This window comes from Talpa occidentalis, unplaced genomic scaffold (assembly GCF_014898055.3).
Source record: "Talpa occidentalis isolate TD23 unplaced genomic scaffold, MPIMG_talOcc4v2.1 talOcc4.6, whole genome shotgun sequence".
In the NCBI taxonomy this organism is placed as follows: Eukaryota; Metazoa; Chordata; class Mammalia; order Eulipotyphla; family Talpidae; genus Talpa; species Talpa occidentalis.
Genome location: NW_023604972.1, coordinates 126756786 through 126900964, shown reverse-complemented (window position 1 = coordinate 126900964; position 144179 = coordinate 126756786). Strand labels below are relative to the sequence as shown.

The window sequence follows — 144179 nt, the reverse complement described above, 5'->3', positions numbered from 1 at the left end:
AACTGGAAATCAGCTTTAAAAACGTGAAAGGATATAAAATTGTCTTTTATCAAAGTGCATCTGTCAATATAAAGTAAGGAATATTTAGATGATCTGTTAACTTTTTTTAATGAAAGAAAATGAAACAGTGAAAAAAGGTAATATCATACTTGAATATCCTGTTTCTAGAAATAGACCCCTTGGAAGTTTTATGGTGATAAAAACAAAATGCTCTTCTTTTTTAACACAAGTTTCAGTTGTCTTGGGTGCATATATAGCTATACATAGAAAGTTTGTTGCTTTAAATATTGGAAACCAATTAAAAGTTTCAAGTGGTTAATTAGCATGAGGCTATTAACCAACAAAATGACTTTTGTGTTAAAGAAAACAATGTAAGCAAATTGTAAAAGCATAAGACAAAAAGGAACACAAAAGGAGTGATAACAAAAGGATGCTGATTTTCTTGCCTGAGATTACAAAAAATGGGTAACATTAAATGGTGGACAGGAATCCTTCTATACTTTACAAATGACAGTGTTATTACCTTTTATTCACATTGAGTAATGACAAATACTTGCAGTTAATTTCCCATACCCCTGAGGACATGATGTATGAATTATATATGATAGGGTCAAATTTCACTTCATAAACCAAGAGAATGTGCCTTTTAATATCACTAATATTTAGAGATTAAGTAAATGCTTTATCTATTAGATTATCAAATCATATCTTACACTTGGAAAAATATCTCTAAATACCTTTGAATTTCCATAATCTAAATATTTTTTTTTTGTTTTTCTTCAAATACCTTGCTTTAGATAGCAGAATATATATATGTGCATACATATATTTGTATGTACATTGATAAATAGAAAGATAGTCCCTTAATAATGAAGATCTCGATTTTTTCCAAAATATTTAATCACTGAAATAGAATTAAAAGCAAAGTATAAAATATTCATTTCCATAAATCCTTTGGGATGTTTCCATTTAGGTTTGTAATTTATTACAAATAATTTCTTACATAACAATCAAAATGTTAAACTTTAAAATGTTTTTAATTTTTTAATGACTCATTTAAGTCACACATTTTCTATAAGAATAGTTGAATTACTTATTTTATATATGTATATCATAAATTGATGTATTTCATATTATAACCTTGGGTAGAGATTATACTTTTAAATCAAGTTTAAGAAGTAATAGCAGTTTCACCAGAAGTACATTAAAACCTTAACAATAATTATAATTCAGGTCAAGGGATGGACTTGGGAGTGGGTGTGTTGGGTGGGATGGAATATTGCTTTCTGGTATCTTCATATCCTTTCCTTTGGAGGAGGAATATTCAATTCCTCTCCTTCCTCACATCAACTAGATAAATTCTGATTCTGAACTTTTAGTTCTTCCCTTCTTCCATACCGTTCTGCATCATATTGATTCATACCATAATTGATGCATACCATTATTTAGTTATGTACATAAACTACTGTTTGTTCTTAGTCTTCTTCCCAGTGTACTACATAATTTGGTCTTTACACTGAACACTGAGACATAGCTTCTTAAATTCATTGAGGGATCTCCCCAGTGGCCTACAGGTTAATTTCAGCACTCCCTACTCTATGGCCTGAGATCATTCCCCAGCCAGGTAGCTACCCACATGGCACAGCAGACCTCTCCTGCCTCGCCTGCCCTTCCCCTCAGCAGTGTATTTCAGTCAGTCTGCCTGTTCTGCACTCCATTCTATCTGTGGTAAATCCTCTCAGCCCCTGCACCTCTGGCCTGTACCCCAGATCTTCTATGAAAAAGTAAATTCATTGATTAAAATAATATCTGAATGACAAAGAGTAAACAGGAATTCCCTGATAATCAAAGTCTTTTGCTAAAAGTAAAAAAATTTCCTGAAAAAACCTTGGCTAGTTTTTTGTTTTGTTTTGTTTTGTTTTAATTTAAGGTAAAGTTAATATTTTATCCTGTGTTATGTTCATGTTGACAACTGAAACAAAATTCTTACTTAATTTCAATTGTGAAGTAGAAACTCTGAAATTGATTTTTTTTTCTGATACAAAAGGCTGACACCTGAGTGATCATGAAGCATGTATAGTCTTAATTTGTCTTATTTTAATACTCATGTTTCACTGTATAAATGTTATATTTGGTTAACAGGAATAATAATCAATACATAGACTATGCAACAAATTAGATTTTTGAAATCTGAAATTTCTTTTTTTTTTTTAATTAATAAATTTTATTTTTATATTCCCCATACAATTTCTTAATATGAAACACATTTGTTCTTATGGGCCTCTATCTGTGTACTGTGAACCAGAACTAGTTAAATTTCTTAATATTCCTTTCTTTTCATTTTGCAAGTATAATTATGACTTTTGAATTTCTCCTGGTTAATTATCTCACATGTGGAGGTCAGGATAAGGGCAAGTTAATAATACACTATTTTGGAAAGAAATGATCTCAAAGTTATAAATGCAGTATTGTTAGAGTGTAATCTCCACAAAAAGGGGAGATTCCTTACCCCACCTAATGAAAGGTGAAGCTGGGCTGTGAAGGGGAGCTAGGAGAATTGGAAGAGGACTCAGATGATGAGAGACATGTGAAGAAGAAGCTGCGCTTGCTTCTTGGCCTTGACTTGCACCAGGGACTTGGGGAACATGGAAAAAGGCACATGTTGCTGACGCATGTGGAAACTCTTGGGGAAAATGTGCATGACAGACCCCTGGGAAGGCTGACAAGGACAGTTTAACTTGATTTGTACTTTGATTTTTTTTCCTTTCGTCCTAGGCTTGTCTGATTCCTTCTGCCCCTTTCTTATGGTCCCTGCTAGAGTCACTTTATGTTTGTGGCAAGCTTTTAGGCTTCAGTGGCCTTACTTTGGGCAAATTGTTTGGCTGAGTGTTTATCCATGAGGGGACAGGTAACTTTGGGTGTTTTATTGGAAAAAATGTCCTTTTCCTTTTCTTTCTCTATCACACTATTCTTTCACTTTAAGTATGTTCTCTGTCTTGACGCTGCAGATGTCAGAAGCCATTTAGAATGCACAAGTTTGGGGGTCCTGGGATACCTTCCATTCTGTACTCTATATGAGTAAAGGTATTAACTCTTCTTTGCAAAAAAAAAAAAAAAAAAGGACACTGAGAATTTTTTATATGTATATATTGTTTAAAGATTTATGTATTTATACAAGAACTGGGGTACAATTCGGAGGCACAGGAGAGTGAGATAATTCACCAGAGAGAGCAGGGTGCAGAACAGGCAGGCAGACCAAAGACACTGCTGAGAGGAGCAGCGGGCGAGGCAGAAGAGGTCTACTGCACCATGTGGATTTCTCCCTGGCCAGATGGGAATTGAACCCGCACTGCAGAGGCTGCAGACAGCTTCACAACGCAGCGCTTAACCCGCTGCGCCACCAGGGAGGTCCATCACTGAGAATTTAAAAGATGAAGCAGGGTCTCCCTGGTGGCACAGGGATTAAGCACCGCACTATGAAGCAGTCCACAGTCTCTGCAGCATGAGTTCGATCCCCGGCCAGCCAGAGAGAAACCACATGGTGAAGCAGACCTCTCCTGTCTTGCCCGCTGCTCCCCTCAGCAGTGTATTTCAGTCCGTCTGCCTGTTCTGTTCCCTACTCTGTCTCTGGTGAATCCTCTCACCCTCCCGAACTGTACCCCAGTTCTTGCATAAATAAATAAAGATGATGCAGCTTGCCTAGTGTCCAATCTCAAGGTCAGTCACCACTGACTCATAACCCAGTATCTATCTTTCCCAGGGATCACATAATTGCTTTCATGTGTGTCATCTCTGTCTCGGTGGCATTCTGTCAGACATAGTATCCTTAATAACAGAAATGAATTCAAGCCCAAGGTGTTAGCAGATAACAATGGTTTTTGGAAATGTCAATAATTTGCCAACAGCTTTCATTTGTCTATAGTACGGCAACAGGGGAAAGGTCAATGAAGAAACATTGTTTTAAATAAATCTGACTTCGCTGCTGGCACTCACAGAAAACCAGGGTGAGTCTCAAATCTAGTCTCAAATCTAGATACAAATCAAATTGTATCTAGTGCAAATCAATGCTACTATTCAGTTCAGTATGGCACATTTTCTATTAAAAAAAATAGTAAATGCTTAATTGACCAATTACTAATGAGTATCCCTGGCTTTATATATTCATGTTAGTTTATTCAACAAGATTTCCATACTGAAGTGTTTCAACAAGTTGAAGGAGTATTAAATGCAATGTCATAACAGCTCAAATATGTTGTAAAGACAATTTATAGGAAAATGATTATAACATTAGTCACATATACTTAAGAATCAAAGTTATTTACAATGGCACTTATGCATTTTCAAGTATATTTAAATTAAAAATATAAATAATATATTTCAGCAGCCTGTCAAATATATTTATAAATGTGTATCCATTCAGTATATATGTTTACTGAAGTCCCATAACCACTTTTTTCACTCCTGTTGTAGGAAATAGAAACTTTCATGATCTTTTAATTCACTATGATTTTATCAACCAAAAAGTGTAGCTAAATTAGAAATAGGCATTTTAAGGCCTCCCCGGTGGCACAGCAGGTTGAGCGCAGCTCTGTGAAGCTGTTCACAGCCTCTGCAGGGCGGGTTCGATTCCCAGTTGGCCAGGGAGATACCCACATGGCATGGCAGACCTTTCCTGTCTCACCCGCTGCTCCTCTCAGCAATGTTTTCTGTCTCTGGTGAATTCTCTCACCCTTCCATGACTCTGGCCTGTGCCCCAGTTCTTGTATAAATCAATATATCTTAAAAAAAAAAAGGTCTCCCCAGTGGCACAGCGTGTTGAGCTCAGTGTGTTGAACCTTTCCACAGCCTCTGCAGCAGTAGTTCAATTCCCAGCTGGCCAGGGAGATACCCTGGTATGGCAGACCTCTCCTGTCTTGCCTGCTGCTCCCTTCAGCAGAATTTTCCATCAGTCTGCCTGTTCTGTTCCCCACTCTGCCTCTGGTGAATCCTCTCACCCTCCCACACCTCTAGCCTGTACCGCAGTTTTTGTATAAAAATAAATAAATCTTTTTTAAAAAATAGAAAACAAATAGACATTTTAAATTTGCACCTGAAGTTGAAAATATTTGCAGTTCTTTCTATTTATGCTTTCAAATTGTGGACAAATACTTAATTGTGAAATTTTAAAAGTAAGAAACTTAAATCAGTGCCTTTTCCCCACAGGCCTATAAAAACTATTCTGCTCTGAAGCGAATAACTATTTGTTAAGGACTAGTATACTTGTACTGCTCTAAAAAAAGAAATGTTTCTCATCACAGGAATTTAAACCTCCTTGTTAAAATTGATATAAGAAAAAATTAATCTACTCCCATTTAATCATAAGGCAAAATTCTTGGATATTTGAATGGATTTATTTATGGAGAAACATTATTGAAAAATTTGCAATCCTACCCTAGTCTCTGGTGGTTGAAAGTACCAGAATGGACTAATTTTAACTTTCTAGAAATACAGTTATGCTAATTGAATTTTGAGTTAAAGCACCACTCATAATGTATTTGAGTCTGAGTTTTTGTACTAAATGCAGAGTTTGATAATGGAGAACAACCAGTTCTTCATTCTTTACAATCAATTGGGTGATTGTATAAACAAGAACCTTGGAAATTTGTCACATGAATTGCCTTCATGTAAAATCTGGCCTTTTGCTACTCAATGAGTGTCTTTCTTATTCTAAAACCTTAACAGCATGATTCCCACCTGTAACTTTAGGAGAATGGAAAAATTAGGGTCAAGTAAAGCTGTGAACACCATGGTAAATCAATGGAAGCTTAATCTAGACCATTTTCAAGAAAAAAAAAATTATTACAAGAGACAAAAGATTGTACAAATATTGAATTGTTGAGATATATAAAAAAAAAGAAAATAGGGGCCTCTCTGAGGGTGCCAGGGATTAAGTCACAGCACTATGAAGCTATCCTCAGCCACCACAGCATGAGTTTGATCCCTGGCCAGGGAGCTACCCACACAGCACAGCAGACCTCTCCTGTCTCACCCGCTGCTCCCCTCAGCAGTGTATGTCAGTAGATTTGCTTGTTTTGTTCCCCGATCTGTCTCTGATGAACCTTCTCACACCCCTACCCCTGCCCCCGCCGTGCCTGCACCCATCATACACCTGTAGATGATATATATATATATATATATATATATATATATTATTGTTTCTGAAATACATAGTAAATTAACTTCTATATAAATCCAATATGTAGAACGATGTAACATGTTCTGCTTTTAAGCATATGAGATGGAGATTTTTTTTTTGGCCTTCCCTGCGGAGCATTTTTTCTAATGGTCTCTAAGGAAAGATAATGATGCAGTATCCCTGAGTATCTCATCTTGAGAGAGTACACAATTATAGTTTTTAAATGATAATGAGTTTGAATTAAATTTTGGCACAGTAATGAATTTACACCATTCCATCCTTTGTCCTTGCTTCAATATCTGTTTTGAAAAGGAAGTATAAGACTGTTAACAGCTGATATTGTCAGAGCAAATAATGGTAATGTAGACATCTTTTCTGAGAGATTTTGACAGAATGTGTACCATGGAAACAATCTCTCAGCAACAAAATCGTCCAAATTGGGAAATAATCCCCAGGACTACTTACGCTTTTTACTTGTACTTTTGTGATTTTCTTTAAGCTATTTTAAATTTCCCATTAAAGAAACTCCAGGGAAAAAAATCTATGACTGCATTAATACTGTATTCTATCTGAATTAGAAAATCAAACCGCAGAATCAGGGCTTTGAATATTCCCTTAGAAATAATCAAGAGTAGCACATTCACTTGAGAGATGATCCAAGAGGCCAATGCACATTGCTCATGGGCAAATAGCAGTGACCTGGAGGACCTCCAGGGAAGCACAGTTCTCCTTCTTCCTTGTCAGGGGCTATTTTATTTGAACTGTAATAAATATATATGTATAAATTAGCAATGAAATAGACTTTTACACAACTTTCATGTTTTTTTTTTCAAAGACTTGATTCTAGGCAATACTTCCTTTATGAATTCTTTCCAGGGTTATTAAAAATTTATGTTTATTAGAAATCTGACAGTTCCTTTAAAAATTCTAGTAACTAAATCTTAATATATTAAAAGGGTGTCATTAATATAACACTATGTATTTTATTCCTTATAAAACAAAGCAGAATAATTACATACAAGGACTCATCTTGTCAATTGTAAGAAGAATTCAGTTTAAATTAGATCAAGGAAATGAAGAATTTGCGTAATGATTTATGAATAATCAAGGAAAGTAAAGATGTTTCTTCTGTAGGCAAATATATCTTCCTAAACATATCTTACTATTTGAGTTCATTTTTTATGTAGTATGAATTTTCTTATATGTGCAATTGCCATAACAAAAACATGTATAACAAACAAAAATATGTATTCAGAATCCTTTTAGTTTGTCTAAACCCAAGAACTTGGTTTCAGAATTGACTCTAGCACTCTGGAAAACAACATACTTTCCTTAGTTTAAAATCAGAGCACTTCTGGGCCTCCCCGGTGGCGCAGCGGTTGAGCACTGGGTTGCGAAGCTGCCTGCAGCCTCTGCAGCACCGGCTTGATCCCCAGCTGCTCCCCGGCCACCAGAGGAGGGTCCCACATGGCGCGCAGACCTCTCCTGCCGCCCGCTGCTCCCCTCAGCAGTGTACTTCGGTCCTTCTGCCTGCTCTGCTCCCCACTCTGGCTCTGGTGAATTCTCTCACCCTCCCGCGCTTCTGACTGTACCCAGTGCATGTATAAACAAAACAAACAAACAAATAAATAAATAAATAAAAACATGCCTCTATTAAAAAAATAAATAAATAAAATAAAATCAGAGCACTTCTGATAAGACTATAATGGCCACATCTTTGGGGAATTAGTATATATTCTACAGAGAGTTATGGAGTATTATTGTTTTACCTTAGTATCACTATGTCATGTGACGTCTGCCTTCTTTTTAATACCAAGGTCCTAAAATGCAGGGTAAATATTTCTGGTCCACTCCATTATTCTTTATAATTTACACCATGTGACCTCTTCATATGTATGTTATTCAATGTATTTCTTTGTTAACCCTTCTGACGCTATTTTGATTACTTATCCAGCCAGCAGAGAACTCAGAGCAATGCAGGATGATTGCTTTTGTGTCACAATATTGTCTTACAGCTGTAGTTATGATGCAGAAAGATGCGTCATATTTTCAAAATACTATTTTCGAAACAGACTACTGACCGACTGAGAAAAATGAATGAATAAATGAAAGGGACAATGTGAATAAACTTCCACTAGTTTTGCAAAACCTGATCTAAATGAATAATTTTGAGTGTCTATTACATTACCTTTATATTGAGTAAATGGCATATAAAAAGAAGACTAGATACCATTGACCAAGGAGAACTACCATCAAAGGGTTTCTGTAAACAAAATCAAGTTCTATGATCATTTTTACTATCTCATAATTTTAAAGTGGACTTGACAGGCATATTCCACATGGTATTTATTATAGGTTTTGCAAATTTAACAATAAAATAAAAACTAATATTTAGTTAAAGCACCAACAAGGCAAGACCATAAGTTAAACAAATTATTAAATTTTTGATGCCTAAAAAGACCTCCAAGAAGTTTTAAACTGCCACTATTGCCCTATTTCTTCAAGTGGCACAGATCGCAAAATACTTTAATCACATTTTTATAAGGACAGACCTACATATTTTATTTTATTACCATGCATTCAGTACAAGAGCCTTTTGTTTAATGTTTATGATCACATTTATCTAAAAACTGGAAGAACACTACTGAATGCTGATGGGTAGAGACATCTGCCAATGCAGATTTAAGATTATTCTGTCCCACTTAAATCTTCACGTAGTGGGCCATAAAAGTGAAAATGCTCTGATTCCATTTCTTACTTTCCTTGACTATAATGGCTTCTTTGATCTTGCTAAGTAAGTATAATTGGGGCACTTTAGAGTGAGATAAGCAGGGACTTCATTGATAGGTAAGTAATATTGTTTCTTAAAGCTATGCTCATCCTTTTGGTATTTTACCAGAATTAATTTTTTAATCCAACTATAACTAGTGGATTGCTAGGAAAAATAGTCCACTTGTATAAAAGGGGCAAAGTATCCTCTAAAAGTAAAGTTTTGAATGGATAACACTACATAACACTACATAATGTGATACCTATTTTGTATTATTATTATTGCAAAAAGTGACATGGGAAAAGATATACAATACAGGAAAGAAGCAGAATATAAAGATTAAAATATTATAGAATGGGTTCCTACCAACTGGGGAGAAGCATCACAGTGCAGCTGCACCAGGAATGGGTGCCATTTTTCCCTGCCCCCACTAGCATGCCCTGGACAACTCCCAGCAAGCCATGATTCAGACTTCCTGAAAAGAGACAACTGGGGCCACCTTCATATGTGTGTGTGTGTGTGTGTGTACAGTGGACAGGAGGAGAAAAGAGACATTGGAGTAGAGAAGCATAGGTAAAAGACATGAGGTGAGGTTGCTCCTGGCCTTTGGTCCTAGCAGCTTTGGCATTTTGGCAGGCACTATGGCAGACATTATCTTGATCTTGTTGTGGCTTGAATAGTACATTTTGAATTTGGTCCTTTCTTCTCTCCCAGCTTTCTGTTCCTTTCTAACTGCTTTCTTGTGGTTCCCTAGAAGTTGCCTTAGACTTGCAGCAAGCTTTTGGCCCTCAGCTGCCCTGCTTTGGGTCAAGCGTGCTTGGCCGATCATTCACCCATGAAGGGATGGAAAATTTTCAATGTTTGGTCATCTTTCAATCAGTGTTTGAAATCTTTTATTCTTTACTCTTGCTATGGCCATTGAACTTTCCCACCAATTCGAGTTATCTTTAAGCTCCCTAAGTGCCTGCTTTCTTTGCCTTTGTGTGCACTGATAGAACATGCAAAATGGGTTTTTCCACTTAACAGTTTGGGTTCCCTAGGTACCCTTGGTTTTGCCCATTTTCAAAAAAAGAAGTGTGAAAAATATAACGAAAATTAAAGAGAGCTTATAACTTTTATCTGTGAGTGCAATGTAGGTTTAATGAAATTAATAATGTTTATAGACTATATCATTTCAGAGAGCTATTAGATACCCTTTCAAAGTATACAGAAAGAGGTAAAAGTCAATAAAGTATCAGAGGACAATTTGAATGAAGATAGGTTAGAATAAAGTAAAATGTTTTTTAATCAAGATTTATTTATTTATCTATCTATCTATCTATCTATCTATCTATCTATCTATCTATCTATTTTTCTATGTATCTATTTATTTATTTATTTATACAAGCACTGGGTACAGTCAGAAGTGCGGGAGGGTGAGAGAATTCACCAGAGCCAGAGCCGGTAGCAGAACAGGCAGACCGACAAAATACACTGCTGAGGGGAGCAGCGAGCAGCAGGAGAGGTCTGCGCCCCATGTGGGACCCTTACCCGGCTGCTGGGGATCGAACCAGCGCTGCAGAGGTTGCGGGCAGCTTCGCAGCACAGCGCTCAACTGCTACGCCACCGGGAAGGCCCCCTAAAGAAAAATATTTCTAAAATCCCATCCCCAGATAGAAATCTTACAAACTACATAGTGACTAGCTTCAAATAAAATTAAATGACTATGCTTTCAGCATGTTGCTATGATAACTGTGTTTAACTTATGCAGAATATATATTAAATACAATAACAGTAAAATTAAAAATAATTTTAACCATAAGTTAAGTTCTGTGTACAACATTATTATATTAGACAAATCATACTACATGTTTTGGTTGACTTTTCAATGAAATTATTGAAAGATGAGCAAATCACCTTGAATATTATCTTTTCCCCTTATATCAGATAGTTGTCATAGGAATAGCAAATGATGAATAGCAAATTAGTTTTGTTTGGAGCATTTTTTAGGCCCTGAAATTGTTGATTAGTTTGATAGGTATTTTTCTTGTTAGTTCCATAAAATACATTGTTTCACAATAATAATTTTATGTGGCGAATGTTCGTACTGGCATTTTGCAAATGTGCATTTTTTTAAAGATCAATCCAGTGTTTGGAACACAATGTGTTGAACAATATTAGTTTCTATGTCACACAGTTAAAAATTCAGTAGAAGAAAATAATAATTTCAGATTATAATATCAAGAGAAATAATATAGATTTCCAAAATTTCTTAGGGGAAAACTGGCATTAATAAAATTATGTAAAATAGTTGCAGGGTTTATGCAAAAAGGCTGAATTTACATGAGATTGGAAATGATATTAACTTGATCTATTCATTAACTTCTGTATCTTTGGAGAAATTTTTTCTTTCAACTAGAGTTGAATTTCTCTGTCTTCTTAAATGATTACATCAGGAACTTTTACTTCAATAGTCACATAATCATGTGAATCTTAAGGGGTTCCACCTTTGGCCCCCATTCTTTCACTCTGAAGTGAGCCAATCTTTTCACCCTAAGTCTCTGATAAACTCACCACATGGGAAAAGAATGAATGTTTTCCTATCAGATCTAGGAAAAATATAGCTACAGCTTTTAGTGTTCAGAAATAAGCATTATATCTCATAGGTGTTGGAAAACAATCTTGTCCTTACTATGACCTTTATGTACATTTTTCTTCTAGCCAGTGAGCACTCACAGCAGAACTGAAAGTGTATGCACAGTCATTCACATATTCGTTCATATGGGATGTTTTGAGGCTTGAGATCATTGTTGTGTTTGATGGTTATATGTCTGGAGAGAGAAAAATTAGATTGACATAATTATTTTGAGACTGTCATAATAATTTCTAGTACTTGAAAGATGTATTAAGGAGATTTCTCATGCAGTGTCTATGAATTGTTAGATTCACTAGTTTCATAGATATATAATGAGATACAATCAAAGAAAGTTAGAGTTTTAAGTTTTGTTTTTTTTTAATGAATCACTGAATTAAACATTGGGTGAGATTTTCATTATCAACAACAAAACTCAGACACTAATAGTCCTAATACACTGAAGTAGTGTGAGAACCTTGTGTGTGTGAATTTTTAATGATTATGCATATAATGCTTTCTATACTTGAACACAGAATATCATTTGTATTATATCATGAAAGATAGATATGCTATAAAATATACTTTGAAAAATTCTAGTTAACTTTAAAAATTCGATTTTTGGCAAGTTTCCCACTTTTAACAGTTCTCATCTAATGTTAGACAACAAAAGTAAGTAAGTAGAAGTTCACTTAAGTTCCTATAGGAAACTCAGTATGATTACTTGAATTTGTATCAATTTGTTTCATTCTTGTCCCATGTAAAGAAACATTCCAATTATGTTCTGAGTTGTATTAATTCTGACCTCTCAGAATTTTCTCCTTTTTCTATTATTTCCTATGTTTTTGATCTCTTCCTTTTTCACTCTTTTCTAAGGATATAATTTACTTCTCTGATATCAAAATTGAAGTTCTACCAGATGTATCATGATACATTATTGATGCTGCAAGTCCCTACTATGCATTGTCAAAATTTTGGCTAGAACTAGTACCATGAATAAAGAATCCCTCAGAGAGAGATACCAAGAAAAACTTCAAGTAATAAAGTAGCAAAAAATGAGACTTATTAGTATGGATTGTTTCTAAGACATATTTAGTATGCTCTATCAAAGACCATTTTTACGGAAGAAAAAGAATAGAAAACATGGTTTCTATATTGCAGTTCTAGAAGAAAGACTCCATTTATCAGACCGGTGGAAGAGTCTGAGAGGACTTTTGAAGTTTCCAGGACATGGTCATCTGGCGTTTGTTCAGAAAACTGCTATTATTCTGGTCACTAAATCACCAACCACCAATCATTACCCGGGACTGTATGTTATAATTTCCAATTTCCTTTACATGTGGTTATGTCATGCTAGCCACTGTAATGTGGAAGGAATTTAGATACAGTTCTTCCAAGTCTTCCCCAGAAGTGACTTATTCTTCTCTTTCTGTCTCTCTTCTGCCTAAAAACAAATGTAAAGGTGTTATTTGGCCATGCACTGTATGTTTTTTGATGACTTAGAATCAGGGTGCATTCTTTTCTATCTCTGCCTCTATTTCTATCTCTGGTGTCAACATTCAAAAACAGAGGCAAACTGATCACAAAATTCTCACTTTTCATATACTGTGTCACATTTTATGTAATGTTGAAACCATACATATAGTTCATGAATTACTTAAGGTTAAAGATACCTCTGGTATTGAAAATATGCATGACCACTATCTGACCGTAGTAAGCATCTGAACAATTCACCTTAGGCTGTTTTCTGGAGTGAATGATTTCAATCTAGATCAAAGTCACAATGGAGTGAATGTCACCATATTTATTACAAGAGAAAAAAAGTATTCTAAAATAAATTCAGTACAGACACTTGTCCCTATTTTGTTATTTAAATATGTAATGCAGGATGAAAATATGAGGATGTGTAGGAAACTAAATACTTGGCTGGATTTCCATATAAATGACATTAGTTTGCTTGTTCCCCTAAAATAAAATTTGGAAAATGTTCACAAATCTAAAGTTGTTCCTATTCTATATTTGGAGGATAGCTAATAATAAGCTAGATTCAATTTCTTCTTCTAAATCCATGATTTCTTTAGTTCTGTTAATTATACCCTTTTATAATAACAAAATGAATTAAATTATTTAATAATCGTCTTTTCTTTTTTGGTCATGGTAACACTTAGGCTGTAAGAGAGTGATTCAGTACCAATTTCGTTATTTAGGAAGGATGGAAATGTCTTTCTCTCTCATGTACTAAATCAAGGTCAGTAGTACAGTCAGCTGAATCTCTGCTCCAATGAGGGATGGCTCTCTTCCCTGTGATCTCCAATTCCATGAATTCTGACTGATATTTGAGACCAGTTAATCTTCTGATTATAAACTAATATATTTAACTTATTCAGAAACACTCTCTATCTTGATACACCATTATTTAATCCATCCATAAAGAAGTAGATTTTTCCATTGGCTAACATAAGCGTTTAGAAGCTATGATTATCTTCTAATGAAAATATTACTGAATTATTATATATTGGATTATCATATGGTTGATATATTATTATTATTATTATTATTATTATTTTATATCTTTAGAATCTAGAGACAGAATGGGAGATAGTTTCCAGTTTTGTTATTCATTAAATGTGAGAATTCAAACAATTTATTTCATTTTTTGTGCTTGTTTATTCATCTTAAAAATGCATGTAATAATAAAACTACTCTAGGATAGATTAAATAAAGTGCTAGATTTAAAGAGCTTTGAAGACCAACAAACATAGTAAATGCTCAGTAAATTTATAAATATTTTCGCTAGAATAATAAATGCCTTGTGGTAAATTACGTTGTTGTTTTCTTGTTTACTGTCTTTCGTTAAAGATTGATTTATTCATTTTTGTTTGGAAGAACTGGTGTGTAGGCCACAGTTCCTCTGGTGAGATGATTCACCAGAGACAGAATGGGGAGCAGAACAGGCAGATCTGCTGAAATACACTGCTAACTGCTAAGGGGAGCAGCAGGGAGACAGGAGAGGTCTGTTGTGAGATATGTGTTAGCTCTCTAGCCAGGGATGGAACTCAGACTGCAGTGGTGATAGCACTGAGACTTAACCCTTAAGCCACCAAGTAGATACCCCTTTTTTTTCTGTCCTATCTATTGTCTAACATTTATGGTGTATAATAGACCCTGAGATGATTACTGGGTTACTACATTTCATGGCATTCTGCAAAGTTCTCTTGTAACATTTAATTAATTAAAAACCCACTATTAAAGTATGGTTTAGGGCCTCCCAGATGGTACAAGGGGTTAAGTCTCAGCACTATGAAGCTATAGGCAGCCACTGCAGCATGAGTTCCATCCCCAGCTAGGGAGCTAACATACATGGCACAGCAGACCTCTCCTGTCTTTCTGGCTGCACCTCTCAGCAGTGTATTTCAGTAGATCCACCTCTTTTGCTCCCCAGCCTGTCTCTGGTGAATTCTCTTAACCCACCCCCATACTTCTGGCCTATACCCTGGTTCTTATACGCTTAAATAAATATTTAAATAAATAAAAATATATAATAGTATGGTTTAATATAATTGATATGCAGTAGGTAAACTAACCTTTTAGGATAAAAATATCTAATTGGAGAGATGGATCTGTCCTCCCTAGGTTTTTTTTTTTTTGGTTTTTTTTTTTAACTTGAGTCTTATTTATCCTACAAAATAAAAGCACATCTGTCAAACATTATTTGTAGAATCATGTCATCTGAGAATGATACACACCTGATATATAATGTTATAATACAATTTTTCTTCAATAACAACAATTAAAATTTTAAAATTAACATTAAGATAAAGCTTCAAAAATGATAGGTATATATTTTGTACTATTAGTGGTAATATAGTTACTTACAATTTGGGTAATTATAAAAGTGCAAAAGTTCTACTTAGGCTGCAATTATATTAACATTTATGAGGCCTACTTTATATCCTTGTTGTTTTGTCTTTCATTAACTTTTAAAATGTTTGTTTCCTCAGTAGACGTGTTTCATACCATTTTATATTCCATCTGCTCTCGCTGGTATATGACTGCAATGAATGCCAATTGGTGATTCATCCTAGTGATTTAGAGATATAGAGTTCTTTAGATGTAAAATCAGCTAAGCCCTTTTCTCTGTGATCAATTACTCATGTCTTTCTTCCAGGAAAAAAAAAAAAAAAGATTACTTAACAGAGCTGTCACTCTGCCTCTTAGAAACTCGGTATTTCTCAAATATCATTTTTATTTGAATGGATTATTTCTGCCATCATGTCCCAGAATAGTAGTATTTCTCTCTGACATCAGGTCACTGATCCTGTAAACAGTTGCTAACAAAGTTCTTTGCAGATTCTTTTTCATTTACTTTCCTTTTGCTAATTCTTTTGCTGACAAAAGACAAGCTAGTGAGGTTTGATTTTATTATTGTGATTCAATAGCTCATTTCAGTGGAAACAATTGGTTTGGAAAGATTGCTGCCTTTCATTTAATTTTCTCTCATTTTCAACTCTTTCTGACTTTTTATGAGGTAAAGTGTTTTTTTGTTTGTTTGTTTTTTGTCCTATGCTTTTAAGAAAATGAATATTCATCCCAATATTTTGGTTCATGTGACCATCAAATATATTGTTAGCTAATTCCTGAGTGTTGGTATGTGTTGTGTGTTAGTGCTTAGTGAATAAGTAGGACTTGATGTCTGTTGGCCTAGAGATACCATACCAGTGAGGGAGGTGACTGAGAATGAATAAAAGCAAGATATGTCATTAGTGCATTTAAAACATGTATTAGGGTGATCTAATTTATTAAATCCTGAAGAATAAAAGAAATTTATACATATAACCCAGGATATTAATGGGATTGTCTTTTTAACTTCATGAATGTGCATTATTTTACTAAAAGTCACTATATTTTAAAAGATAGTTTATTACCACAATACAGGAAACATTTATTTTAGATATATAAGCTTCTTCTCTCTCATATTTTTTACTGAAACAGTAACAAGATGAATAAAGCATAAAACTCCACTCAATCTTCAAAAAGATCATATTTCATTAAAATGTATTAACTCTAGACTTTAAGAATCCAATAATCTTTACATTTCTGTGGGTTTATTATCAGTAAGAAATTATTGCCCTATACATTAAGATCCATCATTACAAAAATGACCTTTTCATTTTAGGCATCGTATAATTTTTTTGCAATATGTGATAATTGCATAATAGTTTGACATTCAGAAGCTTTTTACACTCAGGATTTTTCCTAATAATAGGCTTCTATACATTTAGGCTAACTGTCTTTTTTTTATAATAAATTTTATTTTTATATTCCCCATACAATTTCAACCCCCCCAGTTTTGACTCCAATCCCTCCCCTCCCTCCACCCACCCCCCCAAAAGTGTCTCTGGTTCATAGATTTTTGTTGATTTTGATTTTCACTTTCTTATAGTTATTCATTTTCCTGGTCCCTTATTTAAGTTTTCTAGATTCCTGCTATGAGTGAGACCATCCGGTATTTTTCTTTTTCTTTCTGGCTTATTTCGCTGAGCATGATCCCTTCCAGCGCCAACCATGTTGCTGCAAATTGCATGTGTTTATCTTTTTTGAATGCTGAGTAATATTCCATGGTATATATGTACCATATCTTCTTGATCCAGTCATCTATTTTTGGGCATTTGGGCTGTTTCCAAAGCTTAGCTATTGTAAACAGTGCTGCTACAAACATAGGGGTGCAGGTGTTCTTTGGAATTGATGTTTCTATGTCCTTTGGGTAAATACCTAGGAGTGGAATTGCTGGATCCTATGGAAGCTCTATGTTTAGTAGGTCCAGAAATCTCCACACAGCTCTCCATAGTGGTTGGACCAGTTTGCACTCCCACCAACAGTGCAGGAGAGTTCCTTTTTCTCCACACCCTTGCCAACATTTGTTGTTAGGCTAATTGTCTTTTAAGGTATTTTTTAAAATTTCTTTTCATGAAGGTAACATTAGTTAACAACACACGATAGGCCCTAGGTCTATATTTTCTAACCTCAGCAACTGTGTATGTCACACTTCATCCCCCACCATCTATCCAGTCACCATTATGTTATACATTATATTTTTATGATTAATCAGAATGTTATTAACAATAATATAGAGATTTGTGATTTTATACCAGACATTTATAATTGAGAATGAATTACATCTCCAAATCTCTTATTAAAACTGAAATCACAAACATTGATAGAACTTGATTATTTTGGAAATATCTTCAAAAATAATTGGGCATTATTTGTCTTGAGATTATCTTTTTTTTATAATTTGTATGAAATTGCTTTGAAAGTCTCTGAAGCAAATTACAGTTGTGTAATATTCTGTTTAGGTAGTTCATCTATCTGCCTTGAGTTATGAGGATGCTTGTCAGGGTTGGGGTCTTTGGAAACAGTTAACAAATTCATTTATTCAACTTGTTAGAAACCCCTAAAGATATTCACAGGGGCATTCTTAGACTAGTTGAATGATCTACTCACTGAATTGAACTACTACTAAAAATGCACTAAACATGTTTTAGTACAAAGCGCTATGTCACACTTTGCTTCTCCAGGCATAGGAGCCTCCCTGCCTCTTTCTAATCTGACCCAGCATGTGAGTAAAGGTGACTCTACAATGACTGCTCAATGTTGGAGGTACTGAACATACCTTTTCAGATTCAGGTTCCTTCTGAAAATCCTGTTTAACTTCTATCCATTAATTCATTAGTGCTTTTTAAAACTAAGTTTCCAGACCTATCAACTTATTATTTCACTAGCAATGTTACTGTAGATTTTTTTTTTTAAAGCAATGTGGAGAAATAAATAAAATCATATTTTCTGAAGCCAGGGAGTTATTTCCTTTGAATTGCAAATTTTCTTCACTTTGGTTTTGCAACCTTGGAAAAAATACCTTAACTCTGTTCTTTGATTTTCTTAGCTATGGAATAGGGATAATAATAATAATAATAATAATGATAAAACCACATAGTGTTTTCAAGGGGAACAATGTGAGCATGATTCATAGACATAACATAGTTACCATGATGCCTGGCACATAATTTCACTCAAAAAACACTAGACTTACATGAACAGAATATGGATGATGAGTGGGATTTACACTATGGTCTTGATTCACAGTCCTGCTGAATTTTCTTTTGTTCTTTTCTTTTGTCACCTCCAGATCAATTTTCCCATCTTCTCTCATTGGTTCTGTTCTAAATCTGCTCTGAGCTGCAGGAAGCTAAAATCTAAGGACAATATCATAGACTTACTTGTCTTTTAGCTTTCCATAGGCTTTAGCCAATGGCAAATTCATGAAGTAAATAAGAGGACAAGAAGAGAGAGTATATGACCCTCTGCTTGACGATGGTTTGGTATTAGATAGATGTCGCTGACCACAGAACTTGATTAAGGACCCTGTTCCAAAGTGTTTCTTTCACATTGCTTGTTTGATCATTACTTTTGAACTATAAGTAGAAAGGTTTCTCATTATTTTTTTAAAGATTTATGCATACAATAAATGGGATACAGGCCAGAGGTATGAGGGATGGGGGTGGGGTTCACCAGAGAGAGTGGGGAACAGAACAGGCAGATTGACTGAAATACACTGCTGAGGGGAGCAGCATGTGAGTCAGAAATTTTCTGCACCATGTGGGTAGCTCCCTGGCCTGCCAGGGATGGAACTCGTGCTGCAGTAGCTGCGGACAGATTCATAGGTTACATCTTAACCCCTTGCGCCACCAGGGAGGCCCTAGGTTTTTCATTATAATTGCCATTGGGTTCTTCACTGTCTTTCTAGCTCCTTTAACTCACTTACTCTTGCATATATGATCCCTTTCTTCAGTTAAATACTTTGAAAATGCTGAGTAGGGATATGTTACTTTTTGGTGAGTTAAATATAAGATGAAGTTAAAAAATGAATCATTAAATACTTCTTTGTGGCTTACTTAAAGACTCCTGAAATCTCTCTGCTCTTCAAGGACCTGCTCTTCATATAATTTTATATATTTAAGATTATAAGGAAGCAGAGAGATTGCCGTGAATTGTCAGAAGTCACAGAGTATCTTATTGACAGAAAACAGGCATTTTGACCCCACACCCCTTCTGACTCCACACCCCTTCTTCAACTTGCAGAGGAGGGGATGATTCTTCCTCAGTGCTTCTGTTATATATTGCTATAGAACAAGCTACGCCAAAACTTAGTGGGTTACAGCAAAAATATTTCATTAGTCACCATTGTTTGTGTTGGCAGTTTACCTTAGACCCAACTGAGTGATCCTTCTCACATTGTGAGAATGGGCATCACACTTCTGGGGCATTAGTTGGGATAGCCAGATGTTCTCTTCATGTGAATGCGTCCCTTACTCTCCTGGAAGCTAACTAGTCTTGTATACTTGGGGGAAGAACTGTTTCTTCAGAAAAGGGTAGGCAATAGAACTGCAAAGCCCTTGAGTTATATAGACTTAGAATTTGCACAAATCATTTCTGACATACATCTTTTTTTTTCTTTTTTTAAGATTTGTTTATTTATGTACACAAGAGCTGGGCTACAGGCCAGAGATTGGGGGGTTGGGGAGGGTGAAAGGACTCACCAGAGACAGAGCAAGGAATGGAGCAGGCTGACCGACTGAAACACACTCCTGAGGGGAGCAGCAGGCGAGTCAGGAGAGGTCTGCCTCACCATGTGGGTTTCTCTCTGTCCGGCCGGGGATTGAACTTGTGCTGCAGAGATTGTGGACCGCCTCATAGTGTGGTGCTTAACCCCTTGTGCCACCAGGGAGGCCCGCATTTCTGACATATATTCTTAAAGCAATTTGAAATGACTGTCCAGACTTAAGGCTTGGGAAATAGATTGCAGTTTTTGAAAAGAGGAATTGTAGAGCATCTACATACAATTCTTTTTTGGTCTACCATAGTCCTACTTTCACAGACATAGTACTGCTGCAAGAAGATTAAACATTATTCACAAGAACATATCTCTGATATTTAGAAAAATAGAAGTGCAATATGGCTTTCTTTTTATTTTTTAATTAGTAGCTTATCAATCTACTAGCTAGGTGACTTGCTCAATTGCTGTCATCAAAACAGAATAAACAGAACAGAATGACCTTTCAGGAAAATCTAACATATGTCTCCTAATTCTGAGTGGTGGCAAAGTTCTCAAAACTCTTTCCATCAATGTTTAGAAGCTTAAAACTAAGATACTGAAGCAGCTCATGGAAGTGTGAAAATAACAACATAAGGACTAATAGTGTGTCAGTGGAAAAGTTGGAGGCATTACCAAATCCTCAATCTTGTGCCTTTCCTCACATTCTCTGTGAACCTTAGAGGTCAAAAAAGAATCTCTTGGAACTTCAGAAATTCTATATGAAAGAGCACAGAAAGCACAGAAAGTTTGCCTGGAGTAAAAAGACTAATGATCCCTGAAAAATGAGGAAACGTTGATTTGTGAGTATGAAGACGGTTGATCATATTAGTAAGTGGTTCTACACAAAAAGTGAGTCTGTGCCTAAAGCAAAGAGAATATTTTTGGAGGCACAGTTAGAATTCAACACTATTTTTTTTTTTTTTGCTCTCTTTGTGTTATCTCAAGTCTTTTAATTCTTTGAAGTATGCTAGAAAAAAAAATAATATTTAAAATTGTGTTAAAATGCACAAAATAGTCATCACTGAATTATGAGTGTATACTTTCATGGCAAACTTTGAGCTAGGAAGGAACCTTATTGTCACCTTTGCTCAACTAATTTCCAGCACAGAACCTCGATTATACTAGAATCTGAAATACATATAGAAGATAAAGATATTAAACATTATGTCCATATGAAAGGCTACAGCTTAGTATGGTACAGATACTAATGTAATGACCTTACCAATAATTGTTATAATGGTTGCATATTTAAATACATTTTTTACTATGAAAATACTACTTTGTGTGTGTATCTGTGTATTTGATTCCTTTCCCAATGGAAATTTTATACTTGCTTCAAAGACATTTCACCAGGATTTTGATTCCAGGATTCGTTTTGCTCCCATGCATTTAACAAAGTCACATACTCTGCGTATGTGTGTTCCTATGCATTATAGACAGATCCATGGTTGAAGACTTCTCCTTTAGCTATGTATGTTGCTGCACAAGCTAAGGATGGTTACTCTATAACTACAAAAATAAAAATGCATATATAAAAATGTATGTAAAATATATGTACACATATGATGTATATGTATACTATGTCAGTATAATGCATGTATAATATACATTTATATGATTTATGTATGATTTACATAAGATAGGCACCATAAAAAAAGATGTGATATTTCTTCTTGTTTCTGCCTCCCTGAGCACCTTTTCTCCTATCAATATGCATCTGTGAGGCTTTGTCTTCATAAGCTACTTTTGTCTAGAAAGATGATGAATGCAGCAAAAGCACATGCAAACTTTCATTTGAGCATTTATTCCTTAAATCATTATCATCTTGGTTCTCAGTGGATTCAAACTTAACTCATTTCTGTGGTTGACTTTATACTACTTGGGATTTAATTTTAAATTAAATTTTAATGAGGTAATTTCCTTTTCCTCATACACTGAAGAAAAATAAGGATGAACTTTCTCCTCTTTTCCTCATAAAATAATTCTACTTAAAAAAAAATCTCGAAATATAATTATCCTTTGAGATTTGTAACGTATTTTTTAGCTTGGGGCTTTTCTTTTTGATCACTTACATTTATTGCTTTTCCTCTTGGACCTTCATAGAAATCTGAAAAAAGAGCTTTTCCCTTAAAGATGAGCAGAATTTCCTCTTTATCTTAAGTTCACATCCTTAATCCCAATTCACAAAGGTGTTTTTGCTACATTTTCAGACATGTATCAAAAATAGATGCCTAAAATTGTTAAGTACACATTTGTTTTTCCTCTGAAATATTATTTTATTTATAGGATTCTGTTTCTTGGTGGCATGTATATGTATTCTTAAAAGGAACATAATATTTAGAGATAAATAGAACATATATTTTGTTAAACTATGAAAAATAAAAACAAATCATGGTAATTAGTTTGTCATATATGAACTAACAGCAAGCAGTTTAGCTCTATTAGTTTCAACCAAATTAGAGTGGATTTTTAAATAGAATTTTTAAGGAATTCAGATCACTCTCCCATTTAACATAGATTTGCATTTAAATATCTTTCAACATTGTTTCTAAATTATTTGTTATTCAGTGAGCAAAACTGATGGTTATTGCATTAAAGTTTTAATGAATAAAGGTTGAGAATATTTAATATAATTTCATGATAATAAGCATGAGGACAGATTAATAATGAAAAATGTAGAATATGATCTTTCATTATAGCTGGAAGGTTAAGGAATTAATTTTACAGACCATGAAATGGAAATAACTCCCCCAATATTTTATTAACCAATGCTTAGATCAGTATAATCAACTCTCCTATTCAGAGCATGTCTATTTTCTTATTTAGTAGCACTAGCTCGACATTTCCATCAGTTCATTAGGTTAATATAATTCAATAAATAATACCCAAGTAAGAGCGAGTTGGTATTACATGATTATTTCTTGATAAGATGCCTTATTTCATTAATCAGATATATCAACAGTTCTCAGACCAAAACAAGTGTGAATTTGTTAGCTGCTTTTTTAATGTGAGGCCATTTGTTAGCATTGCCTTCAATACAAGAGGCTACCATTCACCAGGAAAACCCGGGGAATATTTAGAACACTCTATGCTTAACCTATAATTCTTTTCCATTGAGTTGTAATTCAAAGTATGATTTTTTCCTATAAAATTACAATCTGTATAAATACACTCAGATAACATATGACTAATCCTCTATACCTTGAAAATAGATCCTTATCTAGGTGCAAACAATGGTTGGCAATCAATATATGAAGTGCTGTTTATCACAATATTATTCTGGTTTTATCCCTGGCAATCCATGGAGTTTTCCACCACTGGAAAATATTTGCATTTTGACAAATATAATTTCACATTGGGGAGATGAGTGGATATATGTTAGTGCAAAGGCGAGAGGCATCAAAATGCTTGTAATTGAATTACTTAAGGAAATAGAAGAGAATAAGATCAAAAAGATGAGAACCTGATCTAATAAATGCTTAAGAGTCAATTGGGATGACTGACTATCTCTATGAAGAACAATTTATGAGTTTTGAAAAAGCAATAACATGCTAAGGCTTATCTCACTTAAAAATAAACAAAGAAGAAAGAAAAAGAATGACAGCTCCCTCTTTATTCTGTGTTGTCAATAGATGGGACTGAGACTAGTAGGCAGAGAATGTAGATGTCATGCTAATCCAGAATTTTGTAACAAGATGGTGGCAGGACAAATGATGAGCAATCATTGATTATCAGATATATTTTGAATGTAGACTCAGTAGGATTTTCTAAAACATTGGATATGGAAGATATCAGAATAAGTGGAATAAAGGATGACGGTGAGGTTTTTTGGGGATAGAGCTGTCATCACCTGACTTTGGACAAGTTGATGGTAGGACAGATTTAGGTATGAAAATTGGAAGTTAATACTTGAATGCATTCCACTAAGTTGCTAGGCAAGTGGAAATTTAGAAGTTATTTGGGTGTATGTTTGCATTATTGAAAAGAGTTGATCATAAATTTCAATCTATATTTTCATGTATGTCCATATGTTTGTATATAAATAAGCATAATAATGGGTAATATCATCAAGCGCCAACATTTAAAAAGAGAAGAGAAAAAAAATCTAGGACCTGGATCTATTTCTGATGTATTTTTAAAAAACTAAAATTTTGTCAGCTAAACCCTTTTTGTTTTCTGGGCAATTCCAACAATTAGAATAATTTCAAGTCTTGTGGCCAATAATTTTTCATAGCATTAAATTAAATATATATGTAAGCTATTGATGATAAAGTTATTGAAATGGTCTTAGTCTTCCCAAATTTTACAACATAGTAATGTAATGGAACACACAATGCCTGTTGATACTCTGGTTAAGTATTTGGTATTTGAAACTGCTTGATAGCAGACCAGATACTGTTCCTTTTTTCCTATATAAATTTTTCATTGGAAAATCATCCTCAGAGTGACATTTGCTTCTTTAAGAATGAGTAATAAAAGAAAGAGAAAATTATAATTGTTGGCAGAGAAAATGGATAATAGGTAATCTCCCTGTATATTTTCTATTTTTTGACTTAAGTTTTATTCTACAAGCCAAAATCCGAGCAAACATTTTGTCTGCAGTCATCCAAAGATTTGCTGATGACTATTAAGCACGATTCTCATAAATCTCCTTTCCCATCTCTTGGGGGGTCTGTCTCCTGTCTTCTGGACTACCCCAATCCTTAGTATGTCATCATATCCCATCAAATTCAGTTTGTCAATTCACATTGTAAACGTTACTCAGATTTGAGACCCTATTTCATGAATTATCTGATTATGAAGAAAAAAAAAACTGAGATACTTTCACATACATAGTTCTGAAAACTGTACTATTGATGGAGGAAGATTATTTAAATGTGTTCTCTGTACACGATAGCATACACTTCATTTACTCTCAAATAAAATCACTTGTTGACCTCATAGCAAAGATTTCTGCAGAAAATCCTTAAAGTTTATTACACACAAATATAATGTTTTATATTTCAAATGTTTGTCATATCCTACTTAGTAGCATCAGTGGCTTGATAAACACTTGATCATATTTAAGTGGTTGATGTGGTTAATCAAGATTTATATGAAAGCACTTTTGGAGTCCCATTCCATTCTAGTTCAGATCACATATGGTAGATTAACTGCTTCTCCCTGGGTAAATCATGTTTTACTTTTAAATATGTAAAGAAAAATCTGTGTAAATGAAATCAGAACTACCTCTAGGAATTAAATAAAATGAAATTTATTTATAAATGCTAGTTTATTTCATAAAAATACAAAAATATAAATATACATTTATAAAAATATGAGTGAATTAACACAGACATTTTTTCAACTAAATAAATATGGCAGTAATAGTCATTCCTATTTCTTTAGGGATATATTTTTTCCATATTAATTTACAAATTCATTGCACAATGCTTTAATAGTAAAGTTGACTGTCAGTCAGTTAAGAAAACATTTATAAAGTTCTTATAGCTAAGAAAAGGCACAAAAAGCCTTTCAGTTATTTCTTACTGATTATTGATGTGATATAATTTCTTCGGAGATTGTTAGGCAGAGGGTGAACTGGTTATTATTACTTTTTAAATCTATGTCATTCGTATTCATTCACAGAAACTTACTGATTAAGCAAACCCTTACTAAGACAACACCTACGTATTGTTTATAATTTCATTTTTTAAAAAAAATTTCCTTCAAGGAAGAGAATGCAGGCCACTCGATCTAGTAACAAAGAGTAAATCCACTAACATCGATTAGTCATACGATACTCTTACTCTCGGTCACTGTCATCACCCCCATACATATCAGCGAGTTTTTTAAAACGAGGCCCCCAGTCACTGAGGTAATCGTAGTCTTGGTTACAATCTGCTGTGAGTGATTCTAAAGAGCTAAGCGAATCTGCAATAGAATCGTTCCCTTCGTAGGCATATGTCGCCAGGGAATCATAGGGCGGTGCACTGGGATCTGAGTCATTTTCTTTCAATCGTCTATGGATGAAATCTTGTACATCGATGTTTTCCCACAGGGGAACAGTCCTCCTTATCTGAAAAATAGTTTCAGGCATCACATCCCTTCTAAGTTTACTGTCTTCTCGTGCTTCTGGATTCCTTAAAGTGCCAATGTCAAAAGCTTGAGTATCTTCCTCACCACCACCTTCGTCGTTGTAAGTCACGATGTTGTCTCGAACATCATCTTTTGAAATGATCAGAGGTTCCTTTTTTCTTTGTCTCTTCAGTGCAGCAAATAGCACAACTAAAACTATGGGGGGAGGGAGAGAGAGAGAAAAAGGGAGGGGGGCAGAGACAGAGTGCAATGAGTAAATGCAATGTATTAATAAAGAAGCCGATATTGTAGGGTAGTTTATTACTTCCAATCCTCCATCTGATGTTGGGCACATTGAAAAGGCTTTATTCACATATGGCGGTTGCATTTAGTCAACTGCAATTACGTGATACCTCATTCCTCCTCAACAATGCTTCCAAAAACTATAAAATTTCAATCATTGAACACTAAACACACATTTTCTTTTTAAATTATTTTTTTTCTATTGGGATAACATTGTTTTTGAACACTGTGTGGTTCAGAGGTGTAGGCACAGACCTCTTCAGATGCATGTTAACAGACAGCACCCAGAGACTTCTACCAGAGTCTGTGGGGCACCCTTCCTGCTTTGTTTCCATCCTTCCTGCAACCCTCTAGTAGTTTCATATTTTCATATTTTTTTTAAAGATTTTTTTTTAATGGAGATGAAATTCACTTAAGGTCCACCATGTAAAAGTGCACAATTCAACAGCTTTTAGTGAATTCACAGTGTTGTACTATCATCTCTATCCAGTTCAGAAGTATTTTTCTCCCTCCCAAAAGAACTCCTGTAACTATTAAGCAGTTACGCTCTGTGTCCACATTGTCACCCAAACCCCTGGAAACCACTCATAGTTTCATATTTTCTTAATAAATCAAGGGAATAAATGCTAAATATTTTCCTATATATACGTATATATGCATGTACGTATGCCCATCATATATTGCTATGGATGCATGTATATATGCCATGCATTATGTGTACACACATTACATGGTGTGCATATGTATAGAAATGTACATATACACATATATGCTATGCACACACACACATGCACACAGCTATGTATGTGCTATTGATTTCATCCCTTACCATAGCTCATATATTTTTAGTTAGATTTTGTTTCTGATCCAGTTTTGAAAAGTTGTTTAAAATCTGCAGTGTAACTCTCCAAGGTAAAATGCAAACTCCAACTCATCTTTAACATGTGCTCACTCTACCTGACAGCTCAGATATTACCTTGTTACTGACAACTTCCTTGACTTCCAGAGTTGCATTCAAGATTTTAGGCAAAAATGTTTATTTTACTCCCTCTATTTGTTGTAGTGTTTACATTCTTTACACACCTCGGTTATCGGCTTAACTGTGAACTTCCATACATATACTTTCCTATTTCTTGTCTTAATACAGGAGTTTAAATTGTTATGAAAGTACTTGACAGTGAACATTTGCAAGACAAATACACATCACAATTGAAACATACATTTAAAAAAGTAAGAAAGGTCACTTTTTTTTAATACAAGTTTTCACTGAAAACAGACCAATCCGTAATTTTATATATATATAATAATTCCATTGAGAAAAGTTCCCCAAAACACAATTTACACATTGTGGGGGAGAAATAAAAACTAGGTCCCCCTACTTTAGGGCAGTTAAATATTTTGTCAAAAATATGTATATCTCACAGAAAAACAAGAAAATGTAACACAACACAGTACAGTTCTTTTTCTCAATCTGTATCAAGATGCAGGGGAGCTATTCACACTGAAATTGCACTTTGGCATGGCTTGCGGCCCTTTGTCTACACAAAAGTTTCATGTAATGCTACTGTCATATTGACCAACACAATTCCCTCCACATCTTCTAATTGGCAGAAAGAATTTTAAAAATTTGTTAAAGTATCTTTACTTACCTTCCACAGAACCAGTTCTGTCTGCTGAGCTTGGAGACTTTTTTTAAAACTTGGACACTTTTTTTTAAAAAAACTATTCAGTAAGAATGAGGCATATTTGTACTTTCATTTACTCAAGAATGAACTGAAGTTAATTAAGTCCCATATAAATCTGAAATTCACCAAACTAATGAACCATGCAGTAAAAACTATGGTTCTTTGTAAATTTAATGTTTAATGAATAATTTATAATCTCTACTTTTTAGAAATGAAAGAACAACTATGTATTCAAATCATTTTAAGGGTTTCTTAGCAAATAAAATATTTACTAATTCCCACAAATGAACCTTGGGATCTGTTCCTAGTTTTTTTTCTCTTTTGCCAGGTTAAACATATGCAACTTTTCTCCAGACTCTAGGTTCTTAGTTTTGGAATATGTGATAGAATTTAGAGGTGCTAAGGGAAAAAAAAAAAGGAAAACAAATACATCTTTATTTTCACTAATCTGTAACTCAAATTTAGCATTTATACCTACTATGAATATCAGCATAAATTATGGTGGTTGTAATAATATGTGAGACTCATACCAATAGAGGTCATGGATATTGTATATTGCATTATAATTATGACATCTCTCAAAATATCATTAGATTTGCACTAGAAAAGTGCAAATATCAAGCACACTTTGCTTTTCATTATTTAATTCACATTTCCCTTGTTTTACATATGTATTCTTATGCATTGAATTATTATTCTGAATAGGTTCTTCATGTGACAGCCAAAGGTGCCTTGGAAAGAGAAAGGTTTAAAAAAAAACACCCTAAGTTTTATTTTATTTATTTATATTTTTGATTTTTTTTTTGCATATAAGAAAAACACCTCTGGGGTTCAGGCCAGAGGTGCAAGTGGTGAAATGATTGACCAGAGACCGAGTGGGGAGCATCACAGACAGACTGACAGAAGTACACAGCTAAGGGGAGCAGGAGAGGTCTGCAGCACCTTGTGGGTCAGCTCCCTGGATGGGATAAATCAGGCCCTATTGGTGATAGTGCTGAGACTTAACCCCTTGGCCACCAGGGAGGCCCTGTCCTAAGTTTTAACCCCCTAGCTCATGGATATAAACTAAGAAACATATTTCTTCAAACTGTAACAGAGTAGGTCTTAAATATTATTGTCTATCCTATGTCACTATCTTGCAAAGAGAGGACTCCCTTACCTATAGAAATGTAGTAACTGTGTCTAACCATTAGGATAAAGGCTTGAAATAACAGCAAATTTGTTTTAGGAACTTTGATAATAAAAGCCTTCTGAATTAGAGTCAATTTTAACTAAAGTAATAGAAAACCACTATACTTTTAGGCAATTGTGAGAGTGCAAAATGACAAATATGTGCTCAGGATAGAAAGATGACAGACTTCAGAATCAAAAGCTTTCTAGAATTCCTGAAAAATATGGTATGATTTAGCTTGATAGAATTATAATATCTAAACTTATCTGGGGACATTTTGCTTCCTCACATTTGCATGCATGTCTTTATATATGTATGTGTATTTTATTGAAATAAAAATCAAATTTGAATTATACACATTTTCATGCTGTGTGGTAAATTAGAAAAATGAAACTAACTGAGCAAATAAAATATGAAATCAGTCGCACTTAGCTAAAAGGTAAGCCAAAATTTAATCTCCATGGGGATACAAAAATATTTTACAAAGTAGTTGAACTTTGTAGCAGCAGGTGGAGATGCAGACTCGATGGCCATGGTGTGCATGTTCCAAACCACCCTGAGAAAATGTTTTTCTAAAAACTTGGATCATCTTAACTGAGACAAATGCTTTCCCCTCACTTTTGTCAATCTCCCACTGAAGTCCTACAAGGATATCTGGCCAAAGGGATTTCATCCAGATAGCTTGAAAGGATTTGCAGTGAAGGGAGCCAGCACATATGAGTATTGGAACATAAATTTGGCTAACTCTCCTGTCCTAAGCATAAGCATTTTGGATGAATATTTGATGGAAACAATTTGGGGGGGGGGTGTTTTATGGTGAAACAACTGTTTAATTGAATTAAATTGTTGTCCTGTTAGGGCATGCTCAACTAAAACATTTGCTATTGGAAGTGTGACATCATTTTGAAAATATCTCAGGAGTAGGTAAAGCCACAATGCTAAAAAGTGAACTTAATCTTTGAATTTAGAGGCCTGTACCTACATGTAACACTTTTTGTGTAAAAAAGGGTTATATTGTCTCAACTTAAATGCCCTTGCTAGATGGACAGCTGATAAACCTAATTTAGTATTTGCTATTAATTTTAGTTGTAATCTTTAGTTCTGTAATCTTTAGTTCTTTTTTTAAAAAAATATGTCACTATTTATTGCATTAATATTGATTTACAACAATGTGGATGATGTAGGAATGTAGGTTCACATCTCTTCATATTTATGTTCCCACACCCCCCAAGTGTCCATAATTCTTTACCATAGTCCACTGAGCCCCAGATTCTATGCTCCCCAATTTACCTTCCTCTACATGTAAAGACAGTCTAGTTTTGAGACTAATGGTTAAAAAGGAGAATTCCAAAATACAACAATCTGGTTTTGAATGTTAGTTACATGTTGTAAATAAGTGACTTTCTGTAAATTATATAGACTTTCTGTACAACCATAAAAGTATTTACCTTGGAGAGTTGATATAAAAATTAGAACACCTGCTGAATTAAATGTCCATAGATATTTGACCATGGTTAGTTAGCACTGAACACAATACATATAAATATATTTATATTATTTTAAATATATATTTTATAAATTATAATATATAATTGCACATATAAATAAATATTATAATTGGCATATCCCATTAAGTGCATCTTATATATAATATATATGACAATCACTATTAGATTTGTGTTTTGGTTTCTGGAATAAGCTTGGCTTATTCCTTCTGTTAAAAACTCAATTTTATTCCTAGTTGAAATAACAGTTAAAAAAAAATAAAATGTCCGGGCCTCCCTGGTGGCACAATGAGTTAAGCCACACACTATGAAGCTATCCGAAGCCTCTGTAGCACGAGTTTGATCCCCGGCCAGGGAGATACCCACATGGCACAGCAGACCTCTCCTGTCTCGCCGGCTGCTCCCCTCAGCAGTGTATTTCAGTAGATCCACTTGTTCTGCTCCCCGCTGTGTCTCTGGTGACTCCTCTCACCCCCCACACCTCTGGCCTGTACCCCAGTTCTTGTATGCATAAATAAATAAATCTTTAATAAAAAGTTCAACATCAATCTGCAGCTATAAAGGGGGGTGCTTCTTGTGCAAGGTCACTGGGCAATGAGGGAGGGAATCCTGCAAGTTTCCCCAGCCTTGGGGCACCACCTACCAAGTAGTATGAGGACGCACAGGAGGATGGCGACCAGCGCCCCGGTGCTGAGGCCTGCAGACAACACCAGTGCCTCAGCGCTGCACGACTGCATGTTCCCCTGGCTGTCGCAGGCGCACACCCGGATGGTGAGCGTGCCCGTGCTGCTCTGAATCGGGTAGTCGTTGTCAAAGATTAGGATGGGCAAAAAATAGGTGCTCATTTTGTGGCGGCTATACCCATCTTTGCGAGTCATGATTCCCGCTGTATTATCTAGAATTAAAAAGAAAAAAAAAAGTGGTGAGCAAACTAAAAAGCTTCAGGTCAGTGTTTAATTGTACATCTTCAGGTCTCATTCTATGTTGTTAAAAAGAAGTCGTCTCTACCTTTATTATCTACAATGGTGAAGTTGGGATTAAGAGGAAATTCTGGCACTGGTTCGAAGAAGAACTTGTGGCCTCGGGGAGGGTCATCTTTGTCCAGGACACTGACAGTCTGAATCAACTGAAACCAAATAAATGCACTAATTAAATAAATTAACAAAGCAAGTATTGTTATCACAAAATATTTTAAGTCAGGGTTTATTCTGTAAATGTCACTGACATTAAAGAAAAAAAAAATAACTGCTATTATCAGAAATGTATGCCAAAGTTTTTATGGTTTTGTCTAATGTAACTTTTTAAAGGAAGAATTTTAAAAAAGTCCATCAAGTTTTAGTTTATGGGGTATCTCTACGTATCATTATTTGATTCCTGATCATTGCAATATACAATATTAAAGGAAAATTTTGTCACTCTGACATCTATCTTCTCTTCACATTGTTAGAAAGCACTAGCCTATTTTATTATCATGTCGCTACCAATCTGTTGGCCTCCAACAGGTTAACAACTGTCTTCAAAGGCAGAGAACATAACAGATGCATTTAAAAAAAAAAAAAAAGTACTTGGCACAGCCAGTCCTAGAGACTAAGAGCACTTAATATAATTTTAGAAAAATGAGCAATGTGTGATATAAGACCAGAAAGCAAAATATTTTTCAAAATACAGGGCATCATATCTATAGTCATATTGTATATATTATCGAAATTGTTTGCTTTCCCTTTAATAGCATTTGGGGATTTTAGAAAGATATAGAAATTAATGTTTCTAAAGCTTTGTAAAATCAAAGTTGAAGTTGAGAAATTATTCCCTTAGCTGTGCTCACTTTAAGTCAGAGCTGTGCCATGGTGAGAGGATAGGACAGCAAATGACAAGTGGGCAAAAACTTCTTTTGAATGTTTTTTTTTTTTTTTTTTTAGTGCAAGAAGCACTAAGCCACACATCAGGGTGCCTGTTTTTCTAGTAGCGGGTATGCCATCTGTGTGACTTGAAATCACAGTCATTTAATTATTTTTTCCTTCAAATTTCTCTTCTACCAAAACAAACAGTTGCAACACTTCCAGGTATAAAAATTCACCATCCTGTGATGAGCAATTATTGGAATTTTACATTAATTTAATGTACTAATTATTTTGGTTACTAGGTAACTCCTATTGCCATACCAACCTGCTTACTCACTAGTTAGTTCTTCCTCTTTAATATGATATTGACTATAATTCCACTTATTTTGTAGAGTGGCATGTTTACTGAGAGGCTATACAATGCTTCTGAAAGTGCACAGTTATTAATATAAAATTAGTAAATATATGTTTTCCTCCTTGGAACATTAAAGCTTGAAAAAGAAAAAAATATATAGGGCCTCCCCTGGTGGCGCAGGTGGTTGAGCGCTGCACTGTGAAGCTGTCCACAGCCTCTGCAGTGCTGGTTTGATCCCGGCCAGCGAGGGTCCCCAATGGCAGGGCAGACTTCTCCTGTCTCGCCCGCTGCTCCCCTCAGCAGTGTATTCTGTCATTCTGCCTACTCTGTTCCCCACTCTGTCTCTGGTGAGTCCTCTCACCCTCCCACTCATCTCGCCTGTACCCCGGTTCTTGTATAAATAAATAAATAAATCTTTTTTTTAAAAAAGAAAAAAATATATACAAGTTCTAATCTTCTTGCTTAACCTCCTGGTTTACAATGGCAATGACCTAACTTTAAGTCATATCATAAATGATAAATATTTGCCCTTTGATTATATGACTCTGAGTTCTAGAAATGTTTTAATGGGCCATTTTCAGCATATTTTAAGAGAAAAATACTTCTCAACACCTTAAAATATATTTTATTTTTAATTTTGCTAATTTTAATAAGAATATCGTTTTAGAACTAGTATTTGAACATTGACATAAAATATTAATATTAATATATATAAATAATTAGAATTAATTATAATTTATCATTACACATAATTAATTTGTGTTGTAACAATAACATAAATCAATAAAAGAACATCGTACTAATAGGCAAATAATCCTGTGAATGTGAATTTATTGAGAATAGACCTTTGCAGATGTAATTAAATTAAAATGAAATCCTATGGGGCTAGGGTGGATGCTCATCTACAAATGACTGGCGTTCTTATAAGAAAAAAGGAAACTTAGACATAAAGAAAGTTACAAAAGGAATGTCATTCATTCCACAATGGAAACAGAGATTGAAGTTATTTGGCTTCATGGGCTAGGAAAGCCAAGAGATAAGGAATGCAAGGCAGGGTCCTCAGCTAGAGTCGTTAAAGAGAGTGTAGCCCCATTGAGACATAGATTTTAGGCTTCTGGCAATTAGAAGTGTGTTAGAGCAAACTGTTGTTGTTTCTGTTGTTTTAATCTAGGTAGTTAGTTCCAAAAGGAACTAACACGTGAAACTTTAAAAAGCAGATACACATGTATGAAGATATATTCAACTGCCAAGATGTTGTAGGAGTTCACATGAACATTACTTAAAGATCTATGAATATTGGTAGGCATTTAAATTTAATGTTACTAATAAATATCCAATTGCCCACAATTGGTGGTTTTATCACTGGTATATGATGTACTTGGAGAGCTATTTAGTAGTATCTATAAGTATTCATAGATAAAATTTGATTATTCCATTGAGAATTATATCAGAGGAAATAATACCATGTAGGTTATGAATCTAAATGCTCATTATAGTGCTGTCTGCTGAAGTAACATTTTGTTGGCAAGCCAAACCTCCATTAGGAGATAGTTGAAAAAGCTAATTAATGTATGAAAATTAAGAATCATATTCAAAATATTTACAGAACAGAGACTGCTCTCCATACTTGTGACAAAGTAAAAAAAATATATTTTTTAATCTGAAAATTATTTAATGATTCCTTATTGGTAAAAGGAAAATAAAATACTCATATGTATTTTTGTAATGAAAGTGGCATGTGGCACATATCTCTGTCTTAATCTGGTCAGGCTGCCATAACAAGTATCAGAGACCGGTAATTTAAACAACAGAAATTTCTTTTCTCACATTTCTGGCAGTTGGAATGCAAAATCAAGGTGCCAGCATGAGAGGAGCTCTCTTCTTGGCTTTTATATGTTTGTGCTCTGTCCTCATATGACCTTTTCTTGGTGCATTTGCATGAGGAGGGAGAAAACTGAGAGAGCAGAAGCGTGAGAGGTCGCTAAGGAGCGCACTATTCCCATCAAATCAGAGCCTAGCCCTTAGAACTTCAACCTTAATTCTTTCCACGGAGTCCCCTATCTCTTAATACAGGTCCGCTGGAAGTTAGATCTTCATATAAGAATTTGAGAGGACAGAAATTTTCAGTCCATTACAATCCCTACTGGAAAGGAAAAAAGGCTGTATGTCTATTTCCTATATCTAAAAGGACATGATGGAATCTTACATGATTCTTTTCTTCTATTTTTTTCCTTAAGGAAATAGCAAATAACTGGTTTAAATAATATATTCTGTTACTGTCATTGCACAATATTAAATTTTGTCAGAAATCAACATATTCTTCATTAGCTTTAACTAAGAGATGCCTCTAAATATTACTTCATAAGGGGACTTTGTAATTCTGCACAAACAAGATTTTGTCTCAATAATAATAAAGTTGAAAAATCATAAGCAACATATTACATGCCAAAATAACTGTGCTAAGGGATTAAAAGTGGTAAAAGGCACCCACAAAACAATTACTGTAATTATTTTTATATTAACATTGAACAGTTTGATTTTATACTTAATATTTCTTTAATAATAATTTTATGATCTATTCATGAAAATAACTCAATATTAATATCTCAATTATATTGAAAATAATATAATTGTGAATCCAGGAACTCTTATATTTGTTAAACAACTGGTATATCAATTAAAATATGTTTCTTATTAATGGATTTCATAATTTAAAGCTACTTTAAAAATCATCGTAAAAATGGAAAATAGCATATGATCAAATATTGTATAAAATATAAGATATAATATTGCATATATCCTAAGTATAATTATTAGGGCAAGCGCACACCCTCATATTACATTATTGTAATATTGAAATTATGTGATATAGGTACCCAAATGAAAATTGTAACGAGTTTTACTAAATGTAAAGTATTTGTAGTCAGTTATTTCCTTTTCCAAACTTAGATTTTTAACATAACAAACATAAAAAGAGAAGGAAAATATTAAAAATAAAATCATATTAAGATTAATGTGAATTTTTTGGTAAGGGGAGATAAACAGCTGAAAAAGAGGATTAATAGTTTTCATGGGAAAAAAATTGCAAATAAATAAATGCAATGCATCTACCTTTGTGATCAGGAAATATTATTTAAGTTTAGAATAATTTCATTTACCTGCCCAGGTTTTGCATTTTCACAGACAAAAGTTTCATAGTACATGGCAAATTCTGGAGCATGATCATTTATATCTAGAATTCTGATGAAAACAGGGATGTGGCTACTTTGTTTTGAATTATCTGCAATGAGAACATGTGCAAGATTTCAGTCTCACTTATACAGAAGCTGTGATACCGTTCGCCCCTTTTGTAACAACAGATCATTTCTGTGATATTCAATATCTTCTTTGGATTGCTGATGGATATCTCAGCTTGTTTACATGGTCCAGATGGAAAGTACAATAATGAAAGATGACTGAAAATAAATTATTTTCTTAGATTAATTATCTTCTGAGGTAATATTATAATTCTATCTTACAGTAAAATGTAAAACAAAATGAAGGATAAAATGTACATTTGATGATAATAAAAATAATTTAAAAACCCAACACACATCAATATAATTTTCCAGATCTTGCTAGTGATAAAAGCATTCTACTCAAGAGAAAGGGTTGACTTTATGCCCATATTTTCCCACTTTGTTGAAAAATAATGTGTTTGGATGGATATATTGCAAACTTACTTATTTCTGTGGCTGTAATCGTGATATTGTGCCATGGAGATGATTCTCGGTCAAGGGGCTTCAACGTAAAAATAGAGCCATTTTCTGAATAAATACTGAAAATCCGGTCCATATCTGTATGTCTGTCAACAGAGTATCTGCAAGGAAAAAATACTCATAAGTCTAGGCATTGTCTTTAAATTATTATAGTTCATTAATGTTAACAGGCAATTCACAGTGTTCTGATAAAGATGTCACCGGTAAGATGATGCTAACTTTTTAATTTTTATTTCAAATAATTGTCAGTTAGATAATTTAATATTCTTGACTGTTTCCATTATTATTATTCTACACATTTATGTGTACTTTGGAGTTATTTTAAGTCACTGGAACATTGTAATAGCCCCCAATACACTAGATTCTGCTTATGAATAAAAATACACCTAAAATAACACAAAGGAAGCAAGGGAAAAGAACATAACATAACGAGATATAAGGGCTGAATGTAACTCAGTTCACATTATTCAGCCATATACATTTTTCTCCATTGTTGGAAAGGTCAATAGTCAGCCATTATCTGCTATGGCTGAATAAATGTTGGATTTCTTCCTGCTGTTCTCATTCAAGATCAAAGAGGAAAATAAAATCTCTTTGTGTTCTGTGCTGCTTGACCTGGAGATTAGCATGGGAGTTTCTATGATTGAAAAATAGTTAACAATTCTAACATTATACACATCCATCCATGAGTTATTGAAGATTATGTGGATCAAAATAGGTCTGAATTTATGGCTTTCCAACTCTTAGATTCAACCTTGAAAGTCACTTTTTTGTTCTTTTAGATTTAATGTTTTATTTATTTTCTTTCATCTTTATTAATTTTTGGATGGTATTTGATTTCTTCCCTCTTACATGGGACCTATAGTTTTCTCACCACCATAACACCCGTGATCCATCACCACAGTTCCTTTTCTCTTCCCTACCCTATATGACCCCTCTCGCTCCCTCTCCCCTACTAGATGGAGAAGCACTATTTCTCACGTTAAGAATTCATGAAGGAGAATCCCTTTGACAATTTAAATATAGCTCATTTTAACATTAACACAGCAAGCTTCCAGGACCTTATTCAGAATTTTGCTCCAGTGCAAAGGATATCTCACAATTTGCCAAAGCCTAGAGATAATTTTCTTTTATTTAGAAGCCAATATTCTATATTCAACACAGAAATAGAACATTCTGGTTCACCTGTTAATAATAAATACATCAGATTACAATCAATGACCAGAAAGAGCCTGGTAAACAGTTAACAATGGACAAAGCTATCTCAGTGTCCCGGCAGGTGGCCTGTTAAAACAAAAATAATTTATCGATACCCCTACATTGAATTATGACAATAAATTGAAAAAAAAGAAGACCATTGGCAAAAATTTTGAGAGATACCTTCTGAAGAGATAGGATCCGATCATACAGACAGCAAATAACAAGGGAAAAAACACAAGATAACTGGGCCTGCAGGAGCTGAACTCTGGTTTTAGTTTGTTGGCTTTTCGTTTTGATGTTTTATTTTTAACTATTAGACATGTAGCAGATATATTTCCCTCTACTACAGGCAAACCTGCATATTAAATTACAGACATCAGAACATTTTATTAATATGCAGAGATGTGTCAAAAATAGCATCCCTTCCTTTTATGAATTCTAGGTACGTATCCTACTAAATCAGTATAATTTGTGTATGGCTTTGCTTTTTCCTTTCCAACCACTGCTCTTTAAAAATACATTTCTAGCTATGGACCTTCATTACCTTTCAAAAAGCAGTGACTATACAAAGTTTGAATAGTTCAACTTTTTCTTTGTGTATATTAGTCACATAATTTTTACATTGTTATTATTTTACTCTTTGTAATAAAATCATGCAAATATTAAGGAAGCAGTGATATAGATGAATTTTCTCCACTTCTCCCAGTCTATAATTTCCCTGTTCTGGCCTGATGAAATCAGGTATATTTTACTGAGACACAACAAAATTTCTTGCCAGCAAGTTTGTTTTGTACTTACTTCTTGATTTCACTTCAGTAACAAGAATTTCTTCTAAAATTTGTTGAATTTTATGTTAAGCATAAAATAGGTGTGAAATGAGACAACATGTTCTTTCAGAACCTGTAAAGCTATAATCAACCCTATAACTTGGGAAATCCATGATTACTAATGAGGTGAAGCAGAGCTGACAACAGCTGCTAATTGTAATCATAATCTCATGTTGCAAGTAGCAGATGTATTTTAGAAAATATGTTTGATGAACAGATTTACTGGTGGGTGAGAATTAGCTCCCAACCTTTCCCTGGAAAATGTTTTCCATGATATTTATCATAGCCTATTTCTGCTCTCAGGAGCAGTCATTCTTTTAAATTGTATTTGAGCAAGCAAGAGTCACATTTTACAGTGTTGTCTCCTTGTTGAATTCTCCTTGTTGAATGATTGCTGGGTTTTCACAGTATACCTGGGAATCTAAAGATTTTCTTGGAAGACATTTTTTTCTTTTAATGTTAACAAGAATCAACCAATGTTCAATATTTTTGGGCTTTCACAGTATATTGCAGACTTGGCAGTATGATTTTAGGAACATAATTTGAAATTAATTTGTTCTTTTGATATTTTATTTCCCTTGTCATAATTCTTGAGATTTTACAGGTAAAATTTCTGTTTACTGTTTGTTTTGTTTTGTTTTCAAAATTTGAGTACCGTATAAAAAATAAATTCTTCAGGGAGAGCTATAAACTTAAAATATTATCAGCCAATTTTACATATTTGGAAGCAAAGTTGCAACTATTGGTATTAGTCTTTGATCCAGAAATTTTACACCTAATGCTGTGTACTGAAGAAAATTACCACACATAAGGAAGAATATATACAAGTGAATGTATATGCATATAAAAGCAATTACCAATAAATCTAAACTTTCTTAATGGGATGTAGCCTCTGTAAGGTAGTGTTACTTACACAAGAAATGTTTATTATAAAATCAAATGTAATATTAAATATTCACAATTAATAAAAATACATAATCATAAATTCCTGGTATGAGTGAGACCATCTGGTATTTTTCTTTTTCTTTCTGGCTTATTTCGCTGAGCATGATCCCTTCCAGCTTCATCCATGTTGCTGCAAATTGCATAAGTTTAAAGTAAAAATCAAAATCAACAAGCAACTATAAACTAGAGACACACTACAGGGGTGGGTAGTAGGATAAAAACAAGGAGGGTGGGAATTGTACGGGGACTATAACCAATATGAAAATGTATACATTGTGCAAAAATGAAAAATGATGTAAAATATATAAAATAAAAAAATGAAAAAGTACATAACCCTACATTTATAGTATAGTGAATTACAGTTAATAAAAATAGTTATGGATCTATTGAAAGTTCAAATACTGGACAGAAGTAAAATTAAAAATCACTGTAATATCTACTGAGTGGACAGTTAGTTATAGGAGTGTGATTTTCTACAAAATTTCTCAAGCAACCATGTTTTCTAAAATGAATGACTGCAATTATATAAATGAAAGCATTTTGACATATTGCATGTTGACTGTTCTAGCAAATATATATGGTCACTGAAATTACAATTCTGTAAGAAAACTAGACAATGGATAAAATATATGAAATAATTATTTTTGATGCATTTGATACCAAGAAACAAAGACAGTTATCTCTGAGAAAAGCAAAACAATGTGATTCATTAAACTTCCCTAGTTTGCTGTGGAGCCTGCATGGATTGTGTCAAGCCCCTGAATTCAGCTGTTGACAGTTCAAGTAAACAAAGCTGACTAGCATTTATAGACCAGGCGACTTCAGAGGAGACAACTCCAGAATCCTGAGGAGAATCCCACTCAGTTTTTCAGGTGCATGCTGATCAGAACACGCATGAGAGAGGGTGACCAGTCACAGGGATGAAGGGAGCAATGCTCTGGACTGGCATGTGTCTGGCAATGGCTCTTGTTCTCACTAGCCAAAGCAGGAAAAACCTCATAAATCTTGGGGCTTTGTCAGATCACTTGAAGAGATCAGACCTGATGAATAAGGCAAAACTAATCCTAGAAAAAGGACTTCTCAAAAGGAACAAAGGCAAGTTTCAAAAGGGTTAAACAATTCAAGTTACTTAATCATACATTTGACAATGTTAAAAAAATGAGAAATTATTCAGCATTAAACACACTAATACAATATTTGTCATGCAATGAAAAATATAGACATAAAAACAAGAAAGGAAATATCTTAATAACATTTTTAAATAAAATAAACTAATGTATGATATATAAAAATACACTAGATGGCATTAAAGCAGGTTAGGAATTGTATGAAAAAAATCAGTGAACTTGAAGATAAAACAAATGGGCACATAAACATATAAAATGGTCTTCAACATTGTTAGAATGAAGGGAAATTGAGATAGTATTATATGTTCATTAAAATTGACCATCCTTCTAATTGTTGAATAATATTCCACTCTATGAAAATGTTACAGTTAGCCTCTCTGTTCACTATTGGTTGATATTTTGAGTTGTCTTAAAATATTTGGATATTACAATATGCTTATACATATTTGGACATGAGTTTACATACAAACATGTGTTTATCAGTATTTCAATAGCTATATGCTTTAACTTTTCTTGATTAGTACTTAGAAGAGACTAGATCGTTCAGCAGATACAAGTTTAACTTTTAAGAAACTACTTTTACATTTCTATGAGTATGTGTGATGGTCCCAATTTCTCAATATCCTCATCAATCCTTGGTATAGTCAACCATTTTATTTTAGCCATTCTAGTGGATTTATGAGTTTGATGTCACAGATGGAGTAATAGAACATGTGTTTTATTGTTTATTACTTGAATTAATGATAAGACAGAAACATTCACATAGAAAGTAATGTTAAAGAGCAAATAGTTTGAGGAGACATGAAGTTATCTGAATATATAATTACCCTTGGCAACATGGAAAAGAGAGAGCCTTTCGCCAGTCAACCATTATTTTTTTTTCCTAATATGAAGATACTCAGAGTGAATGAAGATTCTTGTGATTTGGCCTCATTAATACCAAAGAATGATCTACTATTGAAAATTAATTGCCCCACACATGAAGAAGTTAATAATATAGTGCCACTTATGTACAGCTTTATAAAAATGGGTGATTTCATTGATGAAAGATATGAATCAATGAATTTTTTAAAATACAGGAACGTGGGTCCTGTATTTTAAAGCATAAGCATTTAGTGCCACCGTTACTAAGGAGAAATGAAGATAAACCAATATTGACTATCTTTTGGAGATATATATATTTATCTATCTATCTATATATATATATATACACACATACATATACAAGATTTATTTATTTATTTATTTATTCATTTATATATTTATTTATTTATTTGTACATACATACATACGAGCACTGGGTACAGTCAGAAGCTCGGGAGGGTGAGAGAATTCACCAGAGCTAGAGCAGGGAACAGAGCAGACAGAGTGACCAAATACACTGCTGAGGGGAGCAGTGGGCGGGGCAGGTGAGGTCTATGCACCATGTGGGACCCTCACGGGCGGCTGGGGATAGAACCGGTGCTGAAGAGGTTGCGGGCAGCTTCGCAGCCCAGCGCTCAGCTGCTGCACCACCGGGGAGGCCCATATATATATTTTTTAATCTGACAAAAACTGTCAAGAACACATACCTATAGAGCCCTTGTAGCTAACAGTTTGAGCATTCCCTTAATCATTTTAATATAAATGATGATCAAGTTCCATTTCAGTATTGCAAGATGAAAATACTTTAAATGTCATTTGTTTACATTGAAAACAAAGTAAATATTAAAAGATGCCAAAACCAATCAATCACATGTGATTTTAATCAAATGCAAATATAGGGCCTTCCCTGGTGGTGCAGCAGTTGAGTGCTGGGCTGCGAAAGTGCCCACAGGTTCTGCAGCACCGGTTCAATCCCTGGTGGCAGGCAAGGGTCCCACATGGTGCGCAGACCTCTCCTGCCGCCCGCTGCTCCCCTCAGCAGTGTATTTCATTAGTCTGCCTGTTCTGTTCCCTGCTCAGGCACTGGTGAATTCTTTCAACCTCCCGCGCTTCTGACTGTACCCAGTGCTTGTATAAATAAATAAACAAATATTAAAAAAATGCAAATATATATTATTTTGTATATAAGCATTCTAGTACACATATATGGACCACTGCAAAACTAGAATACCTATAATTTCATTGAGGGGCTTTGTTTCATACAATATAGGTGTTTTAGATTAATATATTTTATTCCTGTTGATAAAAATTGCTTGAGTTAAAATGATTAGTGTTTTGGCATTTTATGATTCATGTTTTTAAAACAAGAATAATGAAAATATACCAAATGTGTGATGTGTACTCAAACACTTATTTAAAGGAGGAAACTGTTTTATTCTAATTAGCAAAAAATTAACCAAATATTTACAGCAGATATAATTGTGTATTAACTTCAGATTAGAATATTGCAGGCAATTTATTTTAATGATATATTTATCATATGTTAATGATAATTAATAATACATTATTGATTAATACATTATTGATTAATATGTTGTTGATCAGTCATTATCTTAAGTAATACTTAATGGCCATTTAATATTGTACTTATTACTTTACTTTCAGATATGACATGAATTCTAGTAAATTTGAGCACCCTCAATAATAATTCAATCATTTATTTTCTTAAAGGGCAAATTAAATTTTAAACAAAGCTGAATTTTAAGCATTTTAGTAGCCATGCATTAAAGATAATGTATTATCTTTCTTTTTTCATCTTTATCCACATAATATCCATCCTCTATCTTTATCTGCATAACCTCCATCCTCAAGCACACATCCTGTTCATCTATGTGTATCACAAATATATTTACATTCTTGTTAAATACCATGTATAAGAATCATTTAATATTCTGAAATATTTGAAAACTTTAAATTATTAGTATAATAGTCAATGTTGAGACAATACTACACCATATTATACTGCACATTATACTCCTTTTTTATACTTTTACTACCTTCAAATACCATTACTCTCTTCACTTTTTTTTGTTTTTTTATTTGAGTATAATTAGTATATTTTCTCCAAAATTTTGATACACAGCATGCTTAGAGACTATTTTAAAAAGAAGATATTACAATATTTTGAAGTTATCTCTTAATACCATTTTAAGAAGATATATATTTTTAATTTTTTTAAATCACTTATTATTAACTGTGATTTACCCAAGAGGAACAATGAGACAAGTAGCACAATAGTTAAGGGATTATAATCCCAGACTTTGGAGCCAGACAGCCTTATTTTAAAACCCAACTTTGTCACTATTTAGCACATTAATTAAAATCACAGTGCCTTAGTCTTAGTACCTGCAGTAAGGTAAAATAATGGGATTCACTTTGAAAAGGGATGCATCAAATGAAATAATGTATGCAGAACACTTAGAAGACAGTGCTAGCTAAGCTCAGTTAAGAGTGTCATGGAAATCTTTGGTATTTTAATGTGTACCAATTAATTATATATTGTACAATACTGTTTGTCACATAGCTTTAAATAGTGAACTATTATTTTTCTGCAAACAAATTTTGTTAAAATACTTACTTTATTAAATTGTTCATGGCATCCGGGTCATACGCTGTAACCTGTCCAATGATGCTGCCCTCTTTTACATCCTCATCTACTTCTATTAAGTAAGAAATTTTACTGAACACAGGAGGCTCATCAATATCTTCCACAGATATTTTGACCACGGCTGTGTCTTTGAAAGGTCCCAAGTGTAGGAATCGTGTATCAGGGTGAGTGTTACTTGCATCCACTCTTAAAGTGTACAACATTTTGTTTTCAAAATCTAAATTCTGAAATTAAATAAAATAAGAAAAATTAGTATAATATAGCAGACAGTTGGCCTCCCTGGTGGCACAAGGGTTATAGTCTCAGTGCTATCAAGTTATTGGGAGCAGCTGTGGCCCGAGTATGATTCCTGGACAGGGAGCTACCCACAGGCTGCAGCATACCTCTTCTGATTTTCGCCCGCTGCTCCCCTCAGCAGTGCATTTCAGTCAATCCCTACTCTGTCTCTGGTGAATCCTCTCACCCCACCTTATCTCTCGCCTACACCCCAGTTCTTGTATGCATAAAGAAATAAAAATAAATCTTAAAAAATAATATAGCAGGCAAAACAATAGAGGACAATTTCATATTTAATAATCAACTCTAAGTGGTATGAGTAATTCTGTTTAAATAACTTTCCCAATTATTGCCTTATAGTTGCATAAAATCAATCTAGTAAATATTTGTTTTGTCCTACATTTTGGGAGACTAACTGAATATAATTGAATGCACACTAAGCTGGAGTCCCATTTAGTAATATATTTCAGTTTGGTGCTTTCAAGTAAATAAAATATTTCCTGGGGGATCTAGAGATGTTATCATTATTAAGTTTATATGCTGTAAAAATTGGAGGAAACAATAAGATACAGGTATTTCATGCCATTCCTATAAGTTGCTTGCTTCATACATTTCTAACACTTGTATTTTAGAAACAAAATAATTATTTCACTAAATGGATCACTTCTGGAAAGCAAGATGTAAATAAACAGTGAAAGCCAGGACAATATTAAGTAATCTATATTTAGCTGGATTATTCTCTATTAAAGTTTTATGATGTTCTCTCACATTGCATGAAAAATAAAGAAATACAACATAAAAACAGCAACTTCAGGCTTCCTCTATTCGGATAGACTATTACACTTAACAACTTAAATATTTTGAAAAATACATGAAATTAATCATGCCCTCACGCGTACTTTTTCTCCTGTGGAGAAATGTCAGGCAAGTACTTTCAAGGCTCCCTATTCCTAGCTTGGTTCTGTCTCCTTAGAAGCACAAGTAGTTGAGATTTCTGATGACTTTTTTTTTTGGTCATTGAGGAGGATTCTTCACTTTGTATGAAATCACAACTTTTGCAATGTATACAAAAGATAAACAGAATGTACAAGATGGGAAATAATAAATGCTAGAATTTCCATCCCTTAGCTGAAAAGCAAAAGTAAAGCACTCAATGAAAAATGTAGACAGTGAAAAGAAACCTGTTTGACAGTTATAATCCCTTCCTGTGTCTCCTTGTCAGTGATGACATCGAACATGTCTGCCCCTTCTCCTTCTGCAATGCTGTACTCCATCTCAGCATTTTCCCCCACGTCGGGGTCATTGGCTTTTATCCTTCCGAGATGGGTTCCAAGGGGTACGGACTCAGGGGAATTAAATTGATACGTACCTGAAAATTAAATCAGAGTTGTTTTGACATTTCATCTTGAAATAACAAAAAGCTTTCATTTCCTCTGCCTTTTTTCACTTAAATAAATTACCTTTAAATTTGTGTAGTTTTTCATCATATTGAATTATAAGCCATCAAAAATTATAGATTTATTAAGTTGGAAAATCATTTATAAAGACAGAATACCCATTTTGCAAATGAGAAATATAAATTCTAGAAAGATTAAGTGAATGTCTGAAAGTGATAGCCCTGATATTAGAATCCAGAATTTTTTTAATTTAAAGGATAGGAAAACTAAATATTGACTGCTTATTTGGGACTTCAAAATTGCCATTATGTATTTATATATATATATATATATATATATATATTTTCATATCTTCAATTATTTAAAATAACACACACTTATTCTTAAATTCTAAGTCCGGACAGAAAAATATATCTGTACACACCAATATCTTGCTTTGTTAATATATGAATGATTTTGGTAGGGGAAGAATTTCTCTGTTTTCTGCAGTTCCACACAATCATTGTATTGCATAACATAGTCCCTGAAAGCTTTTCATTTGTGACTAAATGTCAATAGAAAAAAATTACAAAAATGCTAAAGAAGGAAATATTTCTAAATATTTGTCATGTCCTAAACTCTATGCAAAGACAGAAGGCATTCTATTTTTTTTTTTTTTTGAGGTGACATTGCTCTACAACCTCTATGTTAATTTAATTAACTCTAACATTAGTCACCAAAGAAATAAGATATATGTATCCTTAGGGATGAAGCTCAAAGAAATTATACTGTAAACTGGGGAAAAGCAGAATGCAAAACTGAGTCAGTTTTCAAAGTCATTCTCTTTCCAGTTTGCTTAATGGTTAAGAAGGGGGTTTTCTAAATAGTAACTACTGGATTTAAAATCACATCATTGAGCAAGTTAGTTAAATTCAAACTTTTGGTTTCCTCATCTGTAAAATAATAATTATGATAGTGATTTACTTACAGGCTTATTGTAAAGATTACATAAAGTTGTCTCTTTAATACACTTATTCCAGAGGCTAGTTTTAATATTTTAATATTATATTTTCAAACATTTTGTTAAGACGAGGTGAGATTCATGGAGTTGCAAATATGAACGTTTATCAATTTATGTTGTTTTGGCTGCATTGTATGAAATTGAATGAAATTCATTCATGATAATGAAATGCATTATTTTCAGCTTATCCTATATATCAGAGGGATTGTAAATTTGCCTTTATGCATAAATTAGAGGTAAAACCACTGTTCTATGTGATTAGCTTCTGCTCACATTGTGTGGGAGAAGCTTTCGGACATTAGATCACTGAAAATTTTCTTACTCTGGGGAAATCGAGGTGGATTGTTGTTGACATCTGTTAGGGTGATGTTCACCATGGTAGTTCCAGAAAGGCCTCCCATTTGGCCTCCCATGTCTTTGGCTTGTATAACCACTTGGTACTGCTCTCTATTTTCTCTACTCATATCTGGCAGTGCAGTTTTTATTATGCCTTTAGATAAAGAAGAAACATATGTTGCAATTTAACCGGTTGAAAATCCATTGAAGTTAATTATACAAACAGATCACATACCTAAAGCAATCTTTCAATCCATAACCTTTTTAATGTAATTTACAGAATAGAAAGAATTCAACCTCAGGGCTATTACTTAGGAATTTTTTTTTTGTTAAATCAACATAATTATCCTTTTGATTAAAAAATTACCTTCAGTCTAAAATCTTTAGACAAAGAAACTTAATTTTGCAGGTTGTCTTATTTTAGGTATTTGGTATTTCCTACTACCTATAATGTGCTGAGTCACTGTAATATTAATATCATCCATTTAAAATCAACAAATTGTAGTTCAAAGAGCTAATCATTCAAGTAAACTACCTAAATAAAGAAAATTTGTTTTGGATCACATGCAATAACTGATGCATAAAGAGAGAAAAGACACTGAATAGCCAGCTTTTGAAAAATAGAAAAAAAAATCTATAAATTAATTGTGCATCTAGATGTGTTATCTAATTTAAAACAGGCCAGAATTTTAATGATGTTACCTGATTCTGGGTCCACTGAAAAATATGGCTGTCCTTGCAGTATGCTGTAGACCACTTTGGCGCTATTTCCATAGTTGGCATCATCTGCATCTGTTGCAGTCACTTGTATAACAGATGTACCTACATGAATAGCCAACCAAACACAGACATATCAGTACTTTTAAATTTGAAACTATGGAAAAAATTATCGCTGACAGTATGGGGTATTCAATCACAGTATGTAGTTTAAGAAACTTGTTTTTACAATGCTGCCTCTTTTCTCATTCATTTTTTTTTAAATCATCATCCCTGGATTTTATAATTTTGAGCTATCTAAAAAATAAAAAACATTTTATCACATAGATGAATATGAGACAAATGTATTCCATTTTAATTGATTGAAACTACTAAGGGACAATTTTTCACTAAATCAATGTACATACAGTTTACAATGAATACATTTATTGCTCCCTGGAAATGTGTGTTCAGATGTAAAACCCTACATCAATAATGCTCCTACTGCTTTTTTCTTTTCACTCAGGTAAATTAATTATGTATTGCAAATAAAATGAAAAGTAGAAAAGTACTATTTTTATGAAGAAACAAACAAAAATGGCATAATGCCCTGCAAAGCTTTTTTGTCTGCAAAATACATGGGATTATTCAGTATCCGTGCTTCCCTTTGAAATGTAGTTAACATAGTCATCTGTGGTTATACCTGTTGCTATGCTACATATTGTTAATTATGTGCTGCATGTGGAAGGAAATTAGTAAATACCCCCTTCAAAGTTTAAGAAAGGTGCAATTTTGTGTCACATACAATTCTGTAATTTTTAACATTAAAATTAATTTTAACTTAAAAAGTTTAAATTGTTTTCTTTTAACTATCACAAATCATTATACTTAAAAGGTAGAAAAGGAGGTAGGTGTTAGAAGTGAAACAGAATGTAATATATCAATGGTCTTTACCTGTATTTTATTTGGTCTCTATAAGGAATCAAAACATGACTTTAAAACTGCTTTTAACTGAAGCCAGCCATGAAGCCAGCGTGACATTGTCCAGTACACAATATATGATTTTTTGAAAAAGGTTGACACTGATTCTTGCATATATTTTAAAATTATATAGGAGAGGTATTTTCCATATTGACCTTGTCACAAACTTATCTGAGTTTTATGATAGTTTCTCAAAATTTGTGTTGTGAGTGTATATATATGTATATATATATGAATTCCAAATATTAAATATTGTACATTTTGATTAAACTAACAATATATTAATATAGCTACATCAATATATTTGTATACTAATACATAATTTTGATAAGTTTTTTTAATATTTTTTTCAAAACTTAGTAATATAACTTGAGAATTTGAACTCTTTCTTGATGCCTGCTTACTCAGCTACATTGGAGTTATGTCCTAACAAGAACACACTACAAGACATTCAGTCTGTCCCGGGTATACTCCTTTATCATTAAAAAGAAATCCACTCTTATTTTAGCCAAATCAAAACAAAAATGCTAAAGTGACTTCCCCATGCAAAATTACGTTCAACTAAAGTGGCGTTTTGTTTTACATTTAATATATTTTAAATAACTCTCTGTGAACATGTATTAGAATAAGAATTGTTTTCATACTTGAGGATTATTGAAATATAAATTATTAAGCAAAACCAATATGCTAAATGCACATAGTTAATTCATCAATTCTATGACATTTCTATTGTAACTAGTTTCATTATTCCTTTACTGTATTATTTCATGATGGGTAGGGGTAAAAAAATCTCTGTATCTTTATTAACACTTTAATAGATTGTTATTTTTTTATTGTTGATTCTTAAGTATTTATTGTTGCACTGAAGAATTGGGGTATAAACCAGAGGTGGGGGGGTTGAGAGGATTCACCAGAGACAGAGTGGGGAGCAGAACACCAGATCTACTGAAACACACTCCTGAGGGGAGCAGCAGGCGCAGAAAGAGAGGGCTGCTGCACCACGTGGGTTAGCTCTCTGGCAGGGAACCCAACTGAGGGAGTAGCAGGATAGTGCTAAGAATCAATTCCTAGGTCCCTAGATTGTTATTGTTGAATTTGGTTTTAGTTATTTATTCTTTATCGTGGCATGTGATCTCAGAATATCTCAGTAGGTTAAACTTGACCTGATGAATTTCCCAGGTATCACCCTTTCATTTTCCTCTGTATTTTGGTTTATTTGTATAGGTAAAAGCAAAGAAATGACATTTGCAAAATTACAATGAATTCACCTTTAAAATTCTTAAAATTGAAGGAGACTTACAACAAAAGAAAGATGTACTTTTACCATATTAATATATATATATGATGTTTATTTAGATATTATGAATTCAATGGATATAAGGTCTTATTATAAAGTGCAATCTCTCCCTCCTACCCAAACTCTTATTCATCAGATTTAATTTTACCAAAAGGGACATTTGAATTAAAAAAATAAAATATTATATTTGAGGAGTTACTAAGTTTACAGTAATGTCAAAAGTGCTTGAAACTAAATGGTGCATAGTGAGTATAACTACCATGTAGTGGAGGAATCAGTAAGACATTAAGTTATCCAGTTATCTTTACATTTATTATTTTTTTAAGAAAACTATTATAGTGATAAACTATCTCTGTGTTTTGGAGGAGCAAGTTAGTTAACCTCTTTGAGCTTATTTTTCTTAGTTATTAAAAGAGTTGATTAAACCTAGTATCTTCTAAATATACATGCTATACATATATAAATGTATTTACATTTAGCATTTAAAATAGACATATAATGACTATGCATAGGTCAAGGAGAAAGCAATTGTTGTACTAATGTCAGTATAAGTAATTAAGAAAAAAAAATTATCCTCTAAAAATAGTATCACAACTCACTTATAGTTTTTAATCACAATCATATATTAATATCTGTCAAGATATTTGACAAAATAGCATACATACAAGAACATTAATAATGTTTTACAAAGGTTAAAAGCTTATCTTAAACTGAAAAACAAACTACTTCAGAATGCTCATCAACAGGAAGTTAAAGAATATTATTTTAGGTGTATCTTTATCTCAAATAAAAGTACATGAACAGATGAAGATTTATACCTACATTAGTTTGCTATTTGATTTACATGAAACTATCCAGTAATTTCCATAGAAGTGGAATTTCCACATGAAATTGGTTAAATGATCAAATGGGACTTTCAAAAGAAATTTGTCAAATTCCAGCATTATTTGTTACTATTCAAAATAATGCAAGCGAAGAAAGTGCTGAAACATTTTGATATTCCTTTCATTTCAGGAAAAAATGTATTCCACTTGACTTCTTTTTGACTTTTGAGTAGAAAAGATACTGGTTGAAATGCAGTAGAATCACTGTTATCAGCAATCATTTTAGAAATGTTACACCAGGGCATGGGACATTAAGATGTATACAATTGAAAATAATTAGAAACGATTTAGCATTAAATAGTAGCTCCCAGTTACACTTTTTTTTTTTAAAGATGTATTTATTTATACAAGCATTGGGTACAGTCAGAAGCACGGGAGGGTGAAAGAATTCACCAGAGCCAGAGCTGGGAGCAGAACAGGCAGACTGACGAAATACACTGCTGAGGGGAGCAGCAGGCACGGCAGGAGAGGTCTGTGCGACATGTGGGACCCTCGCCAGTGGCCGGGGATAGAACCGGCACTGCAGAGGCTGCAGGTAGCTTCGCAGCCCAGCGCTTAATCACTGCGCCACCAGGGGAGGCCCCAGTTACACTTCTTAGCTTGAAGAGGCTATATTTCATAACTGTGCAGAAAAACTACCTTAGAAAACAAAGTACAAAAAAAAAAAAAGTAGATTAGCATGTACCTACCGACTCCAGACATTTCAGGAACACTGGCAGTATATAACTCTTTCGTGAATTTTGGTTCATTGTCATTGATATCATGGATTTTAATGATAAATTCAGATTCTGGCTCCACCTGCCGCCCAGTCTTTCTGTCTATAGCCTTGGCGCGAAGAATGTACAGGGATTTTTCTTCTCTGTCTAGCTTCTTTGCAGCATGGATGTCTCCTGTATTTTCATCTATAACAAACAGACTGCCAGCCCCATCTCCTGTTAAAATGTATTTCAAATTTCCATCGCCTGTATCTTGGTCAGTGTGAAGCTTCAAAGAGGTAGAAAAGAAGAGTTTTATAAATATGTGCATTGTTATCAGACAAATAATTTTGCAACATATCAATATCTCCACATAGCATCACTGCAAAAATGATAACAATGATTATCTTAATTTTCACTGGGGGGGGGGTTGGGGAAACTAAACATTTCAGTTTATATCATTATCCAAAATTTTAAACAATTATATTCATAAATATTGTTGGGCTAGATTTAAAAGAAAATGAAAGTTGATATATGTTTTTCAAAACAAAGTGTTTCAAAGATAGTTTTTAATAGAAAGCAACCTGGATTTAAATTTCTAATATATTAAAAAAGAAAAAATCCACTCACCTACATCTTGATTATGTCTAAAATTACTAACCTAACATTGTGTTGTGAAGAATTTCTGAACTTATTATCATAAGATTAAGATGTATACTTTAATTTTATCATAAGATTAAGATGTATACTTTAATAATTGAACTTGCCCCCTTCAATTATTATTTTTAGAATATATGTTCTGTTATTCAAGATGCTAATAAGATAAAGATTTTTAATCTCAGGTTTTTCTCTGTATGAGTAGCGGAGTTCTCTTTCAACCACAATGTTCTCATTTTGGGGGGGGGGAGTTGACATATTTTACAGACTTATTTGAAATTTCAAGTAATAACACAGCACTTTTCCACTGGCCTTATGAATAATTTCACAAGAAAATTATCTTCTCCTGATATATATCCATCTTAAACATAAACTCCTTAATGGAGACATCTGTTCATTGAGTATTTCAAATAAATAGAACATGTATTCAGAGAAATTAGAACTGGAAAATGTAATTTTTTTGGCAAACATAACATTTTCCTGAAACTTGAATAATAACTAGCCTATTGTTTTTGTTTTCCATCATATACTTTACTATTTTCATCATATCCTGACTTCATCTATGTCTTAGGTGACTCATTCGATCTTTGAATTATTCCACTATTTCAATCTGTTTATTATGGTACCCAAACTACAATCCTGAAATCCATATTTTTACCCCTTTACTTTTGAGACCAATGCCAGAATAACAATGTGCAACTTTTTCTTCTTTAAAATATCTTCTCCACCCATGTATTTGTCTCCATATATATGGTTCTCACTCTGGTTTTGCCATCTATCATATCTTATTCAGACCACTACAACTATCTTCCAATTGTCGTCTGCCCTTCCTCTTGCTTTACTCCAAAAAAGTGTCCATATGGAAGCTGTGATGTAGAAAAAACAATGTTACTACAATGAAAAGTAAATACACATGTAGAAAAACATTTAAACATGGTAATAATGATAATCATTATACTTTTCTCTTAATGGTTTTATATTCAAATAAAAATTTTCAAAGAAAATTCAACCAAAAACACGCTATGTGGATGAAAGGTGATGTCCAAAGAGAAATTAAAATGTTTATAGAAACATAAATAAGTCAGATAGAGAAAGACAAACACTAAATGATTTCAGTCCTATGTGGCATGCAGAGAATCAAACAAATGAAATAATAAAACATAATGATTTTATAAAATATCCAGGTGTAGGGATGTGTGTGTATGTGTGTGAGTGTGTGTCTGTATGCATAGTAATTCACTTCCCTTATGAAAATACTAGAGGGTTATTGCTGTATCATCAAGTTGCCAAGCTGCCCTTCAAAGCAGCTGTACCATTTTTGCACTCCACCAGTAATGAATGAGAATTCTGTTGTTCACACCCTTGCCAAAATTTGGTACTATCAGTGTCAGTGCTTTGGACTTTAGGCATTTTAACAGTGGGTGTGTGGTATCTCCTTGTTGTTTAAAATTGAAATTTCCTGATGAAAATGATGTTGCACATCATTCATATGTGTATTTACCATCTATCTTCTTTGATGAGTCATCTCTTCAAATCTTAAGTCCATTTTTCAATCAGCCTGCCTTTTTATTGAGTTTAAGGGTTTTTTTTTTTTAAGGGTTTTTTAAACATGTTTTGAATGTTAGTCCTTTATCAGATATGACTTTTGTAAATATCTTCTAGCCTTATTTACTATTATTTCACTCACTTAACAGTCTCTTAAACAAAATAGAAATTCTTATTTTAATGATGTCCATCTTATTCATTATTTTTAATGGATTATGCTTTTGGTGTTGTATCCAAATGTTATACAAATCTCAAGATCATTTCAATATTCTTACTATGTTATTTTCTATGGCTTTAACAGTTTGTATTTTATTTTTAGGCCTATGAACATTTTTGAGTTGATAAGCGTGAAAATGTAAGGTCTTTGTCTAGATACATTTTTAAAAATGTGACTGTCCAGTTCCAGCATCATTTATTGAAAAGATTATCTTTTATCCATTGCATTCATTTGCCCCTTTATCAAATATCAGTTTACTATATAGTTTGTTTTTTCTCTATCATTCAATAGAGAAAATAAAATTGAATATGATTTTATAAATGAGAATGTGTAATGGAATTTTGTGACAAATTAATGAGTAAAATAAAAATATGAGTATATATAGACTACATGGCATAGTTCCTAGAACATAAGGTGATTGAATATTTATATTCAAAAATTCAAGAATGGATTTGCAGGTGGTGTTTGTATATGTGTGTGCAGGTATGTGGGTATACTCCACAAATATGTTTCCAACATTACCTGAAATAACATATAGTAACTTAAAATATTACAATTTTTCCTAAAAGGAGAAGAAAGACACTAGCAAGAATTAGATATTTCAGATTCTTTTATCTTGTTTCTTCTTCTACAAAGTGATTCCCAGGAGTTTACCCTAGTGGTTAAAATAGAGTTAACTATTTAAAATGATGGGAAATTAATTAAGAGTTTGGATTATAAAATACTAGACATTTGCAGAAAATGCAGGGCCAGATGTCTAATAGTTATTACAGCTGTCATTAGAATATGCTACCGAAGTGTTATAAAAGTAGTAACATTTTGTACGTTTTACAAAATCTGACCCACCCACAACTATCTTTCATTGAGGAAATATCCTATAGCATCACACTAGATATCCACTAATGATTGTCATTTTTAGTGATGAAAATGTATTTCCTTTTCATACAATGGCATGGAGCAGAGCTATCACCCATGAATTGATTAAATCAAGAGAGAGATGTAATAAGTCAAATAATATCAAGCTGCAGAATTGATTTTGATAAACTAGGCTCAATTATACTTGCAAGAGCAATTAACATGGAAACATTACTGGAGAAAATTAATCTGTATTAAGTAACTGAGAGCACTTGTTCTTTCTAAAGTTGATTCAGGAACAGGAGTGAGAGACGCTATTTCCTACCTCTGACAGCATACAATTTACAATGAACTGAACCTACCCTAGTGGAGACAGATTGAACAGACATAATTTTCACAGAGTCCATCAAATCATGTGTAGCAAAGACTGGATGCTTAATGATTAATTGCTGAATTGAAAGAAAAATGTGTCTCCATTCAATGACCAACACACATATACGTCGTTTCTTAAAGTAGTCACTTTCAGAGACATTTCAAGCAATTTAGGATAACTGAGCTTTAAAATAGGATTAATATGTCATCTTCACATTGTCAAAGGGGATAATCTTGCTAGATATATACACTAATGAATAATCTCCACACTTAATCTGCAAACATGTTGACCTCTATGAGGTGAATGCATATTGGCATTGATCTTTCTATATTGGCATACCTTTCTTGTTTTACCAAGACCCTTTACACAGAGTGTTTCATCTAAAGTAACTATTAGATTCTTTCAAACTCTGAAAATATTTCTGCTGCTTGCCAGTGCGTCTTTGGGACAAATACATCTTGGTAATCTTGTCTCAGTGACCTTGCCATCCCATGCATATTTCTCTATTCAGCTGTTCCTTGTCATTGCAACACAGAGAATATTAACCAGACTGTTGCCTATTGAGTTAAGGATGGAAGACAGCATATTGTCTTCCTCTCCTCTTGCTTCCCTGGTGCCTTCGGATGGTTCATTATCCTGGGTGTCTATCCCAATATCTAAGGTAGTGGACATCCTTTGCAACCGAAACCAATAGTGTATGTCAAACCAGTCGGTTCTTTAAAAGCATAAGAGCACACTGTTTTATGTATTTAGTTAGTGGTCAGTGGATAATGGAGAAATGGAAAATTGTTCAAAATAATTATACATTCTAGGAATGATTTTACTCTTCTACATCTGTGTGTGATCCTGTTACAATAGAGCTGGAGTGCTGACCACTGGGTTGCAACAAAGTCTGGAACTGACCTTTGATCAAGACATTATGCTAAGTGAAATAAGTTAGTCACAGAAAGACAAATACTTCTAATTTCACTTATGTGACTAATCTAAAATAGTCAAACTTAAACAGAGACTACCATAGCAGTTGCCAGGGACTGGGAAATGGGGTAAAGAGGGGATTGCTAATCAATGTACATAAATTTCTATTAAGCAATATGAATAAAGTATAGAGATGTGCTGTATAACAGCATACCTGTAGTCAACAATAATATATTGCACGCTTAAAAATGTGTTAAGAGGGCACATTGCATGTTAAGTGTTGTTACCACAGTAAAATAATGTTTTTAATACATGAAAAATAAGTTCACATATTTTTGGAACTCGACTGAAAGTTGGGAGCAGGGAGTGTGATGATCAGGAAGATGACAGATCACTGTGAAGTGAGCTCTATGTAACATTTGTCTCCAAGAGACAATTAAATCCATTCAAGTGACAATTGGGTTATAAATACCTCACAGTGTTATATAAAGTTTAAAAGATGCAATGTTTAAAAAGTCCTCGCTGAGTTCCTAACACATTAATTGCATTGAATAAACTAGAATGGCATCGAGTGTTCTTTTGATACTTTTGCATTAGAAATCTGATTATTTAGCTATTACAAGTCATTTAATTCTTCTAATTCACTATCCTTTTACTTTATTCCACATGCATGGTATCCACCAAATTTCCTCTTATTTCTGATTTTCTCCTAATTGTTTTAAGTCATATTAGGCTACATTGTGAACACCTTATTCACTATTAATAGGTAGTTATTTTTTACCTATAACTGCTACTCTTTACTTCCTCTGAGTCAATCAGAATTTGAATTTCAGTTAACTGATTTTGCATATCACATCTTTATTTTCATTTTCTATTTCCATTTTGTGACCTTGCATCTTTTATAGAGGCTACTCTTTTTTGAAGATAATCAAATGACTTTTTAAAACTTCTTCAATCTGAATATGATGACTTATGTATCATTCTGCACCTTTGAGAATTGAAATATACTTGCATGTTTGTGTATTCCAGTATTTTTTAATCCTAATTGCTTTATTTTGATTTTTTTATATTTTTCAATTTATATTTCAAGGGATATGCACATCAGCTCCATTCCCAATACTTAGAAGAAACTTATGTCAATCTACTTCTTCCTTTTAATTATAATTCTCAATATTAAAAAAGTGATGCAGTAATAAGCAATAAAATTAATTGCTAAAGCTTTAGATTTATCATTTCTAATTAAATGTTTGCATGCTTATTTTCTTTAAGAAATTGCAATAATTATTGCAAATGGACAGTCCTTATCTCTGATAGGCAATATTGAGGTTCATATCTCTGTGTTACAATAATTATTGCATGTTTAAGACACTTTTATTCCTATTAGAGTTTATACCTGTCCAAAAACAACTTAATAATAATAATTAAATCTAATAATCAGTCTAAATCATCTAATAAATGAGCTTTCAAATTCACCATAGGTAAAAATGGATATAGCCATAATGCATTGCGTAATAACATATTGTTTTTTTTTTTTTTTTAAGAAAACTTGTGTTGGGGAGGAGATTTTAAAAAAAAATCCTAATTGAAAATGGTCAATGTTACCAGTGAAAATTTGACAGGAAAATCAAATCAAAGTGCGAAGTTTTGTGATTTATGATAAGAACAGGTATTGCAGTCTTTCTATCTATTCCTTTCCATTATTGGAATAATTCTCTTGGGAAAGAATGAATATAGATGACTTGTATATAATCTCCTTATAAATGGACTGCTTAATCAACTGAGCATTTGCTGTGAAGAGAATTTTGAACTATGGAATGCTTTTACAAGAGATCTGTGGTTGGGATTCCTATTGTAAAATCTACTAGACACGATGCCTTATGGGACATTGATTTCTGTAAATTGTCAAAGTATATATCTGAATAAAAAAGTAAAATATTTTGATGACTTCAAAACTTTTAGCTATGCAAGAAAAACAGTCACACATCTCAGTTAGAACAAGGATAGAGAGAATATGCAGTCCAGGAAGAAAGATCTGGTACTATGAATTGAGTATCCCAGACATCTCCATTATTTACCTGTGCTTCTTTATTGTGTGTTTGAAATTATTAGTAAAGCTTGATACTGTGTAATCCCTCTAACCAATTAAGTTTGATTTATGAATATTTTCTACTAGCTTAGATTGGTTCTATGTCAAGATTCTATTCAAATTCAGGGGACTTAATGGTTAGAATACTTAGAAGAAAATAAGTTTGATGACAACTTGATGCTAGAATGTCAGGTTATTTGTTGTCAAATAACTGATTTTTGTTATCAAATGACAATAGCTTTAAAGTAGTAATGGGATGAATCTCACCAATGGAATTTAAAGCTAATAGAGTTAAAGCTGGGTGAACAGGCTATTTAGTTTGAATGATGTAAAAACCAGAAGAAGGTAATGATTATTCTATTTTCTGGCAATTATTAGCAGCCCTAATTGAAGTCTGGTTTCTCAAAGAGAAGGAATTGGTAGCAGGCCTAATTTTGATTCTGTTACTACTTGGAAAGACATCCTATTTACTCACAAAACAAAAATGGGGAATTTATAGTCTGAAAAATTAAATAGGTAGCTATAGGTAATGCACTGAGGGTATTTGGCTAAGGATTTAGAAAGCTGCAGCACAATAACAACAGGAATGAGCCAATCACCATCAGGACATCTTAAAATTAACAATGGCTGAGACATGTTGGGTGTGAATTTTTGAATTGGAAAGTAAGACTAAAGGGAACTTTTCAGTGGTTATGTAACCTTTCTCAGATGCATAATTGTAAAGGATGTTATATATGAAGAGACACACTGCCTTTACCATTTGGACAAGGACTTTGACTGTGTTTGCCATTCAACTAGGTTTAATGGGAACATTTGATTTGTCTGAGTTCTCATTTTTGGAAACATTAAGCAATATGGATTTTCTGGGAGTTAAGCAATAGATCACTATCCAGCCTAAGGAAATAATGAGGCGAAAGTTTTCTTTTATACAAACTCCCTTTTAGCCAGTCTTTCATGATCAGTAAGCACAATTTCTATTCACAGAATGAAATATGAATTTAAGTGATCTTTGATCAGATAACCATTGAAATATTTACCAAGGGAGGTGACACAAGGAGACCCCAAAAGTCCTTGTGATCCAAATGCTGAATGATATTATCTGTGACCAAAACATACACAGACTATAAATTGGGCCGAAATCAGTTATAACTACTTAACAGAGATATCTTAGTTTTTTTGACCCCTGAAACAAAAGTTGCTTAAGGAAACTAGTTTATTTGAAAGGCAATAGCTAACACTGGTTAAAACACTGTCATAATGGAAGTGTATCAGATAATTCTGAAGACTGCACTACAGATTCTGTCTCACCTAGTCACATAAAATGTGAATATAAGAGGAAGTAAAGTGAGACTTTCACTGGAATTGTTTGTTGAATCTATAATTATATCTAAGAAAATGTGTCTTCCTTTCCTTTATTATCTAGTGAGAAAAACACATGTAAAAGTTTTGTATACCTAAAGAGTGCCTAAGACCTAAATTTAGATGTCATTGAATATACCAGTACATATTTCAAAAGGAATTTTGGTTAACATTGTCAAAATGGTATTCTTTTTTTAAAAAGGATTTTATTTATTTATACAAGAACTGGGATATAGGCCAGAGGCGTGGGCGGGTGAGAGAATTCACCAGAGACAGAGTGGGGAGCAGAACAGGCAGACTGACAGAAAACACTGCTGAGGGGAGCAGCGGGTGAGACAGGAGAGGTCTGCCACTCCATGTGGGCATCTCCCTGGCCCACCCGGAATCAAACTCCCACTGCTGAGTCTGTGGACAGGTTCACAGCGCTGAGCTCAACCCACTGTGCCACTGGGGAGGTCCTTTTTTTTTTTTTTTAATAGGGGCATGTTTTATTTATTTATTTATTTGTTTGTTTGTTTTGTTCATACATGTACTGGGTACAGCCAGAAGCGCGGGAGGGTGAGAGAATCCACCAGAGCCAGAGTGGGGAGCAGAGCAGGCAGAAGGACCAAAGTACACTGCTGAGGGGAGCAGCGGGCGGCAGAAGAGGTCTGCGCACCATGTGGGACCCTCCTCCGGTGGCTGGGGAGCAGCCGGGGATCGAACCCTCGCCGCAGAGGCCGCGGGCAGCTTCGCAACCCAGCGCTCTACCGCTGCGCTACCGGGGAGGCCCAGTCCTTCTTTTTTTTTAAAGATGTATTTATCTGGGTTAATTTTAAGAACTGGGGTACAGGCCAGAGGCATGGAAGGGTGAGAGAATTCATCAGAGTGGGGGGCAGAAAACACTGCTGAGGGGAGCAGCGGGCAAGGCAGGAGAGGTCTGTCACGCCATGTGGATATCTCCCAGGGCAGCTGGGAATCGAACCCGTGCTGCAGAGGCTGTGAACAGCTTCACAATGGTGTGCTCAACTCTTGTGCTCAACCCACTGCGCCACTGTGGAGGCCCTGAAATGGTATTCTTACCCAAAAAAATATACAGATCCATTATAATTCCTATCAAAGATTCAATGTTGTTCTTCAAAGATATAAACAAACATTACTGAGGTCATATGGAACCACAAAAATCCCCAAATAGCCGAAACAATCCTAACAAAAAAGAGGAAAAAAGGCATCATCACACTCCCCATATTTCAACCTACACTACAAAACTATAACAATCTAAACAGTGTGATACTAGAACAAAAACAGACATATAGACATTTGACATAGAATTGAGATCCCAGTAATAAACCCACACCTATATGGGGAGTTAATTCATGAAAATGCACCAAAACACAAATTTAAGAAAAGTTTCAATACCTTTTCAATAAATGGCATTCAGAAAACTAAGCAGTCACCTGCAAAAAATAAAATAAAATAGAACAAAAGACAGATGTAAAACCCAAAACCATAATATACATGGAAGAAAACAGACAAAACATCCCATGACATAAGATTAAACAATTTCTCAGTGGATTTGTCTCTAAATAAAAAAAAAGAATATAAACTACTGGACTACATCAACTAAAAAAAGCTCTACATAGCAAGTGAAACCATCACTAAAACAAAAACACAACCTACTGAATGAGAGAAAATATTTGCACTCCACACATATGACAGGGGCCTAAGATCAAGATCTACAAAGAATTCGTACAAGTCAACAAAGAGTAAACAAATAACCCAATGAAAATATGGACAGAGAAGCTAAATAAGCACATCCAAAAAAGACATACAGTTGGACTAGAGGCACATGAGAAAAATGTTCACTATCACTTAATTTGGGGGAAATACTCTTAATTATACCTTTCAGGTATAATGATGACCATTGACAAGTTGTGTGAGAAACCTCAGGACTTGTTATTCCACAGAAGCAATATTGAAATCCTATCTATTATACGATGGCAACAACATATGGACATATGTGGTGATTCAGAACTGGTCTTATCGCTTTAATCATTTAGTGGATATGTTTGGAGCTTGTTTGGAAATTATAAGTAGGACTGAAATAACATTCTTTGAAGGTTGTCAGAATGATGAAAACGTCTTGCTAATGCAGATTCTGATACCAAAAAAAGCCGTTTTTCCAGGAGATCAGCAATGGTTAGAAATTGATTGGAAACAAAGATCTAATTGGTGGATTAATTTATTAATAACTTTACAAAGGGCTTATTCATTATAGGAAAGGCTCTCAGATAGCATAATCCCTGTTGACTTTACAGATTAGTGACTATGTGACTTACAGAGACGCACAAAGAAAGTTCAGTTGTATGACTGTTATATTAAACTTAAGTAATATCGGGTTGCCATAATGAAGTATGACTTTTATTATTGTTTTCTAATAGTCTGAACATCACAAATAAAAAGGAGTCTTCACTGTGGTACAACTTAGGTGTCTGAACAGAGAGAATGGAGAAAATGGGTGTAGATGTACCAGGGACGCATGAAAGCCAGTGTGCTAAACCTCTTCATTTAATAACTGGGATAGCATTATGCCAACAAAACTAATGTAGCCCATAATTCACAGAGTCATGTTCTTTGAGCACCATCTCAGTATGTATGTTACAACTGGAAGCTACTGCATTAATCCCTCTGACAAAATTTTATGACAAACAGTTTGTACATTGACTTATAGAATTAAATTAAAACTAGACATTTGTAAATGATAATTCTTGGGGATGAAGTAAAGTTGGCCTTATAAAAATTACACATTCAATAAATGCTTACATCAACACATATAAAAACTTCAAACCACTGTGGATGCTGGAGGAATAAGAGTAATTGCACTGACAAAAGAATATTAAAACATCTCAAAAGAGATATCATCTTGTTTAACAAGCTTTCAAAGGAAATTCCTATTAAAAACTGCATGAGTCAAATCCAATTTGTTGTCATGGTGCTAGCGAGATTAATCCTTGTAGGAAATATAGCACAAACTCTGAGACATAAGTTTAAAATGTATCTTAGAAATATATAATTTGGAAATATTACCTGAGGATAGAGCAAAGACTAGGAAGCTGAACAGTTCACCCATGATATAGTCCCTTTGCATTATTAGAGGGGTACTCCTTAGGATGAAAGAAAGAATATGAACACTACCTAATTTTGTTGTGAACTTGCTAAAAATAGATGTCTTATAAACAAACTAATGGTCTTTGGTAGGAAGAGAATGCTTATCTTCATCTGATTCAGTTAACTGTCCCTGGTTTAGTGTTGCTTTGGTATTTAAAACAAGAATCTGTTATTAATAAAACATGTTCTCTGACAATGGCATATAAGCTATGCAAGTATAAAACAGAGCTGTTTCATAGCTTAAATGCACTGTGTTTTCTAATGCTGGTAACTATTCATCTCATTTACGGGTCTATACTTTATACATGGACTGAGGGTTCATTCTATGGAGATCTGTACAGCAGCTCTGAATGTCCTACACTTCCCCTTGCTTCCCTGTTTACAACAAATTCCTTGTGTTCTTTCAATTATTACTAAAAGTTGCTATTGGGTGATATCAACTGATCTATTAGAGTCTGAAATGACTATTTCCAATCATTTGTTTTATTTCAGAAAAAAATAATTTTTATCATTGTTTAATCAGAGATATTTTAATGCTGTTTTCACAGATATCTCTTAGTTTCAAATGTGCCAAACATACTTTCATATTCCACACATAGATTCCATAAAAACAAAAAAATTCTCCCTAGGAATTTTGCTATTGTAAGACTAATTTTCACTGAAACCAAAATGCCTGTGTTTCTTAAAGGACATTGTTTTAAGGAGAGAACAATGTTGAATAGTAAGGCAGATTTCAAAACAGTAAAGGAAATTAAAATATATAATTAGGAAGCATGTAATATAATTAATATTCTATTCAGTATCGGTATAAAACATGCTGCCTGCTGTGGATTCTTCACATCAAAAGCAATGTAGCTTAGTGTTTATAGAAGCTTTTATAATTCTGTAACACATTTTCTTATTTTAAATGGAAACTTTCAAGTTCATTTAGTAATATATCAAGCATTCTCCTTAGAAAGCCTAATGAAACATCAATTTGACACAGACATTATATAAATTTGATTCAATTACTACAGAGTGAAATTTAAAAATCTATTATATTATTTTTTCTCTGCTATAGTTCAAAATATTTTTAAAAATAAAACTTGCCCACTAGTATACTGCAAGTGTACTCATAATGCACCTGCTCCTAGATATTGCTATGGATACAACCTTAATGAGTCTACAATAATGATCCTTCTCCTTGTCTTCTATTTATACTTTCTAAGCAGTTTACCTAGTCAAATGGCCTTACGTACCAATTACTTGTAATGACACCCACAATGATATCTCCATCTCTAATTTTTCCATTGACTTTTCAAATCTAATATTTAAATGTCTGCCTTTCATACATCAGTGCATCAGATAACTCCCTTAAAATTGTATAAGGCCTACTTCTCTGAACCATCCACTACTCATCCACAGCTACCTACGTACAGATTTTTAAATACACCCTATTGTGCTACCCTTTGAATGCCCGATCGCATCAAAATTATTTCTTCTTCTTAACCCTTTCATCCAATTAATCTGTATGTTCTGTCATCTCTACTCTTCTGTTAACATCTTATTTCCATTCACCAGTTTTGACCACCTGAATTAACTCAGTGGTCTCCCAATCAGTCTCCCTGAATCTTTGTGCTTAAGATTCAGTGTTCCATACAATGACAAGATTGATCTTTTGCAAAACAGTGTTTATATGAATGAAACACTACATACACACACACCCACACACACGCACGCACGCACACCACCAGCAAGAAATTACCAAGACTTGAAAGAACCTAATTACTTTGCTTCTTTGCTGTCTCCAAATTTATCTAGTCTTTATTTTCCTCCTCAATCACTAATTATTGTCATTATTGGTTTTCTTTCTTCACCATAGATCTCAATAGAATTGAGTGGAAATTATTCAATTTAGATCCACAGATTGATTTACCATGCCCAAGGTTATGTTAGAATTTTACCTGCAGGTGGTATTTGAACCATCATTTTATTTCTACAAATATATAAATTTCAATTGATAAGAACACTTTCCAGATTTTCCTTCATTTGTGATTATCAATTTTGAAAATTTATTCTCTCTCTCCAGTTCAAGAAAGGTAGTGCTTTTTCTACATTAACACATGTATATTCTCAATGGCTTTATAATATTCTGTTAACCCTCTGTAATACATGCACTGGGTTGAGAGAATTTTTATTCTGCTAATGTCGAATTCTTTTCTTGAAAAACAATTCACCTCTCTGGACTTTAAGAACTTCCCTCCTCTGGTGAAGATAAACGATTATAAAGTCACAAAATTAAATGTTGACATTGTCCTGTATGTCATCATGGAATTCAATTTAAATAAGTAAGTACTGTTAGAATATTTCTGGCACGTGCTTTAAACAATGCTGTGAACTATAAGCAGGTATTACTATTTCACCAGTTTCCTCAAGTATTCTGTCCTTGTTTTAGTTAATGAGTCCATCTCTCTTTTCAAACATTTGTTCCCATTCTCTGGAATATCTTCTCTCCATTTCTTTGAAGTACTCATTTTTTTTTTTTTTTTTTTTAATAGAGGCATGCTTTAATTTGTTTGCTGGTTTGTTTGTTTGTTTTGTTTATACATGCACTGGGTTCAGAAGTGCTGAGAGAATAGTCTGCTCAGGAGAGGTCTCCATGTTCTTGTGAGCAGCCGGGGTTTCGCAAGCTCAACCGCTGCGCCACCGGGGAGGCCCTGAAGTACTCATTTTTGATTGTTCTTCAAAGCTCAAGTTGGCCTGCTCCCCAGTTCTTGTATGCATAAGTAAATAAATCTTAAAAAAAAAGCAATAGAATGTAAAGTGATTTAATATGGTGTCTCTAAAGGTTTTTCTCTGTTTCTCTCTCTCTCTCTTCCCTTTTCTCCCTCCTTTCCTTTCTCTTTCTATCTGAAGATCAATTGATCAGCACCCTCAGCTACCTTTTGCCATGCAATGTATTAAAGTCATGATTCTGGATATCAAGGCATAGGCAACTTGGGACCAACATTCTGCCGATCATATACCTTCACTGAAATTTTTACACTAGTCTTTATATACTTAGCAGATGGACCATACACTAGGGTATACTAAACACCAGTATAGTTAGTGGTGAAAAAAATGTTTTTTTTTTTTTTAAAGGGAAATAGACTGCAGTCAAATCTTAGATGTGCAAATTAATACTCTGACTTCAGCATGTGATTTATCCTTTTTGTGTAGACTCTGCATTATCTCCATAAGATCACCATAATAATAGCAGCCACCTTAGAATTGACTATTACATGTTTTAAAATATCTGAAGCATTTAGAATAGTGACTATGTCATGGTTAGCATTCGATAAATATGTTATTAGCATAATCCCATAAAGTTGTCTTTCCATGTGTTTTTTTTTTTCATTTTTAATTTATATGTGAGGACAGTCAGTTCCCTTTCTATCCTTAGTACTCAGCTTTTAATTTTCCCTAAAATATTATAGAGGAATTAACTGGATAATTCTGTGCATCCAATTTATTTTTTTTTTCATTTCCTTAACCGCTTCATCAAAAATATCTCTAATTTTAATATCAGATACATGATATCCATCAAAATGCTAAAAATAAAAACTTCTTATTACTGAATTTTGCAATCACATTTGCTATGAGTGCTGTTGAGAATGTTTTATATACTAATGAAAAAAATTTACATATGAGGAATGAGGAATGTTTTTAGAAGCATAAGCTAAGAATATTAAAATCTTTTTAGTGAAGTTTTTTTGTGAAATTTTTATTCCATGACTAGTTGGAATTACTTACCTTTTTTTTTTTTTTTCTTTTGGGTTATCCACACTACTATAGGTATTGCATAGCTCAACACTATACAAATTTATGTTTTTTTCTATTTTAAATTAATTAATGTGATCTGGCACTACTGATATTTTAAAATACCTACCATTATTTCATTTATGTATTCTATTTAAAGATATCTTCATCTAAAAATAATAAAGATAATTTCAAATTAACTTGAGACTTCTGATTTAACATGATATGTAAAGGAAACAAATTTATCTTCCTGTTCTTTCTCACAAAATTGAACCATGAAAAAAAACAACTACTAAAGTCAATGGATTCATAATGTTTGAGAGCAAAAATGCAGGCATTCATTAGTTCTTGGCAATTCTTGGGGTCAGGTAAACTGGTGGAAACACTTGATTTTAAGACAAGAGTCAAAAATCTCATAGACTCACAGCAGAAAGTATTCTAGTGAGCAATGAAGAGTCATATTTTAAGTCCTTTTTCTTCTGAGGTGAACAGAAAGTGTACATGAGAAGACAGATGAACATGAAGGGAGTTAACACAGAATGATTTGTTGGTTCTCATCACCCGTATTCTCTAACCTCCAGATTGAATAAAGAGAAACGCTCTCCAAGAAATTCAACAAGTTTTAGCACTAGTCTCTTTTGCTTATTTAGTGAAAGAATCTCCTTATGTTTACCTGCCTGATTCCTCCTGAGATAAAAATCTATCCTTCTAAATTCCTGCTATGAGTGAGACCATCCGGTATTTTTCTTTTTCTTTCTGACTTATTTCGCTGAGCATGATCCCTCCTAGCTCGATCCATGTTGCTGCAAACTGCATGTGTGTATCTTTTTTGATTGCTGAGTAATATTCCATGGTGTATATGTACCACATCTTCTTGATCCAGTCATCTATTTTTGGGCATTTGGATTGTGCAAAAATGAAAAATGATATAAGAATTATATAAAATAAAATATTAAAAAATATCCTTCTATAGGGATCCTTCATAGACACAATGCTGAAGTCCACATCTAAATTGAGGGAAATTGGCCATAACAGCAGTAATAGACATGAACAGACAAATTTGTTCATGATATGCTTGAAGAAAACTGGTGACTTAAAATTAACTGAGATTAGAAAACTTAATTCAGTGCATCAGTTACTTTAAACAAATTCTAAACCATATGCTTAATCTAGTCAAGAGGAACATAGAGTCAATTTCACTATTAAAGGGCAATTATAAGTTCAAAAGAATCTACCTAATAGATTTATAAATAGTTTTCCCAATATTGTGTTGCCATGAGCATCTTTTATCATTTAAATTACATCATATTTACTGGGCTTGTTAGCCTGACATAAACATAGAAAATAGCTAAGTGATTACAACAAATTCAAAGAAGTATGATAGAAAAATTGGGTATACTCTAAAATTTTTGAATTAGTAATCAGGACCTTTTATTCCTTTACCTTCACTGAATTTCTTTCCATATATTTACATAGACTAGGTCTTACATATTTGAGAAATAATTCATTTTGAAAATTTGACCTTGCCCTGTATTCCTGTACACAATAAATAAAATGATTTTTCTCATAAATGTTGCAAGTCCTACAGCTATTCAAATGTTCAGTATGAATACAATAAGAATGGTCCTGAGTTCTTCACATATAATTCAAAGAGAATATGTACATAAATTTTCATTTCCTCTAAATTTTCTGATCCATAGTGAGGAAAAGAATGTAAGCAGTAAAAACCTCAGAAATGCTTCCGACATAAGAAGAGGCCATTCTTATCACAATTCACACATTTCAGCTACCTTTTATTCTATGAAGTTACTTTTGACATAAATTCAAACTCTGCTTCTTTTCAGCTTTATGCAAAGCTAAAATTGGAGCCTTTATTTCTAGCCTTGACCAGAAAGTCAGAAAAGAGAATGCGTACTCTATGATTTCACCATTATTCACCATGAAAATGGTCAAGATGAAGCACATATTACCAGCAGTGAAATGACATGAAAGAAAATTAGGACTCACTCATCGGTCATATTATATCTCATGGAATACAAATGAAGGTTATAGCCTTGAACACATCATTTTCAAGAGGCAATTTTTCTACTCTAGGGAGTGTTAACTACAGCCATGTATTATCGCTCTTGCAATTTCATTCCCACTTCAGAGAAATACCTGTTCAATAGGAACAACTTCAAATAATATTATCCATTGTGCTCTCAATGCACAAATTTCATTTAATATCAGACCTGCAAGTCAAAATGAAGGGACTTACAGTGAATCGTTATCATGCAACCTATTTGTATATGTTTCTAAAATGAATTACAGGGCTGTATATGTCTTAGGATATTTGATTGTAACATTTATAATCTCTTTATAAAATCAAACCTATTCTTATTTTCCTAACAAGTTTTTATGTCTCTGTGTGTATTCATATGCCTATACAGCACTAATGACATTAGAATGGAAAGAGATTTAATATTTTTTTTTCTTTTCATGGCCTATACACAAATGTACTCACAATACACACACATACATGCGCCAACTATGTGATACAAATATATGAAAACATGGTAAAAGATATCACAGTGGTACAGAAAGTAGCAATTGCTGACTGGCAGATGGAAAAATGGCAATGGCTGATATCAAACATAAAATGTTTAAATTTAAACAGGGCTTAACATACAGATAATAAAGTGAAATATATCAACAAGCTGTGGAGGTAGAGGGATTAAATAGTAAATTAATTACAGTGTGATTATTCTGTGGATAATGGTCAATGTCCCATTGACAAATTTTAAAATAATAGTAATCCTAACATATTTGAGAATTTTCCCTAAGCATGACCATTAAGAGTTTGTAGATGATATTGCTATACATAATTTAAAAAATAAACTCTGTAGAATATAGAAATTGAAAGAGGAAATAAAAATCAAGGGTGTAAGATCATTTAGAGACAATATGAGAAAACAAATTAGATACATGGAGAGACTAAATATTTACAACAGCAATAGATATATCACCATACTTATGAGTTTGAAAGGTATATCAATAGAACCAGGTCAATCATAGAAGATAAAAAAGTGAACATCAATAATAACTCAATGCCTTTGTCTTTCTTCAATTTATTTTATATATTTCCCTGTTGGATACTTTTGGTGGCTATGTGTGGCAAAATTGTAAAATAATTCTTTTTTAAAAAAGATTTATTTATTTATGCATACAAGAACTGGTGTATAAGCCAGAAGTGTGGGGGGCTAGGGGGTGAGAGCTTTCAACAGAGACAGAGTGGGGAACAGAACAGGCCGACTCACTGAAATACACTGCTGAGGGGAGCAGCAGGCGAGACAGGAGAGGTCTCGCCGCCATGTGGGTCAGCTCCCTGGCCAGCCAGGTATGGAACTCGTGCTGTGCTGTAGTGGCTGCAGATAGGTTGACAGTGCTGCGACTAAACCCCTTACATCAGCAGGGAGAATTGTAAAATAATTCTTATCAGAACTTACAGAATTTGAACAAATATTTAAAATGTTTTCTTGTTATGCACTTTAGCTACTGAGGAGGAGACTTAACAACAAGCATTTAGGAATGGGCCTCCCTGGTGATGCAAGGGGTTAAGACGCAGCCTATGGAGGCTATTTGTGGCCACTGCAGGAGTTCAATCCCCTGCCAGGGAGCTACCAACATGGTGCAGCAGACCTCTCCTGTCTTACCCACTGCTCCCCTCAGCAGTGTTTTTTCAGTCGATCTGCCTGTTCTGCTCTCCACTCCATCTCTGGTGAATCCTCTCACCCCCATACCTCTCTGGCCTACACCCCAGTTCTTGTATGCATAAATAGATAAATCTTAAAAAAAAATTAGGAATGCTAAATGCAATATGTTGTGGTAAATTTATATTGTTGTACAACATTAAATTGATAACAAATGATAAGATGAAGCTTTAAAATGGATTATTTCTATTAAATTAAAATCAGCCTTGCATTAAGAACAATAAGCTATTGAGTTTTAAAATAATATGTGTCAGATATCAAATTCAAGGAAGAGCTGTATTTTCAAAGAATAAACCAACCTGAACAGATGTAGTGGAGGTATTTTTAAAAATTCAGTAAAAACAAGATGGTGATGTGGATGTTTATTTCATAGAAATGTCCATAAAGCACCCAATAAATGCTCAAGAATAGCATCAAAAAATTAATTCTAACATGTTATCAGTTCACATAATTAAATAATTTCTCTGGCATTTAAAGTCACACAATTATTCAAAAATATAATTGTATTATTTTTCCCCAAATCTTCACATTTTACATTACTGCTTTTGACTTAGATCTTAAAGAGTATTAATAGCAAAGGAATCATGATAATGGCCCATTGATTCAAGCAAAGAGGGAGTTAACAAGAAAGGTTGTGGAAGAGATATGTAACACCAATTTCCTGGAATTGATGTTTACACTTCACCAGAATTTCTTCAGTCTCCCTAAAGCACCCAACAAATGTTCAAAAATAACCTCAAAAACATTAATTCTGGCACTGTTGTTTTGAACTTAAGGATACTTAATGTCACACAATTTCAGTTCTTTTTTATTGAACACTTTCTGAGGTTTCTTTCCTTAAGCACAGGGCAGACATGATACAGTGTAGAGGCAAAGGCTAGGCATTTTCTCCCTGTCTGTCCTTCTAACCTACAACCTTATCTTTCTTCTCCATGAGAAAAAGTTTTTTAATTTGTCACCAGCAAACCAATTTTCTTTGTTAATAATGGCTTAACGGAACTAGGAAAAAGAACAGTGAAAATGTTCCACTTGTTCTGGTCTATATAAGTTGTAAACAAGTAGAATCCTTCTGCTTTAAACTGAAGAATCCTATCTTACTTCAGAGCAACCTGATAATGGGTTATGGGATTAATAACTTGTCTTTAACCTTTTAGATCTTTCATTTTATTCCTTTTGACTATTTCCCTAATATTTATGTTATTATAAAGTCAATATTCCTTTGTCTATATTCACTTTGAAGTATAATGCATGTAGTGATTTAAGTGAAAAATATATTTGCTTAATTTTGTTCTTTGTAAACTAGATCTTTAAATTTGTTTTGTCACAATCAATATATTCCATAACAAATTTGAGGAAAAATGGAATATAGTTTATTTTGCACTTGTCACATGTTAGTAAAAATTATTTCATAATATACGTAAACAAAGGCTTTTTTAGTCTGTTACTTGACTCATATTTTTTTTTACATGTTCACAGAAAAAGTGCCTTCTAGTACTTGAAATTAAGGATGTTATAAGATAAAGACATATTTTATTGACATAAGCATATAAAAGTCAATAAAAATTAAAAATTCTCAAATATTTTTAAAAACCTGTATCTTTAAGAAACCTAGCAGTTTCCTGCTTTAAAGATCTATTTTATGGTATTTCTTGTTGACTGATATTAACATCAAATATATCATTGTAACTAGGAAGAGCAAATTTGTAAGCAAGCAAGAGCTTTAAAATGTGCACTTTAAAAATTTATATCAACATCATTACCAGAAAATATTGGTTATTAGTTGAAAATGATAGAACTGTTGGTGATTTTTTTTCCCCTAAAAGTGAATTATTCTTTAACTCATTAAAAATCTTGCTAGATTTCAACAATGATTGACAGAGGCAGAAACAACAGTTCCAGGAACCCTGGTAGATATAAACAACAATTAAATCCAAAGATGTATTTCTGCCTATTCATTTTCATCACTCCCATTTAGTGTTAGAAACATTATGCTAATGCCAACATGCTTTCTTAAACAGTTTACTTCCTTCAATCATCTTTCCTAACATATTGAGTATATAACTTCAATTAAAAGTCAGAATATAAACATTTAAATCAAAGACATAAAACTTGTTATGTGGTATTGCTAGAGCCCTTTGCCAAAGATCTGAAGAAATAAAGTAAAAACATTTTCAACATAAGAAATCTGGTTTTTAGAATATGATGCAATTTTAATGAATGTCTTTGATATTATTTTTTATCTGCAGTGGTATAAATGGTTACATTAATTTCCCTTCCTCCATTGCTCCTTCTAATTGTCACTCACTTTATCTTATAGGAATTTATTTCATTTAATGATCAAATATTTGCTGACAAAAAGAAACTTAAGTATTAATAAATAAAAAATATATTTAAATTCTGGTCCAGTGTGTAATATAGTTTGTGTAGAACCAACAATTTTTCTTGGTTAAAGAAACTATTTCTTAGAACTCAAATGCTCTTATCAAAATCACAATTAATAATAGTAATAGTAATGATAATAATAATGATAGTAATACAAATAAGCAAAAAAAAAGACTGGATAAATTGTTAAAATTTTGTACAAAGGAACTAGAAATATGTCCATTATATATAAGACAGCAATAATAAGTATAATGGCTAATTTCTTATTAAAAATAAAATTCACCATACAATATAGCAAAAATTTTAAAATGTGGGAAAAAAGTATCAGGTCAAGTTATATTTTTGTGTAATTAAATTATTTTTCAAAAATAAAATTGTATTTTTAGATAACAAGGAGCTAAGAAAATGTTTTCAGAAAATCATATTACAAGTAATGCTAAAGGAAGTTTTCAGGTTTTAGGGAAATATTAGAAAATCAGATCTGACTAGAATGATAATATATCTTTTATTTTTAAATTTCCAAAATAAATGATGAAATGCTTTAATAACAATAGCAAAGGATGAGTCAATTTATAATATATACATTAAAAGAATATGTGATAAAAATAGACTAAAGTCCTATAGGTAAATGAGATTATAATGTATGATTATTATTTTTTAAAGATGTATTTATTTATGCATAGAACTGGGGTATGGGCCAGAGGTTTGGGGGGGCAGGGGAGGGAAGGGATGTGAGAGGATTCATCAGAGTCAGAGTGGTGAGTAGAACAGGCGGATCTACTGAACTGCTAACTCGAGCAGCAGGCGAGAGGCTACAGAGGTCTGCTGTGGCATATGTGGGCTAGCTCCCTGGCTAGAGATGGAACTCAGGCTGTCCTGGTGATAGCCCTGACACTTAATGCCTGCACCACCAAGGAGTCCCCTTGTTGTAAGATTATTGCACTACAGACTAAAATATATAGTATTCATTGACTTATATAATGATAAAGTAAAACATTATTTATAAAGAATAAAACTCATTAAAATAAGTATAAATATTGATTACTGATTATAAATATGGTAAGAAAGCAAAAAACACAGGTATAAAGAACAAATAGCCAAATGAAAATAAGAAAATGGTAGACATGCACAAATATCAGAAATGGCAAAACTTGTCAATAATCTCAACACTCCATTTAAAATTGAAAAAAATTCAGACTATATAAAAAAGCATAAATTAACCCTGAGCATGTTTATAGGATTTTATTTTTAAATATAGATACATAAAAAGACTGAAAGCAAAAAGCATAGTCACTAGTGAATCGGCATGGATAACTTTCTATCCCAGTAAATTTTAAGAAAGTATTATTTTAAAGAAAAAGGATGCTATTTCATGATCATAAACCATCAATTAATCAGAAATATAATAAGAGGCCTCCCTGGGGGCTCAAGGGTTAAAGTCAGTACTATCAAGCCACTGCTGTAAGAGTTCACTCCCCAGCTTGGGAGCTAACCCACAGGGAGTTAATCCACGTGGTAACAGTTCTCCTGTCTTGCCTGCTGCTCCCTTTAGCAGTGTATTTCAATAGACCTGCCTGTTCTGGTCCTCACTCTGTCTCTGTTGAATCCTCTCACCCCTCACCTCTGGGCTGTACCTCAGTTCTTATATGCATAAATAAATAAAATCTTTAAAAAAGAAAGAAAATATAAGTGGCTATGCACCTATAAATAAAAATATTGGCAGAAGTAAAAAGAGCAATTAATAAATGGAGCTTCTTAATATTTTTCACCCAGCAACATTTGGAACAAGAACACACAAAAACTGTATTGACAATTGAACAATTCAAACCTCAACTTTAGCTAAAATTGCAGAACACTATACCCAATAACTACATAATATATATTCTTTTAAAATATGTAAGACATGTCAACCAAAATAACTTTAACGATTGTCATTTTTCTAAAGCTATTAACATGGTATCAATACATGTTATTTATTTTAATAGAGTAAGACCAATAGAATTATAACCTGTTTGAGACTATGATTTTAGATTTTTCAAAAAAAATTGCTCTAGAATATTATCTGAGGAATTCAAAGCATTCATAAATTGTCAAATGCAAATTACTTATTCTTTAATTTTGAACATGTTTTTGTGTCTCTGTTTTTCAATATATAGTTTTGAGTATGACAATTTATTGTAATCACATTCCTAGGAAACTGTGGCAGAGAAATAGAATATTTACTGATGGAATTCCACCAAAGTCAAAGGATGTTGTGAGAGCATTTTAAATTTATGAAGGGTAATCATATGTTCCTTTGAAGCGATAACTAAGACAATCAGCTCTAACCAGATCCAGCTGGCCCCAGCTGACTTCAGCTGGCTCAGATAAAAGCAGCTAGAAACAGTTCTGACTGCACCCAACCAGCTCAAACCAGCTCCAACTGACTCCAGCCAGCTTGAATCAGATCAAATCAGCTTGAAACAATCCAACTGCTTGAACTAACTTGAACTAGCTCCAACCACTCCAACCAGTTCCAACCAAATCCAACCAGTTCCAACCAAATCCATCCAGCTCAAACCATATCAAATTGGCTTTAACAGGATCCAACTGACTCCAAACACATCCAACTGGATCCAGCAGGCTTCAACCAACTTGAACTGGCTCAAACTGGATCCATCCAGCTGCAAAAGGAAAGAATTGATTACAACTGAATGGAACCACATATAACCAGCTCAGACTGTCTTGAACTGACTCAGATCAATTAAAAAAAATTTTCCATCTAATTCAACCAATAAAACCAGCTTTATGTGGCATAAATTGCATGAAACTGGCTCCAAGAGGTTCCGGCAAGCTCCAACTGGATTGAACCAAATTCAAATGGCTCCAATTGGCTTCAAACACCTCTAACCAGATCCAACCAGATCTAATAAACTCCAATTGACTCAAACCAGTTCCAAACATATCCAGCAGGCACCAACCTGTTTCATTTGGTTCAAACCAGCTCAGACTGTAGCCAGTAAGATCCAACTGGCTCCAAACAGTTCCAATGTGATCCAAATTGATCAAACTGTCTCCAGTAGACCTGAACCAGATAGAAATGGATTCAACTAGCTCAAGCTGGCTGGAGCCAGCTCCAGCCATCTTCACATAGATCTGATTAGCTCCAACAGTCTTTTGTTGGAGGTAGGTGGAGCTGACTGGATCCAGGTGGAGTCAGTTCAAGCCGTATGGAGCAGGCTCAAGCCTGCTGGTAACAGAGCATATTGCATCCATTGCAAACTGGTTCAAACCAACCAAGCTGTTTCTATCTGGTTTGAGCTGGCTGGCTAGGCTAGAGCCTGTTGGCACCAGATAGAGTTGGTTGAATCTGTTTACAGTCGGCTGTAACAGGTTTGAGTGAGTTGAATCCAGTTGGAGCTTGTTTGAACTGATAGAGCCAACTGGATTTCATTGGAGCCATTTAGAGTCTCTTTCATCCAGCTTGTAGCTGATTCTGGCTGGATTGCTCCTGTTGAATATAGCTGGAGACTGTTGCAGCTAGTTCAAATCAGTGGGGTCAAGAGAGAGCCAGATGGATAATTTTTAAAGGTGGTTCAAACTGGAAGGAGCTGATTGGAATTGACTGAGGCCAGCTGTAGTCATTTGGGTCTGGCTTGAGCCTGATTTATGAAGCTTGTAGGTGTCTAGGGAGAGTTGGAGCCAGTTCAGGACAGTTGAAGCTGGTACAAGCCAGATGGATCCTGTTGGACCGGGTACAAACTGGCGAACGATGGATCCTGTTTGTGCTGTTTGGAGCCAGCTGGAGCTGGTTCAAGCCTCTTGGGGATGGTTGGAGTTGGTTTAATAATTCTGTTGGAGCCAGTTGGAGTGAATTGGTGCTGGTTCAAGCTGGATTGATTTGGTTGGATCATGTCTGATCTGGCTTGATCCAGTTCTATCAAACCAAACTGGTCATAGCCAGTTTGACCCTGTTTGGGAAGGACAGAGCTGGTTTGATTCAGTTTGAGTCTCATGAATAGTTAAAACTGGCTGGATTTAATTGTAGCTGGCTGGAGCTGGTTGGAGCCTGTTATAGCTGGATTGTACTGGTTGGATCCAAATGGAGCCCATTCTAGCCAGAATAAGCCAAAAGGAGTGGATTAGACCTGGTTTCATTTGGTTGGAACCAGTTGGATTTGGTTGAGCCAGTTGGAGACAGTTTGAATCAGTTCAAGACAGTTGGAGTCTGATGGATCTGGTTGGAGTTGGATTGAGCCCATTAAGGTCAGTTTGATCAGGTCGAGCTGAATGAAAACATTGGAATCAGTTATAGTTAGTTGGTGCTAGTTAGTGCCAGCTGGAGCTGGCTTGAACCAATTTGGCCACTTGGAAAAGTTTGGAGCCTGTTACATGGTGAGAGACATTTTGAGTGATTTGGGCCATTCAGATCTGGTTTGAATTGGTTGGAACCAGTTGCTGCAGTTGGTTGTATTTGGAGTTAGTTAGATGCAGCTGGGGCCAGTTCAGACCATTTGGAACTGGTTCAACATCGACTGAGTTGGTTGTAGCCATCTGTAGCCAGTCTAAGCCAGCTCCAAGTGGATCTGACCATCTCTCTGTATTATGATATATAGAGAAACATACTAATTTTTTAAATTGTGGCATAGGACTTAGATATAGACAATCTCAGAGTTTATCCCAAAGGAGATGAATTTTATATAAGAGGAAGCCTTTGAGATAGGACTTAAAGCAAGTAGTGGCATCAAGATTATGAAATAATACTCTTATAAATATATATTTATAATAGATTTATAGATGTCGATGTGAAATAAGTCTTTATAAACTCTCTTTAATATGTTTCAAATCAATCAGATATTACTATGCTTAGTATTGTTTTCATGTGTTTTTACTTTTAAACAATCGACCTACCAGGAGAATGTGGGAATGTAACATTCCATAAATTGGAAGCAACTGCTATGTGCACTGCATCATAACTAATGCCATTCTCTATCTTTGCATAAATATAATTTGTTTAGATTCTGAAATACTATAGTATACTATAAACTTTTTTCAAACTTTTCTTCAGGAAATTTAAGACTTTATTTCTGTGTCTAACTTATTATTTGTGTATTACACACACATTCACACACTCACACACACATTTCTCACAATGCCATACCCCAAAAGGCTAAGAGAAAATTTCTACTCAAGTACCCTATTCATATATGCTTTGGGAAAGGATCAATGTTTAATGTGTAGCCAATATATGTAAGTATACAAAGGGGTCATCCCACAGTTTGATAACTCAATCTAATTTGAACCAGTCATGTTTTGCAGTTGTTACTCATGTTTCCTAATGTCTGGAAACTAATTGTAACTAATAGTACACAAGAACTTGATAAATGTTACAATCCCTTTCTACTTTGATGATTTCATGGTTAAGTTGATATTTCAAAATCATTTATGATATTTGTTTTCCTTCATAAAGAATATAGGTTATATAAGATTAGTACCTCTTTGTGCAATAAATTTATTTTAACAAGCTAGAAAGACCAAATGTGTAAATTCTGCTCACTTCTCAATAATAATAGCCACATCAGTAAATAATTCAGATACTAGATCTAATGCATTAAAAAATCAATTTTTTATGAAGATTCTCTAACAGAATATTAGGAGATTTTACTATACTTCTCGTTAAATTTATTTTACTTCCTCACTAGAGTGATATTACTATTCTGATTCAGTCACATGTGTCTATTCAAATTACAGAGAAGCTACAGAGCAATTGTTATGGCTTTGTAATCCTCCTGAATAAGAACAAAAGGTTTCCTTTTTTACAAAAAGCAGAGTTAATAAACCTGTGATATTTGCAGTCAAAAGTGAGCAGCCAAACTTCAGGTTGCATTGTTGTAAAAAATAAAATCTTGCTCTTAATTTCACCTATCCTCTTTCCTCTGACTACCCTTTCCTGTATTGCAGATGACCAAGATGATAAATGGTAATATTCTACTGATCTTTTCACAAAAAATTCATTCTAATTCATGTTCTTGCTCCTTCATTTCTCTTGAGTATGAAAATAACCACCCATCCTAAATTTGTGCTCCACCCATAAATAGTATATTCAAGAGTTTTCAGCAGAATCTCATATACTTGCTATATGTAAAAACATTTCAACTTGAAAACATGGGTCTTTCATAGTAGCAATCTGCCTTTATCCCATTTAGACATATACCTGAGTATATATACACATGTGTGCATGTTTATTTTATGGTGTTATATGCAACCCCACTTTTCTGGATCTGCCCATATGTTATTTTTTATTAAATTTTAGTAGTTTTTCTGCTCACAGATACAGTCTTCTCAGCAGTCCTAGAAAATGTCAGAAATTTAAAGAAAACTTAGTGACAATTTAATTTAACCTATCAAGAAATTTGAGGTTTGGAAAGTTTAATTGACTGGTAAATTCTGTACAATTATTTAATGACAATCAAGACTGAAACTTGTAAGCTGCATGTTTGCATGTATGCACATATGTTTTATTAAATTTTGTTGCTGCTACTCTATTCTAAAACTAGTTACTCTGAATTCAGAAACAAAACCTAGAATCTTATATCCGAGAACTGTATGTACTTTTAACTTTATATAGTTTTAATATTTCTGATCATTTTCTGTGATCCTTGCTGTTGTAAAACTACGAAAATCTCTTTTCATTGAAAGCTACCTTTTCTTACTTTCCCAACATGGCATAAGGTAAATAGTGCTGGCCATTATTTCAGTGGATCCTAGAAGACTAGTTTGAATTTACCCAGGAAATCAGATTGATGTGGTCAACAAGATACATAATAATGTTGTTTATCATATCTCACAGGTTTAACCAAATTCAGAGAAAAGGGTCACCTTATTCTCTGCATATGCAAATTAATAATGATTCAAATCCAGGAGAGCAAGTTAAGAAATAGTTTATAGACCTTTGATGACTTAATAAATGTTAAGTAGATGTTCATTTTTATAGTGGTCAAGATATATGGTATGTAACATTTAAGAAAGGCCTTATCACAAAAAAAGAAAGACAGTTTATAAGGAAAAAGAAATCATTGTGGGTGTTCTATAATATTGAAGAGTCTCTTTCATATATATCAACCTCAATGGATAATATAAAAACAGCAGATGAATAGTTTGGGTTTGATTATTCTCATTTGTTTAAAATTCTGATTATGTAATGTTTTTCCATTTATGGTCATACTCTGGTTGTCAAGGATAAATAGGCACAAAAATTGGGTGAAAAAATGGTAAACACTTTCTAGAGACAGTGATAAAATGTTTTATGAAAACTAATTAAATTATGCACATTCTTTTAGTAACTATTTATGACAAATTACAAAACTAATTAACAAATAAGCAACATAGTGCAAAAATAAAGCATAATACATAGTTTAAAGTGTCACTATAGCAATGGTGGCCTATTAATCAATGCATGCTCAATTTTTTAAAAGGAAGTACTTTTGTTTACAGTTATAAGTAAATGCTTGTGGTAAAAACCTAGATTAGGTTGATTATGAGTATTCCTTTTATCTGTGACTGTTCTTTTGTATCTGCAAATCTCCAAGAAGGAAGCCCTTTATATAAGTCCTTATGAACTGAATTCATTCTCTATACACTGCCTTAGAAAAAGAATCATAAGGCAATTTGAAGTCCTTTGACACAAGCATTTGTCAGTTGAACTTGAAATTTCCTGATGTTAGTTATTAACTGTAGTGTGGAAAGTGATGTAAAATGAGGGATGCAGGTGGACGCCATATGACTAACCTGAGGAGAAATAAGAGGGAAAAAGAATCAGCAAGTGAACTGTATAGTGCAAAATGAGTATGACCTATGGAGCCAGAGGAGAGAGAGATCAAAAAAGGAAATAATAGACTTCCAATAAAGGAAGCTGAATTTGGAAAAAAATATGCTGTAACACACACACGGAATAAAGTATTACAGCAAGTGTTTGTCAGTTTCACAGACAAATGAATATCTGGTTTGAAAATTAATAGGCATGACTTCTTTGATATCAAGTACTTTTTATGTTTTCATTTTGACCTAGTCCATCTTATTTTCCTGATGTTGCCAGTGAGCCAAACAATACTTAGATTATGACAGTTTATTTCTCATATCATGTGCTAAGAATCTAGAAAAATAAATGCATAGTCAATGTTCATGTTAATATTTATAATTTTTGTGTCATTCTCAGAATTTGAAAATAACCCAACATTGGGTATAAATGAGGATAATCCATAGTGAAAAAAGGAATTGTCCTGTGTGTAGATTATAAGAATGGGACTTATAAGAGGAAGATAAATAAGGGGCCTCCGGTGGTGCAGCAGCTTGAGCACAGCGCTGTGAAGCTGTTTGCAGCCTCTGCAGCGCGGGTTTGATTCCCAGCCAGACAGGGAGATTCCCACATGGCGCAGCAGACCTCTCCTATCTCGCCCGCTGCTCCCCTCAGCAGTTCTTTCAGTCTGTCTGCCTGTTCTGCTCCCTACTCTGTCTCTGGTGAATCCTCCCACCCTCCCGCGCCTCTGGCCTGTACTCCAGCTATTGTATAAATAAAAAAATAATAAATCTTTTAAAAAAATTAAAAGAGGAAGATAAATAAGTAGAAATGATTGCGGCTGAAAATATTATGCCACCTATTTTTGAGACGCAGAAGAAAAACAGAGAATGAACTATTTCCTCAAAATTGTATACACAAATGACAAAAACTTGTCATTTTTTCGTAACTACTAATGAGCCACTGTTGATGTTGCTGCTAAGTCTTCTTTCTTTTCCCTTTGCTTCCTCTTTCTGCTTTGAAACATTTCATCTGGATTACAGGTACAAAATTGTTTAGCTGATTGTCAGAAACAGAAGCATCTAGAATTATTTGGAATTTTTTTTTCCACATAGAGCATACTGTCTTAATTAAGATTACTTATTCACTGGTAGAAACCAATACATGTAAGTCTGTTAGTATTTTTGATGTATTACAATTACATTATGTTTTGTTTCATACAACAAAGATGCTTTTCCCATAACTAAATTAAATTTCAAAGAAGGATTTTTTTTTCTTTTTAATATATTCACCTCAAGTCAAATCATATATAGCTGGTTAATAATGGAAAATTTTCACATATGACTTATATTATTTTAAGATTTACTATGGATGCTGCCCTCCAATTAGCTCTCTGAATAAACCTTATTTCCCACCCAAATTCTGAATTTCAGTATCACCCATTCTGCTCATTATAATTGGTAAGAAAAAAAAATATAAATAAGCACTAATGGCATAGAAAGTTGTAAACATAAATTTCTTCATGTTTAGCTTCTAAATGAATCATATAAAAACTCTTACCTTGCCTACATACTGTGTGTCTGAACCCGTGTACTCTTCCAGCAAGAAGAACTGATTCCACATCCAGCCACGCTTTGTGCGATGTAGTATTTTACCATCATCTTTTGTCAAGCTCACTATCCTTTTACCTGGTAAATAACCATTAGCTTTTTCTTGTAATGGGATAGCATCAAATGTATAGAACATACAGGTCCAGATGAATATTGGTAGCCAATGGTAAGTCCTCATTATCTATGGCTTCAGTAAAATATCAGATTCAATGTATCGTCTGTTTCTCCTGAGGAGTGGGGGAGAAAATAGTTTGTTAGGTTAAGATTCACTTTCACATTTCCTATCAACTCTACAATTTTTACTTGAACATTTAAATAAGTGCTATTTAAATTGTATAGGTAATATATTACATTTAAATATATTATTTCTATTAGATCAGTGAGCTAAGATTAAAAACTCATATATCAGATAGATAAATAGGAAGACATATTTAGCTCAAATAACCCAGACAAGATATTAATAATCAACTTTGATACAATCAACAGTCATATAAATGTGAATATAACTTTTTTTAATTACAATTAAAATAAAACTAAGCTATAAAATACATCAAGAATCACACTACGTGGTCCCATAGTCCTTAAGACTAATGAAAGTAGAATATATATAAATATTGCATATGTATAAAACTATACATTTTAAAGAAAATACTATTTTTTGCCCATAGTCTACCAAATTGTTCTCTCATCCTTCTTCTTCTATAATATATTAAGATGTCATTTCAAATCAAACTAAATATTATACTTTGGAATGTGTTGTGCAACATGATGATCCTTTATAGTCAATAACTATTTTTTCCAACAATCAGTTAAACAAGAAATTCGAAACAAAAATTTTAAATATTTTATTCATTTATTTTTGCATGAAAGAACTGGGGTACAGGCCAGAGGTGCTGGCGTTGTGGGGGCGGGGGACAGAGGATTCACCAGAGACAGAGTGGGGAGCAGAATAGGCCTACCTACTGAAATACACTGCTGCGGGGAGTAGCAGGAGAGACCAGAGAGGTCTGCTGTGCCATGTGGGTTATCTGCCTAACCAGGGATCGAACTCTGACTATAGTGCTGGTAGTACTGAGACTTAACTTCCTAGGCCACCAGGGATGCCACCTGTCCCACAATTTTAAACTGTAATTTGTATATAATACTTGTAAAGAAGTTAGCATAGTGCTAGCACACAAATTCTCAACATGTTAGTGCTTCCATCTTCATCATTCATCATTGTTACTACCACTTTAATCATGTACATATACAGGCACATATTGAACACAGAGTAGAGGATGGTGATTGGCAGATCATAGTGTGGAGACTTCTATGGTTCAGAGCTCTGTCCAGAACATGTATACTCTAATTTCTATGCCTCGTATTTAAAAAAAAATCATTTTATTTAGTACTTAACAAAATACACATATATGACCACAAATCCACCCATTTCAAAATGAGAGGCCAGAGTCACTCTTTGACTCTGAAATCTTGGGTGATGGTAATTATCCTTCATCAGGATTTATACAGCTATTCATAATCCTATAGACTATGGAAAATTGATAAATTTAGCCACAATCAGTGTGAAACTCTGAAGTACCAGAAAACTATGAAGGCAAATGCTACTTAGAAAATAGTAAAAAATGAATATACCATCTAGTGGACACTAACTCAGAACACATCCACATTTCATCAGTGATGATGCATGGAAAATGTGCAGTCAGAGAATATTAAGAACAGATGATATCTCACTTTGATAAAATAAACAAATTCCTTGGTTGATTACATTGCATTACCCTGGTTTAGAGATTTATTTGGGTCTTTGCCATTGCTGATTTCCCTTACAAGAGAAATTAGAGAATATTCTTCATTTCCTGTGATCTGTTTTAACTATAATGCCACTTCAGGTGGAACACAAAAAAGAAAAAAAAATTGCCTTAGACAGATATTGAAGCAGAAACCAGATCACATAGGGAAATATACATTCATTTCAGTACAATATAAAGCAGTTGGGAGATTTTAACATGACATGTCTAGAATATTGTAGATGAGTTACTGAAGATTAGAAATTAGGCTAGAATAGGAAAGGGATATGGTAAAGAGTGAGATTAATTAGTTTTGGTTGTTTCAGTCCAGAAACAGATGATGATAGCTTCCAGAGAATTAGCTTAAAGTGGACACTGGTTTTGCTTAGATTTCCTTTGATTCTTTACTACAGCCACAACACACACACACACACACACTCACAAACACAACTTGCATATATGCCAACTTTTGTATTCTTTTGCTTTTAATGGTCGGCACCTGTAACTCTCTCTGGAAGACTTCTCATGGCTATAACAGTCGTATCACCCACACCAGCAAGGAGTCTTAATGTGCCTGACAATTTACAGTGGTCTCCTGTGAAAGCCCTGACTGAATATGTAGCAGGTGCAGAAGTATGAAAACTCACTCAATATTCACATTCCCAAGATCTACAGAATCACACTGAGGCTGGAACATGCAGTGATGTCACACCCTTGTTTGGATTTTTCTTCCCGTCTGTTTTCCCACTGCCTCCCTCCATTTTCTACTAGAAGTAAATGTTTGCATTGACCAAGCATTAACATACAAGTCCCTACCTCAGGGTCCCTGCAGGGAGAACCAAATGTAATAAATTAATAAAATAGACATATTCATATAATCAGAGAAGTAGATACTACTTCCTCGTGTATTTTTTGTGAAGTGTGAAGAATGCAATAAATATAACCCTTAGATTATTAGTTTGTGAACCAGTAGGTGATTGAGGCATTTATTGAGTAAAATTATAGCAGGGAAAATGATCAATTAGGAAAATAAAGAATCAACTGATTATTTTTTTAATCTGTCAAAATAATTATTTTTTAAAGTATTGTTACTAACAATATTTGGCATAAGAAGATAAGTAATTCACTACTGATTTTGCATAATTTAGCTAGTATAGTTATTAAAACCCTTTATTTTTAATATATTTTATATAATTCTTACATTGTTTTTCATTTTTGCACAATGTATGCATTTTCATTTGGGTTATAATCCCCATGCAATTCCCACACCCCTTATTTTGACCCTAATCCCTTATTAAAACCCTTTAAAGAAGATTTTTTCTATAATCCCTCGTGTTGTCTCTTATGGGGAAACTGAGACACAATGAGGTTAAATGACTGCTCAAGTTTTTATACAAGTGGAGACAGGAGAATTGAGAATTAATCTTATCACTCCCTTGTACTTTAGCTCCACTGCTACACAAATAGCCTACTAACATCTGCGATGCTATCAAGTGACATTTATTCTTTTTCTCTGAGTTTTAGGTACAGTACTAAGTCTTTTTTCAAACACTAGACTTTAAGTCTCCTTGCAGTCTTACTACTCGAAAAGTGTGACCACATTGAAAGGAAGGGTAAACTGAGGTTTTTCTTGTTGCAGTAACTTGCTAATATCACAGGATGCATGTAATATTCTTATGGTGGAGTGAGAAAGGCACATATTAAAAAAAAAAAAAAACTAGCAACTGCAAATGTTGGTGAGGATGTGGTAAAAAAGGAACTCTCCTACACTGCTGATTGGGAGTACAAATTAGTGCAACCATTATGGAAAGCTATATGGAGGTTTCTCAGTCTACTAAAAATGGAACTACCATATGACCCAGGAATTTCACTCCTAGAGATCTACCCAAAGGACACAAAAACATTAATTCAAAAGAATATGCACACCCCTATATGTATTACATCACTATTTATAATAGGTAAGAACCCAAATGCCCAAAATTAAATGACTGGATCAAGAAGATGTGATATATATACACAATGGAATACTATGCAGCCATCAAAATGATAAACTAATGCCTTTCGCAGCAACATGGGTGGAACTTGAAGGGATTATGCTCAGTGAAATAAGTCAGAAGGAAAGAGGAAAATGCTGGATGGTTTCACTTATAGGAGGAATATAGGGGATCAAGAAAAAATGATAAAAACAACAACCAAAAATAAAACAACAAAACAAAACAAAAATAAACAGACAACTATAAATTAGAGACATTCTACAGGGGAGAAGGAGGGAAAGGGATCAAAATAAGGGTGGGAAAAGAACAAGGGACTATGGTGATGGTGCATGGGTGATTTGGTGGTGGAAATTCTATGAGGACTACACCTGAGAAAAGAAAGCAAACATTGAAAATAAAAAATAAAGAAATTAAAAACATAAAATTCAAAATGAAAGTCAAAAATAAATTCTTATGGTGGGCTCCTCTAAGTAGCCCACTAGGGTACCTCCTTCATGTTTTTAGTGCTTGCACAATTCAAAGTAATTGCCTTTACTCATACTGACCTGGAACTATCTTACCTAGCACATCCACAGCCAGCTTCTTAGTGTTTTCAATTTCTCTGTCATATTATGTTTCCTTAAGAAGTCATCATAGAAACTTTGTCAAAAATAACTTAGCGTACTTTAAACTCTATTGCTTTCTTTCATATCATCCATATATTTTTCCCTATTATTTACCATGATTTATCTCTTTTACTTAGTGGATTATATGTTTATGGGCTATTTCCTGTAATTTTAACATATTTTATACCATAGTAAGATATTTTAAGTCACTGTATACTTCAAAAAACAGTTATTGACATGCAGTAGTTGTTTAATATGTATTTGTAAAATTAATTGCTTCATTAATTTATAACAAAATGGATAATCTAACTTGAGTTTGGGATTCCATATAAAATTGATGTGATGTATATTCCATTGCATAAGTATGCTAATAGAGATATGGAAACAGTTGAGTAGAGAGGAAATATGCCCTGGTCCTATTCTAACTAACAGAATATACTCTACAGTGAAATAAAAGTAAGAGTCATAAAAAGCTGCATAAAATGGATTAAATGTGAATTTCACAATTTATATGTTTGAACTTTGAAGTTCTTTTATAAAATATTCTTTTTATATTCCTCATAATTCTTTGTACAATTCTTTCACACTTAGACAACAGTGCACCCTGCCTGTGGCGAATTTAACATCTGGATGTGATTCAACTCTTAGTCAAAATGCACATTATAAAGGTTTTTATTGTATTTAGTTTTAAAGTTAGCAAGCTCTTATCTCATGGGAGTTATTAAATATTCTTCATATCCTTTATTCATTGAATAGCAACAAGCTGATTGCTAAATTTTCTATGCTCAATTATCTCTATCAGCCTAAATGCTCTGCATTTTAATCACATATTTTGTTGCTAAATAAATACCATCAGATGCATTATAAAGTACAATATTTTAAATTTGGTAAACTTTGATTTTGTAATCAGGGAATTCACTTGAATCTTGTTCACTTTAAAAACTGAAAATTGTTTTATTATTATTCCCTTGTTCCCTTAATTATATTTCAATTACATTTGAGAAAAAATGGCTGTTGGCTATTTATGAATCAAGAAAAATGTGCATTATTTAATTAAGTAGGATGTTCAGCACATCAAATTCACATCCCAAATTAAATTACATCATTATTTCTTATCCTTGAAGCTTATACTCAGATAAAGCATTTTAATGATTCCAAATTTGTTTTCCAGTCCAAGTTTCTCAGATAATATATACATATTACAGTAAATTATGTGATCCATTTTACTGTCTTATCATTAAACAATTCATAATCGTTAAAATATGTCCACATACATTAACCTATTTATCTTTAAAAAACTGTAAGCTATGGTCATTTAATGCTAATTCTTTCCGGATGAGATACATGAGGTTGGAAAGATTAAGAAAAGCATTTCTAATTATCTAGCTATTTTGTGGTTTTGGCAAAAGTCAAATTATGTTGTTTGATTCCTTTGCCAGTGATCGTTCCAACTTTTTTTATACCAGTTAGAGAGACATGTCTGACTGCTCAATTAAATAAATTACATATACACGAAGAACAAATTCTATTAATAGCAAAAGATATAAAAAGAGTCTTACATAATCAAGGATCTGTGTAAGGATCTATATTTTAACGTAGGTATTTTAATAGTAGTTTATAATTCACACATTTATTATAGGACTAAGTACACATATACTAATGTACATGTATTTGACCAGTAGTTTACTATATTTATTTCATATATTTGTAAAATTATTGATTTTTTCAAGACGTCCATGTCAGATTATTCTCATATTATAATTTGAGATTATAGCTTATCAGGTAAATATTAAAAATGATTCCAAGAATTTCATAAATTGTGATAAATATGAGTTATCATCATGTATAAGCGATCCTTTATAGATGACACATTATACTCCCATATTTAGAATTTAACTTTAGGTCTTCCCTAGAAAATTAGTGATACATACAGATATATAAAAAGATAAACTACTAAATCCCATCATAATAGCAATAGTGCCATTATTCATAAAGGATATGAAGATATATAAAGAATATATACAGCTTTAGAATACAAAGATACATAAACAACTTTTGTCAGAATCTGAGAAAAATATCTATATGGATAGTAGATGTAGGCTAATATAATAAACCATCATTGATGACTTAATGATGTATGAAAAATACCTGAACTTAAAATTAAAATGTGATAGGCAAATTATTTTGTCCAATATTGATGCTCTTTATTGGAAACAAGGGGTTCAAAATTTATGAGTCTTTGCAACAAAGATCCACCCTGCTGAGACAGACAAGATACTACTACATGTATTCAGTTAATATACTCCCCACAACATAACAGGACAACAAAAAAAGGAGATAATTTAGAGGGTATTATTTTGCATATTTTTTGATGTGGAGATAGGCCTGATAAGTAAGTCATTTTATTCCCTGTCAGAGATTAAAAAACTGTTAGGAGAAGTCTGTCTCTTCCCATGATTTGTTTAATCATATTGGCTAACAAGATATTTCTGGGCAAATAGAATTTGATATTTATCACAAATAAATAGTGACATTTTTAATCAACACATTCTAAACACTGGAAACTAGACAAAAAGATTTACAAGTTAGTGTGACAAAAAGGCATAATATACAGCATGAAATTAGACTATAATAAATCCAATAAAATGTACACCATCAGCATAAGTATATGCAATAACATTTCATCTGAAGATTAAAAAAACAGCAGCAATCATAAAAATATAGGAAATCAGGTGAAGAGTGGCTTACATGAAAAGGAACAATTAAACTAGTTTATAAAATAGAAATGTTCTCAAAGTTCACAATCTGGATATACTTCTCAGTTTCATGGAAAAAGAGAAAAAAAACAATAACACATATTATGGAGAATGAGTTAATGGCATTGATATATAAAGCATGTTCTTAAAAACTAGTAACAAAATAGCAGCGCTATATTTAAGTTTTTAAAAAGTACAAAAGAATTATGGATGATGCACATATGTACTGTCTCAACTAAATTGATAAAAATCATACCTTATGCAAAAACACTGTATATGCAAGGACACTGGTGATAAAACAATGCTTTAAACAAAGTTGTTTTTTTTTTTTTTCATATAGTGATGATGGCAGAGGACAAATAAAGTAGTGGATGGCAATAAGTATAAATAAAAATAAAACAAATGATTTCAAAGCTTACAATACATTCACAATAGTCAAGACATTTTGGGTTTTGGCAAAAGAATAGACACATACCAATTGAATTAAATGGAGTTCAGAATTAGATCTACACAAATACAATGAACTGATTGGTGTCAAAAGGGCAAAGGCAATTCAATGGAGAAAGGATAGCTTATATGACATAAAAATAATAAAACAATTTCATTCTCAATGGGAGGTAAGAAAATGAAAGCTTTATAATTAAGCTTTGAATTTACAAGACAATTTGACAATGAAAGCTAAAATACTAAAAAAGGAAGACAGCATTCAATGATGCTGGGTTGTAGAATGGACATAGTGATTGCTACAAAAAATGAAACCAAAATAATTCTAAGAATATTACCAGCGTTGCGTCTGAACCACATAAAATTTGCACAAAGTAATTTGTCCAAAAGCATCAAATTTTTAAAATTAACAGTTCTTGACTTAGTAATTCAAGTTCTGGAAAAGTTTCTTAAGAAAGTAGGCATTTAAATGAGAGATTTGGGAATAAGCATGTTTATCCAAACATTGTATGTTATTATATATACTGGAAATATCAGGCTTCTGCCTTCAGAGCTACTCTCATATCTCTACTTCACTCAGGAAATTAAATTCCTAAGAACTGTGTGGGTGAACTCACTGGTTCTTGGTTGAATTTAGCCAGTGTGGGCACAGGCAGGAAATCCTGGAAAAAGGGAGGATACACTTTCATTATGAAGCAATACTAAGAGTTGGATGCTTTTCTCTATAATTAGCTGCAGCTCCTTTGACAAATTACTCTGTTAGAGAAATAGGACAGTCTCTGGAGTAGTATCTACTCAAATCCTTGGCCCTTATGCCCAGAAGGAGTAATGGGTTCATATTGTTTTAAATTCCTAGTATAAGACCATCCCTAGTTAGTTCCATTTACCCTGCTCACACCTTCTATTAAAGCCCTTGCAATTGTTAAGTATATCATTTGTTTCCTGCAAATAACTAATTTCAACAGAAACATTCATGAAAATATGAAAATGAATTAAATACCTAAGACTAAATCTTGAAGGCAAATAAATCAGGCAACTTGCATGTACCATAGTGTCATATCATGGCCACCAAAAATTCCATGTGTTTATTCTTTCACCAATTATATAAGAAATACCTATTCTTTTTCTTTGCACATTTTTTAAAAGATTTATTTTATTTATACAAGCACTGGGTACAGTCAGAAGCACAGGAGGGTGAGAGAATTCACCAGAGCCAGAGCGGGGAAGAGAACAGGCAGACTGACGAAGCACACTGCTGAAGGGAGCAGAGGCCTGCAGGAGAGGTCTGCACGCCATGTGGGACTCTCGCCTGTGAGGGGATCAAACTGGCGCTGCAGAGGCCGTGGGCAGCTTCACAGCCCAGTGCTCAACCACTGCGCCACCAGGGGAGGTCCTGCACATTTATTTTTGATGAACAGTAGAATCTTTGACTAGTTTATATTCCAGGAATATAATCTACATAAATAACAAAAGAGAATTTATTTATGACACATCCCTAAATAAATTACTGACAATGGAAATCACTTATTGTGTAATGTTTAATCTACTGGAAAAATGAAAGATAAAGTTATAGCTCAAATGTTTAATCAGTGGAGGAAGGTACAAATGAACTGTGTTCCTGTGGCTTGAAGTCAACTTCCAGTGTCAGAAATGAACATCAGAGTCAGTAAAGTGCAAGTTAATGTATGTCTCTCATGCATCAGTCTACACAAATTAATTTTTATTTAAGAAAGGGTGCATAGCCTAAAAATTGCCCACATTCAAAAGTCTATTTGATTGGACAAAATTTCTTTCTTAAGTTAGTTATAAAAAGCAATATTTCAGACAAAACTGTTGATCAGCTATATCTTAGATTGTGGAAAGGAAGCGTGGAACTAGGGGTATGGGTGGTAGAATGTGTGTTTATGGCAGTATTGAAAAGAAGAAGGGAAATTGAATAGCTATGGAAGGGAACTTTATAAAGCAACTATACAATCATAATAATTTCCACAAGAGATGTCCAGATGATAAGTAATATTTTAATCAAATATTTAAGAGGGCAATATGTATTTTAATCAGAAATGTCAACTTTTTTTTTAATATAATGAACTTTTTCAGCCTACTGACTGAATTAGGTTTTTAAAGCATGGATTAAGGTTTAAGATTTATAGTATTAAAATGAAATCAATCTTATTAAAATACAACTACCAAAATGTTTTTAAAGCGGCTGTGGCATAATAATATATAAACATATTAATTAATGCAATAAATAATAAGACCCCACATCAGAACTGATCACTACCATGATTTCAAAGAAGTAATGAACAAGCGAGGTATCTCATATATATCTAATTACTCTGATGATAGAATCACAGATAGCTCTAGTAGTGCTGAGGATTATTACTCATAAATATAATTGAGGGATATGCTGAATTTTAATTGGAGATTAATATAAAATTTGATGTGACATTTTTCTGTTTAAATGTATAGGATCCTTATTAAAATTCATTAGAACTAGCTTCAAAATAAAAAAGACTTAAATCTTGAAAAACATGTAATTTTACAGTGACATTCTAGATGTAGGCAGAAGAGTAGGATGAACAGTAAACCCAGAGGGAGGAGATATGGATTAGCATTCTGAATTTGTCACACTCTTAAGGAGCTTAGGCAACTTTATTATCTAGGTTTTATTTTCATTATATCTGGAATGGGAATCATAAGCATACCTTATAAGGAGATAAAATGATTAAATAAAATCATGCATAAAAATAATGTGAAATATAGTAGATCATAATATATAATTATAGTCATCCTTTCCTTTATACTAAAACTATTGATTAAGTCATTATATAAATATATTCTATTAATGTGCAATAAAAATATGCCTTTGCCTAGGAAACTATAAATGAGATGCGAGAGCATTATTGTAAACTATTATACTAGCCATTTTAGAGACATAAGGACATTGATGGTTTATTATAATTGTTCATCTGGATTCTACAGTAGACAATATGAACTCCATCTAAATCCCATTTACCAAACCAGTCTACTTAGTAGTCAGATTCTGTGAGATTTAACTGTTAATTGCTTATTGCTATCCTTTCTTTTTAGAAATTGTCTGAATTGATGAGATCCAATAAGCTAGGAAGATTACTTCACTCACCATTATATTCAATGACACTGAGACACAACCAGCCAGACTCCTTGCCTCGCCTCAAGGTGAGTCAACTCTCCATTTCATTTTATGCTTAAAGCCTTCTGTGAATCAAGAATACACTCAACTTGAGACCATGTTGGGGTGGTGTTCTTTCTCCTTTTCTCTCCTACTTCATTCCCTCCCTTATGATTTTCTTCTGGGAGCATATTTTCAGTGAATCATCCTCATTCAAATCTAAGTATTTGACTCATTCTAGGGAATCAATTAAGATTTTATATACACACACTTATATACAATATTTTATCTGATGTCTACCATTGACAGTCACACAGCAAAATAGCACACTTCAGGTACTTGGGATACAAAGAAAACATGCAAAGACTTCTGTCCCTGTGCAATTTACATTCAAGCAGGAAAGCACAAACAATATCCAATGAACATAATAAATATGGAAAGCATATATTAGATAGAAGCCATTATGTGTTATTGAAAAAAATAGAGAACAAATAGAGTGAATCTAGAGGATGGTTAAGGGAAGGAAATTGAAATTCTAGACTGGACTCATTTAAAGATATTGAGTAAATATTTGAAGAAGGGGGAGTTATCCAAGCAGACAAATGGAGGAAATGTTTTCAATCAAAGGACAAGAATCATACTGCAGTAGAGTCCTGGCTGTTTCAAATGTGTCTGAATGAAATAAATGAGGGAGAGAATACAGAAGAGAACAGAGTAACTCAGAGAGTGGGAGGCTGTTGTAGGCCAGAGGAGGGCGTAGATGTAGAGAAAGTAAATTGAGTGATCAAAAATATGAAGATTAATAATTGTCCTTGGTTCAAACTATAACCTTCACTCTGTAATTAATATAATGAAGTGTTTCTTAAATGAAATGCAAATAATCTTTTATCTTGACTATTAAAATATTTTGTTACTACTCAAATGGACAAATTATCTAACTTTTAATTCCTACAACATGATTCAATATAAGTGAAAATGCATTTGCAACTGTCCTTATAGCTCTCTTGATTTCACTTTTCTGTGAAGTTGGCCTAGAAACTTTCAAATTCTAAGACTCAGAATGTTTCAGCTCACTGTTAGAGACTGTGATCTCTAGAGTTACGTGGTGCCTTGTTTCAAATTCCAGCTCCACTAGTACTAGGTATGTTAACTTGAACATGTGACTTAACCACCAGTCCACCACTTTCCCTGAAATGCTTATTGTTTTTATGGTGTTTTGAGTTTAATTAGTGTATATATATATAAACTGGATACAACAGTACCTTGATATATTAGTTTGAATGGGCCAGTTAATGCAATGATTACAGTGTACTAAACCAATAATATATATTTCTCCCATACACAGGACGTTTGTCATATGTCAGATAAGGATAGTTGTTTCCTTCCACATTTATCAGAATTTCAGACTCAAAAATTAACTTGTCTCAATCTCTCTTTCCTCCATAGCTAAGACAGGGAAAACAACAAACTTTGCAATTGAAATTTAGTCTCTTAAATACCCCCATACAGTATATGACACATATAAATTCCACTCACCTTTCATCGAACAAATGAGGATGCTTTGTCTAACTTCAAAGGCATTGATAAAGTACCTACCAAAGTCTACCAAACACTGAGAAATACCATGGATCACCAAGACAGCTCAAACCTTGCAAATCAAGATATAAGAAATACAACTCAATGATCCTATACAGGCTTTTCCTCAAGTTCAATTTTGAGGTGGTGTGGACAGGAAATAACTTGCAATTGTCCTGATTGATATTCAGTTCCTGAGGGTTCTCATCAACAGAGATCTATGAACTAAATGATAATGTGTTTGATCTCATATATGCAATAAAGAGTGGTGATACAAGCACAGTATAGGCACAGTAAATGTTTTTCTTCTGAAAGAAGACTGGGAAAAACACAGCAGCCCTGGCAATTTGGAAATGCTACTGCATGTCCTCCTGCCTCTTCAGTGGAAAATTAGGCCATAATCACACTTGATTGTTCAATTCAGCTACAGGAGATGGGTTTTCCTGTCTAATGTTTGCATGACATTACCCTTCTTTCATTTTCTTTGACTTCATCGGCCATCATTAAAGAAGGACATGAACAGTCTCATGTCTGGAAAAGGGAACAAATATCTTATCCAGCTCAGGTGGTGTGTAGAAATCTATAGCTCCAGGATCACTGTTGCCTCAATGGGAAGCTAACACTTTCTTTTTTTTTTTAATTAAGACTTTTTTTTTTTTTCACCCCCTTTGGCAGGAAAGCTCTCCTAAAAGTAAAATGTCTCCTTATCTATTTGAATCCAATAAGTTTCATGTCAAGACCTCCATAAAATATTTTCTACTCAAACATACTGAATTTCTTAGATTTTCTATGTGTATTTTCTTATCATTTCTCCAGAGGTCAGGCTATGCCTACTTGTTTATCTTTTCTTTTCTTTTTTTTTTTTTGGTATTATTGGACTTCATTTGGTGAAACACAACTTTAGAATCTTTAACATAAAACAATTTGTGCAAGTAAAAAGATTTAGTGGGAACCAAACACTTAAGGTCTTTAATTTTGTTGATATAATCCATCAAAATTAAAAAAAAAAAAAAAGATGCGATCGTCATTGCCTTCCTTTAGTTTTTGCTACAAGAATTTCTGTCAACTATTTTCATATAAACCTGTTATTTTTATCTTTTATCAAAGCACTTTAGCAAAACTTGCCCCTTCTCCTCAACCTACCAGTTCATCAACCTATCAGTTCATCTTCATTTCCCACATTCCTCCCAGCAATGGCTTTCAGAATTTATCTTTCTTATCTATTTGGATGATAGACAATTAATGACAAATGCACCCTACTAATGCTCTTTTTCCCCACATTTTTCCTGTGGACACACATTCATCGGGTCCAGGATCTGCCTTCCATGTTAGCACAGTGATAGTTTCACCAAATAGTATACTTTTGTGTGAAATTAATTTCCATCTTTTGAGACTCTGGTTAGGTTTTCTTTATTGCTGGATGGCTAAGGCTGAAGTCATGTTACAGATTTTATGTTTTCTTTGTTGTTGATGTTTGAATGACATATCACAAATAGTAGTTATACACCAGTCACAATAGGTTCTAAAACATCAAAACAACTCATAATCAACTGTTAAAATATTTTATGTGATTTTTGAAGCAAAAATTTGCTCTTGTTCAAGGTAAATGATGACTTCGGTTTTCCTGGGGGTGGTGTTAAACCTGGTTACCCGGAACCCAAGTCAATAGAAACCCACAACTAAGTCCAGAAGATTGTAAAGAGGGAGAGAGAGAACCTTGATCAAACTAAGGTTCTATTTCTATGCTTATAGCATCACTGAGTCCATAATATTAAGGATGGGGCCTCCCCTGGTGGTGCAGGCGGGTGAGCGCTGCACTGTGAAGCTCTCCGCAGCCTCTGCAGTGTGGGTTCGATTCCCGGCCACTGGGCAAGGGTCCCACATGGCACGGCAGACCTCTCCTGTCTTGCCCACTGCTCCCCTCAGCAGTGTATTTCAGTCATTCTGCCTGTTCTGTTCCCCGCTCTCTCTGGTGGATCCTCTCACCCTCCCACACATCAGGCCTGTACCCAGTTCTTGTATAAATAAATAAATAAATCTTAAAAAATAAGAAAAACATAATATTAAGGACAGAAAGTTAACAGTAACACAAAGAGCTTTTAGATCACAAATGTGGAATTGGTTCAGATTGCTTTATAGCTTCCTAGTTATATAGTTATTGTCAAGACATTGACTTCTTTCTCTCAATTTATAAAATAAAGTTATAATAATAAATAATAATACTTATGAAGTTGCTGTGAATTCTTTAGAAAGGCTTAGAAAAATGCTCGATTAAGGTTAGTTATCTATAATTATATATGACTCACTCAATTTCAGGCTATGATTCAATAACAAAAAAAGAGGGTTTTTTTAATCCATATTAAATCATCCAGCACAGAAAGACAGAAATATATTTGAGGGGCTAACTATCTCAAGAAACTCAAATTGGGCCTCCCCGGTGGTGCAGCAGTTGAGCACCGGACTGCAAAGCTGCCTGCAGCCTCTGCAGCACTAGTTCTATCCCCGGCCAGTCAGCAAGGGTCTCACATGGTGCGTGGACCTCTCCTGCTGCCTGCTGTTCCCCTCAGCAGTATATTTCGTCAGTCTGCCTGTTCTGCTCCCTGCTCTGGCTCTGACGAATTCTCTCACCCTCCTGTGCTTCTGACTGTACCCAATGCTTGTATAAATAAATAAATAAATCTTTAAAAAAAAACTCAAATTACTTAATATTAAGTATAGTGAATAACATATAATAGATCTTATTTTTTAAGAATTCAATATTATATTCACTAATATAATATGAAAGGAACTATAAGATTTTCTAATATCATTAACAAATTATTTATAAATTATAAACATTTTCATTTAAGCATTTTTCTTAAAATCGATTACTACTTTACAATATACATGTATGTTTATACTTTTTCCTGAGCATATATGAATTAAGAACACATTCTATTTATATTCTTGAAATCTACTGTGAAATAAGCTCTATCAGATCGATAGTAATGATTTCTTGGCACTGATGCCAATTGAAATGTTACTATAGCAATCACCATGGTAATGTATTCAATTACTGCTACACAAGTCACAGCACAACATAAACTTAGTGTATCATTTGGCAACTTCATAATGGATCTACAGATTATTTAATTTCACCAGTCAAATAAAATCTAAACAGAGCAAAAACATGAAACAAGCCACAACCATGAATGACCTCTGGGTTTCAAATTTCAATCACTCTCTAATTAAATTTAAAATATATATATTTTAGTGAGAAATACATTCAAATGTTTACCTTTCATAATCACCAATTCGAGCATAAAACAGTTACCAAAAAATATCCCCTCCATATCTCATTGTCAGACTCTGATATTAAAAATCAAGTGTCTATTTTATCTGGAATATCCATCTGAAAGTAACCTCACCAAACAAGCTCCCTCACATTCAGTTTACTGACTTGTAATATTTATATATCTATAGATAGAGATATCTCTGTATCTCTGCATGTCTGTCATCTATCATCTATCTGCCTGCCTGTCTTTGTCTGTCTTCCACCAAGAAACATTTTTTATTTAAATTCCATGGCACACCCTAGTTCTTTATGACTGATGCATATATATATGTTTTTTTTTTCTTCCTTTTTCCTTTTAAAGATGTATGTATTTATGTATACAAGAACTTGGGCCTGGAGTACAGGCCAGAGATGCGGGTGGTGAGAGGAGTCACCAGAGACAGAGTGGGGAACAGAACAGGCAGATTGACTGAAATACACTGCTAAGGGGAGCAGCGGGCAAGACAGAAGAGGTCTTCTGTGCCATATGGGTAGCTCCCTGGCCAGGTATCGAACTCATGCTACAGTGGCTGCAGACAGCTCCTAGGTTGTCTTAACCCCTTGTGCCACCAAGGAGGCCCGATGCACATATCTTAAATCACATAAGAGTGTCAAAATCCACTTGATGATGATGTTATTTCCCCCATTTTATACACGACTAAAAAAAAAAAGAAAGTTTCAGTGTTTAAAACAGTTAAATCCTTGCTGAGCATCATAGACAAAGACAGGTCCTTGGAAACAGTTCCTAAGAGAAACCAAATCAATAACAGAAAGTCCTGGAATAACACCATTTTGTTAATATTGGCCTGGATTTTTTCAAGTTCTTTTTAAACCATACTGAATGAAACAGTGAGCTTGGAGGACCTGCTATATATTCCCCAACGTAAATTCCTAAAATGGTAAGAAAGAAAATACAATTAAAGCAGGTTTGAGAACTGAAAACTGGACCCTGGTCTGGTAACAAATGGGGAGGCTACTGTCCTGCAGAGCATAAACAATTTAACAGAAAGTCATCATCAAATGAGTTCAATAGCTGCCAGTGAAAAAGCATGTACCTTCCCCTGTCCATGACCAAAAAGTATCTTCCTCTGTTGATTACTGCTTCTTTTACAAAGAAAACTTCAGACTTTTCCCAGATGTCTCTCTGTATAGAAAATATACATGCACAGAATTGCTCAGATTCCCTAGTATCAACCAAATGCTTGTCTCAGCTTTTACAAGCACTTCCCACTGGTCCCATAAATCCCCGCACTTTATAATAAGCCTATCCTTTCCCCTGACCCAAAATTGACCTCAGCTTTCCCCCAGGATGGCCAGTATGTCTTGTTGCTGGAAGTTAGCACACCTCATTCCCTGTGACTATTATTACTGTGTTCCTGGGTATATTTTGGGCATCAGGATTTCCTAGTGGTAATAGAGATTTATATTTAGGAAATGTGAATGATTGAACCACTATGCTGTCATCCAAATAAAACAGTATCAATTTCGAGAATTTATAAGGTAGATGAGCATATGTGCTTGCTTTCTCATGTATCTGTATCATCTATATCTATATCAACAGCTATTTATCTATCTATCTATCTATCTATCTATCTATCTATCTATCTATCTATCTTTCTTTTAGTATTTCCTCCATGGACAAAGGTGATTTCTCTCTCAAAGCGGTACTAGGACAGACTGATTTTACTATAGAACCAATCAAGGAATTTGATTAAAACAATGTACCAAGGAACAATGATTAAAACAATATATCAAAGAACAATGGTGCTAATTTATTGCTACTCACATATATGTGAATTTATAAAGAAAAACTATTAAAGAATAGTTCCCATCCTACTCCTCCAACCTCATGTGCAAAGGGTTGAATCACTTATAATCACAGCTCATGGGCCATAATTATTGTTGGCTCATACAAGGACCTTCTTTTGTTTCAGTGATTTATTTTTATACTCACCTACCACTCTTTGTTCCTTTCATTTTCTTAAGAATTTTTCAATAAATAAGAAACTCTGAATCAAAAGTGTTTTTACAATAAAATTAATTACCCTTATCATATCCCCAGACATTAGCATAGAATTATGGTGTGATTTGGGGGGCTAAGAATCCAAAAGTTCAGGTGATTCTAGGTGTTTCTAATGAGTCAGCCTGTGCTTCATAAGATAGGACATAATGGACCACATAAATACATTGGACATTTCAACAATTTGAACATGTTATCTTTCATGTTACACATATTGCACATAATTGGATCTGATTTTTAAAGCTCCACAACATTAAAACTCCTTAAAATTTAATTAGAAACACTGCACAACCAAATAGGTTAATAAAGGTCTAAAATATCTCTATTGACCCACTGAATTCTAAAGAAAAAGTATTTATTATTTTCATTTAAATAATCATACTCTCACTATTGATATTCATTAGGACATCTTTTCTTTTTAATAAGAGTAAATCTGCAAAGTAAAAATGAACCAGAGTTAATACCCTAAAATTAGGTCTTGTTGAAACTCTTTATAATTTTCCTTTTTATTGAGTTCTAATAAATGAAGAAAATTATATTAACTTCAGGTCTGCAGCATAATGATTCAATATTTCTATAGATTGTGAAATAATCACAAGTCTAGTTAACATCCATCACCATAAATAGCTACAATTCTTTTCTTGTGACTAGAACTTTTAAGACTTTCTCTCTTAGCACCTTGCAAATATGTATTAAAATCATTATTAACTCCTGTCACCTTGTACATTACCATCCCGTGTCTTAACTCTTTTATGTCTATAAATGTTAACTTTTGACCACCCCAAGTCCCTTTCAACCTATTTCATTCATCTTCTACACTTCCACACCCTTACCTCTGGCAACCACCAATCTGTTCCTTATACCCATGAGCTTGTTTTGTGTTTTATATATATTTATTTAGAACACTCCATATCGTTTTCTCTACTGGCTGCACCAATTTACATTCCTACCAACATTGCACCAGAGTCCCCTGCTCTCCATATCCTCACCAGCATTTGTCATCACGAGTACATTTCTGTAATAACCATGCTAGCATATATGAGGTGACACCTCTTGCCAAGAATCCTTTTGTAAAAGAAACTCAAGTGTGTCCTTTGATAAGACTACTTTATTTTTTATTTTTCTATATATTTACCAAAGACACCAGTATTTACTATTTACATAACATCAAGGATATGAAATATTAAATAAAATAATTCATTAATGTAAAAAAAAATTCTCCAATGTTTGCCTCTTACGAAGGTGCCTATTATTAAAAATATATTTTAAAATATATGCTTTGGTGACTTGAACATTAAAACTGACTCCCAGAGTCATATATGTTCTGTTGCTTAGTATAATAATTATATATACTATGAAACACTTGGCACAGCTGTCTTTTCAAATAGGATTGTTTATCAAGCACATGAGGATTACTGGTGTCAACAGTACAATTCGGAACATTCTGTATGTAATTTTCTCTTGATAATAACTTAGTACAAAATCATTTTTAGTTCATGAATTTATCATCCTAATGAGTTCTCCTCCATTTCCTCCTCCTCATCATCAGAATAAAAACAGTATAGAGACAGATACAGAGGCAATATGTACTGACATTTTACATAATTCTTATTGGTGACACAATCTACCATTTCATATTTTTACACATTTACTAATTTTGAAGTCTATTTTTCCTTAATCTCAACCATCCTTAAAATGGATACTAGAGCATCTTAATATATCTGTAACAGACAGTACCAATATGTGAGTTCTCCCTATTAATAAACTTTATCCTGGATTTTCCAGAGCACTGAGGTAACATCAGGTATAGTTTTGGGCCATACATATTTGTTGGCAAGTGAAATTAGGAAGTGAATGTAACTGGAATAAGTGATAAAATATTATATTCTTTTTGACTGTCCTGTAATGATGTATCCAAAATATTTTACTTTCTATAATGAGATAATAGCGATAGTGTATAAAATATAGGTTTAATTATTTTAATATGGAATTTGTGTTAATTGTTATTTTGTGTATGGTATCAATTAGTGTGTATAAAACAATTTGTTTAAGAATATTCTTTCAAAATGACTTAATTACAAAAAATAAAAATGAACTATCATTTATACTTTCATTTATACTTTCAGATACTCTAAAGAATATAGCTTAGCATCTTGTTTTTCTGGATAAGAATAGTTCTTTAAATTACAGTATAATCACATAATGTTTACAGTTACTAAATATTAAATATTTTAATGCGTACAATATAATGACTGCAAGGAATATATGAAAGATTATTCACAAATAAGACAGTTAGTAATGTGGATAAATTTACTATTGGCATTAAACTACTTTAACTGATAATATTACAGGATAAGATACAGACAGATACAGAAATACAGATACAGTGATAACTTAACTATTCTAAATATTATTACAGACTTAAAATTATATATAAGTAAATATATAAACACATATTTAAATATATACCCAAAAGATTGAACAAATTGTTTGATACAGCTGAATGTATTATTTTCATGTCACTACTAACTAAGGAAAATAGTTAAGAACCTCTAAAATAAGAATTCACCAAATTTATAATAACTGGTATTCATTATTTTAAAAATTCTAATTTATTTTTATTGTACTAAGAATAACTAGTATATAGTTTATGGGATGATTGATTTTTTAAATTGTTTTAAATGAAAGTATTAAAACCTGGTGCAAAAATACATCTTTCATTTCAAAATTAATTGTTCAATAATTAGTACAAAAATTTCCAGAAGTAGGTTTACCTTATTTCTTGGAAACCTTAAAGTTATTAATTTATACATTTAAGTAATCAAATATATATCTTCTTGAATCTTTTAAAATACTAGTAAAAATTAGAACATATCAGGGCATTTTTTCATGTTTTGTATTGTAATCTGTGCCATCCAAAAGAGGGAGCTAAAGTATTGTGCTAAGTAACTTTGTTTTATGAATATGAACTTTTTGATCAGTTTCACACATGAATTGCACTCTGTTTAGATGTAAATTTTATCATGACTGATATTGACTTATTAATATTGACACATTAATGGGTTATGCTTAACTTATGGCCTTAACCCGTCAGAAGAAATATTTCAGTTGTCTTAAAGTTGTAAAATAAATTACAAAAGATGGAAAAAACATAAAATAAAATTATTTAATATTTAGCCTTAAGGAAGTCAAGGAATAAATAAGCCTCAGGGAACTTGAATCACATGATTTTTTGCTATACTTACATAAATAAAACTAATAATATTGAAGGTATTTCCATGTAAAGAAACACTCTTAAAATTAATGCAATATATAATGCACCTATGAAACACAATTAATATATAATATTTTATATAACTTGCAATATCATCGGCAAAGAAATTCTACATGCTAATTATCTGGTTTATCCAACTCAACTGCTATCCATTTATTTCCCTCATTGGATAGGAGAAAGTACCTGTATAAATAAAAGTTAATTGCCAAAGAAAAATAAAATCTATAGTTCTTTATTACAAAATTGTATTTTACAATGGGATTAATTTAATTAGTGAATATTTTAATTTCCTTCAAAACATCAGAGAAAAAAATAATCTGTAACTCCAGTCGGAAATCAAAAGAGGAGATAACTTACCTATAAGTAATTAATTTTCATGTAAATAGATTGTGAAAGCAAATGTTTAATTGACTATCAGATACTTGTATTATTGTTTCCTCAAGACATTACATTGAAACAGAGGATGTTTCTCTTTTGTGATTTGGGAGAACTTATCTTACAAAGTCATGTTTCTCTTGTTTTTCTCATAACACTATAGATAAAACATGGTTAAGGATAGTAATTTATTCTGAATTTAAATGGGGGTCGGACAACTGATATGCCTAATGAATATTATTTTTCCACATTAATCAATAAAATCATATCCAAGGACAAAATTGTGGAAAGAGTGTATACATAACCTTTTAAATAAATAGCTCACTTTATTAAAAAAATCTAGACTTTTACAAATTGAGTGTATTCTATATATTCACTTGACATTAGATCTTTTATTTTTCAAATATCCAATCTTTACTGTTAAAATCATCAAACTCAGGGGGCCACCCTGCTGGATCAAGGGGTTAAGCACTGCACTTTAAAGCAATCCCCAGCCTCTGCAGCAAGAGTTCGATCCCCAGCCAGCCAGGGAGCAACCCACATGGTGCAGAGACCTCTCCTGTCTCGCCTGCTGCTCCCCTCAGCAGTGTATTTCAGTTATTCTGCCTGTTCTGTCCCCCACTCTGTCTCTAGTGAATCCTTTCACCCCCCCATCTCTTGCCCATAGCCCACCTCTTGTATGCATAAATAAATATTTAAAAACTAAAAAAAATAAAATCATCAAACTCACATACTTTATTTTTTCCAGGAATTAAACAGTTACATTAATTAATTGTTCTATATTATGCAATATTTGTCACAACAAAGAAAAAAATACATATATAAAGTGTAAGGATGGCATAATTTTATAGTTACAAATATACATGCATATGTGCATATGTATTAAATGAGATTACTCAAATTATCTGAAAACTAAAGCATTTAAAATAAATGACTGAAATTTGTCTTGCTTTTAGGTGTTTGATATTTGAATTGTATATAATAATAATTGTGAGTATTTGTCAGAAAATTTGAAATAGAGTGATGGTGTAGACATGATAAAAAATTAATTTGTAGTGACTAATAAAATTCTAACTGATATTCTTTATATAGAGTGATGGTGTAGACATGATAAAAATTTAATTTGTAGTGACTAATAAAATTCTAACTGATATTCTTTATATACATGTAAATTCTGGCATCAATTTTAGGCAATACTGAGGTCATTGAGCAGATGCATTAGATATGGTGACAAAATGGGCACCAACATGCTGGAATCCACATCTCAAGTGTGAGAAGCAACATCTCACACTTGCTTCAAGAGGAGCAAGTGTGAGGACATGATAAGCAAAACTTTGAATACTTCCAAGTATAATATTTCAATTGTTTTACTTTTTCCCAACAAAATGGAAGCTTGTTTGAAAAACAATTAAAAAAGCTTAGCATTACTACTTTCAAGCAAGATAACCCAGTTAACATTGGAACTGAAAGAGGCTTTAGATCTATTTGAACAACTCTTTATCACTTTTGTTTTATTTATTTAGTATTTTATTGAGGTAACATTGGTTTAAAACACTGTTGTGATTCAAGAGCACAGGTTCTCACCTCTTCAGATGTATGTCATAGGCACTGCTTTCCATCTTTTTTAAAGTAAAATTAAATCCCACAGTAGTAAATGCATATAAAATGCCTATGTTTGGCCTTTTAACTCATATTCATTGTTCTGTAAATATAGCAGAGTGTAATTCCACCATGTAAACTTCAGAAAAAAATGTCAACTTCACTTGCAGACTACCCAGACACTTGATGTAAGTCTATGATTTTCTTCTCTAAACCCAGGTTTATCCTATTCATTCAATAAGGTTTGTGGAGAAAGCCAGGCTCAACTACAGAAGAATAAAATGGCAATAAGTTTTGACCTTTTGCTATACATGCTTACTATGAAGCCATATTTTACATAGAAAGGGTTATGAGTCAAACATATTTATAAATATGCAATTATTTATATGAAAATATATTCATAATTACATATATAATCTATTCCTAGAGATCTAGAGTCTTCTCTTGATTTTTTTCTTCCCTAGTATCACTTTCAGCAAATTTCCTGGGTTATTTGTTCTTATCTATAAAATCAATCAATTAAAAGAAATGCCACATAGTTACATCTTGCTGAAAAAATTTCTGATTGTATAAAATCATTGTTTACTTAGCTTAAAATCTCACAAAAGAGAGATCACAAAATATAGGATAAGTGTTTTTCCTTTAAAAGTAGCATGTGATACAATCATTTATGACATGGCCATATTTTCACTAATAAATAAAACTGAACAAATGTTTTTCTAAGATACATCGCCACACATTTTGAGGTATTTTTCAAATTCTAATATTTGAGTGCTGTTTGCCTTTTAAAAATTTAACGACTTAACACTTGTTTAGAAGATATTTTTCAATTTTTCTAATATGTTTTTGTTATTTCCATTCTTTTCATTCATATTGATTATAACACTTTTAAAAACCAGTGTGTGTTTCTTTAGAGAAAATTGCCAAATCAACCTAGCAAATGTTAAATGAATTTATTCAATCCATTACTTAGGTGTATAACTGTTTTCCATTTCCTACCATCTTTTAAAAGTGTAGACAAGGAAAAATCCTGAAATGTATAGAATATTATAAATATCTCCTTCAAATACTATGGTAACACTCTCTACAATCAGTATATAAAATGTGAATTCTGAATACATTGTGAATATAATAATAGTAAGAAAAATAATATATTATGTACTCTGATAAGAACTTTAATATATGCATTCCCATAATCATTCTTGGCAAAAAAAAATCTAAAAATTATAATTCTCCACATTTTCACATGGAAAAGCTAAAATTTAAGAAAATGAATTAAATTTCTTGAGGCCACAATCAATTGGAGTTGATGTTTCAGAATCAACAATCTGAGGTTTTGACAATGATTGTTAAGATTGATGTAAACATGATTTTCCCCACATTGTAGCTCAAAAAGTGGGTACGCATATTTAGATGGGGAAGGGAAGAAACAGAGAATTATGAGATAAAGGCTAGCATCAGATCCAAAGTATAAATAACATAGCTTCCAATGTGTATGAATCAGTTCAATAACTAAGCAGTATAGAACTGACAAAAAGAATAATTTAGGGAGACATGATTCACCCAAAACATTATACTATTGTGTTTTCTTACTGAAAACACTGACTGCATCCTTATGATATAATCTTTAGACTCCAACTGGGTTTTATTTTTATTTATTTTTTAGAGATTTTTATTTAAATTATTTTTAGGGATTTATTTTATTTACTTATGCATACAAGAATTGAGGTGTAGGCCAGAGTTGCAGGGGAGGGGGAAATGAGAGGATTAACAAGAGAGAGTGTAGGGAACAGAACAGGCGGGTTGACTGAAATACACTGCTGAGAGGAGCAGCAGGCAAAACAGACAATGATTGTTGTGCCATGTGAGTTAGCTCCCTGGCCTGGGATTGAACTCCTGCTACAGTGTCTGGCTGCCAATAGCTTCATGTTGCTGACACTTAAACACTTGTGCTACCAAGGATGCCCTGTATTTTTATTTTTGTTTTATAACAAATGCATTTTTTAACAAATGCATTTCAGGCAAACTGACCACCATTGCATAGGTGATAAGCATGTTGTTTTATTTTAGCATTTCATCTTAGTATAATTTGAGTGAGATTTTTATCATTATAATGATTTATTTCACACCCATGGTATAAAGACATACACTGAGTAGTGTGCTAACAGGTCCCCTTAGGGAAGGTGTTCAACTAGTCCTTGTGAAGACCTCAAAGGTCGGTTTCAACAAACACATTGTATGCTGGGAATCCAATAGAAAAAAAAAAAATACTCAGGTTATTTATTCTGATACGGTTAAGAGAATATTGGATACCAACTAAAAGACTGTCTAGGGTATGGTACAAAAAGAAAAAAAAAATATTATGGTTAGACTAATACAGTTATCTAAGAAAATTTGACCTGAGATCATTGAAAGGATAAGGGAAAAGAGAAAGAGAGCCATAAAAGTGCCTGAAGATAAAGGTAGGCATGATATCATGCACAAAATGAAGACAGTGGAATTTCGTAGGTCAGCAGGGAAGTCAAGAATTACAATCATACAATTAGATTCCATCTTTGGAAAATTATATTAGATGTATGAAAATCATGTCCAAGGCAAAATCATGTAGCAAGGAAGGATTCAACATTTGGAGACATTGGAGAAAATTCTAAAATACTTGCTGTTCCAAGTTCCCTTAAGAATAGAACTTCTCTCAATATTCAGGATAAAGGAAGAGTAATCCTATGATGGAAAACTTTTTCTTGAGTATTATCTTATATTTTATCATTATAGAAATACACAGAGAGATGTGCAGATATATATGTGCTACCTACATTAAGGTCCTGTTTCCTGCTTTGACTTTATGAGTCTTCCACTTATAACCAGGAGATATTGAAGAACTAAAATTATTGGACAATCATATTTAATATTTAATATTCTATAGCAGCAGTTTGAAATCCCCACCACAGTATAAATGGTAATATTTAATAAAAGTCTAACTTTGTATATATAAAATGATGGATATTATAATAATTGGAACCACTTCTTTGAAGAAGCAAATGCAAGAATGAAAGTTGTTATCAACATATTTCTAAAAAAATGAAAATACCCAGTTCATATTCTTGTTATTAAGTTTAAGTATCTATACAAGCATAATATAAACATGTATAGTTTATAATCATTAACCCTGTATTATAAAAAGGCAAATTTTGTTAATGTACCATGGCCTTTGAGTCTGCCTCTATCATCTACCTAAAATGATTTATCTAATAATATATTCCTCTCATTTAGACTCAATTGAAATATCATCTTCTGAGAAAACCTCCCTCATCACCTTGACAAAGTTTCACACACTCATATAGTAATTGTCATATAAAGCTTTAGGGATAAACTATTTAATTGTTGACAGTCATCATGTAAAAACTTCCAAATTAATTTTAGTCAGGCATGCAATCATTATTACCATTTTTTGAAATATATTGTCCAAACTACAGTAAAATTGTTATATGAGCAAACTTTTTTAGGAACTATATTCCTGTTAGGATCAAGAATGTCATTCAATTTATTGTCATTAATAAAATTGAAAGACTAAAAGGGAGAAAACCCTAAAAATGATAGAAAAGGAGAGTTAAATATCTGTCATTAAAATAAGTGATAAGAGATGCTATGAAATTTTATTCATTGATTTAAAAGAATTTCATAACTCACTCATACATCCAAGATCCAAGTGCAATATACTTATTCTAATTTAAAGCAATAAACTTTATAGTATTCTGTCAATGATAGTAAATACTATATATTAATTTCAAAATGGAGTAAATTCACAACATGATATTATTCAACACAGAAAATATTTCATTGTATGTTATGTCAACTTAAGGAACTACATAACATATAAATATTTATATTCCTATGTTGTAACTCACTTCCAGACTTATTTTAGCTAATTGTACAATGAAATTAGTCATCAAATTAAGCTAGTTCTCTCTCAAACTTGTCCACTGCAGAGTCCCAAAACCCTTTACTGAGATATAATGAAACTGAGCAATTTTTTATTTTTTTTTTTAAGATTTATTTATTTTATACAAGCACTGGGTACAGTCAGAAGCGTGGGAGGGTGAGAGAATTCACTAGAGCCAGAGTGGAGAGCAAAGCAGGCAGACTGATGAAATACACTGCTGAGGGGAGCAGTGGGCATGGCAGGAGAGGTCTGCGCGCCATGTGGGACCCTCCCCGGTGGCCGGGGATCGAACCGGCACTGCAGAGGCTGCGGGCAGCTTCGCAACCCAGCGCTCAACTGCTGTACCACTGGGGAGGCCCAGCAATAACAATTTTAAATGCAGTAGTAATGAAAAAAATCAGTAGTTATTATGAAAACAGTCAATTGTGTCTCTGCATTGTACACTATAACATAGATAATATTGATGTTTTACACAGGGAGCATTAATTCAAGGCACTAAAAGATCTTCTCAAACTTATAAATGATATTTATGGTAAAACTAGTTTTCTTACTAGGGATGTCTGACCCAAGGCCTTTGCTTGCCTTTACCACATTAAATATTACCTATATAAACTTCTTGTTTATTGCGTTTTATATATGAGACATTCACACTTAGAAATGAAGATAACCACCAACAAAAAAAAAAAAAAAAGAAAAATCAAATAAGTATATGGAGTGGGAAGAAAAAATGGGTCTATAGATACCAAGAGCCTATTGCATTCTTACTGCTATTTTAGTTAAATCAAATTGTTAAGCATAAATATTTTAATTTATTGACTATAAATTCATCTATACCTTTGTGGGGGTGATATGAAAGCTCCTTAAATATCATAAAAGCTTTGAATTTTCTTCCAGGAAACTCACATTAAATCATAAATCAATAGTTTTGTAAATATTTCAAGATAATTTTTGATGATTTGAAATGTACACTTTGTACTCTTTAAGGCAGTGATCTTCAGAAATTTTCTGCCAAAATATTTAGTCTTCCTTACTAAAAATAAAGATTCCCAGCCCCTGATTCTGGAATTTAACTTAAATTTTATAAAGTCTTACACACTCCTTAATATTAGTTACTGTTTTCATTAGCGGCAGTGAATAATGACTTTGTATAATAGGAACTAATACCAAAAAAAAGGAGGGGGAAGGGAATTGGAGAAAAGAAAAGTTAAGTGTTTTCCATAAAGTATGATGTTTGATTTGACAAATGTATAAAGTGATTTTTGAAAGTATGATTCCACAAATACTTCACAAAATTCCATGGTTCAAATATATTTCTGGTAATTGGATACAGACATGCATAAAAAGCCTATTATTAACCCCAGAGATTAGCAGAAGAAAATAAATTACAAGGTAAAACCAACTGTTGAAGACTTGAGTTCTGGCTGAAGAGTATTGCTATTTCTTAGAAATTTGCTAGAGGTAAAGGAATAGAGGATTACTGGGACTTATACTTAATATACAAATTAAAATTTGTAGTATGTATCATTAAAATTACTTTTTAGTTGAATAATTAAATTTTTTAAAGATTTATTTTTTATTTATACAATAACTGGGGTACAGGCCAGAGGTGTGGGAGGGTGAGAGGATTCACCAGAGACAGAGCGGGGAGCAGAACAGGCAGATGGACTGAAAACACTGCTGAGGGGAGCAGCAGGCAATACAGGAGAGGTCTGCCGCACCATGTGGGTATCTCCTTGGCCGGCCAGGAATCGAACCGGCACTGCAGAGGCTTTGGACAGCTTCAAAGCACTGTGCTCAACCCGCTGCACCACCAGGGAGGCCCCAGATAATTAAAATTTTATTATAAAAATACAGCAAAGAAATATTAAGGGTCTTATAAGTTGAGTGGTCCAAGGACTAGACAGAGAGAAATCGAACCAAGATGTTAGGAAGTTCACATCTTTCAGATATTGTGACATCTTATAAGAGACAACTACAAATTATAAAGGCATTTTCTTCTATGTATGTCTTTTGGAAGCAGTGAGGAAAAATAAAAAACACCATCTTGGAGTATTTGAAAAATTGTTTTTAAAAGGGATTTACAATTTAGTAATACCCCACAAGTGCTGGAGAGGATGTGGAGAAAGAGAATCCCTATTACACTATTGGTGGGAAAGTAAACTGCTGTAGCCATTTTGTAAAGCAATATGGATTGACCTTAAAAATCTAAAAATGGGGTCTTCCCTGGTGGCCTAGTGGTTATGTTTCATCGCTATCACCAGTACAGCCTGGGTTCAATCCCTGGATAAGGAGCTAACCCACATATGGCTCAGCAGACCTCTCCTGTCTTTCCTGCTGCTCCCTTTAGCAGTGTATTTCAGTAAAACTGCCTTTTCTTCTCCCAGTTCTGTCTCTGATGAGTCTTCTCAACCCCTGCACCTCAAGCCTACACTCCAGTTCTTCTAAAAAAAAAAAATCTTTAAAAAAAAAAATCTGAAAATGAAAATATTGTAGGACCCAATAACCCCACTCTTATGCATCTATTGAAGAACATGAAACCAGCTACTCGAAATATTATTTGCTTTATTATTTTTTATATTGTTGCATTATTTATAATAGTTTAGACATAGAGACAAGCTCAGGGATAATTAATAGAGGACTGGATCAAGATGTTTTATATCCACATGATGGAATACTATCCAGGCATAAGGAAAGGAGTGATGTAATTTATAGTGAAATAATGAATTTATTTTTACTTTTTATATTTATTATATGGAGTGGGAAGACCTTATTATATAGACATATGTATTTCATCAAGGTAACATCCATTTGCAACATTGTATAAGATTTAGAAGTATAGGAACACACCTTTCAGGTGTTGTTACCACATTCAAGACACCCAAAATCCTCTATCATCGTCCATTGTGCTCATTCCACACTTCATTCTCTCTCTTCTTCTTCCCCTTCTCATATCCTCAGTTGTACAATTCAGGAGAAATACAAATATTGGATGATGTAACTTATACATAGAATATAGAGGAACAAAGTATAGGGTCAGATAAAGCCACACCAGTAACAAATCCTAGAAATCTGGCATCTGTCTTTCTTTGAGAATAAAAATACCTTGGATAAATTCTTTCAGGAAACGTTTTTTAAAAACCCACTAACAGAATTAAAAAGAAAAAATCAATACATCTACCCATTTATTCAGTCAATATTTATTTTAAATGATACAAGCTAAAAACAATAGGGTGATGTGATAATGAGGGGGCTCTGTGTGTGTATCAAAGGAGAGGTACTCAGCAACTTAGATTTGCAGCTTATGCTAATGTCTAAATTTCAACATTGCTTTAAAACTACATCTCATATTAAATAATTCTAACTGAAAAATTGCCAGAAGCTATATGACACAATCAATTTTAAATTCAATACTTCTTATAATAAAACTTGTTTATTCTAGGTCTTATGGACATTTCCCAGAATATTATTTTCAAAAAAAAGAAAAAAGAAAAAAGAGGAATTGTAATAAGGTGGTGTAAACAATGTTACTCATTTTTAATTGAATTAATGAAGATATTTAAAGTGAAGAGAAACAGGTTGAATAAAGTTTGCTTTGAGTTCAGTGTTACTAAGTAAAAACAGGCTAAAGATTAGTTTCAAGTTGTATGAACAAAACTAACACAAAATGAAAAAGAACTTAAAAACAGATATATTTTGTCACAAGGAAAGAAGTCAATTTCTAAACACTGAGGGTATCTGAGTTACAGAGGAATCTCCATGAGATGGGGAGGAACATTGCAGAGAATTGAATGGGTGGGCGCCATTTTCCCTACCCCCACATCCATGCAACCCCTTGAATTACACACCCCAATATGTCATGAACTGGACTTCCTGATCAGGGTGCTTTTGGAAACTAAGGATAAAGCTGAATGTGCCCTATATAAAGAGCAGATAGGACTGACTCTTGCATCTGTGGCCCAACTTGCATCCTGTTACTACTGAGGGGGGACTTGAAGGAAATCCGTGAAGGAGAGCAATATGGTAATGGACATGTGGGTGAAAAACATGGGGAGCCCACTCCTAAACCTGGCAGAGAAAATGTCTGCTGTTATCTTGTTGTATTTTCCCTCTCTCCTCTGTCCCAGCCCTCTGGGGCTTTCCTTACTATTTTCTTGTGGTTCTCCTCCAGAAGGTAACTCAGAATTGTGGCACATTTTCAGAGATCAGCAGCCCCACTTCAGGCCAAGCCTGTTTAGCTTGCATTTACCACAAGGGATTTGCCATTTTGGGAGGTTTTATTTGGGAACTGATATCCTAGATCTTCTCTTATCCTCTCTATGCACATTGATTCTACTAAAAATCATACTGATTCTGCTTTCTTTGATCATGTGAGGTGGATGGGCAGGCCCATTTTAGAGCATGCATTCTCCATAACAGTTTGGGGTCCCTGGGTAAACTTCAATTGCAACTTCAAAAGTAAGATATTGAAATAAAGAGCCACTGGATGGATTAATGAATCATCACAAATAATCTGAAGGTCTCTTTCTGGATTATTAATTTAAAAGAAAATAATATGAAAGGAAGCATGAGGATTCTGAATAGAATTCTTAAGTTGTATACATGTAGGATATTGGTTATGTCAGTGATATTAGGAGAAGCATTGCTTCAACTATACCTGCACACTGCAAGAGGGAGAAGCATTTTCACCACATGGAAGACAGTAACAAGGTTAGCTTTACAGTGAAAAGTTTGGATCCATCAATTTTGGATTGATGGTTCACCAGCAAATATCAAAACAGTTTCCCAGGCCTCCCTGGTGGTGCAGGGGTTAAGTGCTATCAAACTATTGCCAGCCACTGCAGCATGAGTTCAATCCCTGACCAGGGAGCTAACCCACCTGGCATAGCAGACTTCTCCTGTCTAGCCCACCCACTGCTCCCCTCAGCAGTGTATTTCGGTGGATCCAACTGTTCTACTCCCCACTCTGTCTCTGGTGAATCCTCTTATCCCTGCACCTCTGCCTACACCACAGTTCTTGTATGCATAAATAAATAAATCCTTAAATGTAAATATATATATATATATACATATCAATGATATATTATAAATACCTCTTATTTTTAGAAAATCACTATATTATATGAATATGTACAGAATCTTATAATGATCAAATTGTTACCCATTTGACAAAATATGCTTTTAAAACCATATATTATGGAATAAAATATTTTTATAGTTAGGGATTAATTTTTTTCAAATACACATTTAGATACAATTTACATTCTAAGGTAGGATCTCTTCAGTCTCTTTCCAGATAGATGCTTTACCTACATTTTCCCTTTAACTTTAGAATACTGCATTTACTAATACAATACAAGATATAAATATAGTGATTTTTTTATTCAAAAATGACATTTTGTTACTCTCTACATATGTTTAAAGATCCATGTCAATGAATGGCTTAGTAAAGAGTTTAATTTTGGGTGTGATATGGAGAAGAATACCCATGCCATATTTAAATAAAGGGTTGTAGTGATCCCAAAGGTAATGCTTCATTTGTCGAGCAGCAAACCTACATGCCTCATAGATCTGGTTAGATCTATGATATCATCAATGATGACATCATAATGAAATTCAAATTGTTGGATGACTCTGTTACTCTGTCTGGGATGGAATCCCATCACTTTCTGGTCTCCATTCTATTATTTGGTTTCTACAAGTTTGGATATTCATCTTTGGGTACAATGGTTTTAAACTCAAGTAGTTTCATGATATATACTTATTTTTAATAATTCTATCAGATCAATTGTCTTAATTTTCTAAAATGACAAAAAATTCAAATTTGGAGATTTACATCTATTTATTTGTTTGTTTTTAAAGATTTATTTTTTTTTTTTTAATACAAGAACCAGGGTACAGGCCAGATGTGCGGGAGGGTGAGAGGATCCACCAGAGACAGAGTGGGGAACAGAACAGGCAGACTGACAAAATACACTGCTGAAGGGAGCAGCAGTGGAGACAGGAGAGGTCTGCTGCACCATGTGGGATTCTCACAGGCCGGTGGGGATGGGACCCGCGCTGCATAGGCTGTGGACAGTTTCACAGTGCGGCACTCAACTGCCTACGCCATCAGGCAGGCCCTACATCTATTTAAATAAAATAACCTTTCATATTATTTATTGGAAATGAAATTTGATTTAATATAATTTCAAAATAGCTTGAGACACACATATCTATATATCTATCTATATAGATAAGAGATAGACAGTACTAATAAAAACTTCATTTTAATAATCCTGTAATATTATTGACATTCAATAAATGCATTTTAATAGAATGCTCCATTTTAAACTGATCAAAGTTAATTTTAATTATGAATAAAAATAAATTTTTTAAAGGTATGATAGTAACATTCTTCATTGCTAATTATTATATCAGGGATTTCAAGTCTAAGTCAAACATAAAAGACAGACAAAAATATTTGCATACATCATCATACATTATTAGGATTCTGTATTAATTGTCTTGTCCTTGAAATAATATGTATTAGAAGAACTATAAATTTGAATCTTATTCAGTGCTCTTGTATAAAAAAATAAAACTGAATTGAACCATATGTCACATCACCTATCTAAACTGGACAAGATTTCGAAAAGATATTATATTCCTCCAGTAGTTAAACCTATCGCAATCCCTGCCCTGTAAATGCATAGTTGATTTGTAATATAATAGTAGATTATAATAATAATCTGAGAGAAGTATCAGTAATAAAAGTATTCTTGGTCATTTTATTAATTATACAGTATATTTTATTAGGTAGAAGGTAATGTGATTTAATCTTAGTTTCATATTTTAATATAAAGCAAACTTGCAGTTCAGCAAATATATATATAGTAAATTTTCCCAGGAATACAACAAATATTATATGCCTAATGATCTAACCTTCATCTATGAAAAATGACCAAACAAATAATTTAAAATTCTACCATAAAATTGGCTTGCTTTGTATTATATATTACAAATGAAAGATGATTATTTAATTTTCAAACAATAATACTATACTTTTAGCCAGTTTTCTATAAGATAGTATTATTATTTCTACCTTATATAATATTTCTCCATCTACCATAAAATATACAGTGGAGAATAATTATTCCCAAGTATAGTTTCAAAATCTATATACTATATAATATATATATATATACCCTCTCTATATAGTGGAAGTGTAATACATTCTATTCAAAAATTATCTAAATTAACCATAACACATGGACTGATATTGACTTTAACTTTTTCCAAAATCAAAAGAAGTTCCAATTGTTATTTTATCAGTTGTTCATGATATAATATCTACAATTTCCTGACAAAAGAGCTTTTTAGACTTTAATGTTACACCATTGTAACAATTAATATGTTATAACTAATTTAGTCATTGACATAGTAACTGTGTTATTCCTTTCAATTTGCCATATATATCTCGAGTATACAGACACAGGTGCACACACAATTTTACTACAAATACACAGAAATGTACACAGAAACGTAAATACACAAAAGTGTACACGGAAATGTAAGTGGAGACAGAGGTATAGATGCAAATATCTAGGCAAAGATATGAAGAGATAGACATATATATATATATTAATTTCTAATCGACCTGTAAGTTTTCTTAGTTTTCTTATCTGTAATTTAATCACCATTACAGTGAACAATATCTTCAAATCTCCTGAAATTCAGATATATTCTTTGCATTGGAAAGCTTTTATAACACAAATATATGTATGTTTATAATAAACATTTCTGGCAATCACATTAAATTATTACAGTAACCTGCTGTGTAGAAAAAAATGAATGATAGAGAAATTATTTTTCTAGAGGAAAAATCACTTTGAAAACATTTAAGACTGAAGTCCCAGTTTTGTAATTGCAGCATATTTTACATGATGTATTTTTGTCCTAGGCAATGACTTATTATTGGCATTTATTTACTTAAACTATACTTTATAAAGGTATTGTTGTCTCCTCAACTATATTGGTTTCCTGTAAATATTGTTTCTTGTTTTAATGATTTGCTTAAGATCCTGTTTCATAAATGTGAGGAAAAAGCCCATTATGCATTTGGACACTCTATTAATAATACATAAAGTGTAGCAAGCTTAGCATATTCCAATAGAAATTCTGTCAGGTATATCTATATCTTATAATACATTTAAGAAAATATTCATCTTTAAGCTCAAAAATCAAATAACAAATGTTAGTTTGTTACTCAGTGTTTGGAGTAAAAAAAAAAATGCAATGAAATCATCCATACTTTTCAGAACTGTAGAGCAAATCTTAAAAGTGACAGGAAATGAAGGTTTTTAAATTCATACTTATGAAACTATCATGCACTTTTGTGTTTCATCGATTAATTAGAAAGTCTAAGAATTATCTTGTTCATAAGGATAAATAAAGAATAAGGAGCACTCATTCCTTCTGCAATTGATAAACGAAAGAAAAGAAAATCCTTTAAGAAAATAAGCCTTCTCATTTTCTCCACCTTTTCTCTTGGAAGATAGATGATATATATGTAGATAGATAGATAGATAGATAGATAGATAGATAGATAGATAGATAGATAATAGATAGATGAGATGACAGATAATCTCTCACACACACATACACGCTCACATCCCACACACATACACGCTCACACACATACCACAGCAATAGCAACAATACTTCATAAGTTTCCATTTTCCCTTCATAGACAGAAGATCCATTATCATGACTTTTATGTTTCGGGATGTGTTTCTTGGTAGTGCTAATAATATAAAATATCTTGGTTAGGCTCCAGAGATCAAGCTTTTATTCAGGCACTTTGCATTCTTAATGTGGCTATAAGACAATCTCTCACTAGTGCTAAACTTAGGGATAAGTGCATTAACATATTAGAACTGCTATGAAAGTGTATAAAAGTGCTATAAAGACACTCTTCACTGTGCACTCCTTATCATATTTTAATGATGATGATAATGGTGGTTCCAGGCAGAGGAATAAGAAGTAACTCATAAGAGAAAAAAAACCTTTCCAGGAATTTTCAAAAGACTCAATGAATGACTGTGTGTGTATTCCTCATATGATTTCTCATGATTCAGCACCATATATTTTCACAAAATGGTGCCAGTTTTTTCATATATGATTTAACAGTATTGCATATGTACCTGATTGTTCTAATCATCAGATAGCTTATATATCAGAGTTGGAGATGGTTAAAATCCATTTTCTAAAGTTCTAGAATTTTATGTAAGTTACAAAAAGAAAATATGTCATAGATATCAATAGACTTATATATATATATATATGCATGCCAGGAAAATAAAGGATTTATGTTAGTAAACATGTTTTATATTCCATAATAAAAAGCTCCGTATTTATATATTAGTATCAAATGAAAATAAACAAAGCTAATAAAAACCTGCATCCTTCTGTTTCTATTTTGTATGCTTTTTCTTTCTTAAGAAAACTTGACTTATGTAGATTTTTTTAAGAAGTAAAATATTCAGACCCTAACTAGAGTTTTTACAGTATAACACCTTACCATAAATCAAACTTATTCTACAGCTAGTATCACTATTCATTTGGTGTTATATATAATAATACATAGAATATGTATGTATATGCTTACAGATGTGTATATGTATACATGTATGTGTATATGTGCATATTTACACATACATGTATCCTTGAAGTCAGAAGTATAAATATTTAAAACATCACATTGGTCTTTTCTTAAAGTATAAGACTGTATTTTTTCACATGCTAGACTAATTTATACTTAATTTTAAAATTTCCACTTGGGTGAACAAAATTAGTTTTAAAAATATAAAAAAATGCCAAGCCACTGTCTTTAAGCATCTGTATAAACACTAAGCAATTAGTCATCTAGGCTGCTCACCGTTACAAAGAACTTACAACTATATTTATTCAAGACATACATAAATTCACCTTAAATTAACTTTTACCTTCATTTATACATCTTACATGAAACACATTGTTATTTACTCACATATTTTATGTTACATAATTATAAGTGTCTTCCAAAGCACCGTGATTTGCATATAAACATTGTGCAAATGCAATGCACAAATGCATTTTGAAAATATTCTGGGAAAATGTATATGTGGCTTAAGTCACTACTGATGCCTATGGGTAAACTGGTAGAAAAATATCCAATTAATTTTTAATCCTGTTTTGGTGACTGTACAATAGAAGGGACGCTGCATTAACTCAGCTGCATATATAGGGTTTAAAGGAAAATATCAGATGAAATCTTTCCATGCAAGGTGACATTCAGAAGAGTTTTTGATACAACATACAATTTATCAAGTTGAACAACACAACATTTAAAAAGGTAATTTAAACTCAATTTTGATATTGTTATCTTATTTCACATATGCAGTGAAACAAGACATTTTTATTTCAGTTATACAGTGAATACAATAATGGTGTCATAACTATTCAAACCATGTCAAAATTATTTAAAACTGTCAAACTGTATAACCAAGGGGGAAAATAAAACATTTTTCAACTAGAAAGTAAGCTATTATATGACTTGCTTTATTAGTACTACCAAATCTACCTGACTTACAGTTGGTAAATTACTTTTAAATTGATATTATCTGGTCGCTATAAAGCAGTTTCTATTCATGATTGGTACTTACTTATGCTATACATTTTATCTGATATTTTTCTCATTTTTAAAAGCAAATATCTAGATGACAGTATTTCAATATCTCAACACATTTATTAAGTTCACTGAATATTTCAGTCTCCCTTTAAGAAAACTTTAGTTACATCTGTAATGTTTGGTGACATTACCACAAATGCATGCTATTCATGTTAAGTCCAAGTTCTTTACTGCTATATGTTAGAATAGAGTGTTATTTCTTTTTCTTTCCAAAATATCTTTTGTTCAAATCTGGATTAACCAGTTTTATAGCTGGACATAGTATTCTATACTTGACATAGTAGTGTCTAGGCAATGAAACTGTGACTGAATCTGAAAATAGGATTTATTCTTTATTGAAAGTATTGGTTAATAAGTTACAGTTTTTTCCAAGTTAAGAACACCGAATGATCATGATCATATTCATTATTAGTTAGCTGTGACTGAAAAATATATAATTTTCTAATTCTAAATATAAAATAGAGAGCCAAGGGAAGATTTCCTGCCACGCAAAAGTTATCACTGCTTACTATACTAAACAATCATTTTCCATGTTATATACATTTCAAAAACCTTGTGAAAAAGTATTTATTAGAAATCTCATATATCTATAATATAAAATATTAAATGACAATAAATCTCCAGAAGTACCTTCAATTTCTCCTCAAATATTTAATCCTTTGCAGTCTTATCAAAAGTTGATGATACAAATGTGAACTATCTACTACAGCTTATCACTTTTCTTTTAGCGTATCTTTATTATTCAAAACAGATTCTGAACACACACTCTGTTAACGTATCAAAATGTAACTATTAGAATATTGGTAACCTTATAGTTAAAATTCATATTGCCTTTTTAGAGATTCTTTCCAAAAATTTAATGGATGTGAATGTTTATACTGAGTATGCAAAGAAAAAACAATTTACATCAAATTAATTGAATTTTTCATATCACTTCAAATAAAACACTCGTTTGCCTTTGAAACTCTCCTCCCTCTGTTTTTTATCCACTCTATTTCATTAAGATACATTTGCTTATGATAATGGAGTAATTATAGCCCACAGATCTACACATTCAGAATACTGACTTGCATGAGAGCCACAAAAAATGTGAAGAAATCTCCTTCACCAGGTAAAGCAATCACCCTAATTGTTGCATCCTATGTCCACTATATGTGTGATATGTCTTTATTTATAGAATATTTAATATAATATTCAATTAATGAAATCACTTACTAAATTATAAAAAAATGCCATTCTTTTGACAGTTCTGATTCAAATTTTGTACATGAAAGTTATAAGAGAACTAGGAATCCTATAAACCCATTAATATATGAGTAATTCAAAGACACCCAAATCAACTAATACAGTGCTGTTGTTTTTAATAATAATGCTCTTTATGTAAATTTGAGCACTCTACAGAGGCCGGATAAGTGTCTGTTTATAAAAAGTAAAATAAGAAGCCAACATTGCAATTTTTTTTTTCCACTGAGCATTTTAATATCTCATGCAAAAACTACAAAATGTATTCTTACCTGCTTTGAAATGAGAGAGAGCAAGCAAATTTTTGCAACTAGGAGAAAATCAGTATTTGCATTGCTTCATTATAAGAGATCAAAATTAAATTGTTCATATTGTCAAGCAAAGTAAATGACACTTACCTTGTTCAGCAAGGAACGGAGTTTAGTCCTGCCCAGCACTGAAGATGTGGCTCCGACTGTTCCTTCTCTTCTCTTTTTATAGTAGCTTCACTGCTGAATCTTCATGCATCTCAGTGTGCCTCCCTCTGCGAGCATCACTTTTAACTCAGACAGGCAGGAAGCTGAAGGCAAAGGAACTCTATCTGATTGGTTTCCATTCAGCGTTTCTGATTAATAAGACACGTCCCTCACATAGGAAGATAGCGCCGCTGATGGCGCTGCGGGGCTCCAGGTTTGGGGTTGGGGGAGCAAGGACCTTTTTAGGCATAGTGATTTGCAATCGAATGAAGTGGGAGGGTTCAGAGAGGAGAGCTTTGTCAAAACCCCCTTAGGGAAAATAGCCCAGTGTTTTTAGTCTCGGTTAATGAGCTCTTCTTTATCTGTTTGCAATTGAGAGAGAAAGGTCACAGCACGTTTGTAACCTGTAAATCGTATGGAGAAAGTCTGTATCACGTGGAGAGTGCTGTTGCTCAAAACGCATTTTGTGTATGGTCCCTGCAGAATTCACGACTACTGTTTCAATTCCATATCAAAATCCCAAGTTTAAAAATACGGAACAGAAAGAAACCAGATGTGTTTATTATTGACAATAATGATTTACCTGTTTCTCTGTGAGTTTATAAAATAAATAATCTTTGGGGGAAAAACAGTCATTAAAAACATCCAATATCTGACATCCTAACATGTTCTTTTCCATTGAAGAGAATGATTTCAAGTATAATTTCAAATTTCTACACTTTATTTTTTACCTGATAATGAAATTCGGGGATTTTACCTTTCCTGGAAATGCCCCCAGATCACAGCAACCCCAGCCACAACACAAGAAGGAAACCTCCACCTGTTAGATTCACTGCTGTGTGATGTACAACTATCAGCAAGGGCTAAACCATAGCAGTCAACCCTTGTTTCAGAAGAGAAGTCTCTTTAGTACTTCTGGAAATGGCACAATAAGAAAGATATTGATTAGTAGATAAATCCTTCTGAAGAGAAGTTTTAGTAATAGTTGTATGAAATGCACAGGGGGGATATGGCTTACCTTATAACGGCTCGTTAAGTCACAGTAAGTAAATAGCTTAAGTGCCAAAAAATATCAATATCCTATTTGATGCTTCAAGGGAAAATTGACAATAGAAAATAAAAGTAAAATTGCCACTTTTTTTTTTCTCCCCATTGGTGAAATTTAGCCCAGAAGTGTAGATAATAAATCTGCCTTTCTGAGGCATGAGCATTATGGAAATTTATTTCCTAAAAGGAAAAACAAATACTTAGAAAACACTGTTTGACATATTCCAACATAAAATGGGACACACTAAAGAGTAGATACTGAACTTGTAGTCGTGGTTCCTAAAATATTGTCAATTTGAAGCCCAGGAAATGGACAAAAAGTTGCACTTCATTTTGCTCATGTACACATGAAGGATAAGGAGGGGAAAAAAAGTTAGTTTTATGCATATTGTTCAGGGATAGATTGATCCAAGTGGTTAAAATCAGCTTAGCAGATTCTTCATGGCAGCTCAGAGTGTTTTCTTGAGGCAAAGACACTTAATTTAAAATTCACATGTTCCTTTATATTCATTCCTTCCAGGTCTACTTGTTTCTTTAAATAAAAGTTTATACTATAGAAGTCTCTTTGTTAATGCTAAGATTAAGTAATTTATGTAAAGTGGGAAGAAGGAACCAAACAAAATATTTCATCATAGTTTAAGGTAAATATTCACAAATAAAAGCTTTAAATCCCTGAAGCTGCATACATTTCATTTCCCACTGAAACTCAACTATAGTGAACGATTTTCTTCTGTGAAATCCACAATCCAACAGAGCATTGACTTACCTGATTTGAAGTTATTTTTATTACTCCTAGAGAAAGGTTTAGGGGTAGTGTTTCTAAGTAAAAGATAGTTACTATCTCAGGAGTGTTCTTGTATTCCTCTTTTGTCACAATGATTTAAAGCAGTGAAAACAAAGAATCAAAGCATTGGAATTATGGAAAACTCCTTTATATAATGCTTATATCGACTTGCAAGTTTAAAATATAAATAGCATTCTATATCTCAAACAATTATTTTATATTTAGAATGATGTCTTTGAATATTTAACATAGAGGTTTGCATAAAATGTTAATCATTATTTACAGTAATAGAAGCATATTTTCTCTTCCCATGCACTTAGACATCAAAATTCATTAACATTAATGTAAAATATCATTTGAATTGCTCTTTTCGAGATTACCTTAGCTCAAATTAACTTTTTCTTAGTCATTTGGTACTTCAAGTGTATTACCTTTTTGATATATATATATATATATATATATATATGTCTTAGGGATTTTTATTTTCTTCTTTGAATATAATACATTTCATATGGGAAACCAGTATCTATTTAATACTGTTCAAACAACCTTGATGCATCACTGACACACAGAATACTCCATTTGGGGGCAATTTATTATTATAAATACTATATTATACAATCATAGATTAAGAAAGAAATTTCCAAACAAAAGTAGACACAATACCAGTTTATTGTGCACTAAAGTGCAATATAGAAATGGAAGAAGTAATGAGTAAAACAAACTTTACAATCAAATGAGATTTTAAGCATGCAATTGATCCTGCTGGTTTGAAGGGACTTGCAATGACCTGGACATTTTGCTGAGGCCCCTGGGAGGGGGCGCTCCAATTGTGAAAACACTCACAGGACCACCCTGGAATTGAAAGTATCTGTATGTTCCTGCATCTGTATGTTCCTGTATTGCTCAGCCCTGCCCAGCCAAACCTGGAAAGCTTGGCACAACAGCATTTGCATGCCACTATTATGAATTTTCCTCACCAAACCACAACATCAAGGATTTGCTTCTACAACCAGAGGATTCAGCTATACTTAGGAATTAAGCAAACATTGTAAATGTTTTCTCACCCTCCCAAACAAGCCATCTATATCAATCCCATCATTGGTCAGTCCCCTTCTTACATTAGGCCCTCTCCAGAGTTGAAGATGCTCCAGTCTTTACCATCGCCAAGACTCTTAGGGCTGGGTGCCTTGAGGCATCTCCAAATCTCTTCTGAATACACTAATTCCCACCTTGTCCTCTGACAAATTTTCCCCAGGAAAACTCTGTCCATGGTCTTTCCTTCGAATATTTCCTCTAGTTCTCTGCTTTAACTCAAAGTTGATTGATGTCTGAAGAGTCTTTAATTTTGTATTCCTCACAGGAGAGATAATATTACTCTACAGACTCTGTACCACAGAACCAAGAGTTGGCATAGATGATTTTTTCATTCATCATTGTTAGACCATTTTTCTTCACTCCTTTCTCTATGCCTGCCATGGATTTTATCACATCTAACTCACCTTGTTGGAAAAATTGAAAAAAATTGAAGCTGAGAACTTGGATTAATTTCCTCTTCCTTCTCTTTGTTATTATTCTTAATATCATCATTACTGTTATTTGGAGATTTGGTATTATTTTTGGTTTTGAATCACCATTTTGTCATTCTGAATAAATTCAGCAATTACTTAGATGATCCATTAGACAAGCGTCTCTTCCTTTTCTTTATTTTCTCATTTCCAGTGATCATTTCTTCCTCTTTACTTCACTTGGAACCCATGGTAGACCCCCTTAAGAGAAAAAAAAAAAAAAAACACTTTTTTTTTTCCCCCTTCTGACTATCGGTTCTTTACCAGGCTTTGCCTAGGGAGGACAAGCAATGAGTTGATTAATTGAACTAAACTAGATCAGCATGCAAAGCTACTAGATTTTGATTTTATTTTTGTGATTGATAAGTTAATATCTTTAGAGAATAATATCTTAGGGGAGAATGTTTCTTTTTATCCAGGTGACTTTATCTCAAACAGAAGTTCAAAGTTTCTGGTGTCCACTGACCCTTGCTAAGACTAGGATTTAATTCTGGGGGATTATCTGAGGTATCCAGCTCAAACCACTCCTCTCTCTCTTAGCTGGAAAAAGCTGAGGTATTTATCTAAATTCTCTACCGTTGTTATAACAAAAATCCATACTTACTGGCTTATAAAACAGCATAATTTTTTTTTCCCCTCATAATTCTAGAGGCTAGAACTCCAACGCTAAGGTACCAGTGGATTTGGTGTCTGGAGAGAACTCATTTTCTGTCTTTTCTCTATGTCCTCACATGATGGAAAGGGTCAAGGATCCCTGGCTTCCCTTTAATAAGGGTACTAATCCCATTCATGAGGGCTTTACTTTGATGGCTAATTCTCTTCTCAAAGGCCTCATCTCTCAAAAGACTCACCATAGACCTTAGGATTCCAACATATCAATTATGAGGAAAAACAAACTTTCAGACTATAGTGAGAGTATATAATTTATTTTCCTGTTTTTTTTTCCTTGATATCCATGCTTTAAACATATATATTGTTTATTGCTAACCTGTGACTTAATACCAAGACTTGTAATTATCAAAAATAGTATGACCTCCAAAATAACTTTTTTGAAAAATAGCTATAATGACTTCTAATTTCAAGTCACTTTCTTCTGTGACTTGATGTCAGCAATTCAATTTGACTTTCTCTTCATTTATTGTAGCTTGGCAGTTAGAGAACAAAGAGTAGAAAGCAATTTTTTTTCCAAGATTTTTTTTTTTTATATGCATACAAGAACTGGGGGTGTAGGGCGAGAGGTGCAGAGGCTGAGAGGATTAACCAGAGACAGAGTGGGGAGCAGAACAGGCAGATGTATTGAAATACACTGCTGAGGGGAGCAGCAGATGAGATGAGAGGTCTGCTGCACCATATGAGTAGCTCCGTCGCCATCTGGGGATTGAACTTATGCTGCAGTGGCTGTGGATAGCCTCATAGTGCTGCAACTCAACTCCTTGCACCACCAGGGGCCCTCCCCTCCCCACCAAAAGCAATTTTTTTTTTTTTTTTTTTTTTTAAGTTGAACAACCATCTTCTTAGGCAGCATACCACTACAGTCTCCTTAAATTACCTATTGGCGACAAAGCGTACCAAAACTCAAGCTCTGCTGACCGAAGGTATATGGAATATTAGAGAACCTAGAGAGTTTCCTTATCCTTAAGTTTGTTCAGTATATAATTATATCTAAATTGTTTATTCTTGTTAAGGAATTTTTTCAAGCTATGACATAGAATGTAGAAGCATGTACTTAGATTTAGAATGAATTCTCATTAGTAATGAGCATAGAAAAACATACCAATTTGTAAGTTATTTATAAGTCTTAAATATATTTTGAATTTTTTCTCCTATGGAAAATACTTACAAATGATTGCCCAGATTTTGTTACTATATATTCTAAAAAGACTTTTTTATCACAAAATTCCACAGACACCTGCATTAAAGAAAGCTATGTTTTAAAAAATCCCTACATTAGGCTCATTTTTATGTCTTTCAGAGCATGGAAAAAGCACAGAGTAATTAGTCAGGAAGTGGTACATTATGTGTTTAATATGTTTCAAACAAAATGAAAATATAACAATAACACTCAGTCATCTATTTTCTTTTTTAATTAAAACAGTGTTGTTATAAGTTTGTATATAAACATGGCATGCTTATCCTAAAAAGTCAAACAAAATGAAATCACTTAGTAACAGAAATAAAATTTGTTTTACTATATTTAGCATGCAAATTAAATCACTTATTTAAATGAATGGGATTATATTCTGTGTATTAGTTTTATCATGAAAACTTAATTTTTTTTAGCATTGCTTTCCTCCCTGACTTTTCCCTCATCCCTGTTCCTCTTTTATCTTACTACTCCTGCTTCAATATAATGGTTTCTTGTATAATTTTTATGCCATATAAAATCATATGAAATGTATAACTAGCTATCATCTAATTATCTATATCTAAGTACCCATCTTTGTAGCTGTGTATCTATAACTCAGTGGCAAAATCTATCATCTGTATATTGTCTGTCTTGCTGTTTTTATTTTCCCTTCGAGTTTTAAGAAAAAAATAAATAGCTTATTTCACTAGCTGCTTTGCATCTTGCTTTTATACTTAAAACTATATGATAGCTATCTAAGCCAGTTGATAAACATTGTTACAAAGCCTTAAATATCTTATTTCTATTAATATTCATGCACATTTTCCTTTTTAAAGTTTGTTTCATATTTTACAACTGAAGGTTGAGGATTTAGATTTAGGATTTGTTATTCTTGGTAAAACACTGTTCATCTACTTCATGCTTCTGAAATTTACTATATTTTCCGTTCCTTATATGTTCTTCCTTGGAATGTGTTTTATTTGGTTATCATAAAGGCGTGAAATCACATATCTCTGCTCCATTCTCAGATATGTACAGGTTCTATGGTTAGGTTTTAGTTCATTAATAAATAGCAGAATTAAAAAATGGCATTTTCTCCACCATATTTGAAAAAAAAAATATAAATGGCAACAATTCAGTATTGAAAACCCTGGTTTTAACAATATAAATTCTCAAAGTATGGAACCTTATATCAAAGAACTCTGCAATAAATAGAATCTCAAAGTTTCAAAAGAAGAGTCTGTCCATGCAAATTTCAGATATTGTAGAATATTGAAAGAAGAAAAAAGTATGTTTCATAATAAGTAAGCTATTTCTTACTGCTATGTGTGTTTCATGTTTTGATTTAATTAATAGCAGTTTCCAATAGGTAATTCATAAGGATTCTTTCATCCATACCTTAAATATAAATGTGTCGTTAAAGCTTTCAACTAATAATGTTCCTTTTTTTCTAAATCTTTTAAAAATAAAAATTTAACTTATATTAGCAGTCTTTTTTCTTTTAGATGTTTTAAATTTTAAAATAATTTAAATTTATATTATCTTTGCAAACTTTTACGTTGTGGTTTACAAAGTGTGCAATGTATCAACATGCTGTATTGCAATTGTAATAAATGTATTACAAATTGTGCAAATTATACAAAAGTCATAATGTATTGCAAAAATATATATCAACAGATATAGATGATATATAGTCAAGGTATGCTAGAGATATTGATGGTATACAGGTATATCTTAATTCTCAATTACGAAATAATTGAAAGTTGTAAGTTAGTGAAATAATTTATGATTTCCATAAATAAGCAAACCTTTAAAAATAGCTTCACATTCATATTATTTTGTAGAAAATCTTTGTTTCCTCTCTGAAGACAAATAAGGATTGTCAAGGGTGTGTAAATTACAGTATGATGGCAGGAGGCCTATCAGATGGATTGTTTACTAGTGAACAGTTCTAAGATCCTTGAATCCATTCAGTCTTCATTAATCAAAACCGACTATGTAATTCTCCATTTGGATAAAAATTCAGGAAAATTAGTATTACTTTAAAGTTTACAGATGACATATCAAGATAATAAAGAATAAAATTTAATTCTATGTTATAATCCAAATGAATAGAGTAGAATCACCAAAGTAGGTTCATTTCAGTATAATCTTAATACACATACATATATATAATATTTTAGAAAATATTGGCTACTAATTTCTTAAAATAGAACACATAACCTTAAGGAGAAAGATGGCAGAATGAGAAATAAATGATAAATACACAAAGTTTTAGAACTAGAAGTCACATAAAATTTGACATAACTTGCACAGACTAATTAAAAGTTACTACAAAAAAATATGTAAAACTCTCAACTGTATAAACAATGTCTCACAAAATCTTTATAAACCCTGTGCACATAATTTTAATCAAAATTTTCTCTAAAAGTTAAATGTGTGGATGATTTATATATACAGATATAAAGTAATTGTTATGTTTGAATAGTAATTTATACCATCTAGATGAAATTTTTCTTTTATTAATCACTCATTTAAAAGTAGAAAGGCATTTGTGACAATGTATTTAATTATGAACTGTACAGTAAGACAAATTTAGGCAAAATTATATATCTCCTATTGTTCTGATATGAAAGCAGAATAAGACTACTTACTGATACTGCCTTTGACAATAGAATTAAGTTTTCTGTTTCAAACAGATTTTATCAATCACACAGTAACTAAGTCAAAATTGTTTCTGATTTCAGCATCCCGAGACTTTCTTCTTTCATTATATAACACTAGTGATTAAACCATAGAAACAGTAATGCATTATATAAATGATTATCTAAACTCAAACTCCAAAATACACTCAGACTGCACTATTATTAAATTGATTTTTCAAGTAATTGATGCAATTGCTAATTTCTTTGTAAAGAAGTCACTCTCATCTCCTTTTTATTATTATATTTGGTTTTTAGTATATGACTTTTATTATACTGGGTAGTTTAATTCTATTCCCAACTTGTTTAGTTTTTTTATTATAAATAGGAGCTATTAAAAAATATCACATTTTTTAGTTGCCATGTATACAGTTTTTCTTTTCTTTTTTATTAAATTTATTTATTTTCCTGCATCATTGTTTGTTCTTTTTTGTAGAGTATTTGATTTCTTCCTTCATGTGTAGTCCCCATAGTTCTTCCACCACTATAGCACCCGTGACCCATCATCACAGTCCCTTGTGATGACTCTACTCCCTCCCTGCTATACGCTTCAGATCTATGGTCGAAGGTTCTGTCTTTTTCCTGACTCAAGAAATTTATATGGATTTATCATCAGAACTCTCCATTAATTGATAAAAGTGAATAATATATTCTATGAGGCCAATAAAATGACTAGAAAATAATGCTCAATGAATTTTCAGAAGTATAAACATGCTAAATGTTAAATGTGTCCATAACTGTATATTAAAGTGAGAAATGATAACATATTTGCATCCTTTAGTCAAATTCTGTATTTTAAATGAAAGTTCTTAATACCTTCATTAAGTGGGTATGTTGTGGTAGCATACATCTGAAGGATATGAACCTATACCTACAGATCACATAGAGTGTTGTAAACCAATGTTACCACAATTAAAAAAAAAAAAAAAAAAAGGCCTCCTCTGGTGGTGCAGCAGTTGAGTGATGGGCTGCGAAGCTGCCTGCAGCCCCTGCAGCGCTGGTTTCATCCCCGTCCCCTGGTTCATCCCCGGCCCCTAGTGAGGGTCCCACATGGCTCGCAGACCTCTCCTGCCACGCCCGCTGCTCCCCTCAGCAGTGTATTTTGTCAGTCTGCCTCTCCTGTTCTGTTCCCCGCTCTGGCTCTGGTGAATTCTCTCACCCTCCCGCGCTTCTGACTGTACTTAGTGCTTGTATAAATAAATAAATAAATCTTAAAAAAAAAAAAAAGAAAGTGTAAAATGAAATCTATGCAAAGTGTAAAATTAAATCTATGTTTACTATCCTATTTCTGCTCATTTGTGATTTTTTTTTGAATTTTGTTTTAAGTATAATTATGGTACTGATGCAGACTGTCAGCTTCTTGTCCTGGTCATGAAAGTTACCAGCATGCTAGCTTTGGTTGTGATCTTTTATTTATCTTTGATGCTTTTCAGAACTATCATGCCTGCTCTCTTTTTCTTTGTCATCTCTTCTACTTTCTCTCATATTTGTAATTGTTCAATATTTTCAGGCTTTTATTACCTGTATCAATTTATGATAGTTTGCTATATCTGCGTGATATTTCAACTTTATTGAATGTATATAGGAAAGGTCAATATTATCCACTGAAAGATAGGTAATTTATTTCTCGTTTTCTCCATCCACATTTTTACAAAATGCTTGCGTAGTGTAAATTCTGTTAGGAATATAAAATCTGGTTTGATATGTTAAAGAAAATGTACATGTTTAATGTTAATTTACATTGCCAGATTTTTTCTAAAAAGTTTGTAAAAATTTGCATTTCCATTCTGCATGATTGACTTGATTGCCAACATCATTGCCAGTACTAGAAATTAATGTATGTTTGTGTGTGTGCATATGTGTGTGTGAAAAACTTATGATCAATTCAGCTCACCTACTGAATGCTGGATGCAAACTCCATGTATGTAATTATTAAATTAAATCAGTAATGCTAGAAGGCTGGACTTTTAAATTTGAGACAACGCACTTATTTGCCACATCTTGAATATTCTAGGATGTAGTTACTAAAGTTTAAGGGCTTCTTTTATTATCTGTATTAATATGAGGGAGTTCATATGATATGTCTTAATAATCCATCTCATGCTAACAGAAAAAGGTAAATTCAGTTTAGTTTTTTAAAATAAATTTATATTTACTTATCTCCTTGGTTTACCATGTATAATTAGTAAACTAATATTCCTATAATATGTGTTATCAAGGTATTAAATTAATTCAGTTAAAAATAAACACTTTTTTCAGGTTTGTGACTTATGGAGTTCTAACAAATTTGTAGATATTAATTTTTATAAATTATATATATTGAAAGTATGTTTGTATACAATTCTGAGATTGTTCCTTTATATACATATATATGGAAAATGCTTTAATTTTTCATCAAAACATTTTTAACAGAATTACCATTTTTAATTTATGAAAATTCGTATGTCTCAGAGTCTCTGTTAAGTACAGAGACTCTAATTATGGAAAAGTTCTCTGATAATAATTGATTCTATTGTTAAGCGGCCTGGGTTGGTTTTCATCATAACAACATTACCACTTCTGTCTATGGTGTCCACTACACTGAACAAAGACAAGAGCTACATTTCTAAAATGCTCCATTCCTATGTGACATTATGTTATAGTTTATCATGGGAAGCATATCACTTAAAAGGCAGAAGAGAAAGAGAACAATCATCTTGCACAGACATTTGCATTCCCACTAGTACACAAATATCAAATTCCTACTGACGTCCATTAGAAGTCTTGAAACTGACAGTCCTCCGCCATAGAGCCTTCGTGGTGGGTGTGGTGGAAAAACACACTTGATGAGTCTGATCCTTTATCTCTAAACTGTAATATTTATCAGAATGATATGTTAATATGGCATTACAAACAAGATTTATTCAATTTAATGTCTTAATTCAAATATCTGCCAATGCCTTATTTATTTGGTTGGTTGTATGAAAGCTGAAATCGACAATGCCCAATAAATTGAGATATTACAATATATAAAAGTTTAAGAAGCTAGATATTTTAGAATATATTCATTATGAGTTACATGATTATTAACTCTTAATTATGATTCTAGAAGTATCCATGCAGATCCATGCAGTGCAACAATGAATAAATCACATATATATATATTTCAACGACCCTTTCATGGTCATTCTCTGTGAATTATAGTTGACAATGGAAGTTGCCAAATGAACTCTTGAACATTACAGTGAACTACCGAACTAAATGGTATTGATGGGTCCTGAAGATGCAGAGACAAGTATAGTATTTAATTGCCAGATGTAAGGAACTTGCTTACTGTAATGGACAGCAGAGTTGGAGTTACAATCAAAGTAATTTGGTTTTAGCATTGATTAATTTATTCTGGTGTCTGTAAGAAAAGATAATGTCTTAGTTTGATTTTCCCAGAAATAGAGTCCTAGACAATAACTTGAGGATAAGTAGGTTATTTTAAAGTTTCTCTCAGGTAGATAGCTTAGGACATGATACAAAACAGAAGACAACCTATAGAGAGTTGTTAATTGGCAGATCTCACTGGATATTTGGAGCCTAATCCCACCAGGGAAATCTGCAGTCATAATATAACATGGATTTAGAATTTACGCTGCTAAAAGAATAAATGAAATGGGTATGCAATTTTATATCTTTTTTTTTGTTTGTTTGTTTCTGTCTTTGAGATTCTGCTCCTGGGAAATGGATTCTGCTCCTGAGAAATTCCCCAGCATTTTCAGTCTACTGAAAGTGTATAAGAAGTTTCTTAGAGAAAACATTCAGGCTAGCAGAAAGTTGGATAGATCTGCAATGATATAGTAATGTTAAGTAGACCTGATAACTCATAATTTGTGAATATCTTATACGCATTGTTTAGAAGTGTGAAAAGAATGAGAAATACTACCTACAAAATCAGAAGCATATTAGCTCAGTAATGTAACTATGCTTCCAGGGACTGGGGTATATTGAGATATCCTCTACCTTCTTAAAGACATAGTGAAATTAACATTTCCCGCAGTCAAGAAAAACTTTTAATGCTGGTTCTTTATATATTGATTTATATATATTTAATGGCCAGGTGTTGAGCTCTATTAACCAAACAATCTATATGTCTGCTTTATTTTTAGTGGGGTCCAAAATAAAGAAAGTTATGTGACAATTACAAGTATCACAAAAACAAACTGGGCTGTGGCCATTGCTTAGTTCCAACCTGTTAATAGCAGAGAATAAAGCTGAGCTTCCACATCACACTATACTCCAGGGGGACCCTCCAGTTGTGTGGGTGGCGTGTTGATCATATTTCACTCTGTCATAGAGAGGGCATTGATTTGTTCTCACTAGAATGGATATGTTTTCTGGGTATGGATTAACCTTTTTGAATCACAATACTTCTCTGAACACCAATATAACAATATCACTTTTTTAAAAAAAATAATTTAATGTATTTTACATCATTTTTCATTTTTGTACAATGTATGCATTTTCATCTTGGTTATATTCCCCATACAATTCCCACCCCCCTTATTTTGACCCTACTCTCTCCTCCCCTCCCACCGCCCCCCACCCCCGCCCTGGTGTGTCTCTGGTTTATAGTTGCTTGTTGATTTTGATTTTTACTTTATTATAATTAGTCTTTTTCCTGGTTCCTTATTTATGTTTTCTAAATTCCTGCTATAGTGAGACCATAGGGCATTTTTCTTTTTCTTTCTGGCTTATTTCGCTGAGCATGATCCCTTCTAGCTCCATCCAAATGTTGCTGCAAATTGCATGAGTTTAGCTTTTTTTGGTTGCTGAGTAATATTCCATTGTGTAGGTATTTACCCAAAGGACACAGAATCATTAATTCCAAAGGGCACCTGCACCCTTATGTTTATAGCAGCACTATTTACAATTGTTAAGCTATGGAAACAACCCAAATGCCCAAAAATAGATGACTGGATCAAGATGCAGAGCAATATCACTTTTGACCAAAGATCACTTCTTAGAAAGTGAGACAGTGCACTTAAGCTCAGAAAATGTGTTAGTATTCTATGTAACTCTTCCCCAAGCAGCTTATAGATTGGTCTTTTGTTAACTCTGTTATGGCAGCAACTGGGTGGCAACAACTTAGCATTGAAGGAGTGTCCCATGATATGGCATTGGCTTTATCCCACCAATTAATGCAGTGGCATCCATCCCACCCCAGCCACATACCTAGAATAACAGAATATATTCTGACTAGAGATGTGGAAATGGAAATGACTAGTTTCTTTATTATTTCAAATTATTTGCTATAAAAAGTGTTTCACCCATTTATACCCTGGGTTCTACTGGATTAGAGAAATATAGAAAGGTTGCCATCAATCTGGAGGCCAAGATCATCACCTGACCATTTTGAACTATTCTTGCCAATGCAGTTACAAAGATGAGAGCTGCTAAACTAATTGGATTGATCATTATTCTCTTTTTATTCCATGGCCATAGATAAAAATAATGAAAATGTAATCACTCAATGCAGGTACAATTTGTAGCAGTAAATTTCCTTCAGGACAAAGTTTTTAGCTACTTCTCCAGATAAGAAATTAAAGCAATTTGAATAGCCAATCAATTATAAAGGAAACAAGCAATGCACAGTGGTATAAAGAAATTGTGAATGCAGATACTGGCCATAGGTTTGTTGCAAAAATGAACATGGTTTCAGTTAGGGATATTTATTTTTCATTTTGTTATTCATAGATTACCAATAGTTCCTTTACATAATCACCTTTTATTAATATGAACTGATAATTTATTTTAATCATATAAGTCAGTATTTATGCTACTCATAATCTTGTGAATTATGTCACAATTATAAGAATTAAGGTAACTGAGCTGACAAATAAATACATGATCGCAGCTCAGAGATGGATAAAATTAAATATAGATATTCTCTTCATTTTAAGAAAAAGTACAGGGCCTCCCCTGGTGGCGCAGTGTTTGAGCGCTGGGCTGCGAAGCTGCCCACAGCCTCTGCAGCGCCAGTTCGATCCCTGGCTGCCGGCGAGGGTCCCACATGGTGCGACAGACCTCTCCTACCGCCCACTGCTCCCCTCAGCAGTGTATTTCGTCAGTCTGCCTGTTCTGTTACCCACTCTGGCTCTGGTGGATTCCCTCACCCTCCCGTGCTTCTGACTGTACCCAGCACTTGTATAAATAAATAAATAAATATTTAATAAAAAAAAATACACATTTGGAAAACTGTCATTAAGACTTTAAAAAAAAAAAGAAAAAGTAGAAGTAAATTTTTGGTGGCAGGCATAAGGAATAGTTACAACAACTTTGAAAAAGTAATGTTTTTCTTTATTCTGAAATGAAGTATGGTTAAAAGTGATGCTTGTGGGTGAAAAGTGGATGAACGGTTGACTTATACCATATCTGTTTTCAATTTGGCACCATTAGGAACCCCATCAATGAATTTTGATCTCTGCAACTCATAATTGATGCCAGAAACATTTCCACAATCACCTTCCCTGTGTGACTCCAAATTAGAGTTTGATAATGAAAGTACTCACTTGAGATTTGGAAGCAGAAGTGAAGAAAAGGGCATTATTCTTTAGAAATATTTGCATTTAGAGATAAGAAGAGACAAAATTCAGATTTTTAGGATCATGATATATTATTAATTTACACTGAATGCCTCCTTTCTGTAGAGTTGGAGTCTAGATTCATACAAAATATTTCAATGCATAAAAGTTTGAATTGTGATACATCTATAATTATTGCTTATATTTGTCCTAAAATGCATACCATTTTATTAAGAGATATGAGTGTCAAGAAGGGAAAAGTATGATATCAATTTTTAAAACATTCATTTTGTAACATGTGGAGATGTTCTGCAAATTACTCAAGATATATAAAACCAGTACTTTCTACAAGATCAAGGCCAGAGAGTTGGATTAGAGTGATTATTGTGGTAGTCATAGCTTAGGGTATTGTATGGTGGGAGAATTTTTGTAAAGTGTAAGGAAATTATAGTTTAATAGATTATATTAAAACTGGTTTATTCTTTAATATTCTGGCCTTTGTATAATAGCAATATAATGTATAAACATAATATTTATTTACCATAGCCCTCCATATCCAACCACTGAAACAAATTCAAAAAGTATAATGACTTTGACCAATTAGCTTAGACATGACCAATTAGCTCCTGTACTTGAATAATATACTCAAGGTAATGGATCCCTGTTGACATTAATGAAATCCACTAATATATTTGTGTGGTACTTGATATTTATTGCTGAGAATTTTGATTCAGAATTTTAACCATCAATCAGCTGTATTGCTTTGTCATGGTCAAATTTTTGACATCATTAAATATGGTGATTTCATAATCTACAAAGAAGATATTGTATGATTTTTCAAACAAATCATGTAACTCCATCAAGTTCCATAATTATGGACTAGTTTAAGCACTACAGATTTTATGGTATAAATTTTAATCACAAAATAACACTTGGTATGCTAAGAATAATTTCTGGTATCTAACTGAAAGCTAACAATTTATTGAGATTAATTTTGCTAAAAGATTAACCCCTGTATAGTTTCCTTATAAATTGATATTCACATTATATATACACACTAACAAATAAAATTATATTCTCTCTATATAATTTTTCCTGAGCAAATGAAAGCACCCTTCCCAGATCACTTCCCATTTCTGATTATCTAGACTAGTAGACTACTTGAATCCCATGAGAACAAAATTCTTATTTCAGATTTGTGCTCTCAAAGTGCTAAAGAACCTTTTTTTCCCATGTGATTTGTTAATGGGATGTTAACAGTGAATAATAACAAAGGTTTGCATATTCTGATTAGAATAAGGAATATTAGCAAGCTAGAATGAAATATGAATATTAATACTACAATTGACTACTAAAATAAGCTGTAATTTACAGAAATAAATGTGCTCCTAAATAACTTTGTGATGAAATTTTGAAATGCTAAATTAAACATGAAATAAACTGAAGTTTTAGAAGAATTCTCTTAAAAAATTAAATTTACTGGAAAATGTTAGAATGGTATCTTACTGTGTTTCAGTAAGAATATTTACTTCAGAGTCATGAGAATCTTGTACATACAATATGAATTTTAGACACATTTATTTTTCCATTACAAATACAGAGAGTTGTCAGTATTAAACATAGAAATTCAGGTTATCTAATAGGAATACTACCTAGTTTTTTCTCTTTATGTTATAGAAAATTCCTTATCAAATTGTACAAGCTATTATCAGTTGATGTGGATGATAATATATATTATTTATAGATCAGTATGCAATAATACTCTTTTCACTGAGGGTATACATTAATGATTAGCTTCTGCTGACCAAAATGTTTTAATGGTGTTTAAGTTTTGCTGAAGGTAGAATATACACTATTAAATTATGAGTACAATATAATTTCTATGAACTAAAATATTTATAGATGTTATCACTGGAAAATATTTTATTTCTTCACCATGCATTACTTAAATCCATGCCAAGAATTTTGTTCATACTGTTACAAGATACTTAAAGAAAAAAAACAAACAGATATTTGCCTTTCTCATAGATGTCCATGCTGATTGGGAGGTAATACTCTAAAATAGGGAGTCAGCCTTATTTTTGACATATAGGCGAGCATCAGTTTTTGATCCAGCATCAGTTTCTTGCAAGTCAAGTTTTATTATATTATAACACAGCCATTCTAATTCATTTGAGTTTAATCTGTTCACTTTTAAGTAGCTAGGTTGAATACTTAAAACAGAGGCTATATAGTTTGCAAACCTATAATATATACTTCTGACTCTAATGGAAAAAATTGACAATCCTAGTTGTAAGATATAAAATGTAATTGTAAAGCAATTTTTGACCTACATGTTATTAAAAAAAAAAAAAACTTTACACAGTATTGAAGAAGAAGAACAAAATCAGAGATCTGATACTATCCAACTACAAGATAATATAAAGCTACAGTAATGAAGACAATGTGATATTGGCAAAAGAGTAGACAAATAGATCAATGGAACAAAAGAGAGAGCCCAGAAATAGACTCACATAAACATAATCAACTGATCTTTGACAAAGGAGAAAAGGCAATACCATGAAAATATAGTCTTTTCAACAAAAGAAGTTAGAACAGCTGGACGTCCACATGTACAAAAATGAATCTAGACACAAAACTTATTTCCTCACAAAAAAGTAGCCCAAAATGGATCATAGACCTAAATGTAAAATGAAAAACTAAAATTGCTAGAAAATAACATGGGAGAAAATCTAGGTAACCTTGGGAATGATGATGACTTTTTAGCTACAGCACCAAAGGCACAAACCTTCAAAGAAACAGTTGATAAGCTGACTGCATTAAAATTAAAAACTTTTCCTGTGAGTGAGATATTGTCAAGGGAAAAAGACAATCCACAGAACAGTAGAAAATTTTTGTAAAAGGCATATTTTACAATGTATATTTTGCAAAATATGCAAAGGGCTTTTAAACTCACCAATAAGGAAACAAATAACTATTCAAATGGGCAAAATAATCTGATTCTTCAGCACAGAGATATACAGATGACAAACACATGAAAAGATTTAACATCTCATGTCACCAGGAAATTGCATATTAAAACAATGAGATACTAAAACACAAATACTAAGATGGAGAAAAAAAAATCCAAAACTCTTGTAATATCTAATGTTGGCAACGAATGTGAAACAACAGAAACTGATTCATTGTTGGTGGACTGCAAAATAGTAGGATGCTTTGGAAGACAGATCAGCATTTTCTTACTAAATTGAGCCTGCTCTTACCATATGATCTAACAATTAATTGCATTTCTTATATTTATCTATAGGAAATAAAAGTTTATGTGCACACAAAAATCATACATGAATGTTTATAGTAACTTTATTCAAATTGTCAAAACTTAGAAGCAACCAAGATGTCCTTCAGTATGTGAATGGGCAAATAAACTATAGTACATCGACACAGTGGAATATTATTTAGTCCTAAAAATAACTGCTATCAAGATATGAAAAGATGAAAGATAACCCTGGTGTAAATCAGGGACTTGGAGTAATAATTATTTTCTATTGGAGAAAGATGGTGGAACTTATAAGAAACTCTATATGACGCACACTGAATTATCAGGAAGAAGAAACTTCTTTGAGTTGTCTAATTCATCATAAGCTACCAAGGTAATTGTACAAAGAATAACTTTCTATGTATTCACTCAAAAACTTATAGTATTACTGGAAGCATGAGGCACCTATCACAAAGTATGTTAGACTAGTAAGAAAACCCAAGTATGGTCCCCAACCATAAACAAAACAAAATGTGAAACATAAACAAACAACAAAAGCAGGGTATCAAAGAACACATTTTCAATAGAAACTATTAACATGCCTGTCCCCATTTTTTGTATTATTTTATTTTTCTATACATTTATCTTTTTGTTGGGCTGATTTTCACTGGATTTATAGTAGTTCTTACTTACTTGGCTGTTTGAGTTATCTCCCATTTTCTAGTTGAGAAATTATTTCATAGAAGTAAATGTCTTGTGCAAGATCATATATTTTATGAATTTTAGAGCATGGAATTGAACCCAGAGTCTAATTCTACAAGTCTATTTTACCATGATACAACTGCCTTTTTCTTACATGGCAAAAACTTAAGAAGGGGTGTGTGTTACTTTTTCCCAACTAAATGCTTAATGTATACATCTCAAACCAGTAGGGCAAAATGTTCATACCTTATATCTCATTTATCAAATGTTTATTGAGTACTTGTTGTATGTATGAACTGTATTAAAGCGTCAAGGACATAGCAGTGAATGATGTTTTTGGTCTTCATGGATTCTAGGATTTAATATATAGTCTGTAACTTTATAATCATCCAAAGCACTGTTCTGATTGAATGATTCCAATTTTAATTTTACCTGCCATCATTGCAGTAATATAGAAATGTCCAATATAATAGTACTTTTAAAAAATACCATCTACAGAAATAGTTTAATCAAAATTTATAAAACTATCAGTAGGGATGCCTTGACTATAAAAAAAAAATATCCATTCAAATTTGCACATAAACTCAAATATTGTTTGGCATTTTGTATAAAAGGAAATCACTTCTCATTTGTCCAGTTCCATTTGACTCTATAAAGTCATTTGCTGAAGGAAAAAGAGAATTGAGGAAGAACTAAACATAAGGAATAATATAGCTGCATTTCTTTGGACAATTGAAAACAAACAAACAAACAAACAAACCTAGAACTGCCTTTTCCTTAATAAATACAAGCAATGCAATGGGTAAGTTAGATATTTTTTAAAAAACTGCAGAGAATAAATATGGATGTCATAAAGCTAGAAAACTGAAATGTGCTTTATCAATCAGGTCAGTTTTGATTATGATTAACCAGAAACAATAACCCTCACTCACGTTATTTTTTAAAGTCAGTTGGCGAAATTTTTACGTGTCTCATTTTAAATGTTTATTTTCAGTTTCTTTAACTTTCAAATGTTAAGTTTTAGACAGTTAATTCTATTTTGTGCTTTCTGCTCACAGTTAGAAAATGCCAGGTGCAGAGCAGCAGTGCTAAGATCACATTTCTCTTCTCTGGTACCCTTCAATGAAGCCTTGTAACTAAATCTGGTAAGTGGAATGTGGTAAGTGTGTACCACTGCCGCTCACGCTAGGCATAAACAAAACATAATCACCTCAAATTAGAAATATTTTAAAATAGAACATGCTAAATTTACATATAGCATGTGCAACTTGATTCTTGTCAATAGGCAGGTCTTGAACACAAGCTAAGTAAAACTGATCATGATATGCAAGTAAAGTGATATTGAAAGATAAGCACCAAGTACAATATAAGTATATTGAGATTACGATTGTTCAATATTTTCTGATTTTGTTACAATGTGTTTGCATGCTTTCATAATGAGAGGAAATATAAACAGATTAGATAAAGGAAATAAACCAGAATATAAATTTTTATTGTATGGTGTGTTTGGTGGGATTTTGAACTTAAGGTTTTTATCAAAGACTCCATGATTGCTTTAGATTTTGAAAAATAGTGAAAAAAGTACACCATTACAGCTATTAATCTTTTATAGCTTTTGCTTTCAGTATAGATATCATTAACAATTTTTCTGTTGAAATAGTTATAATTGTTTTTAATTATAAAGTGTTATGAGTAGATTTTAAAACAGAACTACCTAGGTGAAAACAAAGTAGGCACAAGTTTCAAAATTTAAAAAATGGTACATCCAAGAGAGTGACAAGGAAGATTTTTGAAATATATATATATATAAATCAAAATGCCTGAATTTCTAAATACCATATTATAATACAATCTGTAAGTAATAAATAGAAAATAAACCATTTGAAAAAATTGCATAGGAATGGATCAAAAAATAAAATTTGATGTTTTATACTATCTTAAGAAAGCAGGAAAAAAAAAAGGAGAGAAGCGGAGAACCAAATAAGACATCAGTGTAAAAAAATAATAACAGTACAAAACACAACAAAGCAAAAACAGACAATTATAAATCAGAGACACCCTGCAGGGGAGCAGGAGGGAGAGGGATCAGAGGGAGGGATGGTGGAGCACAGGGGACTGAGGTGAGGGTGCACAGGTGCATTGGTGAAGGAAACTCTATGGGGACTACACCTGAGAGGGTGGGGGAAGCAATTATTGTTTAAAAAATGAATAGCGATAAATAAATAAATAAATAAATAAATAAATAAATAAATAAATAAATAAAATTAAACAAAAATAAATTAGGAAATAAAAAAGGAGGGAAGATGATCACACGCAATAGCTAAATCTCTTCAAAATCTCCCCACCAAGTGGTGCCCCAAATTGAGTTAGCTCATTTTTCTCTTATTCCCCCTAAACCCCTCTCACAGACATTCATTCAGTATTTCTCTCCCTCTGCTCTCACTATTTCCTGATTCTTGTCTCTTTCCTATCTTCTCTCCAAACACTGGCTATGCAAAATTCTACCATTTATTTCTAAATTTCTTCATATCTGCAATTAGCTACCCAATACAATAGCTCACTGAGCTCTGATGCAGTATGAAAAATAGAGAAGACAAATGAGAGGAAGTTTTTGATCATATTTATACACTAGCACATGTAAAATTTGTGGTGTAAAAAGCAGTAAAAACCTCTGACCTTAGAGATATTCTTTATTGGCCAATCAAAAGTACAACAAATACTTTAAATTTTATTTTGTTCCAGGTTTTTTTTTTTTTTTTTTAGCTAGGTCAATATTATAAAAAGTTTCACTTACACAAATATGGAAATTCTTGAGACTCCAATAATTAAAAAAGTAGACAAAATTAACAATTTAACCGAATGTCAAAGAATTTGACCAAACGTCAAAGAATTCCGTATTAGATTTCCTCTTTTAGGAATTTATTTATAATTATTTACCTTGGAAATCTTAAGAATGAAAGAAGGGTATTTACCTGAATAAACCCAATTTGCCCCTGCCTGTGAAAGCTATTTATGTAAAGGTTCGTTTCCTATTCTAGAATATCACACAGATGAAATCAGACCATTATTCTGATTTCATTTTTGCCTCTTGTTTATTTTGCACAGTGTAATTTTTTTGTGTGAATGAATATTTTGTTCTCTTTTATTGCTTGGGAGTACTCATAGTATAAATAAACCTGTATTTGCTTATTCATTCACTAGTGATCAAGAATTTATATTGTTTTGGTTTAGACTATTATGAATAAAGCTACTGTGAACATTTGTTTACAACTACTTAGTAGTCTTGGGTTTTTTCTCTGGAGTAAAAAACTAGAGGTGGAATTGCTAGAGCATACGGTAAATTTTATGTGCAACTTTATAAGCAATGTATAAATTATGTTCTAAAGTTATATCATTTTATCTTCCCAAGAGCAATGTATGCTCTACAAATATACCAATTTTCTTGTCCGTCTATGTGATTTTAGCTTTTCTAGAATATGTAAAATAGAACTACTTACGGCTTTAATCTGCATATTTTGAAGATGAATGTTGCAGAACTATTTGTGTATCTTCCGGATGAAATAGTTTTTCAAACTTTTACCAAATTATTACTTTAATTATTAATTATTAGGATTATGATTAGGATTAGGTTGTTACAATTTTTAAATACTATGGACAGAAATCCTTCAAGCAGTAGACTTGTAAAACTTAAGTCTAATATATCATATTTTATTTTCTGTCCTTTTGACGAACTCTGCTTATTCCAGGATGTGAACAATTTAAAGAACTTTAGATTGTGAAAGTGTTATAGTTTCCATGGTTATATTAGACCAGAGTCATAGTTTATTTGGATGTAAATTTTGTAAATGATTTAACATATGGGTAAAAATTTTTGCTTTTATTTTATAACTATACAGAAATTTAGCACCCTTTTTTTGTAAATAACCTTTCTCCAATTGAATTATGTTGGCACCTTTACAGAGTATCAG

The 144179-nt window shown here is 33.0% G+C and overlaps 1 protein-coding gene across 2 annotated transcripts; it reads right to left on the bottom strand.

Moving 5' to 3' along the window:
* Window positions 1-25551: 25551 nt before the first annotated feature.
* Window positions 25552-82701, bottom strand: CDH9 (cadherin 9). Of its 2 annotated transcripts, XM_037529676.2 has the most exons (11): window positions 82474-82701; window positions 52072-52366; window positions 48227-48346; window positions 47511-47678; window positions 45973-46160; window positions 44486-44739; window positions 36849-36985; window positions 36285-36406; window positions 31939-32056; window positions 31574-31825; window positions 25552-26482 (listed from the first exon to the last, which is right to left on the bottom strand). In XM_037529676.2, the coding sequence occupies exons 1-11, from the start codon at window positions 82699-82701 to the stop codon at window positions 25995-25997; spliced, it is 2370 nt and encodes a 789-aa protein (XP_037385573.1). In that variant the 3' UTR covers window positions 25552-25994. The 2 variants fall into 2 exon arrangements, with proteins under 2 accessions (XP_037385573.1, XP_037385574.1); XM_037529677.1 differs by lacking the exon at window positions 48227-48346 and having other exon boundaries at window positions 82474-82542.
* Window positions 82702-144179: the final 61478 nt, after the last annotated feature.

What these genes read in the sequence shown, in the direction of transcription:
- CDH9 (XM_037529676.2), bottom strand. Translation starts at nt 82,701, where the DNA reads ATGAGGACTTACCATTGGCTACCAATATTCATCTGGACCTGTATGTTC. An exon ending in TCCTGAAATGTCTGGAGTCG is followed by an intron (nt 48,347 to 52,071) that starts GTAGGTACATGC and finishes CTATTCATGTAG; the next exon opens with GTACATCTGTTATACAAGTG. An exon ending in AAAATGCAAAACCTGGGCAG is followed by an intron (nt 32,057 to 36,284) that starts GTAAATGAAATT and finishes ATTTGGTTTCAG; the next exon opens with TTGATTCAGACTGTCAGTGT.